The 144179-nt window shown below is 44.8% G+C and overlaps 1 protein-coding gene across 1 annotated transcript; it reads right to left on the bottom strand.

The window, feature by feature from the left end:
- Nucleotides 1-102440: 102440 nt before the first annotated feature.
- On the bottom strand, nt 102441-143647 carry PLPP3 (phospholipid phosphatase 3; the record flags this gene model as incomplete). The annotated part of the gene is made up of 6 exons (XM_079536380.1): nt 143239-143647; nt 120178-120335; nt 114709-114992; nt 113908-113965; nt 106506-106682; nt 102441-102566 (listed from the first exon to the last, which is right to left on the bottom strand). The coding sequence occupies exons 1-6, from the start codon at nt 143375-143377 to the stop codon at nt 102441-102443; spliced, it is 942 nt and encodes a 313-aa protein (XP_079392506.1). The 5' UTR covers nt 143378-143647.
- Between the last annotated feature and the right edge of the window lie 532 nt (nt 143648-144179).

Genomic DNA, 144179 nt, shown 5'->3' with positions numbered 1-144179 from the left:
TATTTCTTTTTATTTTTTTAAACAAATTTTGTTCTCCCTTTCATTTGGAGATGGCTTTTTTTTTTTTTCCCTGAAAGAAGTGACTTCATTTTTTAATTTTTTTTTCTTAAACACTATGGAAATGGCAACCCAAATATGAAAATTTTAGCAGAATTGTTAATTTATAGTCATATGAAAGAGATCAGCCAATCTGAAATGTTTTTTTCAGATTTTTTTTTTCTGGTTTGGCAGCTAAATTAAAAAAAAATAATAAAAATAGACTCATTCTTTGCACAGCTCTAGATAATGTGTTTCAAAAATAGTCCAAGGGGATACACTCACACAGAAACAGATTCTCTTTCATTTTTTGAGCCATCCAGTAGTGAGGGGAAAAAGAGACCAGAACCTCCTCCAATTTTCCTCTGCTGCTTCTCTTTGAACAAGGGGAAGCACATTTCTGACCGCATTACATGTTTTAGTTGGACACCACTAAATGCAAGGCTTCTGCTGAAATGCAGGACACCACCCGACCAACGTTCAAAGTTGGGCAACCAGCCATGATTATTTGTAAAAGAAAATGAATCCGAAAGCTGTCATAAAAGCAAATGCAATGGTAGCTTGGAGCATCTGCGTGGTTGGGAAGACCCTCCTGCCTCATTTACCCTAAGATTTGCCTTCTCATTGTCCAAAGCTGGAATGCATGAGGACTTTGGCGTGGGATGCTGGGTGTCCTGCCTTTTCTTCAGCTTCCCTGCACGCACCACATTGTGTCCTATTGAGATTGAGCCTTTGGGGGAAAATCATGGCCCTGATGTCTCTTAATGTAGGGACTATTAACTACAGGTTGTGCATTAATTCTTTAATTTTTCCTTTCCGGTGTTTTGTTCCACTTCATTTGGATGTGGGAACCTGATATTTTATATATTTCTTCTTCTTTTGGCTTGTGTGGACATTTCTGCCAAGCCCACGGCAGATTTTTGTGTGCTGTGAAATACTTAATTGCATTCACAATCTCTGGTTGAAGCAAACTGCTGTCAGCCTGCAATATTCCCATATCTATCAAGCTAGATCTATTCAACTAGCAGAGCACCTAGGGGTGCCAGAGCAGGGATCTGAACATCCTGGAGGCATTCAAGGCCAGGCTGGATGGGGCCCTGGGCAGCTGGGTGGCAATCAGTCCTCAGAAGGGGTTGGAACTAGATGATTTTTAATGTCACTTCCAACCCAAGCCATTGCATGGTTCTGTGGTTCTATGATTTCTTGCTTTCCCCACCTCACATCTTCATCTGCCACCACATCAGTCAAGCTTGCCTGTGTAACTGGGTGGAAAAAAACCACCATTTTTAAAAAGGCAACAGCAAATATTTGTACTTCATTCCATGCCCAGGAGTTGGCTATACCTGAAACTTTCTATCCAGGTCTGGTTTGGATAACAGAGCATGTTTTGTGCCATACAAACCTCCCTGCGACAGGGAAACCATCTGCTGAGGCCAAGAGGATCTGGCAGAGCAGTGCTGCTTCACCTGTAGCTGCCCAGATGCCAACCACTGTGACTGTAACTGGTGCGAGGCCAGCACTGGTCCAAATGAAGTGTGTGAACCGTCCCACCCCACACCTTCTCACAGCCAGTCCTACAAAATCCTCCTTAGGTTTGAACTCAAATGATGGTTTGCACTGTAACCAGAGCTGAAGCAGCTCGCCAAAATACAAGGCTTAGCGCTTAAAAAAGTGTTTCATCCCTCTTTTCTTCCTCCATCTGGCTGGTGGGAGGAGAGCTGCCTGGCTGCAGTTAGTGCTGGCAGCGATGCGGGGCAGTTTCTTCGTGGGCTGTGTGAAGCCCCACTTCCCCCATGCACTGGGAATCAAAGAGCCGGAAAGGCTCTTCGTGCTGCCAGAGCCAACCCGCACGCGGCTTTCCCTTTGGAGTTGCTCAGTTCCTGTGCTTTTTTTGGCCCTGTCCTCTGCTCCTTGCTGATGCTCACATGCTGTGAGCACGCTCCAGGATCTCTACCCACCATCATGGCCACCAGGCTCTTGTCGTCGCTTCCCTGATGGGCCGGGGCTTGTGGTCCTGATGTGGGAAGGCCATGGAAGAATAGAATGGCTTAGGTTAGAAGGAACTTTAAAGATCATCAAGCTCCAACCCCCACCCTCACGGGGACAAAATCCCAATGCAGAACTATAGTGCAAAACTGATGGGTGGAAGCATGGTGAATCCCTGGTGCTTGTACTGATGTGCACCAAATAATGCACAACATTATTCTGCAACACAAAGGTTGTTTTCAAGTGTGCCAATCCTTGTTATAGCTGTGACTACAAGCCTGTGTGGGAGGGATTGGCAAAAGAGCAGCTTTTGGCTAAAACCTCAGCAAACTCATTGTAGGATAAAGTAGGGCAAGGTCATTGTTGAAGGCCACTTTCTACAATATCTGACTTCCGGATTGATTCAGACGTGCATGTGTTTCCATTACAGCTAACGTGAAAACATCCCATGTCTATCAGTGGGAGATCTACCTCTTGGCAGCAGATGCCAACAAGAAAAAACAAAGCTGTGGTGCACTCATGGTGCACAGGCTCAGAAAGCAGCAGGACCCATTGGATGCTCTGCCCCTGGCACTGAGCATTGGCACCAGGGATGGGGAATTGACACCTAGGGCTCAGTTAGGCAAGTCATGCTGTCACCTTCACAGCACCGTGCCTTCACTAAGACTTATTCTGTTGCAATTGGTGAACCAACTGTTCCGTGGGTGTCATGCTGCACGTTTTTAAGAATAATAATAATTGTATGGCTTGGAGCTTCCTCTCTGAAGGAAATAGATCCAATAATTTTTGTGTATATGTGGCTGCTTTAAAAAATAGGCTTATGTATGCTGTAAAAATAGAATATTTTCCTGGCCTTAAGGATGTGGATTTATCTGGAAACGTTACTGCAACATGAAAGTTCAGAATCCTTGTCTGCAGTGGAAAACAAGGATTTTTTAATAAGCTCTCGATAAAAAAATGAATCACCAGATTTGTCTGCAACACAAAGCTTTGCAACTGTTGTTATTCACATCACCAACAGTTTGAAAGAAGTGGTGTGCAGGGGTGTGGGAAAAAAGAGCTTTGTGGTTTTTGGTTTCATCTCTGCCTGTGAATCACTTTGCAGTCTTGGGCAAGTGGCTTAACCTCTTTGGGCCTCTATCTGTTCAGCTGTGCAGTAAAATGAGCAATGTTCCATGGACCTCGTTCAAAGGGGTGCTTGAAAATACCATGGGAGTTGAGAACTCCCTGAAGGAGCATGTCACATAGATAGAATACGTATTTTAAGAATATTGTAGGCCTGTAGCTGTAGTGGTGTTCCTCAGGGATCAGCATGTTGGGCCCGGTCTTGTCCAACATCATCAGTGACCTGAAGGAAGAGATAGAGTGCACCCTCAACAAGTTCACTGATGTGAAGGTGGGAGGAATGGCTGGCTCACCAGGAGCTGTGCTGCCATTCAGTGAGACCTGGAGAGTTGGATGGAGAGGAATCTGATGAGGTTCAAGCAGGACAAGCGTAGAGTCCTTTACCTGGAGAAGAATAACTGCATGCATCAGTACAGACTAAGGATTGACCTGCTGGAAAGGAGCTCTGCAAAGAAGGAGCCGTGTGTCCTGGTGGCCAACAGGCTGACCATAAGCCAGCAGTGTGCCCTCATGGCCAAGAAGACCAATGGTATTCTAGAGTGCATTACAAAGAGCGTGGCCAGCAAGGCAAAAGAGCTGATCCTCCTCCTCTTCTCTGCCCTACTGTCAGGAACCTTCCTTAGCAGGCAGTTGGACTCCACGATCCCTAGAGGTCCTTTCCAACCCCTGCAGTTCTGTGATTCTGTGACTCTGTGATTATACTGGCTGGGGTATCACAGCTTTTTATACTTCCAGAAATCCAGATGTGCTACATGAAAAGGGTGTTACTGTTACATACAAATGGATTTTTCTTCCTCAGAGGCAAACAACGGAACATCTTCCAGACAGGGACCAGGATCCTGACAGCCTCATCAGGCAGACTCCCACTGAAGCCAGCTAGAGCTTTGCCTGAGCTAGAGTTTGGCTCTTGGTGAATTATCCAACACAATCCATTGACTCTTTAACCCATAAATTGTCAAACTCAATTATTTCCAGCAAAGCAGATGGCTGAAAACAAATAACCTGTAAGATAAGGTACTCTGGCTCCAGTTTTAAGTAAAATTAAAGTTTGCTAAACACAAGCGTTACAGTTACATAAATAACAAAAGAAGAAATCACCACTGAAGCCAAAAAACGTTTTTCTGCAAAAACAGAGAGGATCAATTTCTCCAGTTTAGTATTACCAAACTTGGCAGTAATTCACATTTGAAGTATAATGATGTCATCTGGTTGGCCTTTTCCCATCGCAAACACTAAATCTTAAAATCTGGAGAGATCTTTTATTTGGTTATTCATATTGTACTGCATCAAGGGGTTACAACACATGTGCCTGGGCTTATTAAAATCATCTGGAAGAGAGGAGCTCGTTTAAAGGCACAGTACTTGAGACAACTCTGTTTTTCCTGGAGACTTCTTTTCTGATGCCAGCTGCACTTACAGCCATAAACTCACCACCACTGGTGTCTCAACGAGAGAGTTTCTTTCTTGGAGTGGCTTTTCGTAGCATCTGAATCATAGAATAATGGGATCATATAATGGCTTGTGTTGGAAGGGAACTCAAGCATCATCGAGTTCCAACCCCCTGCTGCTGGCAGGGTTGCCAACTATTAGATTAAGTACTAGATCAGATTGCCCAGGGCCCCATCCAACCTGTCCTTGGAACACCTCCAGGGATGGGGCATCCACAACCCGCCTGGGTAGCCTGTTCCAAGACCTCACCACCCTCTCAGTGAGAATCTTCCCCTCATATCTAACCTAAATCTTTCCTCCTTTAGTTTAAAACCATTCCCCCTTGTTCTATCACCACCTACCCACGTTAAAAAAAAAATTCCTCCTGTTTATAATCTTCCTTAACATATTGAAAAGCTGTAATGAAATCTCTCCATAGCTTTCTCTTCACCAGATTAAATGAGCCCAACTCCTTCAGCCTGTCTTCATAGGAGAAGTGCACCAGCCCTCTGATCATCTTCATGGCCCTCCTCTGGACCCTCTCCAAAAGCTCCACATCTTTCCTGTGCTGGGGGTCCCAGACCTGGATGCAGTACTCCAAATGGGGTCTGAGGAAAGCAGAGTAGAGAGGAGCAATCACTGCCCTGTCCCTGCTGGCCACTTCTCTTCTGATGGAGCCCAGGATATCATTGGCCTTCTGGGCTGCAAGTGCACACTGCTGTCTCATAGAAAGTTTTTCATCCAGCAGGACCCCTAAGTCTTTCTCAGCAGGCCTACTCTCAAGGAGTTCTTCTCCCAACCTGTACACATATTTTACTTTGGCCCTAGTGCAAAACCTTGAGCTTTGCTTTCTTGAACCTCATTATGTTCACATGGTCCCACCTTTCAAGTTTATTGAGGTCCCCCTGGATGGCATCCCTTCCTTCTGCCATATCTAGAAATAGATACTCTAAGCAATGGACTTGCATCCACTGTCCAAGGGAACAGCCATGCACTATCTTTCTTCTTTGGGGAGTGCTTAAACCATCGTACTAAATGTCTTTATTGGCTTTTGAATGGAAAGTTACAACCTCCTGGTGCTTAAGTTCACAAAAAACCTCCCATTTTTGGGAACAGGAATGTTGTTTTGCTCTCACCAACCAGATCTCTTGCTCCCACGGACAGTTTCATCACAGCTAGGCCACATGTTTGCTGTGGTGCAATGAGCAAATAGCAGGCTGGATTTCTGCAGGGCCTACAGTGTCTTCAGCTGGGCCTGCTCCTCCCCTGCTCTGCCAAAGATCCAAAGGCTTCTTTCTCCTCTTCATTTTTGTTTACGTTCCTGAGGTTTACGTTGTTTGGGGTTTGGTTGGGGCTGCTGGCTGTTTTTCTTGGAAAAAGCCATGGTGGAGCGCAGGATGTCCTTGCTGTGCTTCTTCGTGGAACATTCCCCTGCTGGAGATCGCTCTGTGTTTCTTAAAAACATGGAACCAGCCCAGCAGTACCAAGCAGCCAGATAATTATGGCCAGTGGATTCATTGCTGTAGATCCACGTTGCACCCAGTTGTGACAGGTTGGTTATAAGGACAAATTTCTTCTCCGAAGGAGTGGTGAGGTATTGACGCAGGCTGCTCAGGGATGTGGTGGGGTCACCATCCCTGGAGATATTCAAGAAGTGTGGAGATGTGGCACTGAAGGGCATGGTTGCTGGGTGTGCTGGGGATTGGTTGACTAGATGATCTTGGAGGTCTTTTTCAACTTGTATATGTCTATACAGAGTATCTTCTCCATTTACTTAACATTACAGCATGTTTGCACTGCTGATCTTTGCCCTGGCTTCTCCTCGATCCCCTCTGTGTTGGCTGCTTCCAACCTGAGCACAGAGAGGTTTCTCTGGTTTATTAAATCTTCTCCTGATATGAGAGAAAGGCCCATTTTGTAACTTGTCCAGGTAGGAAAGTTTAACGTTGAAGTACCCTCATGAAACTTTGCTGAACTCTTCTGCAGAGCTGTGATTGAAATAATTCCAGCCAATTGTGAACTCTCAACAGCAGCTTATTAGATACAGCAGCTGCCAGGTACATAAAATCATCCCATAGCTGGGATTAGAAACGGAGAAAGAAACCAAAACCACCCTGTGCATTTTTTTCTCATATCTGGAGAAGGGAACAGTGGGCAACACCTGAAAATGTGAAACATTTGAGAATGCCCTTTTATTCTTTTCCCCAAGTGTTTGGCATAATGTGACAACTGGAAAAAGCCAGCTGCAGCTTGAGATCAGACAGTGGTTCCTCACACTGAACACCACATTGAGCACCATTTCAGCATCTGTGTTGGGTCACTTCAATGCACAGTTCAGGGCACTGGATGAAACTGTAAGATCTTCCACCTGAAGTCTCACTCAGGTCATTTCCTGATTTTCCAAGTGTCTATATGCAGTAATGCTCATTGAGTAGTTCTCTGAATATATTTCTGTCCACAGAAAGGATTCCTACATCATCCACACTCAGTTTTAGGGTTTGGAACTGGATGATCTTTAAGGTTCTGTTCAACCTCAGCCATTCTATGATTAATATCATTTCTATAAATTCAGCTATATAAATAGTTGGGGGGATAAAATGCAGATCCTTCTGTGTCATAAAGAATCTAAGTTGTCCAAACTCTTACAGTGCAGTCCCAGTTCTCTACACTTAATGTGCCATCTAAAGGGCTGTCCCCTTCCCTCCCTTTCTTGGCTGTGAACGTGAATTAATTTCCTGCATAACGACTATGACAGCAGACCTGCTATGGATAACATTAAATCCCATCCCGAGAGGTATAATGGTCTCCTCATGTGTCTTTGTATTCCACATTGCAGCCTGCAGCCTCAGCCTTGCTTGCATGACAGTGCAGGATAACATCATGCCAATGATGGTGATGAAAAGTGTTGTCAGGCTGTCAGTTGCCTTTGTAGCAGCAGCTGCCACAGCCTCGTATCCCCCTTTCTTCATCTGTGTATGGGATGTGGTGCTCTCCAGCAACCTTACATGGTTGTGGGTGGGCCGCAGCACAACAAGTCAATGTTAGTAGACACAACATGAATGCCAGAGAGTGCGGAAGAAACATGTGCAAAAAGCGCTCGTGAATTCCCAAAATGGCTGTTCCTCAATGGGAAGCGGGGCTTATAAGTTAAATCACCTTTTCTTACAAAAAGGATCACCTTTCCATGGGAGGGAAATATTGACATTTCCTGGAATCATTTGAAGTTGTCATCTGACAATGAAATATTTACTAGCCCCGGTTGAAGCCTTCATATGTATATTTATATGTGTATGAAAATGTAGCAGTGCTAGGAAAGAAAGCTCTTGTTGGCTGGTCCTGGCTGATTGCTGTTTTGTTCTGTGTCACTATTCCAGTGTCTTTTTCCCAGCATAGAAAAACAGCTTTGATTAATATCGTTGTAAAGGCCTGCTCAATCATGGTGAATATTTTGGAGTTATGGTACCTGCTTAGTCAAACAGAACGTGCTTCCAATTAGCGTCGGTCTGCTCTGTTTCAGAATAAATGTGTAACTCATTATCAGCTGGTATCACAGGTTTTGAACTGAAATACATCCCAAAGGAAATGTATAACAAATATTTCATATCAGTTGCATAAATCACGGTAAAAGGAGTATTACTCCTTTCTCTCCCCTTCTTGGGAGCTGTCTCCCTTAAAGCACTACCAGCCTGTGTGCCTGTTGCTGTCTGGATGCTGGATTACTTTGCCATCAAGTTTAGCCCTGCCTGCTGGTAGGTGTCACTCAGAGTCCAACCCATCACACTGTTATCTAAGCAGCCAAGACTTTCAGAAAGAAAGAGCAATGTATTCCTTTCTGTTTTGGCTGTGGTCAATCAATCCTAAGGTTCTTTTTCTGATCACCTCCAGATTTTTCTGTTTTCCTTAGGAATCTGAAGCTAGTCAAATTTTCCTTCTTCCTCTCTCCTTGGAGAAGAAAAAATTCTGTGCTGTTATTTTTAAATGCAGGAAATGCATAAATACTCAGCACCAGAAAATACGTGTGAGTAGTATGTGACTGAGAGCAAGTGAGGCAGTCAGCATGAACATCTTTTGAGCTGCTGCAAAAATAGGAAATGCAAACCCCGAAGGGACACTTGTCCATGGAGTAACCTGACATCAGGCTGTGACACATCCACACTGGGACATGCAGAAGGTGCCGTTCCCAACTGTGATGGGCACTCAGAGGCTGCAGGGCTGGAAAGCACTGGGTTCTCCTTGAGAGGACAGTGTTGGAGGATGCCTAGGATATAGAAACTGGATAGAAAAGGGAAGCAAGGCTTTAAAAACAGAGTGCTGTTTTTACACATTTTGTGAGAATGCAGGGGAGCTGATTGAAGGGATGCTACACAGACACTTTGTCCAAATCAAAGGGTATTAAATGCTTGGATGACATTCAAATGTTTGTATTCACCGTGTCCCTTGTTGGCTTCTGGCAGCAATGCAAATCTTGAAGAGTCCCTGTTATTAAATTATCCTTGATTCTTAGATAGGCATGGGCTATTTTGATAAAGGGAGGAGAGCTATTGTGACTTTCCTTCCTTTATTGCTCCACCCAAGATAAAGCAGGCAGGATATTTCACAGCCTACAGTCTGTACATCGTCTAGCAAAAGGTGCTGGACCTCAGGGAGCAAGGTCCCTGTTGCACTTTTTTTATATCAAAACCTGGGAAAGCTTGGCATTCTGTAATTCCCTCCTTGCCCCTACATTGCACAGTCCAAAATTCAGTTTTGGATCTTGCTGTAGAACTTCCTGATGAAGATGAACTCTTGGTCTATACCTACCCTCAAGCATCATGCAAAGGAATAAATCTCTATTCAGTGGAATATAGTGCCAGATTTTTTTTAATGCTTTCTATTGATTGGATGCCAGTACAAACTACTTATATACATTCTCCATTCATAGAGTAGACATTTGTCTTCCAAATAGTTTCTACCTTTCCTTAATTTTCTCTTTCTTCCTGACCCTTCTGCAGGGTAGCCAGCAGCAGCCAGTGCTGCCTTGGCTCTTGTTTTGCAGCCAAATAATTGATTCTGGTCCATATCAAAGACAGCCTCACAGCAACCTTCAAACCCCACTCAGTCAAAATACATCCTTATCCCCTCCAAGATTCTGCTTCTGAAAACCAGTGTTAGTGCTGTTGTGAGATGACTATGATACACACCTTTTGAAATGCAGGCTTTTGGTCTCACTCCTGGCTTATCTCTGTTGTGTCTGCTCAAACCTTTGAGCTGGACTTGCAAAACAGCCTGGGAGCTGTGCTGTGTGATCTTGCTGCCTGTTGCATCCCAGCACAATGCCTGGCAGGGGCTGCAGCCAGGTAAGAAGGAGAAGGGCTTCCACTAAGGGGAGCTGCTGCTGGGAGAAGCCACAGTTGCTCAAGGAATCTGCTTTTCATAGAATCATATAGGTCAGAAAAGATCTTTAGAGCCATCAATTCAGCCTGCCATGCCCACTGACCATGCCACTCATTTTCATACGTTTTCCTTCTGCAAGAACAGTTCTTCTGTTGGGACTTAACCAGCAGACAGAGGAGAAAGATCTCTGTAGACCTAACTTGTCCTTATATGGCCCCAGCTCTAAGAAATACTTCAGATATTTCTGGTATTGGTCACACAACATCTCTCCTGCATAGATGGAAAATGAGCTGGGGCTGGGCCAGATCCAGCCTGGATCTTGATAGCACAGATCCACCTCTATCCTTCTGGTGATTTCTCCTTGATAGCCACTCCAAAATGTTGGGTCTCTTCTGAGAAGAACAATTGTGGACATCTAAATGGTGAGAAAGTTGCCAGGGCAGTCAGCCCAGGCTTGGCCAGGGGACACCAGAAAGATGATGCTTTCATGTGTTTTCCCAGAAGGGCTCAGTATCAGAAGGATACAGAACTGGTACCATGTTTACCCAGGCAGCTTGAGTAATCCACTTCCTCCACCACTGCAAACCACTCCGCCAATATGGATTAGTGCCTCATAACAGGGGCACCTGCTCTGTTATCCTTTGAACAGAAAAACAGCCTTAAACCATATGAATAAGCCATGTTGTTTTAATGAGACATGGAAATTAGTTATCACTGCCAAAGCACAGCTCCTTCTCTTGACGTCCTGTTCTGATTATAAGAACAGTAATTTGCCAGCTCCCAACTTCCTGTTATTAAGCCAATTGTTCAATTTTCAGAAGGATTTGGGATCACAGTCTAAAACTTCGGGGTTAATATTTTCCCAGCACAGATAGAATCATAGAATCATAGAATTGTTTGAGTTGGAAGGGATCTTTTAAGGTCATCTACTGCAACTCCCCTGCAATTATCTCCTCTTCCTCCTTCTCTTTCTTCTCCTTGTTCTTTCCCTCTCCTCATCTTCTCCTAGGGCAGGGTGCAGGGCTGAGAGCCATATGGCCCTGAGCACTGGAGAGCACCATCTGTAAGGGTCTAAGAGGTGTTCCCCCATCCAGGGAAGTCATGGAAGAATGAAGCCCCTGGCACCAAAGGCAACACAAAGAATGAATCGGCTCCGAATTTCCTAGAACACTTGCCACCACAGCCCAGGCCTTGTTTTTTCCTTAGAGGGATGAAAGACCTCTGAAAGGAGCAAACTTCTAGAAGGAAAAGCTCTGTTTTCTCTGCAAGAATAACCTACCTAGAATAATAAGATTACTGCGTGTTATGAAATCTATTGAAGGAGAGAGTATTTACAGGAAAAAAGGACTTTGCATGCCTGGTTCCTATTAAGGCAGGGAGCAAAAGTCCCACTGCAAAGAGAAATGCAGGTTTTCTTGTCATACTATTTATTCTGTGGCACAAGAGTGATGCTAAGCCCCTGAAGCTCAGAGCTGTATTGGTTGCTCTATATGAATGATGTAACTTCACATATCCCTGATGACAATGTCAGTGACTTCTGGAGCATCCTCAAAGGCAGAGCATGTTGCATTCCACTCAGGGGCTCATGAGATTTTATAAGGTGTTTCCATTGGTCTACACACAGCATTCTCTGATATCATGAACTCTGGTTAGAGTAGCTAGCCAATGCCACATAGTTCCATTGGTGAACACTTAAGAAATTTTTGCTGTTTGCACGGTGGACTTAGCTACTCTTGGATAAAACAGCTTCCACCTATGCCTGTTTTGTAGAGATTGTTTTTTAAAACCCTGTCGCCATTCTGTCTAAGCACCGCAAGAGATGTTTCCAAAGACACAAGTAGCTGTTCAGCTTCCAAATCCCATCAGCTCTCCAAGGGAGATAACCATGAAATTGCCCTTTGTATAGTGAATATCTTTCCCTTCTATGCTGCACTATTAGGTTTCACTTATGAGCTTCTTCTGCTGACCTCAAGTCCTCGTGGTGCTCAAGTTCCCAGCTGCTGGCAGGTCTGGCACTTGGATAGCAGATAGTGTTACCAGCTCCTGGGCACCCAGTGTATTTCACTGCTTCACTTGGGTGATGCTAATTCGTCAGTATTAAATATCTGTATTCCTGTGGTTGTATATTTGTGCAGCATCCTTATAGTAACATTATACTGGAAATCGGTGGCAGGCAGGATCTGTATTTTAAAATTTCTCTTTGGTGACCGATAGCAAAATTCAGCTTTTCTAGTGTATTTCACTGTGCTACTTGCATAAGAAATCTCACTGACTCCTCCTTTGTTTCCTCTTATGTTTAATTTCCTATCTCAATCTGTATTCTGTCTCTTCATTCTAGGGAAATATGGATTAAATGAAAGGTATTGTATAAATGAAAGCTTTTAATTACTTTCCTGCAAGTGAGAAAATTCCCAGTTCTTGTCTTGTTTCTGCATGTGGAGCTCAGACACAGGCAGAGAGTTCTCAGTACACACAGTTCCTTTCACAGCTATAAAGCACTGCTGTTTACAGAGGTATATTTTCCCAGATCTCTGCTGTATTAATCATTGCTCTGACCCAGAAAGTTTATTCAGAAAATCAACCATCACTGACCCTTCTTTCTGCGACGCGTTACTGAAGTGTGTGATGGAGAGGGCGAGGGCTGATGGCATGGTGGCTCACCTCGTGCTCTTATTTGCCTTAAAAGTCAGCTCTCAGACACAACTCTGTGCTTTCAGAATGTAATTTAAGCCCACTGATCACCTCCTTCACAGAGGCTGTGAGTCAGCTCCATCCAACGTGGCAAAGCTGTTTGTTTGCTCCTCTGAACAGATGTTGGAACAGTCCCTCCACGCTCCAATAAAGTATTGCAGACAACTGTGAAGTTTACTAACCCCTTGTTAAAGGAATCTCCTTGAAGTCTTTCGCTTCCCAGAAGATAAACTGCACCAATAGGGCATGCTCTGAACTACGGGCAGCCACTTCCACCAGCAAACAGGAATTTTGTCCGTAAACTTTTGCACTGGAAATCGTTGTGTCTCTGGTTTAGATCAATGACATTAAAACAAAGACAGACGGAATATTTCACTCTTATCTGGGGCTATGGTTAATTGCCTTTCTCACGGCAAACAGCCCCTTCTCTCTTTTCTTCCTGCCCTTGCCCCCCATGCTCTCTTTGGCCTCCTAAGGACAGTCTTGGTGGGCCCAGCAGAAGAGGGAAGCAGCATGGCAAGGAGATTGAAACCACTGAGTGCAGACTTGAGACGGAGGACAACAATTGAATGGGGAAGTTGATGGCTCTGCATGTGGCAGGGGAGTTGGAGATTCATGATCCTTGAAGTCCCTTCCAACCCTGGCCATTCTGTGATTCTGTGACAAGGAGGGATATGGGGTATCAGCCCATGGGTTGTTAGCATCATGGAATAATAGAAAGGCTCGGGTTGGAAGGGACTTCAAAGATCAACTAGTTGCAATCCTTTGCCTCAGGCAGGGTTGCCAACCATTCAGTCAGGCAGTAGATCAAGCAGCTCAGGGCTCCATCCAACTTGGTGTTGAACACCTCCAGGAATGAGGCATCCATCGCTTCTCTGGGATGTTAGCTGAGGTTGGGATGGTTGAGCCAGACAAGCTATGAGGAGCGGCAGACCGATGCTTTTGCACCAGGACATGCTGCTTCTCTAAAGCTAAAGATGCACTACACAGATTATTTTCAACACCCTTCCCCAGGTTCTCATCTCTCAGTTTGTACTCTTCCAGAAATTCAAACTGCAAAGGGAATTAATGTGTTTTTTTTTGCTTTAAAGTTGTCAGAGAGGAATGATTCTTCCATTAGTGCTTATCATTGTGTACTGCTTCAGTAAAGATTCCATATAAGCTAAGAAGAATGTCCTGAGCAGCACTGTGAGGCTGAATTGCCCAATATGTTCATTGTCAAGGGCCAGTCTCCTGAGCAAAAATTCTAAATGCAGACTCACTATCTGCTTAAGTATTTGGTTGGATCAGGGCAGTATATTTTCCATGCTAAACATTGCTGGGTTTGTGATTTCTCTTGCCTTTCTTTGTAAATAAACCCTAACAGCAACTCTCCCTTGCCTCACTCCAACACAATGGGTGAAGCTTATTCAGCAGCAATGCTTCAGCATGATGAGGCTCCTAGTCCTTGTCTGCAGCTCACTTAGAAAAGGAATCTCATTGCATGTCCATGCGCCAAAGAAATGGCTAACAGAGCAGACAGACCTTATTCAGATCAGTTCCTAATGATGAGACAGGACACGAATGGTGCACCTATAGAACTTGCATATGAACAGCACCCTTCTCTTCTGCCATGATCATTTAGCAGAAAGCCATCACTTTTCCAAAAGTGCCAACAGCTCAGCAAGCAGCAGCAGAACAGCATATGGCATCAGCTGCACTGGGAATGGGCCTGTCCTCAGTGAGAAGCAGGCATGGGATCTGGGTGACCAAAAGGTGCAAGATTTGTCACCTGAGCTGCCGCAGCATCTGGTGTTAGTGAGAGTTTCCTATCCTCTGTGTGCAAGAGGCACTTGAGAGAGATACAGAGCAAATTATTAGCATGGGCCATGTGCATAATAGTGTCCAGGTTGACTGGTGAAGGTTTTTCTCATTTGCAAAGTCACTCTTTCATGTGTTGGATCCTTTGAATTATGTTTGATAATAAATAGCCTAGAAAAGATGAAGCTTCTTTATTCCAGACAACAGACTCCATAAATGCATTTCTAAAATAATTCAGTGAGAGATCATCTGTTACACTTGTGCATGATGAGAAGAAAATTGTCCAAAACTTGTATTCTAATGGGGAAAAAATAATCCTTGGAAGCAGAGAGAGGGAATCTGCTGGCTAAGAGACCCCAGAAAGCTTTGAGTGTTTCAAAGGCTGTAACTGATACTGAGACTTTTGGGCAAGTGGACAAAGAAATTCTTGAAGGCAGACCTCTCTCAAGCCCTAAAAAGCACTATTTTCTTTTTTTCAACATTTTGTGAAGAGACATTTTTAATGTTTTGGTGGAGGAGGTTGTTGGCCTGCCAGGGCTTCAGGAGGTCCTTTAACTTCTTCCATTCACAGTTCTGGACTTCATGGTCTTCTATCTTTACTCCTAATGATTTTCTGTCTCAGCTCTGAAATGTCTGGTTCCCATTCCAAGGATTTAATTTGACTTCTCCTGTAAGCAGCTTAACTATGTCCATGTTTTTTCTGCAGCCAGAATTTAGAGGTACTTCAGCTCCTATTCAAGGCAAATCTGATGCTCAGTGTAGCTGTTGAGGCTGAACTCCATTGAATCAAAGTGCATTCTAGCCCTTAGAAGACCAAGTGCCTTGTAACTTTTCTCCTCCTAAAACATAGAAAGTAAAATATTTTGTCTCTTATAAAATATGACTAAAATCAGAGAAGGCTCTAACCACTCCAGAGGATCCTAAAACCATGCACCTGAGCTGGAGAAGGAAATAAAACCAGTATCTTATGCTGATTTGCTGGGGTCCAGGGTTGGTTTGCAATGCGCCTTTCTATCTGTGTTAGCCGAGTGCCAAGTCTGAGTGCAAATGTGGTATGGATGGATACAGTACCCAAGGGCTGCTGAGGACAGAAGAAGTGGAGAAAACGTGTGAGTCACAAAGAAACTCTCTTCAGACCCCTTCTTTCACTTACATCACTAACAGGAGTGAAGGGGACCGTTTTCGTGATTCTTTTCATCCCACTGGATGAAGCCCTGAATACAGATGATCTCAGCAGGGGTCAGTTACTTCCATACAGCTCCCATGTTCCTGGGCATCCAGAGTTCATCCATGTCCATGGATCTTGTTTGATGAACAAGCCTTACTAGACCAGAACTGTGTACTCGTTAACAAAAAAGGATCGGAAGATGGGACATGGCTGCATTCCTGTACTTACACAGCAGAGCTGAGCTGGGAGATAAACAAACTATTAAATCATGGTGCTGCGCTGTTGCCAGACTGTTATATCTCTCCTTTGAAAATAGCGTCTGCAAGGAAATGACAAATAATTTTCCATATGCAGACCTTACAGACACTCTGAAGTGAGTAACTTGGAGGACGTTCACATTTTCAGTATTCCTGTTCTTCCAGAAAACAACGTCCAAGTCCCCATGGAGCACAGTGAGAGCATCTCACTCCTGGAAATGGTGCTGAGAACTCAGAGAGAACCGGCTAGTAAATGATGAGTAAAGACCTCGAAACGATGTGTAGAATTCCAGGAGGACGTGGGCTCGCACCTGGACTGCAGCCATATGGAGGTCATGGAGGGAAATAAATCAACGACTAGTGAGCTGGGCTGGCAAACTGGCTGTAATTCCTGCCCCCTTCTCATTGCAGTGGCTCCAGGCCCTGGGACTGTGCTCATCAGTACGACGGCGGAAATGCAAAATCCAGATCGTTACAACGGAGAGCATTGAAAGAAGCCTCTCCGGAAGAAGTCTGCTGAGCAAGGGGAGTCATCTGCCTTCACAGCTGCAAATGTGTTGTTTAGGACAAGAAAACGCTGGGAAAAATAAATACATACCACCAAATCCTACATGAAGGACTCAGACCATGTGAAGTCACTTCCAGAAAAACATTGTCAAGTGCTGTGCTCACAAAGCACACCGGTCTGTGTGCTGTAATTGCAGGCTGCAGCGGCCTTACCAACAACTCCCAGCACATCTTGACTGCTGTGGGGCTGCTTGGGACATAATGGGGTAGTGGAGGCTCTGTAGGGCAGTCATTTTAGATGAATATGCTGAGGGCAGAATCCTTCATTGCTCTCTCAGAAAAGCCATATAACATAAGCCTGCAGGCCTCCAGGTCTGGAAGGAACCTCCATGATGCTCATCAGCTGATGATGATGATCACAGTGATTCTGTGATCAGTGATCAGCTGTTGGCACAACCTGATTATTAGTCATGTTTTTCTCTACATAAGCTTTCCCTAAGTTCTCCCAGATTTCTTTCACCTCTCTTTCACACCTTTTTGCTTTTGAGACAAAGTCGTTGCCACCTTTGCCATCACCGCAGTGGCAGTGTGCGAAACTCTGCATTTGCACATCAGTGGAACGGTCCTCAGGACAAGAAAAGTTTTGTGCAATCTCTCTACGATGTGCCTGACCTCTTCAAAAACTTTCACAGACATGGAAATTCGGATGGTTTTGATGTGTAGCTATTGCTGAACCCTGAACACTGTGTGATGGGGTTCATCCCAAGCAATAAAACAAGGCTTGGGCTTGTGCCTGTAGACTGAGCTGCAAATTCAGATTTTACTATAAACCCTGCCTCTTTTTGATTTTTGAATATCCCCATAAGGCAGGAGGGCTGTGCACTGTCAGTGTCTTTGCCAGCTTCTTGGTGCCTCAGAGAAGGGAACTAGCGTGGGAAGGTGTTGCGCTTCCTGAGCTTGGAGAGGAGTGCTTTCACAGGGGATATTCTACAAAAAAGAGGGATATTGGCTCAAAAAGCCATGATTTTCATTTATGGGAACGGCTATAAATTTCTGCAGAGAACATTGACATTTAGAATCTAATTTCACTGAGATAAACCCATCTTGGCAAGGCTTTTTGTCCCTATTTTTAGTAACACCAACAGTGGCTATTCAGATTCACAAAGCACTGTCTTAGCATGTTCATCCTCACTTGACCCTCATTCTTGCAGCTGGATCAGACCTTCCTCCTCCTACCCCACATGAAGTCAATGGGTGGGCTAAGTACAACAGTAGAAAGCAGCTGTTCTTTCCTTGAGCCCTCTTTTCTAAAACTTCATTGAACCATGAGCGTACAGCAGGTACCCAGCACAGAGCTAAGCTCTGGGTTTGTAGGAAGCAAATGAAAAAGTAAAAAATGGGGCTCTCCCAATGGGATCAGTTCTGTCAAAGCCAACTTTGGCTTGACCAAGAATACATCCTTGTTAACACTGCTTGCAGTAGCACCCTTCATCTCATTCATGCTTGCTGGATGAAGGCCTTGGAAGTCTTTCTCCTTGATTTTTCCATTGTGATTCCTGTTTTTTGCAGGGAATGCAAACCTTGCTCTCTGTTGCGTCCTCTCCATCAATACTTCTGCTTCCTTCCCGTGTCTTGCCTTGGGCTCCCACTAAACAAGACCCAGATAGCAAGATGTTCAGGATCACCATCAACAGAAAAACACTGTGCTCATTTATTTTATTTACACAGCTGCCATGAATTTTGTTATGCCTAAATCTTCTGTCTCTTCCTCACACAGTGGGCTGGGGAGAGAAGAATGGCCTTTTTAGCTTTTTGTGTTTACTTTTATTGCTCTTTAAAATACTTTATGGCCTTTTAACAGAGTGGCACAATAATATTAAAACAACTTCTTAAAAAAAAGTACAAAAAATGTATTAAAACATCATAGATGTGGATTTAACACTTCAAGTGCCCCTTCAAAGCGGCACCATGTCCTTGCTTTGAAGTGAAGCAATAAATTCACTTCATGCGTCTTTATGAGAGGTTTTACTGGAAATGAGAGTACATGTACTAAACAAAATGTCAGCTTATCTATATACAAATATTTGCCTGCAACTTGGATTCAAAACAATGTATCGCATATTGCAATGCAATTTGTATTACATTAGCTTGTAATTGTGGCCTGGCCCCACATTTGGTGCTCCATCTGTATTTAAAGTCAGCTTCACTCTGAAAAATAAGCAGTATCAATGGGAAAACAGCTGAAACAGTTTGCTCCAGGTTGCACAGTGAGGACATGGGGATAATACAGAGCCAGGGCCTTTGAGCATCCCCCTGGTGCAGCTCTGGCTGTGCAAGGCCAGGAGCATGTAGTAAAAGCTCTGATGGCCTCATCTTGCTGGTGGCTGGAATTATAACAATGCAGTGTACAAATGCAGACACAACAAGGACAGAGGGACAAGATGCAGGCAAAGCATCCATCTCAGAGAAGCACACAGCACAGGAAAGCAAAAGATGGATGCATTGCTTGAATAGCCACGTAGGATGCTTTAGGTTACGCCATGCCCTGAGGAGTCCCAGGTGCCCAGCACCATGGAGGCATGCAAAGATGCTCATTGAGGAAAGCAGCTTGCACCCTCAGCTTGCTCTTTATCCTTCACATTCCCATTGCATTCACAAAGCTCATTGAGGAATGGTGAATTAAGGAGTGGGGAAAGATGACTGTGCCAACATATGTTATTTATATGACGTAAGTCATCACCATCGGGGCTGCTGCAAAGGAGACAGCAGCTGGGAAGCCGTTGGGAGGGGTGGAGAGCAAATGGCAATTGTGGCACTTGCAGCAGCAGCAAGCTCCCAGTAGCCCAGAGAGATAAATCTTCTGCAGGCTGCTCCTCCTTGCAGCAACGGCATCCTGCATCCCATTGCCAGAGCAAAATGTGTCGCTTTAGAAGCTCCCACCCTTCTTCTGCCTGCTCCAACAAACATCCTTTCAGGATCTCCGGTGAATAAGGAACTGTTTGACATACAGCTTCCCTGAGGCTGAGCCCAGCCCTGAGAGCGCCTGCTTGTCTCTCCAGAGCTGTGTAAACACACACAGCACAATCTGGAGCTATTTTTATTTTTTTTTTCTCTTGAGCAGCAGTGTAATTGCTTCTTCAAAGGACAAACTCCTCATGCCAAGCTCATCAAGCTGCCACTCAAGAGGGGAGGGTTTCAGGATAGGTGCTCCCCATGGTTCCCAGGGCTGGATGGATGCTGTTGTCCTCCAGGTGCTGTGTTGGAGCAGGGCACAGCCTCACACCCAAGAAGAAGCCTCCTTGCTATGCCAGCTCTCTCTCAGCTGCTCCTTGCCCTTCTTGGAAGGCTTGTTGGCATGGCATTCGAGTGTGAGAAGGATGAAGTTTGTATTCTGGTGATGGAGCAGAGCTGAGAGCACTGCTCTTGATGCATTCTCTTATGCAACAGGCTGCCCAGAGAAGCTGTGGGTGCCACATCCTTGGAGACCTTCAATGCTAGGTTAGACAGGGTCCTGGGCAGCCAGATCTGGTGGGTGCCAACCAACCCACAGCAGGAGTTGGAGCTCAGTGATCTTTAAAATCTATGATTCCATAATTCTCTATGAACTTGTGATGCCGGGAGCTGTTCCCAGGACAAAGTAAGATTGCTTTTAACCAGAATTGGTGTGTATGGAGGTATATCAGGGCCAGGCTTTCTGGTAGTACTGATCAGTGGCTGGTCAGTTGTTGGTCAATGCAGCTGAATGTTACGAATCCAATTCACCTCCCTGAGCATCTGTCCCTCTGGCCAGAATCAAAAGCAATGCAATGACATTGGCCTTGTCCTGCCACATGGGTAATATCTTGATTAAGCAATACATTTTCTGCTAGAAACCAATTGTCATGTTCATGTTATGCAGGGTGAACACTATCGCACTGCAAGGTAGCAGAAAGAGATTCAATATTGGAGCCAAATCAGTTACAGACTTATTCCATAAACTTCTCACAGTGTCATTGTATTTTTTCCTCCTTTGATGAATAGATTTTCCCGAGTATGACAGATTTATTTTTTTTTTGTGGCAGGTATTTTTTCTCTCACTACACTTCATGCCAGTTTTCCATTAAATCTTAAGGAACAAGATGAGGTGAGAAGTAGGTTTGTTTGTAGCTGCAGTTTGATTTAGCTGTGTGTAGTTCATAGTTGAGCACTTTTCTTTCTTTTTTTTTTTTTTTAAACAACACGTGGACTCTGTTTCCAAAGCTTTTGTGTGGCTGTTTGGAAATACTGATGTTTTTAGGAGAGGGGAGGAAAACTGTAGGATCTGCAAATGGCATTAAAAAAAAATTAAAGAAATTTTTAAAAGCCTGTTTTAAGCATCACCTTCAGATTGGAGATTTTCTCTAAGATTGTGGAATATTTATATATAGTTAAAAGGCACTTTTTTTTTTCTTTTTCATAGAGACCTGTGGAATATATATGCACTACCAAGAAGAATTTCATTCCATGTATAAAGGCAAGCCTTAGGTTTCCTTACATTTCTTCAGAGATTTCCAAACCTATAAATGCTGTAAATATGATCAGACATCGCTCTTTATGAATTCTCTTAAACTGACACTTTTTTTTTTTTAAAGGATATGGTCCGTGGTTTATTTTGCTTGACCCATATTTGATATTTAAGGAAATTAAATAGATCTCACGCTTAGTCTCCCAAAATAATACTTGGAGTCCATTAAGACGTGTTAACATTAATGAAAGCTTGGTGGTGAACATATAAATAGCACAGCTGACGGGCTGGTCTGTTCAACTAGAGCTGAGCTCTCCCTGCTGTAAAATGTGCGGAGTGGATTCGCAGAGATAAGAAGCAATTGCTCTTCAGTTGTTTTTGTGCTATGGGCTCTCTGGTAATGCAATGGCCACCAGTGTGGTACTCCATCATTGTAGCCAGAGTGCTACAATTCTTATAGATTCCTGCTGTTTCCTCTTCCAGCCCCAGGAGGAAGCAGCAGTTCTCTGCCTGCTCGCTTGCACAGCAGTGTCTTACAACAACTACATGGCATGGAGCCACTTGTGGTGGGTAGTCTTCACCAACAAACATAGTGCATGATGTACTAAGTTACAGGGAAAAAAATGATAAATCTTAAGCTTTTGAATGTCCCAAGCCAGGTACTTCTATCCTGTTATTCATTATCTATTCAATTTTCCCTTATTATTATACTTCCTAATTTCTTTTTCCCCTCAGATGGCAGCTGTCCATGCCCACCTCCACTGATGTCTATGGAGCTGTGGTGCAACACCATGGTTCTCTGATGGCAAGTTCATTACCCGTTGGCTTACACCTGCTTTCAGAAGCACAAATTGCATTCAAATCTGCCCCTTTGCTTTTCCTTTGCTGTATAACAAAAAGTATAGCACCATTAGGCAAGTTTGTGCTTAAATGAGTGCTACAAGTGTTATGCTGAGGGCACTGAACGTTGCTGAAGGCACCTCTTATCACCAAGCTCTTATCACCAATCTCTTTGTATCACTTGGGGAAGGCTTGCAGGTGTTCTGCATCCCTCATTGCTGCTCTCTCCATCCCCACAAGGAACCTCCCTCCTTCTCCTGGAGGCAGTGAGCGTCTATTGCTCACAGACAGGCGTGCTTGCAGTATAGAGGTGGTGGGGGAGCTGAGGCCAAAGTTTTGATTGAATATCCAGATAATATCTCAAACTGGAACCTCCTTCCCATTAGGAAGCTGCTACAAAGATTAAAACCTTAAATGTGATCTCACATGAGGTCAGAAAATTGATTCCTCCCTCCTTCAAAAATAAAAATCACATCCCGCAGAGAAATAGACAGACACGATGTGGGAGCTTTCTATAGGAAATATCAACAGACCTCAAGCATGTGTACCCCCTGCAAAGGTGGCGTTCATCAAAAAACATTTTTTTTACCACCAGACCTCATCCCAATTAAACCTGGAGATTTTTTTTCCATTAGCCTTTACCAGAAAGCATCAAACACTGGTTCCAAACTCCACTGACATCATAGGGATGCTTTCCAAGGGCTAATGGGCTTTGGGATCAGGCTGCTGGGTTTTATTCCAAGCTTTCACAACAGTGAGCTTAAGCTGGGCTGAGAAGATTTTCCTACATTACCTTCATCTGGGACAAAATTCCTCCCCCATGCAGTGGGCCTGAAGGGAAGCCTCTATAAATCCCGTTGACCACTTGGAAGGGCATGGGATTATCAGCACAATCAAGGGGAGGGATGCCCATACCAATGCTTTTGCTTCTCTAGCTGAGATGGGGAGACAGAGGAGACAAGGTTGCCAAAATAGAGCTGAGAGATTTGCAAGGGATGGAGCAGGGAGAGCCCACAGAGCAGAGACCCCAGAGGGCCCACACTCTGCTCAGCAGCTTTGCTGGGCTGCATCAAAGAGGCTGTGCAAGAAGGGTGGCTCTGAATATTTCTGTGCCTTCCTTTTGGTGGTATTCATCCATCCAGAGTTAGACATTAATTAATCTCTGCCTAATTGACCAGAAGGCCTCAGATCCATGGTATGTGAATATGATCTTAATTAGCTCACTTCAGGTTACGCATAGATTTTCTGCCTCTTGCCTTTTGGAGCTGTGGAGCAGCTTGTTTTTGAGGAGAACATAAAAGAGAGAAGGGCGGGGGGAGGGTGTTAGTTACAGCCATAAATTTTACAGTTAATTGGAAACCACATTAAATGGCAACATCAGTTTATAGATCAACTCTGCAACTTCTTGGTCGTTAAAGTGGTGGTTGTAGGTTATTGTGTTGTAGCCTTGTAAAATATGGGCACCGTATTTGCTGGGGGAGAACTTAAAAAGAGCAGTAAAATCTGCAGTGTCTTTGATTTCTTGTTTTGCTTATGTTACAGCCGGCAGTATGGGACAATGTGTGTGTGCATCTTCCTGGGGTGGGAGCATTTTCAAGGCTCCATAGGGGAAATCTGATGGGTAATTCTGATCCAAGGAGCCCTCTGGAGAGATGGGACTCACCCTATGTCACTCCTTGCCCGCTCCATCCAAGCAGGATGTGGCCAGACCACACCTTATTTGCAGTGCCTCCAAAGACAGTAACTACCAGTGCCACCCCATGCATCAGCTGTGTCTCTTCTCATAGAATCATAGAATCTTTAAGTCTGGGAAAGACCACTAAGATCATCTTGTCCAACAAACAACCCATCCCCACCATGCCCATTAAATCATGTCCCTCAGTGCAAAATCTGCCCTTTTCTTGAACATCTCCAGGACCCTCTGTCAGGACCTTCCGAGCCACAGAACATCCAGGCTCAGCCAAGCACAAGGGCAAGATTCAAGTGCAAAAATTGAACTCAGAAGCAATATGAAGTGGCATCTCTTCCCAGACAGTGCCTAATCTTTGCCTGTCTTCTGAAAACATAAGCATTTATTCTGCACTGTGAGGATCTTCTTTTGAAGGTTTGGCTCCACTGGAGGTGCTGAGCTTGTTGGAAAATTCCAGCCATGATATGCTGCCCAATGACCAATGAATTTTGCATTGATGTTTTTCTTCCTAATCAGAGAGAGAGGGAGCCATTTGTGGGACTGGTGTGATGTTTGCAGCAGAAATTAGGGTTAATAACAGCTCTTTAGGCTACACATGTCATGAAGCCTCTTCTAACTGAGGAACAATAAGCATTGCTTCACTATGGAGCTGAATGGTCACAAAGCTTTTCTTAAAATAAAAAAAATGGGAGTAGACAAATGGAATTCTTTCAGAAATATGATAATGAATACTGGAAAGCTAATTGTACAAGGTGAGATGCTTTATGCAATGCTACTGCTCATCATGCTTCACAGCATCTTTCTGGATACAACTGCACCCACTTTGTGGAGGATGGCAACGAGATGGGACAAAGCCTGTGGCTATCATGAGCCATGGTGGCAATGGTGCAGGTGCAGAAAGGAAGGTAGACACAACCCCCTCTGGTTGGTTGTAGATGAAGGCCTTACTGTGTGTGGCTGTGGGGATGCTGATTGCCTTCTTTCCTCCCTAAAACCCCTGGTTGAATTCCTACTGCCAGAAGGGCTGTTCTGCATGGAGCCCAGTTGGGTGGTGATGGCAGTCACGAGAACAAGGCTATCAGACTTCATTTGTTGAGTTGATGGAATTGACCTTTCCACTCGCTTTCTCTGAGAGGGAAAAACATCAACATTCTGGGCATGTTATGGGCTGCTCCTGCAGGACTCACAAGGCCACACGTGAGACCTCACTGCACTCTTAGCTTGAAAGCCAGAAGAGCAGCAGAGAGCTTTCAAGGATGTGTGAAGGGCCTCTTCTGTCTCTATCCTGTGAACAGCAAGAGCTTCTATTGCCTGCTTTTCAGACAGTGCTGTAGTCTTGTGAATGCTAAATCCACTTAAAAAATAGCATGAAGACAATTGGGCAAGAGTGATCAAACACGTTCATAAACCTGTTATGTTTATTTGGTTACTTCCTAATGGAGAGGATTGTAAAAGCTCTTAGTAACGTGGTCTTGGAGTTGCATAGCTTGCTACTCTGTGATAATTTCCTTAAGAAAGAAAGAAAAAAGGAAAGAAGCTGCTGTTTATCTATTACAATGGGAAAGGGCATTGCCTCTCTGCTTAAAATGTTTGCACTAATAAAATAGACAGTTCTGCAGAGGGACAAAGATATTCTCATGATGTTTTGCTCGGGTTTTTGTTTTTCATTTTATTCTATTCTGGGGAGCTCTTCTTGTTTAAAGGCAGGCTTGAAGACAATATCTTCCACCAGGCTGAATCCCACTTTTGACACAAAGTGCTCTAGCCACCCCCAGATGGCCATGCAAGAGCAACTACTGGTTTCTATAAGATGTCATGGCCAGATCGAGGTCCTGGGGAACCTCATGGTGTGGCATGTTGTTAGTGCTTTGATACTGAGCAGGGGACCACTGGGGACCTTCTGACCTTCTGTCCAGGGATAGAGATGAAAGACGAGGCTTATCTCGTCCAGGCAATGGGTATAAGCCAATGTGTACTATGCTCCCCTGTTGCAAGGAAACTCATTCATGAATTGGCCTTTGGAGGCAAAAAGCCTCAGTATCTCTTTGATAACAAGTGCTTAGAACCGCCCGGATAGTTGAATTTTGTCATTATTTTGGTGTTATTCTCTTTACTGCCCCATTTTTAAAAATGAAGACTGTCAGGAAAATGTAACACACCCCTGAAAGGACGTTATTTTTATTATAAAATTTCCTATGTCCCCAGCTAGAAATTCAAATCAGAGATAAAATCTGACACATCCTCACCAGTTGTTTCTTTGGTGAGAGGAAGAGAGGAGTCATTCAGCCCTGGGTCTGACGTACAGGATATCACTTGTGCCATCATCCCTGATAACTTCAACTTGAACTTGTCCACTTTTGTAAATGAGGCTGTTTTATAGCCTTGCAGGAAAGACTTGGAGCCTTGTATGCTGTTCTGTGTGATGACAGTCTGCCCTGTTGTAATGGTGTTTAGCACCAGGGAGCCAACTTGATGAGGTGTGAGATATCCTTGCTGTGCTCAAAGTACATTTCAGGTATGGCATCATATGATAGAAGGAGTCCAGTGGGCCTGGGGAGAAATATGTAGTTAGTCCTGATCTCTAGTATTGAAAAAGTCCTTCTAAATCCTTAAAGAAAGCTGAGAAGTCAGACACTCGATTTTTCTTTCCTATTAAAATCATCATAAATTTAAACAAAGCAAAACAACCACCCTATATACAACAATTGCTACTGAAGTCTAAGGCAGAGCTGTCCAAGCCCCAGTTTCTTGGGATTTTCATGTGGTTCCTCCAACAGATTCAGCTGTACTCAGACTATTTATGTCTCCTCACAGCTCAGTGATAAAATGTAGGCCTGTGGCCATCAGCAGCAGAAGTTCCTGCAAAGAAGAAAGCAGAAATTAGCATGGATAATTCAAACCACACTGCCAAATTGAATGGCTGGTTGTGAGCCCAGCCTGGATCTGGATTGCAGGCAGGGTCATCCATCATTGGAACTAGGTTGCCTGGTCCACCAGCAGGTTTACTACAATAAAAAAACAGTGATGTTGTCCCTCTACACTGACACAGCCATGGCACAGGTGATATTATATGCAGCCATCATCGGGTAGTGTCCTGAATGAAGAAATCAAATTTCCTCCCAACCTCCAGCCCACATCTAATGGCACACATGAGGATCACTCACTTCTGCCAGCTCAGTGGAGTTTTAGTAATGCACGACTGCAGGATTTCAGAGGTTAAGGCCGTTTATAGATGCTGGCTCCAACAAAGCCTTTTGTATTAGTCAGAGAAGAAAAGCATTATTCTCACCAGCCACTCCAATTTCTGTTTGTTTGTTTGTTTTTAATTTTGTATGTAACATGTAATTTCACATTGCACCATTGCCAAACAAAGCTCTTTCAACCTTTGTTTACAGAAGATGTGCTTGGCTGGATTTGTGAACCTTCAGATGGCAGAGGAGAAAAATAGTTGAGACAACTGGAAAAGGCAGAGATTAGTTTTCATTCTTAAGGTGACCTAGAGCCCTGTTTGAAGACTCAGGGCCATTTTGCATCTGATGTTGCTGCACTGGGACCATTCCAAAGCTGCATTTTGAAGCAGAAATGAACTTCTTGGTTGAGGCAGGGCAAGACTGATGTTCAGGAACCATGAGTGGGATAGGAATGGAGAACAGTGAGTAATACCAAAAGTGTCATCTCATGGCCCATAGCTCCTCCAACTAGGTGTGCTGGGTACCGATTCATGACGCTTCTGCAAAAGTTGTGGAGTGCAGAGATGCATCCACTGAAAATAGGATCACAGCGCCAAACTTCTTGCCTTGCACACATTTCCTGCCCGTCTCACCACAGTGCGTCCTTCTACAGCTGAAATGTGCTTGTGTTTGTAATTGTTTGGGTTTCTTAAAGGATGCACCAGCACACAGACATGGGTGCCTGTTAGCAGCCTGATAGGTTGCACACCTGCTGCTGCAGAGCCAGGAGCTTGGCACTTACACTTTGGGACCATACTTAGTGGTTAACAGCAGAAGACATTGTCCAGCAGTCCATCCCTGTGCACCACTGTTGCATATGTAGCTGTCAGCTTGGATATTCTGTGCACTTACTTTACAGGGAAATTGTATTCTGAATTCTATGAGTGAGGAGAAAAATCATCTGTATGTTCCTGGCAGGATTCTACATCTTAGCTCCTTCTTTTGACTCCATTTTTTAGCCCGTCTTTTGTTTGCCCCTTTCAAGCAGGAATGCATACAGGGTCCTTTGATACTGGTTTGTGTGTCTTGTATCGGAAAGATTAATTGTTCTGAAATGTTCTGTTTGTAATAAAACTCCCTTGCAGTACTTGGGCTATATCAAGGGGGCTTAGAGTTGGCACAGATCAGTTATTCCCACTTTTGAGGACTATTTATAACACTAGAGCAATACAAAGGAAGCCCATAACACCTCTGTGCTTAGTATTCATTACATACATGCTTATTATATAGGTATGCATGAGATAAAGACAGAGATAGATTTGCTCAGCACAGTATTTAAGCTGTGCCAAAGAAGCAAAAATTCCATCCCCAGAGTCTAACAATGAAGGCAAATAGGATCTAGCAGTGAAGTCACAGATTATGATCACAGCTAAATGGCTTCTTTGAGCAAGGAGATGAGTTGGCATATTTGCCCTGGGAGGCTGCCTCTGACATGCATGACATTATAAATAAAGAGGCACGAGCAGATGCCAAGGATGTGAGCCAGAGCTGATAAAAGTGAGTGGGAGTATTCAATTTCAATAGGTTCTGAGCAGGTCTGCCATGCTGAGAGTTGTCCAAAAGGAGCTGCTGCAGCTGGGCATCCCCCATCTCCCTTGGATGCTGCTGTGATGTCAATGCCGTAAGGCTTGGATACTTCACTCCTTGCCCTTAGCATCCCTCACCATCCCCATAAGGCAGCACAGCCATTTCTGCTAACAGGTAGCACAGGTGTAGCAGGACAGCTTCTTAAGTCACCTCCACCTCTGATGCAAAGACAGTTCGATTAGCAGCAGTTTCAAATGCCTGGGGGGTCCAGAAGGAACCTGTCTGTTAGAACCATCTCTGCTCAGTGTGGCTGGGAGAAAGTGAGGCAGTAAGTTCATGATATCTGCACTTGTGCTGTAAGCCCTAATTGTACATCATGAATATCTGAGGATCACTTCTTCTCAAGGTGTAAACCAGACCACACCTAGCAAAGGCATAAAAATACTCTTTGGCACTCATCAGGTAGCAGATTAAATTAACCCAGACCCAGCCTGAAATCTAGTTCTCTCCACCCACTTGCTCCACAGCAAGCTGGTGAGATATTAGATAAATTTATTTCAGAAATAAATTAATTCTCGTTAGGGATTTTCTAACAAGTTCCTTCCATTAGAAAGACACACAGGGGCTCTCTTTGTTGAAGACTGCAGCTCTTGTCTTGTGGGAATAGGTGGCGTTCCTTTCCTTACTCATCTGTGGAGGTTTCCAGCCAAGAACGGGGACACAATTAGCCAAAGAGAGGAGTCCACCCAACTGAACTAATGTCATGTCACTGGAAACAGTGGAAAATGTTCTGTTAATGCTCTAGTTGGCTGCGTGTTCTCCAGAAGCAGTGCATTTTTCAGAGGATGTTCCCATTAACAAAGATCCCATTAACCCATCTTCTCTTCTGGTCCCACCTTTTCCATTTCTGTCATGTTCCCCAGTCCCCAGAGCGCAGGCTCCAGGAGTTAGAAAGATGAGTAACAGTATATCTTCACTTCTGGAAAAAAAATTAAATCCTTATGGCCACTGCAAGAGGAGTTCTGCTGCCTCCAGCATGCTGGGGGATTTCTGAGGAGATAGCATCAGCCCTAAAGCTGATCAGGCTTTCCCCTAACCAGCAGAGCTCCTTGCATGTTTATGTAATTATGGGCAGAGGTTATACTCCAACTCCTTGTGCCACATTTGCTCTTCAAATTAAAACACTCTGTTGTCATTTGGTTGGTTGGTTCTCTTTTTTTCCTTTGCACTACAGGGTGGATGTTGCACTGAGTGACATGGGTTCAAGCAGTCACAGGCGTGGGTTGATGTTTGGACTGGGTGACTGTAGTGGTCTTTTCCAACCTCAGTGGTTCATCTCTTCAATGTGTTTCTAGGTATTGTGTCCTCAGATTTCATTTCACTAGGTTGGAGGTACCGAAGGCTTTCAGTTTCTTCTATGAGAAGCCACCTATTGCCTGGTGGTTCCAATTGCCCTTTTCTTGCATTTCTTCTGGGATTTTCCTGGCCTGGAGGCTGCACTGAAAAGCACACGGGGTCCCCAGTGATCCTTTAACACCTATTGAAAAGGCTTCCCCTCCTCCCTAACTCCTGCCAGGATCCAGTCTGCCTTTCTTATGATCTCATGTTGGTGTCGGTTCATCCTGTGATTGATTAGCACAGCTGGATCTTTCCTTTTCCATCTCCCTCAGAGATGGACCAGACCAGACTGCCCAACTCTATTGGGCTCCACTCTTGGCAATCCAACACCTTTGGAAATGTGGCACGACTGTTGGCTGCTCCACAGCCCAGGGAGCAGGAGAGTGGGGTTTCCCAGGACCAGCAGAAACTCAGAACTCTTCCCACGTCTCCTAAAAGCTCCCTGGAGCAGATGCAGCTCTGGGAAACAGCTGAGTGCAACGAATCTCAAGTCTTCCACAAAACGCCATTTGGTCAGAGCATGATCATCCAGCTGCACTCAGGACACAGCTTGCTGCTTTTATGGCTGCACATATATCTTTTAGGACTAGAAATCAGCATTGTTTTTGTCTTTATGTGTAATGTTTGACATATGATGTAAATTTACTTTTACAGCATACAGACATAAAAGCTACCGTGACTTGGACTTAGGATTTATTGATTGTAGAAAACCGACTACCAGGTTTGTCGATTAACATTCTGCTGCACCACGGGAAAAAAAAGAATCAAAGTATGCAAGAGCAAATTTTGCACTTCATAAACGTTATTCAGTCTTTCAAAATCTTACCTCTGTAACTGAGTAATGAGGTTTAACACGACTCTCTTGTAATTCTTAAGATGCTAAGCCTGGCAGTTCTTGCTGTGGGCAGATGGGTTTGTTTTGCTGAGAACCCTCATCGTGGGCATTTAATGGCATCTGTTTTGTTCAAAGTAGAGATATTGGGCACAACTCCCTTCTTTCTTTATTCTTTTCTGTTGTTGCTGTTGGTCTTTGGCTCAACCTACTGAGCTCTTCTAGCAAAACTTTTAAACTGTGCTTTACATGTTACAGAACTGTATAACTGACAGAATGTGGTCCCTAGTTGTTACCATGGCTGGGTTCATGCAAGATTTTCTAGCCTGGCTTTATAATTCAAACCATTTTCATACTGCAAATGCATAAATAAGGAAGCTGAAGCTATTGGGTGAGCCTTGCATGCAGCTGAGTGAATGTATTTTGCTTAAAAGTATCATTAAAGCAATTTCCCATAATGTCTGGCAGGGAGTATGTTTCAATTAATGATTTTATTAAAAAGCGAATGAAGGGCCAAAGGTTGCTTTCCTACAGTCCTTAATTTCCTGTTCCAGTTCCAAATGCTGTGTGCAGGGGTTGCTTGGAGCAGGAGACGCGGAGCTCCCTGCAGGATCAGCCCCAGCGCGACGCTCAGAGCTTCATGGCTGTTCTCACGGTGCAACTGAGCATCAGCAAACACAATGGCAAAAGCAGATAACTAGCAACTGCAGGCACAAGCTACAGGGCTGGGGAAATGTGCTATAGACTCAAAAGCATTTTCTGTTTCAGACCTGGGATTTGATTTTCCTCTTCCTGATGTTTTACTTGTAGCTCCAAGGAGAGCAACACGGAAAAGTGGGTCCTGAATTGTAGGCACATAGAATTGCAGAAGAGCTTGGGTTGGATGGGACCTTAAAACCCATCCAGTTCCAACCCCATGCCATTGGTTGGCTGCCCCACACCAGCTCAGGTGGCCCTGGGCCCCATCCATGGCCTTGGATACCTCCATGGATGGAGCAAAGCAACCACACTTGTCTGGGCAGTAGTGCCAGGGCCTCACCACTAATAAAGGCACATTTGCCTTTGGTATGGAAAAGCTAGTGACATGAGATCACATTTTTACTGCATCTTTTTGCAGCCTGGTTGGTGCTGGTATAGTCATTAAGGTTTACAGTTTGGTAAGCATGTGCAAGTGCTTCGAGTTGGGGAGCTGCTAGTGGGCCAGCAATAACTGGCTGTAAGTTTCTAACTTACTAGATGTTTGAAAAATTATTGAATGAACACTAGTGTAGATATTAATAATCTATTTTTTGTTAATAGCTAGTGTGATCTAATATAGTTTTCTTTAAAATTTAGAACTCTGAGGCATGCATCTTCCCTATCTGTAGACTTCCGAGAAGCTAACGGAGAAGATACAACTGCAGCAGTGATCACAGAATCATAGAATCATTAAGGTTGGAAAGATCAGTGAGTTCATCCAGTCCAACTATCAAGCCATGCCCACTCTAGACCATGTCCCTCTGTGTACATCCACCTTTCTCATGAGCTCCTGCAGGGATGGTGACTCCCCCACCTGCCTGGGGGTGGTGTTAGAAGCCAAAAGTGTGGAGTTGAGCTTGGATATGTGTCTGTGGTAACCCTGTGCTCGGAAAACCAAACACAAATCCCCTCTTGGCGTGCAGAGGAACTCAGCGTGAGATGCAACCTGCATCTTTGCAGCATTCATGGGCCTGGCCAACAAATGGCAGTGAGCAACATGTTGGTAAAACTTCAGTCTTTAAAGTTGGGTTTTTTGGGGGGTTTTTTGTTTTTTTTGTTTTTAATAAAAGAGCCATAATTTACCCCACTGTGAGAGCTATAAACTGTAATTTAATAATGTGTTTGTAAGGGGATGGCTCTTTAAAATATTTTTTTAAAAAAGGTTTTATTATTAATAAGGAAATGTAGTATATAAAAATATCTAATTGCCGGGAAAACAGCATGATCATGATTTTCAGATATTTAGCATAGGTAAATCACTTTAAGGAAAGGATCTGAGTTTTTATGGTAGACTCTTTTGGTACAAGTCTTTCATTAAATTTTCTGGGAATACTGTTTACAATCTGTACCACACTTTCAAACAGCATTGAACATATGTGCTTTTATCCAGCTCTAATGGTGGATTCACAGATGTAGATTATATTTTTTGTATGCAATATATGCACCTTTCAAATAAAAAGAGTCTATTTTCCACAGGACACATCTTCATGGTTTGGGCTGTTGCACACCTAGGTTCAATTCTGATGAACTGACCCCAAAACATCAGTTTTAACATTAGTGTCTGGAGAACCTTTAATGTTCCAGAATCTCAGATCCAGGGCAAGCATAGCCGGGCAAAAACATGCAATTTCTGCTCATTCTTGTTTGCAGTCATCTGCTCTGACACTAAATAGGATTAAGAATCACATAACTGTTTCCAGCTAATAGATTTAGCCTGTGGTTCCAGGGTTATTAATTCCAGATCTGTGCACTACCAGCTTGCCCAGGACTATAAATCTAATGTGGATCAGGCATGGACACATGATTGTGTTTTGTCAAATTAGCCAAGGGACATGATATGGAATTTATACCAGCTTTATACTTCTGTGCTTGCTGCTCCCCTGCTGTGCAAAGGCAGAAGATAGCTGTTCCAACACCAAGCTAGGATAATACTGAGCTGTTGAAAAAAGGCTCCTGTTATATGGGTGTTTTATTATTGTTATTTATTTTATTTTACTTTTCTTGTGACGAATGCAAACCATTAATTAGAGCTTGTCTATGTTCTAGCAGCATGATGCCCATCTGCCACATGGTATAATGCCACCTATCTTACAGCTGGGTGCAAACCACAGCCTTAATTAGAATTAGCATTTGAGCTCCAGTCATGTAGATGCCCTTGGAAAATTTGAGTCTTTCTAGGGAAGTAACTATCATTTCCTTGTCACTTGTTAGGGGATCAAGAGGTTTTTTTGCTGCTTCATTGCATGCCTTGTGACAGGTCTTTTATCTTGAAAAACGAGAATGTTACAGAGGACTCTATGCTTGTGTGCTATGAAGTTGAGAAGGCTCAGTTTTCACTGCTTAGCTGTAAAAGCCTAGAAAGGAGGAGGTCACATTTCCTCGTTACTCTGGAGACATGTTAAATATCAATTCCCAGTGTTGCTGTGGGGCTGGGACTGGAATCTTACCTTGCCAATAAATGGAGCTCTCCTTGGCTCCAAGGCTCTTATATGGCCATGAGAGCATTGGGAAGGAGAGTGTGAATGAAGTAGGATGGCTGTCATATCTGTATTCTTGGCCAAGAAAGAACACGAGGTAACACCTCATGAACAAATCATACTCTTTTCCCCTCCTGCATGGATTTTGCTGGTGGGATTTTGTGGTGGGACTTGACTCTTTGGTCTAACTACTGGGATGTGTGCAGAGGTGATCCACAGCCCATCCGCATCCACTGAGGCAGGGGCCAGAGGGGACAGTGTTGGAAGTCACATCTCTTCAGTTTGTGGGTAAACCTCTGCAGAAAAGATCATTTTAGCTTTGGTATTTGGTAAAAAAAATGTAAGAGATCATTAGGGATATCTACTGGAGAGGAGCAGCCACAATAAATAATGTTCCACCTGGGACTTTTGTAAAGCAGGGAGCCCCACTCTACAAAAAAAAGCTTTGTTTTTTTGCCAAGTCTTTTCAAGAAGACACAAAGCAGGTAAATATCTGCTCCAGGGAGGCCAACACAATGTTCTTGAGCTCTTCCATCATTCCCAAACAACACCAATGAGAATTTCACATTAACATGATAGCTCATCCCTCTGAGTTGCTTCTTCTGTGCTCAAATCTCTCCTTTCACCTGCAGGAAAGCCTCTGGACCCAAGGCTTTCTGCCTCATCAGATGTGAAAGACATCAGTAACATTTCTGCTTTGGATGTTTGGCTGTGTTGGATACTGGGGAAGGGTGGAATCTGGAGGGCCCTAGATGCTGTGTAAGGCCTGGAGGAGAGGATTGACACTGGGATGTAACTGAAATCAGGCTTTGACCCTTAAGTTGAAAATACAAAGCTAAATTCTACCCTCATTTTCCCTCTCCCCAATCCTCCTTGGTTCCCTACATGGCTGTTCTGTATTATGATCCCTTTAAATAAGCAGCCTGTCATTAGCTTTTATCCCAGTGCTTGCTCAGCCGGACTAAAGTCTAGGTCTCTTTGTTTTTAAGACTTGCATGGTGTGTAAGTGCCAGATGTTTCCCATCTCTTGGCTCTTGGTGAAATAAACACGAACTGCCATAACCTTCACCTTTCAACTCTTACATTACCTATTCCTAAAGTACAAAAAATGGATGTGTGTTTATGCTGTAAGGCTTTGAACTACCTTCCAGGTTTATGTCAAAAGTCCTATTCTCCAGGCAAAGATAACATATGAGAGTGAACCTTGGTGCTGCTATAAAATTCACCTTCCGTACTAATGAAGTGGTAGTCTTCGCAGAGGAAAGTAGTCTGGGGGATTAGGGGCCATGTGAAGCTGGTCGGACTGTCAGGGAACAAATTGAGTTGCTCAGCTCCAGATTTGGCACTCCCAAAAAGGGGAGTCACTCCGTGATGGCAGTCCGGTTATTTTATCTGGAAGTAGTGTAAACGTGCAGAGAATCCATAGGGATTTATCTTCCATGTCACAGCTCGCTGTGCAGACTACAGTGAGTCCCTTTAATCTACTACAGTTATCTTCACAGCTTTCCCCTCCTACCCAGCCAAATCAAGGCTAATTTGGAGGAGTCAATAACACAGTTTTCATTATTAATAACAGCTCATCTACATTCATCCTGGAGTTCTCTTTCTTCCTCCCCCTCTTTTTCTCTTCATTTTGTAAATTCTTTCTCGAAGGCACTTGAGTGATGCACAGGTCTTTTTCAAGTTCATGCTCACGTGTCCTAAAGGAGAACAGGGAATGTGTTGCCCAGAGATGCAGCTGGGACCAGCTGCATGGTGACACAACCCAGAGCTCTTGTGAGCAACCTCCCAACCTTTGGTGGCTCATGGAGAAGTCGTACAGTGACTTTTCCTCCTTAACTTGATTCAGGAGCCTTGCGCAACCAAACGAGGAACAAATGGTGCCATTAAGATTGCAAAAGCATTTCAGCTGGAATTTCGGGTGAATTATGCAAATAGGGTTTTAATTTGTGCTAATTCATGTCTTCCCAGAAAAAAAAAAAAGAAAATGGTTTTCCCTTGGGGGTGGCATTTTTTGGTCACAGTCTCATCTGGAAGGTAAATTAGCAACAACAGAGTGGTGAAATACCTTAGCTGCTATCCGCATGTGCATACAGAAAAACATGAGTGTTGCTCACTCTAAATGAACTATGGCCACATGTTTTTCTCACCTAAAGCTTGAACCCATCTTCCCAGGAAACCAGGGCAGTTCTTACAGAGCGTAATCATCACTGAACTTTCTTTTGTGTTTTGATATCACCAGAATATCACCCCTGGTTTTGTTTCAATCCTCAAGCCAAACATTTGGAGGCTGTTTTATGGAGCACCCGTTTTGGAGGGTTCTGTCTTTGGAGATGAGAGAAATGGTTTGAAACCGGAGCCTGAAGGATGCCTGTCTCCAGGCACTGATGTGTCTCTGCAGAGCTGTAGAGTGCCTGGCCTCTTTTATGACCTCTCAGTGCAAATTTCCTTAACTAAGCTGACTCAGGATGCTGGGGTCACTGAAACATAGGTTATTTCAAAGGCTGGGCTGAAGTGTACATGGCATGATCTTCTGTAAATTCATACTAAACTGCAGATCAAGAGCAGTTGCTGTTATTCCTGAGTGGGAACAAGAAAACAGCACACTCTGTACCTACTCTATATCCCTCCTTGTATATGCTCAGGCCATTCGTTCGTTCAAGCACACATTGCAGGTAGACTGAAGTAAATGCTGTAGTTTCAGCTTTGGCACATGCCCAGGTTCCTTGCTGAATGACAGCTTCCATCATTTCCTTATCCTTCATCAGTGTCTGGTGCCTTTCTGTCTAAGCTCCCATCTCTGTGTGGGTTTAGACACAACTTGTGTAAGCTAGCCTCAACCCAGTCACAGAATGTTCCAATGTGATTTTAAAATTCAAGAAAAAATTTCATATTGAATTATCCACCTAATACCAACTGGCTCAATTGTCCAGCACGGGCCTTTTTAGAGATCTCTGTAATGTTTGAAGTGTATGCGTGCTATGTATGTAGATGTTTAAGTCATCCATTATGAGACTGCACTAATTTAGCTGCATCCTTAAATTCTGATGACTTCCCTCCTGTTGGACAATGCTTTACCTTACTTGCAGTCCCTGCTGAGGTTGAAGTCTTATTTCTGAATTACCTCTCCGTACTTCTGAATACCATGCTTGGCAATTAAGTGCCTAACCAGGTTTTGTTTTAGTTTAGATGACGACTTAGATAGCTTATAGGTAGATGCAGGATGGAGACCTGGACAAGTGTTCAACTTCCCTCCCTTTTGAAAAGCTATTTTTTTTCCTATAAATGGCATTTCCCATTTATTCAGTTTGTGCCCATTACCTCAGGCTGTTAATGGAGTTGTTAAACAGGATTGGATCTGGTATTAACCCCTGTAACGCGCTCCAATGCTCGTGCTGTCCCTGATATCATCGTGGTTACACCTTCTACTCCACTACATTGTCACTCAGCCCAAGCTCTTTACCCAGGATGCCAGTGATTGCTCTGATAGGATCACAGCAATCCCCAAATCAGACGTTCTAGTGAAATCAACAGTAATTTTGCTCAAATAAAGTGGTATTTAAATTCCTTCCTGGCATCTTCCTAGCATGCTCCAAGAGCACTGTAAAATAAAACACATTCTGTGTATTTTGCTTTTTTTTCTTATTACCTGAAGGCAGTAAATCATGGAGTTATAGATGTTACCTCAGTCAGGAATAAAACCATCACCTTTAGCATTGGTTTCAGTAAAAACACAAACACTTCTGCAGTCGAAAGGCAGAGTTTTATGGCTGCGGTTCTTTGGAACAACTAATAAATATTTGTTTGCCATTTCTCTCTGGAGCAACTGTCTACTCTCTAATTTACACATCACCAAGAGGCCATTTAACTCTTGCCTGTAGGTATAAAACCCTATCCATTACCATGTCACTGAAAACATAAACTATCTGAAGGCTGGGAAATGTTTGGAAGTGAATGGAACAGCTCAGCCCACAGCAAGTCATCGCCAAGCAGAACTCAGCATCCCTCCAGAGCCTTACATTTTCTGATTTAACCTACACGTGGTGTTTTTGCCCTTAAGATTGTGGGCACCAGCTCCTAACTCTCAGCCTGGGAATCAGGTGTCTGCTCTTTCCTGGGTTTATTTATAAATGCACATCTTAGGCTTTTATGTATTTGTGTTTTTTGGAAACCTCAGCTGTTTCCCTGGAGATTTGTGCTTCATCAGTTCCTGTCCCTGGATCCCTGGTTGATAAACTGACTTTTAAAGCCTGTGAATTAGCTGTCTATGGTTGATTGTTTGTTTTCCTTCCTGTTTGGCTTGAGAAACCTGCTTTCCATAAAAATATCAAGAGAAATGCATCCGAATAATTTATTTTTGTTGTTGATTACAGTTCTTCCTTTTGTACCTCTTTATGTTGCTCCTCCCTGCTTATGCCCAGCCCTTGCAACAAAAATTTCTCTATGGATTGAGCAGCAGAGCAAGTGCACAAAGATGTAGAATCATAGAATCTTAAGGTTGGGAAAACGTAAGTAACTTTCCAACCTCAGTGCATCTGTGAGGGCACACAAAATGGGCTCACAGGTGGATCCCAGACCAGGCTGCTCTCATTGAAGTCTTAGATGGGCAGATTTTGTAGGAGGTACAAAGAAGAAAGTTCTCACCGTGTCCTTTCACATAAGGTTCACCCAAAAGCCTCCTCCAACTTTGCTAGTATCATCTCCATTAATGCCAATGGCAGCAATCAGTGCAGGTGGTGGAGTCAGTGTCCCTTGGAGGTTTTCAAGAAATGGTAGATGTGGCACTGAGGGATCTGGCTGTGTGGGCATGGGGGGGATGGGCTGCGGTTGGACTTGATGATCTTTGTGGCGTTTTCCAACCTTAATGATTCTATGGTTCTATGCCCGAGCTGGAAACAAGTGTTTGGCCACAAGCGAAGATGCAGATAAGCCTGATGCTGTAACATGCTGCCCTAAGAAGCATTTGCCCCAACTGTCTCCTGCTCTGTTGGACTCTAGCCTTTTTTCCAGCATGGACATTGCAGAGCATTCATGTATAAGTGCAGCAACACTTGAAAGGTGACATTATTTATAGCCTCTCATAGTACCTTCCTTGTGTCTGACTTATGAATATACCTGTAAGCTCACGAGAATGTCTCTTTTTCAAATGTCAAAGTCTGTTTGGGCACAGAAGCCATCTACCAAGCACCAACATTTTGCAAGCCAACCATCTTCCCCATTGCTGTCCAACAATAGCCCATGAGCTCCAGGTTTGGCTTGCATCCCACCATAGTTTGTTGAAAACACCAACACCAAGCTGGCCATAAAATAAAGAAACATTCGTTATGATTTTTTATAGCTCCCAACTACTGTAAACCATGGACGAATAGAGCTGCAAAGCTGGTCATTAAACTGTCTGCTCTTTCCTGTTTGAACAGGGCCTCTCCAGGGCTTTTGCTGCCTCCACCACCATCGGTCAACATCCAGGAAGGAAGACGTTTCTAAGGAAACCACGGAGGCTTTCCACCAAGGTGGTTGCATGAAAGCGCTGAACTGGTGAGAGTGACAAAAAGCAGTTCATTGGATAATGTAGAAAAAGGTAAAAAGTTATTGCACACAGACTGTTTTTATAATGAGGCCATTCAGGCATAAAATCACTTTAAATAGGTAGTTTGTTTCCACATTGCAGAATTATTTTCGTCCTACTCTTTCAAGGGGCAGTTTATCTAGGCACAGTGGTGCATAAATAATAAATAGCCCTAGGGGCAAGGCATTTTTACTTTTTTTTCCCCTGCTTCGTATCCTGTTGCAGTTGGTCTCGGGCTGCAAAATGAATTTTGTTTTCTAAAATAATATTATTTACTTTGAGTGCAGTCCTCTGCAAGATGCCATGAATTCTCTTCTGCAATTGCAATGTCCCAAACCAGACAGGAGCTTTTCAGTCCAGTCTTTTTGCTAAATGGCTTTTCTGTGGGTTGCAGAGTGGCTTGCTGGGAGGACAGGTACAGTGCCATTAGCTCACAGACCTCCAAGAAAGCCATGTGTGCATCCAGTGTTTGGACCAGGTCCTCACATGTGGTGCAAATGGTCTGGGATAAACCCATGGAGACCTGAAACGTAGGTTTGCCATAAAGGTTGTTGGTGTGAGGAGGAGGTAACAGCTGACATACTGAGAATATACGTACACTTACACTTAGAGATTCTCTGGACAAACAAGACAGGTTCATTTCTTCTGTTTCCTGAGATATTGCACATCTCCTGCAGTAACTGCATCTGTTATTGCAGCCAACAGACCAGAAGGCCATGCCGAGATCTGCTTGGAGATCTGGAGTCTTATCCTGACTTCAGGGAGCTTCCAAGCTTTGATCCCATGGTAGTGTCAGAAGGTCTGGAGCAAGCCAGCCATCAGCACCCACTTGGAGGAGCCAAATCAGGATCTGACTCATCAGCCCAAATTGAGATTCCTTGTTTACTTGGGTCATAGATCCCAGCTTTGCCGGTATGCTTGATGGGAAAGAAAGGGGGCTGGGGACCTTTCCCTTTTCACCTCTTCCTTGGATTGCCTTCTGTACATCTGAAAGGATAGACGATGGTTGTGGAAGAGTCAAGAAGACTATATTTGGACATGGGAGACTTCAGGCTCGGTGTGGGGATCCCAGAAGGATGAAACACACTGCAGGTGGGCTCTGGGAGAGGAGCAACAAGGATTTGCAATAGGGAAGGGATTAGGTTCAATGAGCTCTGGTGAACAGCTTCCACCTCCTGTGCTAGAGAGGTCCAGTCATTGTGTCACAAGTGTGGGCCCAAGGGAAATAAATAGAACACGTTAAGGAAGGATCAGCCTGAAAGGATCCAGACATGCAATAAAGTCCCAGGTTGCTGATGGGGGAGGGAATGAAATTCCTGCTCTCCTCAAAGCAGTGAGTGATTAGCTCTAAAAGCCATGTGCCAACGCTCCTCCGGCTGCCGTTGTTCAAGATAAAATAACAGGTCATCTGTTGGAGCAGAGGTCCTTCCAGACTGAGGTCTAATTTCTGTGCTCCGGGGGCTTAAGTGCTGGTTCAAAGGTCACCAAGCAGCACCAGTCACGGAGCAAGGACGAAGCTCATTTTCACTCAAAACAGAGCCTGCAGAGCAGGACTCTGCATGCAGTCAATCACACACAGCTTGGATCTGCACATTCTCAACGGAGAAGGAGATGTTTGGAGATCAATAGTGCAGACGGATGGTGCCAGAGCAGATGCTAGTGCAGAGATAGGGCTTACCTTCCCTCACGTAGCCAAAAATCTTGAAGCACAGAACTGCTGAATAAATTGTAGGAGCTACAGATAAGCTTGTGGGGAACCTCTGTGGATCTGCACACCAAAACTCCATGACTCCATCCAGGAACCACATTATTGCTAGGCCAACTGTGCCTTCAGCTGAGTGGTGGATGATCTTCATCCCAACAAAAGATGCTTGTAGGTAAATGAGGGTTTCACTGTACTTTTCCCTCGCAAATAAATAAATAACTAAAAGCACTTTTTCACCCCAAAAAAACAGAAACATTCATGTTTGTGGTTTGAAAGGACCTTTCCTTTCAGTTCCATGAATCTGGTTCCTTATCACTGGAATAGCAGAAGTTAATAAGGTTAATAGTGTGAAACAGAGTGAAATGAGTAGCAGTAGAAGCACAACCCAGGTCCTGCTGGGTGCCTGGCACGCTGCTGGCCCTATCCCAATTGGGAGGGGGATCAACCTGGCCTGGCAGATAGTAATGGCAAGTGGTCACCATGGAGCCTGGAAAATGGATTTTCTTTTTTCCCCAAATAGCATGAGAAAGGGTGCACCTACAATAAACGAGAAGCCTTTCATCTACTAGGTAAGGAGATAGGGAAAGCCACCTATTCAACACAGAACTTGTTTTAGAAGGCCAGATACAATGGTACCAGAAACTTTGGAAAAGTAAACTAAAAAAGATGCGCAGGAACTCAAGGCCTTTTTTGGACTAAATGTCAGTCCACGCGTCAACTGGGTAGTGAACTTCCATCTGGTCCTCTTCACCTTTTGCTTTGCTTATGACAAACCAAATATTTGCAATTCCTGCTCGTCCTTGGAAAAGCCATTGCCCTTGGAAAAGCCATTGCCCTTCCCCAGGAGCAATCCAGAAAACCTAAGAACAAGCTCCAAAAGGTCTGCAACACAAAAGCTCTCAGGGGCTGGTTGTGGTGCTCTGCAAAGCATTCAGGGCTTTTGAATGTTTGTTCCTTTTAAGCACTGAGTGGCTTTTCTTTCTCCACGACAAAGTGATCTATTTCACAGCTTTCAGCCCAAAGTGTCAAGCACTCAAGCAGTAATTGGACCTTAACGATTGCTAATATATTTCAGCACCTAAGGAATCTATGCAAGAAGGGCAGGTAAAGGATGGAAACGGTCTGTAGTTAATTCCTGCCCTCCCCTTGCAAGGGTTTGTATCCCCTGCCTCCCAGCCTGTGTTTTTACTGAGTGGCAATTAATTAAAAAGATCAAGATAGAAGAAAGATGGAAACCTTATTACTGGTGTTATATTTCCATTCTAGTTTTGCCCAGGGAAAAATGTTTCCCAGGAGATTAGCTAATAGTTAAGCTATTAAAGGCCTTGAAACTGAAAAGGTTATTTGCAAGGTCAGGCAACTTGACTAAGCTCGTAGTTTCAAAATTATCCTGGGTTCCTTTACTAATTCATCGATCAAAATGACACGTTTTAAATTACAGATGAAAATGCAACAGATTTAAGTTCCCATCATGTAACCCCTGCATGAAAACTACACATTACAAGCTTCTAACCATAGTAATTTTAAAGCGAGAAGGGAACATTTGTTCTTATTATGAAGTGCTGATTTACTACAAATTCACAAGAAGCTGAACAAGCCTTCACACTGAAAACACACCGTCTCCCCAGCCACTCTCAGATGCAGTTAATGCAGTATTATTGTTCCATTAGCTTTAGTCATCTTTCTCATTCCTAGTTTAAAGGAAGGGATGCACTTCCATGAGGTGGGAAGCAAATAGAGAGATGTACAGAGCGGCTTTTCTCATGGATTCACTTCAACACTCTTTGTGGGAAGCCAAGACATCTGCAGGACATACAGATGGACTTCTATACAATAAGCATGATAGAGCACTGGAACAGGTTGCCCAGTGAGGTGGTGAAATCTCCTCCTGTGGAAATATTCAAGACCTGGCTGGACACCTACCTGTGCAACCTGTTGTAGGGTACCTGCTTTAGCAGGGGGGTTGGACTCAATGTTCTCTGAGGTCCCTTCCAACCCCTGTGATTCTGTGAGCTCCTGGGACCTGTCTGTCCTTCTAGGGTGGTCATAGGGGGTTTGGGGCCAGCTCTGTCATTCAGCTGTGGCTCTGTTCTGATATTAAATATAATGCCAGGGCTGCCATCTGGGGATGATTCCAGACTGGGCACTACAGGTAGTTGCCTTTGAAACATCATGCTTTGGAAAGGCAATTTGAAGTCAGGTGCAAAGGGTAAATGTGTGTTTTTCTCAGGAAGAACACCTCAGGAGGGCTTGAATGAACCCACATTAATACATCCAGCCAGGAGTGGGACATCCAGAAGAAATCCATGTTATGTTTGAGATGGGGCCATAAAATAGTCAGAGTGGAGGTTGTGACCAGGGCTTTTGCATCCCATGCACAATCCTAGAATCTCACAAGAGCCACATCACCCCAGAGCTGTGCTGTCATGGCAGAGGCAGTGGGGCTGGTTTTCTTTCCATCTGGCCGCTCTGCATCCTTCAGCAAAGGAGTCAGCACTTGCGGCCGCAGCTGTAGCAAAACCCATATGTTGAAGTTTGGATCATTTTCTTTCCCATCCCAGGCATCTGGATTTGTGGCTTGTTCAGCTAATCGCCTTGCTGGCAGGGCTGCACACAGCTAAATAGCCATGGGGAGGCTCAGGGAGGAGCTCACCTGTCCTGCAGGGCACTTCTCACTCTTTCTCTTCAAAGGATGTGACTCACTGACGTAAATTTCGTAGACAACCAGTGAAAAATGCTACTGGATAATAACAACCTCCTTTCAAAGTCTCTGCCATCGTATGTCCCACTACTTCAAGAATTGTTCCTGTCAGGATAATGTGTTCATAAGTTGTTTTTTTTTTTCTTTTTTTTTTTTTCAATGTGAATCAGTTACAAAATATTCAGGCAGAGGGACATATGGAAATCATATGAGGCTTTACTGCGCTACACTTGAATGTGATCCCTGGAGAGCCAGGACTCAATGCAGGGCTGCCCAGCACCACCAAGAGGGGATGCACGGGAGGAGGGGAACCCGGAACTCCTTAGCCTTTCATTTCTGGGGGATCACTGAGCTATCATGGCTGGCAGAGTGTTTGATGCTGGTCAGAAATCTCCCACTAAACTTTTTCCACAGAGGACGCGGGATTTGGTTACATGAACACCATCTGTGTTTTAGAAGCGTTTGTTTTTTCTATCAGGAACTGAAACCCCCACTGGAGAGCAGCCCAGGTCCTGGATCCGTAGCCTGATGTGAGGCTTTGCAATGCCCTGAGCACAGTGTCACCCATCACAGTGATGTCTCCTGAGCTGGCACCTCTCTGCTGCCAGGAAACAAGACATGAATGATGATGTGAGCAGGAGATTTACCCCTTCACCATCCCTGGAGGTGTTCCAGAAGCATGGGTATGTGGCACTGAGGGACGTGGACAGTGTGCATGGGTGGGTGGGTTGGGGTTGGACTGGGTAGCCTCACAGGTCTTTTTTACCATAATGATTCTGTGATTCTATGATACTATTGATCAGCTGTAGGAGCTGCCCATGGCTCTGATTGCTGTTTGCATGGTAACCCCACAGCAGCATACAAAGAATCATCACCCCAGCTCAGCTCATGTGCTTGCTGTTTTGCTTTTACCTTTGCTGTTCTGAAGGTGAACAACCTCTTGCACCCACACAGAATTCAAGGGGTAAGAAAATGTATCAGCCACACTGATAGAAAAACAGTCCAGGCCTACGTGGGCAGGAAAGTAATCTGCTTTGCAGAAGGGCCGAGGCAAATGCTGGAAGGAAGAAAGAGAACAAGAGGGAAGGACAGACATCTGCCATGCAGCTCTGCTGTGTAACAGAAGCAATGTGTATGTTCGGACCAGAGCACACACTTGTTTACTGGGGCAATGCTGCTGTCACATGTCACGCACCAAACAAAACCGTACATCAAAGCCACCAAGCACTTGCTAAACAGCAAGTGTGACCATTCATCATGTAGGGCTACATACATGTTATTCTGCAGTGGAATGCAGTGTGTTGTGCTAGAACATAGTGGCAGACACCTCTAAACATGCTGAATGATGGAGTGCCTTTGTGCAGGGGGAGAACATCAGTTAGCTATTATCTGTGACCAGCATGCTGCTTAGGTTCTTATTCAAGTCTCTCTGCCAAAGCTGTGACATTAAAGCTTTCCTTGCAATCTTGTGGTGGGTAATTTTATTTTTATACTTTAACTTGATGCACTCTATCCTGATACCTTTCTTGATGTCACTTCTGTGGCTCAGCACTTGTGGAACAAGAAATTGCCAAGCAGATGCACGGGTTCTGGTTGGACATCATGCAGACAGCACATTGCAAGCTTTCTTTAGAGGACAGCACGTGGGTTATTATTAAACCAGAAAACATATGTGAATAATTGAGGAAAAGGATCCAGCGTTTAGCTCAGAAAGTCAGCTTGCTGAGGATAATGTATCTCTGCATTCTGACCTGTTGCTGACAACAAATATATTTCACTGTTACCTGGATAGCAGTGATGAGATATTTTTTTTCCTTGTCTAAATGAAAGCCAGTTGGGAGAAGCTGGCAACAGACAAATGATGCTCATTCCACCCCTGCTTTTACTTAATGGCTGATATCAAGATCCTCAGCATTCACTGGTGACATTACTATTAAAAACATATTTCTTATCTGGCTCTTTTCTTCCTACAAATCGATCATGGAAATAAATCTGTGCCAATGGAGCAGTGAGCATGCAACCGTGGGAAGGAGGAGGGCTGCAGCCTGCTATGTGGTGCACCTGCCTGCTGCTGCCAGGCATTACCTGCATCCAGGGACTGCAAACTCCATCCCCAGAGAGCCAAAATGAATGCAATGGACTCCATGGAGATAGTGCAAAACCCTATGGATAAAGGAGGTTCTCTTAGCCCCTGTATCTCCCACACATTCAGGAGGATGTGGAAGGTCTCTCAGGTTGTTGATCTCTGCTGGCACCCTGGCAGCACCAGGATAGTGGGAAGCTGAGTCTTGAGGAGATGTGCAGTGTATCAGTATATCCACGTGTCGGCACATCAATATGTGGCTGCAGGAAATTGCTGAGTGCAAAATAATCTCCATCAAGATCTGTGTGATTGTTGATCAGTACACGTAATATATGATAGATATACCATCCTATCCAGATCAGGTCTCCAGGATTTAAATATATATGATGAATTAAAATTTTGTGTGAAATTCTAGCTGGTTGCTCTGGTGAATACTGGAAAACATGAAGCCTTTCATCCCCAGAAAGACTTTTATTGGGGCAGACGAGTAAGTGCTTCACAGCCTTTTCCGTTATGGAGAACTTTTAAACCACAAGTGTGGTTGAGAAGAAATGAAATTTCCTTTCCAGATTGGCTTAAGGTGCTAAAAAATGCTGTAATTGTTGTTAGTGCCATACAGACAAGGTGGGACAGCATGGAGAATCAGATGAAATTTAATGATAAGTGATAATGTCAGCTCCGTTCATATTAACCAAACATGAGTTTGAGGTTATGTTTCTTTTCCAGTTTATCTGAATTTCTCTGTTTTTATTTTATTTCATTATGTGTCCTCAGGGCATGGACAAAACTTTACCTGATTGTCTGGAGCCAGCACAGAAAGGCATAACTTTGGGCTTCTTAAGATCTGCAGATAGGAACCTCCTGGCAGTGTGTGCAGAAACGATCAGGTAACCGTCAGGGGATGAGAGTATCTGGTGACCATTTCTGGCATTCAAAAGGGAAAAAAAACTAACCTTGTAACACCACCACCTGAGGACTAAATGGAAAAAGGCAAGGAAAGGGCCATAAGGGGAAGGAGGGTACTGAGTGCCTCTGTACTTCATCCTTTGCATAATTGTTTGAGTTGGAAAGGACCTTCAAAGGCCATCTGATCCAATTGCCCTGCAATGGACAGGGATGCTCAAAGCTTGATGAGGATGCTCAGAGGAGCCGTAGACATGGCTGGATCCAATTGGTTTTCTCTTCACAAAGTCCTTAGGTAAGAATATGCTCAATCATTTAGCTGTGGAGGAAGATATGCTGTGTGCTCGATGAGGAGCCTATCACTCCTCCTGCGGAGTGGGCAAAGCCCACTGAGGGCTGTACTCATGGAGGTGTTCCTGGGACCAGCTCACTTCACTGAATCACCAAGGTTGGAAAGTACTGCAAAATCATCCAGTCCAACAATAAACCCACCACCAGCATTCCCCCACTAAACCATATTCCTTAGCACAACATCCAAATGTTTCTTGAACACCGCCAGGAGCAATTACTCAACCATTTCCCTGGGCAGCCCATTCCAGCACCTGCCCACACTTCTGGATAAGAAATATTTCCTAATATCCAACCTGAACCTCTCCTGGCACAACTTGAAGCCACTCCCTCTCATCCTATCACTAAGAAGGAATAAGCTCTGAGATATTCCAACCTGTGATATGTCATAAAATAACATGCTATGGCATCTCCTCTCACTGTTTTCCTTTCAGGCCCACAAGGACAACACGGGACGAATCAATCATACAAGATGGATGAGGCCACTGGGTGATGCTTGGGTGAAAACCGCTTCCAGATTTCACACCAGCTTCACTTTTGTGCCCCGGCTGAAAACACAGCTTTATTGCATGACCATAAGTAATGCAAGAAGGCACTCACCACTCCGTTTTGTGCAGCTTTTGTTTGTGATAGTTTTAATTTACTGCTGAAGTGAATCTGAGACTGATAATTTTATGATTTTTTACCGAGAAAAGACATTAAGCTACTTACTTTGGCTGCACTTCCTACTCTGCAGAAATTATTTATCCAAGCACAGCGGCAAAGTGGGTCAGGGGAGGAATAATAATAATAATAATAATAAAAAGAAACTGCCCACAAAAATCTTGAATCCCTTGCAGAAGTTGGATTAAGGCTCAAGATACTGGATGCAAACCGCTGCCACGTTCTCCATTTCAAAGGAAAGGTGTCAGCTCAGGCAGCGATGTAAAAGGCTGCAAAGTTTGGGCTGCAAAATCCCCTTCCCACCGTTTGCCATGCTGGTCACAAAGGAACAAAGAGCTGGATTTGGTTTTGCAAGCTGCTCTGCCTTTTCCTCAAGGGATATAAACCCCAAGGAGTGAGTTGCTTCATTGATTCTATGAAAAAGAGCAGAGAAAGCACTTGGGAAAGTATGGGTAAGCAGCAGTGCTCACGGGGAGGAGGGGAGAACAGGGAAGAGAAAGCTTTTTTTCCTGTATTTTCTACCACCAACTGCTCAGTTTGGGTGAAATAGGAGAGTCACATCTTTTCCCAACTCTCTAAAGTGAGGCAACTTTGCTGAGGCCCCGGCTTGAACCGTACTGTGCCCAGATATCATCAGATCCTGCACAAGAAAAATAAAGAGCTCAAGTTGCAAGAGAAGAGCGATGGAGGAGTGAAACTCGAGAGGAGCATGCAGTTTGCTGACAGCTCCCTGCAGCTCAAACCAACCCATCAGGGCCGCAGTAAAGCCTTGGAGCAGCAGCATTGTGCTCCAGGAAAATCAACATGGTGCAGCTGGGAGGGGATTATGCTCATGCAGAACGATCTCTGCAGTGGCACCAGAGGAAGAGATCACACTATTTGCAAAAGCGATCTGTGCAGGTGAGAAGGGAAGCACAAGCCACACCAGCAGCTCAGCTAATCAAAAAGGATCTAGCATTAATAAGCCAGAAGTGGAGGAAAAGAGATAAAACCTGGCAAGGCTGTTGGCAGAAGGATGCTTTTCTCACCTCACCAGCAGGAATCCAACCCACAAAAACCAAATGCATTTCTTACATTAGACAATTAAAACCCATCTTAATCCTGAGAGACTTCAGGTGACATAGCATGCTGTTATTTAATTGCGCCTTCCAGGGCTGATTAGCTATCCAAGCAGCAAGGCATCTCCACCTCCAGTAAAAGTAAAGGAAGAGAGAGCAGTGGGATGGAACCTCTTGACAAAGAAGGTACGACAGCCACAGTGGGATCAAAGTAACTCCAAGTTGAACAAAGTCTGATCTTAGAGAGGCTAACTGGGATTTTATTCCCAGTTTCTATAAGGGCATCAGTAGTGGTTGTAGATCCAGGCACGGTATGGGTGAGATGGGGTGCAGGTGGGCTGGATGCAATCTGCTGGATCCCAGCCATGTCAGGAAATTCAGTTCATTCTTCAGAGCGATGTTGTCAGTGACCTCCGTTGACTGTGTGGAGCATCACAGACAGCCCTGTGAGCACAGCCCACCTCTCCACTCTGGGAAATAGCTCAGAACACCAAACTCACAAGTAGAAAAGTGCCTGAGCCAGCAGGAACAGGCCTTCAGCTGGGAAGGTGGGTAAATTTGGAGCAAGAAGACCAGTGTTTGCAAAATGAAATTCCGGAATGATTTCAGATTGCCTTGATTAAAGCCAGATTTGTTGCCTTGTGTCCATTTTAGGTTAGCTGTGAGGTTGCTTCTTTTCCATAGGTGTTTCCATGGCTACTTAATGAAGCCTTCGTTCTAGCTTCTCACTTGAAAAGTAGGAATTGGGACAAATTTGAAGAGCTTTTAAAGGGGTGAAAAAATAGCTGAGTTAATTTGGCCTCTCCTCTACTCATCCACCCTCCCTGACAAGACAGATGTGACGCTGGTCTCCACAAAGTGATTAGAGATGAGACCTGTAGGCAAACTGGGAAGTACAGCCCTGCCTGTCCCATGCGATCATCCTTACTGAAATGTTTCAAATAAGCCTCAGCTTGCTTGCAGATGTCAGGATGGAGCAGAGAAGTTCATTTCCTCCTGCAAGTGAAAGGTCACCGAGGAGCAGCACTCATGGCAATCTCCATGTGTACCCAGCAGACAGGAGGAGAGGGACGTTTGCCACACAGGCAGCGCTTGTTGCAGCTCTGGCTTGCACTGGTTGTACATACTCAACCTCAACCAACCTCTGTCTTCCTAAATGTTGGTAAGTTTCCCTCTGATATTCTGAAGAGCAGCTCTTCAAGATGGGTGACTTTCAAAGTGGCTGATTGTGCAGATGCGTCATGGCAGACAGAGTGGGAATGTGTGCAGCTGGAGGAGTGCTGGGGCTATATATTTTGCAGAGTTTGGAGTGTTTGTGAGCATGGCCTGAGTCAGCAGTCTGTGTTTTCTCCCAGGCAAGAAGAGATATTTCATGCAAACTTTGCCATCCTGTTCTCGTTTCCTGTGTATAAGAAATGACCTGAAAGCAGAGAAGGAGGCAATGCAGAAAACTGTGATGCACGAGGGATACTAATAAGCCAGGAGCATTTAAAAACAAAGCTTTTCAGCAACTGAATTATTTAACAGCAGAACAGTTGGAGAAAAGGAAGGGATTTCTGGCCTGAGCTGGCAGGGTCTGCACTGTCTATAGGGCTAACTTGGCACTCCTCCATACAAGGCTTGTGGATTTACTCCTGCAATCTGTGCTGAAGACAGGAGATCAAGGGGTTTTGAAGGCTACTGAGTGTTGTGTCTTTGCTTTCGACAAGGCTGTATGTTCAAGAAGGGATTATATCCACAGCACTGTGGGTGCCACCTGTCACTGCTACTTTTTCTAATATTAATCTTAGTACTCCTTCTCGTAGCATCATTAAGGTTGGAAAGGACCTTCAGAATCATTCAGTTCAACCATCAACCCACCCCACCATGCCCACTAACCGTGTCCCTAAGTGCCACATCAACCTTTCCATTCCATGCACAAATCCTTTAAAGGTCCAGTTTTAAGGAAATATGAATCCTATTTTTTGAAACAAAAGGATTACAAAAATCCTATTCACAACTTACAACAGTGTCATGCTTTCTGTTGCTAGGAGTTCCTCTTAGAAAATCAGCTCAGCTTTTGAGGGTCTGCCTATCTGATAGGGTGACATACAGCTTGAATGCAAGCCAGTCAAAGCTCAACACCTCAGCAAACTCAGTCCTCTGGGAAGCAGAAGCTGAGCAGCCCACGTGGGTGCTACTGGAGTCCTCCTCTGGAGAAGATGCAGAGCTGAGGTCTGGATCACACATGGCTGGGACAGTCCCAGCAGAGGCTTGCAGAGCTCTGTGTTGCACCGTTGCAGTTTAGTCTGATTTGCAGTAGTGGGGTCTGGTCTGGCCTCATCTACTGGCTCAGCTTCTCTCCATTAGTGAATCCTTCGGCGCTTATTATCCTTCTTCTTGTTTCAAGATCACCATGGATTGGGAACTCAGCCTCAAATGAATTGCTTTGTGTCTAGAATTTGTCACTGCTCCCAGATCATCAGCAGACAAAATGACTCAAAACATTCATCACCATTATTGTAATTATTACTGTGATTGCTGCTTATTCCCAGCAGAAATTTCTCACCAAATGATCCCTGATAAACCCTCAACAAATGATGTCTTATTTTAAAAACAAATAATTTCCAACAGGAATAGCAGGCAGTTGCAGCTCCTTTGGCTGCTGTGGGCTCCAAGCTATGATATGCAAGCTGTGCTCGTATGGGTACCAGCACTGGGCTCTGTACAGCCCAAGTGAAAACAGCAAAAGGTAACTGGGAAGTAGATGTCAACAGTGCTTCTAATCATCGCAGGCCTCCTTAGACACATGTTTGTAATTGCTTTAAAATAATAATAAAAAAAAAGAAATAAAAACAGTTATGAATAATCTAATAAGCTCACCAACCACCTGTGAAACGTGGCTTCCCAGCTGCACAGTATCAAACACAGGAATAGAAAACAGAGCATTCTCCGAGGCAACGCACATCCACATCATCCCGAAGCTGCAGAAGAAAAATGCATTAATGCCATTTTTGGCTCACGGTGTGCATGCCACTCCGTGTAAGTGTGTTGGAGGAGTGGTTGGTCAGAGAATCTGCTTTAAAGTAAAAAGCTGGGGAGGGGAAGATGGAGGAGGAAGATGACATTGTTGACAAAACCCCATGTAACAGTAATTTAAGGGGCTGCAATCTGGCAGGCAGAATTACTCAAGAATAACGAAGCATGTTTGCCTAATATAAAGATATTCAGGAGTAAGTGCTCAAGCAATGTTAACATGCAGAGCTGCATGGGAGGCTTTATTCAGAAAGTAATTTGTTTTCCTGCTATGAAAGGAGGGTTATGTTTGCTGTGTTTTGGAGCCACCCAGCACGTGTCCTTGCGATGCTGTTTTTCATGGGAATGAGCTGTTTCATGGAGGGAAAAAGGTAACATCCTGACATGGAGGAAAAAAGAAAACTCTATTTGCAAGACTGTTCTGACATGTTTTTCTTCTACACAGAACCAGACATCAAGTACAGCTTCTTAGCCACGACACTAAGTGACCCACCCAAAGAACTCTTTTTCCACAAACAATATAACGTCGGGAGAAGGAGCCTGAGAGGAAAAGCAAACAGTCCTTAAAGCAACTACTTTATTTGGATAGTTCTGAACCACTGGCGTTGGGGGCAGATTTTAAGTCGGTGGGCATGGGGAGAGGAAAGCTCATGGTTTTGATTTGAAGTAGCCACATCAAAACCCCTTTTTAGTGAATGGAATGGCAGTGTTTTGAAAAATACATCCTTCTTAAGGGGATGTTAGGGAAAACAGTCCCGTGGCCTGCTGAATGATAAAAGCCAACGTGTTGGCTGAGGAGGAAAAAAAAAAATTGCCTGGAAGTAAGACAGTTGGATCAGTGCAAGGGAGCCTTGCTCTGGTTGGAGCAGTACCTGTTTGGTGAAGGAAATCATTATGCACGCGTGTTGCTGGTGGGCAGGGAAGTCCTAGCGAGTAGAACAGACGCCAAAATGTTGTTCTTTCTTTTCCACCACATGGACTGCTGACACGGAGTTGTGCACACTGTGTTGGCAAGACACTAAAAAGCAGTTGTTTTGCTCAAAAGAGATTTGGAGCCCCAGTTAAAGACCTGTCCATCCATCCCATCTGGGTACAGCCTACCAGCCAAGTCCCCGAGGCACTGCTGATGGATGAGCCACAGACCTGCATGCTGTCTGCTCTGTGTTGAACAATAACATGATTTGGAACAATAAGGACATGGAAAATAGTTACTGGGCAACGAGGACATCTCTTACTGAGTCTTTTAACCTTTGGCTTCAGCTTTCACTCGTACTTTTGATCACCACAGTGTACGTTTTAGAGGGGAATGGTGTTCTGCTTCCCATGCTAACCAGATCACTGCATCTCTCCCAGATGGATGCTCCCAGGTCTAAAGGAAATATATATATATATATTTCATTAAAGTCCAAGCATGGAGCAGGTGACCATGGTGTGGTAAGGGCAACCAAGGGCCACCATAGTAGCCCCTTCTTCAGCAGGCCATGAAGCTTCTGTCAAAGGCAGCCAAAGATCAGGACCTCCACAAAGGTTTCTGAAATCTGGAAATGTGTTTTCATTCTGGTGTGGAACAAGAACCAAAGTACCACAAAGGTTTCTGAGAATTGGAAATGTGTTTTCATTCTGGTGTGGAACAAGAACCAAAATAGTCAAACGCTCGACCGAAATGGAAATAGTTTTCTTGTTATTTTTGCCATTGAAACATCTGTTTTCAGATTGAGATCAGGGTTCTCATTTAGATCTTTCTCTGCATATAAATTGACCCCAGAATCTCTGAAAACTTTCCCATGGAAATATTATTAATGGGACTATTTCACTGTGAGATGTTTTGGTTTGGATGAAGCAGCATTTTCCAACAATCTCATTAAGATATTTGAGTGGCTTCAGTCTCAAAAGCACAAACTATTTTTTCTAGCATTTTCAGATCCTACTGTAAAAAAAACAAACACCAAGCAGTACCAAAGTACTGCTTTGTCACCCATCAGATACGTAAAATGAGAGCTGTATTATTGCCTGTTACAGCCTTTTATCAACGGATCTTTGTTCACAACAAATCTCTTACAAAAATGAGAAAAAAGAAAAAATCACAGAATACCTCCAGACAAGGCTCTCAGTGCCATTCAGCAAGGATGCATTTTGGTCATTAATCACCCACATTTAGGCTAGCAGTTAGAAAAGCCCAGCTGTTCCAAGCCACAATGCTTTCCTTCATTACATTAGTATCTCCCTATTAACAACTTCAACACATGATCTCCAAGAAGGATCATAGTGCCTTATTCCCAAGGTGGCCATTGTGGCGTTGTTTAAGATTGAAAAGTTCATGTACTTAATGCCCCTAAAAAATCCCAGCTTTGTGCAAAGAGGTTTTGTACAGGCAATAGTTGATCTCACACCGGTGCTGCTGTTACCCGGCAGCTCCCAAGACACCTTGGGGTCTCCAACCTTCCCAGTGAGCAGTTATGGATACCCTCTCTGGAGATGGACTTTCGGACTGGAGTCAGGTATTGAGCAAGCTCTGAGCTTCAAATGAGTGGGAGCTGTCTGACACATGTAACTTGTGCTTCGTGCCAGGGCTGATTGAAGCACTGACTAAATGTCTCCTTATTTCTTCCCCTCCCAGCACTGCATAGTGCCAAGCTGCTGCATTTCCTCTGCTCATCTCTAATTCAGGCTCTTTTTTTCTGTTCTTTTTCCTTGCAAGCATCCATCGTCCAGTCTGGGATTTCACAGGCAATCTGGTGCCAGGAGCCATTTGGATGATGCCAACCTGCTGAACACACCCAGGTAAAAGCCCAGTGCATGCTTTGCTGGGTCGAGCCCATGCACATCCTCCCATTCAGGACCACACTCCCTTGTCCTTACCCCAGGGATGGCACTGCATGTTGGGATCTGCTCATGGCTGCCCCCTCTTTTGGCATCACCTCTGCCCATCAATGCCTTCCAGGGACATATTCACACTTCTCAAACCCACAGCTTTGGAGTGGGTTTGAAATTTTCCCCGGGCACATTCCTAGGGCCTCTGGTTTCCAAATTGTCAGGAATTTGCCACACAAACGTGCTCCTCCCCTTGATTTGTTTCTTCCAAGTAATTAGATCGGGGATTGTTTGTTACCTGTCATACCTTGGTTTAAGCTATTTGGGAACAAAGTGGGAGAAGAAAAAAAAAAATGAGAGGCTCACAGTGGATTAAGACTGCTGATTGTAGTAACAAGAGAAGGTATTTTAATGACAGGTTTAAGACTTGCTAAGTAACTGCTGTGAGGATTATGAATATATTTTGTAACAGGGTAAGATTAGCAGATAATCCCTTAGGAAAAAAAAAAAAGGGAGAGAGAGAGAGAGATTGTGAACTTTTTGAATCTTTTTCAAAAGAAAAATAAACTACAAAAACACAAAAAGCCTTAAAAAATTCTACACGTGGAAAATTTTCCTTTTGAAACATTGGCATCATTAAGTATTTTTGGGTCAGTATCTTTGGCGGGATTATGCTGATGTACCTTAACGTGAGTAAAGAAATGCTGATTTATAGCGCATTTAATCTGAGCGTTTCTTAAAGGAACTAACGTGCTTCTTGCCAAGGAACAGCCTGGCATCCTCAGCTGCAGGGAGCAGTCCTCAAGGAGCAAGCTGACTTTCTTAGAAAATGAGCTCTTGCTCTGGAACAATGCCGTCATTGATACCTAAATGTCGTATGGAAATTTCGAGGACACTTGGGGCCTTTCTCTTTCCTGACTCCATGAGACCTGATCTTAACCCTCGCCAAACAGGATGTCTGACCAACCATTAGCTTTGGATTTGACCCTTTCTTTCTATTCATCGCGAGGAAGGGAATGGATGCACAAAAAGCTGTGTTTTCATTAATTATCAGCAGTAGGAATTCACTGCCTGAAACATCTTCTTCTTGGCTGTATGTACATGTTTCTATGTTCATGAGATCTGTGTGGGCAGATCTCTGCTCACAAAGGATGTTTTTCCAAGCAGTGCTGGAGCTCTGCAAAACCAGCTGAAGACTTGGCCGCTTGAAACTGATGAGGGGTAGTGTTGCTCAGACCTCTACCAACTATGATGCAAAACCATAGAATCATTAAGGTTGAAAAAACCAATAAGATCATCTAGTCCAATCATCAGCCCATGTCTGTGACTGCTCTAGTACCTGTCACTCAGTGTGACACCCATCCTTTTCTTGAACATCTCCAGGGATGGTGACTCCATCAGCTGCCTGGGAAGCATGTTCCAATCCCCTCAACCTATGGTGAAGCATTATGTCTATTTTCTGGCCAGCAGAATTTGGGTCTGATTTTCTCTTTCTTTTTTATTAAATGCCATTTATTCAGGTCTGAAGAGCACCGTAAGTAGATTTAGAAATGAGTCAGAAGTGTTTCCAGGAGAATGTTATAGGCTCATGGATTTGCTCTGAAGCTGAGCATCACCATAGCTCTTTTCCAACTGCAAAATCTTGAGTCATTGGATGCAACAAGACTCAGAGCTCATAGGGGAAATTTCTGAAGTACTGTTATTACCATCTCTCGTATACAGACCTTCAATGACTTACCTCAGTATCTCTTCACATAAAATCAGCAGAACGAAAAGCATTCCATGGAAATAAAGAGAGGAATTAATAGGGTGTTTTCAGTAGGAAGCATCTCACTAATATTTGTGCAATGCTGAGTCCTTCTCAGCAGAGAGACTTGAAAACAACAGCCAAACATCAAACTGTAGGATAAATCCCAATGGCCAAAGGCTTCACTCATGGACATGTTTTTCCCCCTTTCTGACCAGTACAAGACACACCTCACATCTCAGAAGCAGAGGCAAAACTCAAGCTAAGTTGCTGCTGTGACATTAAATTATGTTTTAGGTCCACAGAAGGGCTTTCTGAGATTAGAGAGGGAAATGAAAGCCGACAGTGATTTAAATGAAGGAAGGAAACAGAGCAAAAAAGGACGAAGTGCTCTGGATAGAACTTTCCTCAAAGCACACTGAGATCAACGCGAGCCATATTTCTTATCCAGACAGGTTTTGCAGCAAGCCTGTGGTTAAATGTCCAGTTACAGTCTTTGTTTGGTCCATGGCCACAGAGAAGCAGAAACTGCTTTTTCTCCCAGAGAAGCAGTTCCTTGCCAAGTATCCCCACACAAAGAAAACAAACACAGGAGAAGGCACCATCGCAGATACCCAGGGAGATAAGCTGCAAAAACATGTGCTCTGGGCAAAAGTGCAAGGTGCAGAATGTGAGTTCATGATCTACATGTGTTCTTCACTCTGTTTTGTTTATTTTTGCACGGTTTTGATGTGTTAAATTAAGGGATAGTTCATGGCCGTAAGTCATCTTCTTGCTGTCGGAAGCCAAATAGTGGGAAGCAGGTATCTTGCACATCAGAGGCCAGCTGTTTCACAGGGAGACTTCAAATGACTAAAGCGAGAACATGAGTGGTTGTGCCATGGCTCAAAATATTGAAGGAACTCCAAAGTTTTCAGAACAAAAATTGCCTTAGGTCTCAACTGCAAATTAGAAAGGGATGAAAATATCTGCTCCTCAAAGCGTTTCAGTGATTGAGATCATCAGACTATCAGAACTGGGGCTGAGTTTCCATGATCCCTCTTGGTACAGTTCCTGCTCCAGAGGCTTTATTTGGAGCAGAACCAGCCTGTGCAGCACGTAGCGGTGAGTCCAAAGAGATGATCCCAGCCCATGGTTGGCTGTACTCTGCTTTAACATTCATCTGACCTTACTTTCAGCATAGTGGAGGAAAAAAATGACCCATCCTAACCCAGCCATCCAGTTTCCTGCTAAATCTGTGGGTCCAATTGCCTGCTGATATTCTGTGTGCAATACGAGGTGGAAATCTTTAGGAAGGCACAAGCAAAGAGATCCTACAGTTTGGAGAAGAGATGGATTTTCTCAGCACTTACAAATGGAAACTTGGACATTTTTCTTTTCCTTTTCCAAAATATTTTTCCCATGCAGCAGCTGGCTGTATTACAAAATTAGTGCAGCACTGATCTGTAAGTGCAAAGACACCTTAAGGAATTTGGGATAAAGTCTTGAGGGGATCCTGCTCAAATCTGCCTGTTGGCTTTTAAGAACCAGCTTGAGTTTTCCTGATGTGTGTTTCCACAGTGCTGGTGGTCTTATTAACCATGACAAGTTAGGCAGCAACAAGACAACAAGGAAGAATCAAACCTTTTCCAGAATTTTCCATCATTATGGGGAAAAAACTGAGTATGCAGGAGTCACAGCTACTGACATTTAAAATCCATCAACATTTTAGTGTAGAGATCCAGGCTGTAACTTGGTGGTAAACTCAGTGGCCGTATATAAAGCAGAGTAATTAAGCTTTGCTATTTTTTAAGCATGCTTCAGTCCCCAAAAGAGTTTGCATAAAACGCTCTTATGGACTAATCCATCAGTTGAATTCATTCAAAAATTCATTGATTCAAAAATTGATTGAATTCATCTATTAATTTGTTTCCAATTAATAACCCAATCGATTCAGAACAAAAATTACTTTTTGCATCCATTTTGTGTTTTCCTTTCATATTCAGCATAACTCACCAATGCCAATAAAACCGCCGGGACAGGACCAATGGCAGCAATAGTCGTGTCACTAACTCACAGCTCAGCATCAAGGTTGCAGCTCTCCTGTGTGTTTTCCCAAATCCAATTTAAGCTCATAATGTACTTTATTAGCTGAAGACAGAATATTTAAACTCAAAATATTTTGTTTTTTAAGTTTCATCTTTTGAAATGGCAATTGGCAATATTCAAGCCACATGTTAGCCACTTGTTTTTAGGACAGAGGGTGTACCTTAGTACAAACCTTTCTCTGTTTCTTGAAAAAACAACAATAAACCACCCTTTGCCTTTTATCCACATCTGGCTGCAGCAGAAACAGTGACCCATGGAATTCAAAATTTCATACTTCACTGCTGCAGGCAAAGTCCAGAGGTTATTCTCACTGTGTTTGTGAAAGATGTAGCGCTGTCAGGAGGAGAAGTGCTTATTGAAAAAACACGTGGGGTTTCTGTGTCCAAAAGTTATGGAATTAAGCAGTGATAAAAGACTTTTTAATGCCCAGTAGTTGTTCATGGGATTTAATAGGGAACGGCTCAGTTGCTAATTGCAAGACAAGAATAAACATCCCATGTCAGATCTCATGCATGGAGTGCTACAGCTCAGCAGATCTGCGATACAGAAATCTCTCTCCAAGGGTCTGCAATTCCAAGGAGGCTGTTAAACATAAATTACCAATAATAGTAACCTCGATTGTAAGCTTATGCTAAATATATTGCAATACCATAGTAAGTCAAGTTTTCCACGAATTCAAGGAGGGTAAGAATTATCAGAAAGAGGAGGATGAATCTGAGTTATTCTCGCAATGCCGCCATCCAAAGATCATCTTTCTCCATTTCTGAGGGCTGTGAAATAGAACTCAAGGTTGGTCTGAACTGAGAAAATAGGAGTAATAGTCAAATCCTTGTTCTTTCTCTTATTTTGTCTGAGTAGCAGCCTGCTACAATTACTGCTTAACTTGTAGAAACTCTACACATGAGATGGCTGAGTCCAAAATCTACCATCGTTTTAGTGGCGTGGTTTAATGCACATGGCGATGATGGGTTGCTGGTTGGACTACGTGATCTTAGTGATCTTTTCCAACTTTAATGATTCTATGATTCTATTATTATTATTTGATCATGCCTCTAACTTATCACTTGCCCAAACTCATCACTCAAGTTGCCTTAATCTGGTGTAAAGGACTCCCCGCATTTAAAGTTGGACAGTTTTGTGGATGGGAAAATGCTGTCAAGTGAATGCATCCCTGTTGGAAAGAGATGTGAAATCCTCTGGCTGCCTCACCATTCCTGAGTGAATTTTCGCCCATCCTATGCTTTCCCCCAGCAGGATCAACACACTGCTGCTTCGAAGGGAAATGTCTGATTCCCAAATCTAGTTCTGGCTGGCATGCTGATCCTATCATCTTTCATGTGTGTGCAGGGAGGGGGGACTTTACAACTTTAATGATTGCAGAAAGAAGTTCATCTGCCAGTGCGACCTTTAGGAAGCACATTTCCTTCTGCCTCGCATGTGATTCTGAAAAACATTTGGTTGACATCTTTCTTTGAAGCTCCCCAATCATCTTACGTATCTACAAAATCCGAACAGCAAACCATTGACAGAACCACAGTTTCACAATATTTTGATTAAAGAACAACTCGTCCTCTCTGCTTTGATGCTTCCCTGTCTGTGTTTCCTGGAGGCAGAATTTCAACACTAAGCAGGACATTGGAACTCAGCCATTTAAAGGGGCAATGCTTTTTCTTTGTGACATTTGATAAGGAAAACACCCTGTAAGCAGGGCGTGAAGCAGGTATTTAATTGCTTTCCTTTCTTGGGACACTCTGGAGGATGTTTAAGTCCTTTCCTGACTAATCACCTTCTTTAATTACATCAAACATGTATAGTGTAGATGCAGAATACAAACAGCATCTTTATATTTGTGTTTATGCTTTCACAAAAGATTATGCACTACAGTAACCTTTGTAATTGAAACAGTGACAAGTGAAACAATCATTCCAAGTAGAAAAATGCTTTACATATATAGTGTCATTGATAATTTCTATTAGAAGAAGGAAGATCTGAGTAATAAACTCCCTATTATTTTTTTTTAAACCCCAAGCCAGCTAATGCATTGTATCTTATTAGTCATATGGGAATCATGGAAGTATTTCTTTCCACTCAGATTGCCTAAGAGTTAACCTAGGCGAATGGCAGAGCATGCTGATGACACCAAGACCGCGTAGATAAATTTCATATGCTTGCCAACACCATCACATTTGGTTTATATCAGCAGTACTGAATTCCTCCATAATTCCCAAAATTGCATTCCAATTAGTTGACATCCACATTAGCTGGATGTTAATCCGGTTAAAAATAAATGCAAATGAACTCATATGTGCTTGGAAAACAAGCTATTCCCACTTTGCTGTTTTTTGGGAGGCATCAGCCGTCTTTATTTCCCACCCCTTCAAGGCCACTTGAGGGGGTCACATGAGAAAGGTATGCTGAAACACAAGAACAAAGGGCAGAGCAAGAGGAGAAATGACTGCCCAGATTCTCTGAAGGCCACCTTCATCCTCACCTCCAAGCCGGATCCAGGGGTTCACATAGGAACGGCCTCACCGCCCATCCAGTTGTCTGTTGCCAAAATGGCACGGGTTGCTGGCTGTGCTGCCATCACTACAGCATTCTCCCAGCTGAGAAGGAATGTGATTAATGACAATGCTTTTTTTTTTTTTTTTCTGGCATGTTACGAACGTTTCTAAAAAGAACTGTAATCAAATTGTAAATCTTGCTTTCCCTTTTCCCCCAAGATCTGTTTGCCCATCGTTCTGTTTCTAGGGTTATCTATGCTAGCACCATCTGCTGCATCCTGGAGATATTACAGGCTTATTAAGAAAGCCACTTTTGAGAAACTGAAGGAGCATCAAAGGTGTGAGGGATATCTGCTCTCAGGTGGCTTCCAAGGAAAAGCTCCAGGTGATGACAGATGAGCCCAGGCCATACAGCACTTACTTCCCAACCTTATTTACTTGCCCAGTTTGCTCTCCCAGAGCTCCCAGTGTTCCCATGCAAAAATGCACAGTGGCATTTCTATGAGCCTGCAAGGGGGCTGGCCCATGCTGGGTTGGAGTCTGTGTCCCTGATTATAAGGGCTTTAATGTCCATTTCCCTGCTCCTTTGATCCTGCCCATGGCATGCAGAGGAAAGGAAAATCTGGCTTTTGTCTGAAGCACATTTAACCCCGCTGCCCAGAAATGGGACCTTGTCAGTCAGTGGATTTCATGGGTGGATGAATGAGATCACAACAGTTTTCAGTTCATTAAAAATAAATGGCCTTCCTACCTCTTGCTTTGGGTCTGTTAGGAAATTAACGTGTTTAATATCAGACCTTAATGGCAACAGAACACAGCATTATTACTTTTATAAGACAAATACAAGCAGTAGCTATGTAGCTCATCATCTCCTGAGCTGGGGTGGATTTCAGATGAGCTCCTGCTGCCCAGCTGGTACAAAATCCCAGTAATAGGCCACAGATGGCACTGCTGCAGCCAGGGGTCACACAGGCGTTCTGCTAAATTGCTCCACAGGCTCTGAGATCACATGGCCTCATCTCCAGCTGCAATTTCAGACGAGTTTGAAATCAGGAGAAAAGCCTGCCCAGAACTTTCTTTCTTTCTTTCTTTTTTTTTTTTCCTTAATTATTTTTTCTCTCATTTTGGTGAATTCCAGAATCTTGACTGATTTGAAAATTTCTGTAGGAATTTTCCTCTTTGAAAAAAGGGGAATGCATGTGTGTCCTCCTCTATGTCTTCCCCCCTGAAATATCCTGCCTTGGTAGCTGCTTGCTGTGTGCACCACATGGAGTAAGCAGCTTCTCCTAGCTGATATTTGGTAATCTCTCAGAATAAAGGGAAGCCCAGGTATGAGCAGCAGCTGGAGTAGCAATATTTCCAGCCAGAAGCTTGGCGTGTTTGAGCTGTGAGTGCAGCAATCCATCAGGACTCTCCCAAGCAGTGTGGGTGATTCTTCATCACTTGAAGGCTTCCATCCAACACTGGGTTCCGTGGCACTGTTGTGTTCCTGCACATGGGCTTGATATTGCAGGTCTCCTGTGTGATGCAGGAGATGTGAGAGGTGAAGATGTCCATGACAGGGATTGGAACTGGATGACCTTTAAGGTCCTTCCCAACCTAAGCCATTCTATAGCTCTGTGACTCTATGATTCCAAGAGCTTTATTATCTTGTGTGATATTGAAACAGAGAGCTCTAGGAGAGATCACATCTCAGAAGTCGTATGTTGATACATCAGCATTACGTTAAGGTGGCATTCAAGGCTTCCTAGTAAATCCAGCAATTGTCAGCACTTATGGTTGCTAATTAAGATGGCAAATGTATGATAGCAGAAATGCTGTGGTTATATAAGCAAAACTCAGCTTGGCACTATCCAGTGGGCTTTGTCCCACCTGCCCTGTCTGATTTAGGGGAAAGGAGGCGTCTGTCAGTGTCTGCACAAACGTCACCGACAGAGCGAGGCCATTGCATCTGTCCTATGTGCTCCAACTACAAATAGCTAAACCATCTGATTCATACTTAGCCTAATTACATTAATCCTAAAGCAAATAATCCCAGCTCTTATGCTGTCAGCATGTAATTTTGGTGTTATTACGAGATCACTGAAAATAGGACTGGAAGGGAGCTCACCAGGTCGTGCTGTATGGTGGTGCCAAGCTCTCTGGTCCATTCCAGTGGGGCTGAGGTGCTCCAAGCAGCTGCATTCACCTCAAGCAGTGTTGGCAAAACCCTGAAAATCCACACAGAACATCTCTACCTTTACCCTAAATCTCTTTCTCTGCAGATGAAGCTGTGATTTCTTGCCTCATTCCCCAGCGGACTCAGAACCAGTTTATTCCTTTCCTCTCTGCTTAAATATTTGAGTTATAATATCATGTCTTCCCCCTTAGTCCTCTCTGCTCAGGATGACATGAGCTCGGTGCTGGCTGGCTTGCAGCAGAAATCACGTTTTCTAGAGCTCTCCTCATTCCCTGCTGAACTCTCTCCAGATCTTCCCTGAGGTCCAGATTACAAAGTTGGACCATTCACTGTGGCTGAGGTTTGCCAACCCCCGGCACAGCAGAAATGATGCATGCAGTGGTGTGACAGATAGGTGACATATGTGACAAATTGCACTCTGCTTTGTGTGCATCAGAGTGGTGTCTGCTTTTCATAGATGCCATTTGGCACATCAAACTGTCTTTGGACCATTTCTGGGATGGCTATCCCAATCTGTAAACCTTCTCAGCTCCCAGTTCCTTCCTTGCTCTCTACATCTGTCCTGTTATGTACCAGCACTGGCTTTTTTTCTGCATTACGTAGCATCCTCTTTATTTTAGATGGAGACTTTTGGGATCTTATCTTGACCATGCAAAGGCTTACAGCACCTCTTGTCTTGGCCTCACCTTAATACTCTTGTTTGAAAATACTTCAGGACAAAAAATACATACTTTTCTGTTTGGTTGTAGTTGTTTTCTTAAACAAACAAACAATAAGAAACTTGAAGCAAACACTTTATGGCTTTTTCCAATCAACTCAAGAGCTGATTGTCAACGTGTCTGTGACCATGGTAGATTTTCTCAAGATTTATCCTGCACCTCCAGGCTTTGGCTGGCTGTGATGGAAATATTGGAAGAACTGGTGTTATTTATAGTAGCTCATTATTTCCACTTTCTTTCCCAACGTGTACACATCTTTGAAAAGAATTGGACACTTCATTTGGGAGAGAACTCTAGCTCAGTTTTTATTTTATTCAAATCTGTTTGCTTGCTGTATTGAATTAAGCTTGAAATGGGTGTAGTGTAAAACCAGGATAAATCTGAAAATGAATTGCAATGTCTATATAGTCATTTTTTAGTTTCAGTTCAAGCAACTCAGCAGAATCACAGAATCATTAAGGTTGGAAAAGTTCACTAAGGTTATCTGGTCCAACCATCAACCCATCTCCACCATGCCCACTAACCATGTCCCTCACATGGGGCTGATCAGACCTAGAAGCATTTCTCTGGTGCCTTCATAGCTATCCCACTTGCAGTACAGCATAGGTATGATAAACAGGATATTCTAGCTCAGATAAATTGCCAAACGTTGTGAGATCAGCTATTGCCAAACATCACAGCATAGGTACCTACCCACAGCCCGTCCTTGCAGGGTTGTAATGAATTGGAGCATAGAGAGGGAGCAGGAGCAGGAGATTTCGCAAGTGAAAGAAAATGGAGCCAAGTATGACATTAGAAATACAACGAGGGAATAAGTGTTTGTAGAATGAGGTCTTTAACATAATTGCTCTCTGAATGATTAGTCCTGAAGATAGGAGAGTGTGTCTTGTTTCAGGGCTGGACTGACTCTGAGCATCTGGGGCTGTTGCAACAGGTCCCAGTCTCCCTTGGCAAACATTAGGATAAAGGAGGGCTTCTCCAGTGCTGGGAGAAACGGGCCCCACATGTGCACAAAGACAATAGTCCTTGGCTAATGCAATGAAAACCAGCCCAAACTCTGAGAGTTTCCAAATCCTGATGAAACCCCTCATGTGCAATACCAGGAAGATATAAAACCACCTGGGTTTCTGAAACTGTATTATTTATTTCCCTGCATGAGGGCACTGAGGTCAAGAAGAGCCTTGCAGAGGGCAACAAATTATGAACTTGCTTTCAAAATAAAGCTGGGTCTGTTCATGGAGCATTTACATGAAGCCTTAGCACGTGGCAGCCTTGTGATCCATGTACCAGGCACAAGCAACATGGAGAGCAATGCACACAGTACTGTGTGATGGTTCACAAATAAATAAATCAGTGCTTTTTGACCTGTACTTTGCAGACCCATGGGCGTCCATGGATTATATCCAAGAGGTCTGTGAAATGTAGTGTGGGAAATCCAGTTTAGATGAATTGCAAGGGGATTTGCATCTCCATTAGAGAATGTTTAAGTGTCTGTTAAAAAAGTCTAACCACCAAAAAGAGGGGAAAAAAAAGATTATAATTCTACATTTGCAAATGACTGCTATATTGAAGGGATAAATACCCAGGAGTAAATACTGCAATTAGGAGTAATAATGCAATACTGCATTCAAAATAAATAAACCCTTCAAAACCAAAGTTCGTCATAGGAGCTGTTGAGTTACAGATGAGCTTCACAGATTTGTGTCTTTTGTCTCCGTAGCGTTGAGTCTCAGCATCTGTCAGTGAGTTATTAACCAAAACTGAAGCAGATCCCAGCCATGCTGGCCCAAGTTCCTGGCTGGGTATGAGAAATGGCCAAGGCTTAATGAGCCCATGCCATGGCTTTGATGTTCAGCTGTTACCTGGGTTTGCCATTCATGGGAAGGAAATTGCTGCTGAGCCACTGGAGCTGTGGCTCATGGAATCATGGAATATTCTGATTTGGTAGGGACCCACATGGATCATAGAGTCCAGCTCCTGGCCAGCCTTGCTTAAGTTTTTCTGCCTGGCAGAGCACTCATGTGGGTACAAGTGCTAAGAGTAAAGCTCTTGGGATTCATCAAGGTGAGATGCTTTTATGGTAATGTGAAAAACCTGATCTATGCACGGAATTATACATAATAGTTGGGATCATATCTGAAATTATATCAGGTAAAAGAAAAATACAAGCCAACAGCAAGTAGAAACCTACCTCCTGTGGTATATTACTGTGTAATTAGTTATGTGTGACTGGGAGCAGATGAGGATCTATCTTGCTATGAAGCACCATTGCAAAAGAACGCTAAAAGCCCAATGAATTCCTAGACATGACCTATCTTCAAAGATCTATTTGCAAAATGCACAAGGCTTTTTTTCTATCTCCCTTCATGAAAAATCCCCATTTACAGTGCTGCAGGAAACCAGCCACTTGCATCCCTTAGGTCTTATTATGCAGGAGAACAGCATTTTGGGGAGGTCATGACCCAGGATTGAATACTAGATGAGAGCAGTCCAGGAACAGAAGGTATGATCCCACATGCTCTACCACTAAATAATCCTACTGCTGGGGATTCACTTCTCTGCCAACCACCCCTAATTAATGCTGTTAGGCACGACTCTAATACCATCCCTGCATCAGTCCCACAGACATCAGTGGCAAACCTGCCATTTAATTCAATAACAGCAGGACTGAACCACAAATACCCACCATCACCTGACCTTCAGCATGCAGGCGAGTCACGGTTTCTCTGTCTCTGGTTTTACTCTTCTCTTTTCCCTACCAGAAGTTGCAGGAGAACTAAAATTTGTACCTGAAGTGGCACTGAGAGCTGTGGACACCATGCATAGCCTTCAGCATGAAAGAGCATTTTAAGAGAGGTATCACTTAATGGAAGTATAATAAAGGGTTTACAGAATTAATAACAAGGAAGGGTTTTGCATGGACCCAGAAGCGTGCCACATTTTCCAGAGATGTGCCTCCCATCCACTATGGAAATCCAACCCGAGCCTGCTTTGGTGTGGGTGATTGCTGTTCCCACAGCTCCTGCCTTCTGCCTGAGCACTGCTGTGCATTTGCCATCGAGTCCAGCAGTCATCCATCTCCCCTTTGCTTCTCCCCATCATGCATTTTGGGGAGTCCCACTGACTTCAGGTAGCAGTAAGCATTCCTGTGGAGAGCAGACACCCTGGTATATTAACTTTAGCATTCTCCTAGCTGTTTTTAAGGGGTTTTGTTTGTTCAAATATATGTTTGTATGGTTTTTTATATGTTATTTATGTTTTTAATAACTATTTACGGGACTGAGTTTAACAAACAAAACCATTTCTCAATTCTGATCTTCCATTGGAAGCAATGGGGAGGTCTCATGGCTCTAGAAATGACACAGTGTGTTTGTTGAAAGCCCAACTTCTCCACAAAGGCAGCTCATTAGGATCCACTTGCCTTTCCCAGCAGCACTGACACAGGAACTCGAGCAACGTCAAGTTGTGTAGATTGGTGTAAATTCTGTGTGACTGGTGAACAAATTGACTTCTGAATTGGGTGGTTTTCCTCTTCCCACAAATGGCATTTTGCCTTGTCCAAGTTCACTTCTCGTTAAATCCTCCCACTGAACTGTGCTCAGTGTTTAATAATAGATGGATTGCATGTTTAAAGCAACTGATTTACTTAAATTAGCTCTGCTGAGATTTAGCAAATTTGTGACAAATACCTCAGTGCTTTCTAGCTGAACATAAATATGATCCAGGGAGTAAAACTGTCTGCCTTGTCGTGATGGCAGAAAAATGGAATAACAATCAGAATCAGGCCCAACATTTTCAGATACACTTAGGACATTTTGTGGATAAATTTCCACCATATTTTGTTCTTGTTTTTTTGTTTTTTTGTTTGTTTGTTTCCACCCCAGAAGCCAGGAGTGAAACATCTTTATAAGAAAGAGGAAATCAAGCCTGGATTATAGTAACAGATGCCATTTATTCCCAGTCTGGCAAATGACCCTAGAGTATATGGTAAAAAGTGTGAATAAAACAACACAGACCTCTTCACCAGAGATTAGCAAGTCTGTTTATTTGCTCAGCTTATACAGCCCTTGTTTTATATTTGGATGCATATGAAGGACAACAAATAATTTAGCATGTGACAGCTGCTTTGTATAAGACCCCAACTGCTTTTCCAGCCAAGGCATGCTAGAAGGAGTGGAGGTGACTTCCCACACCAGTTTCTTAATGAGCCTTCTTCCTCTTTGAGATGCAGCAAAGAAATTGTTCCTCACAAATGAACGGATATATTCGCAACATTTCTTTGATTATTATTATTATTGTTATTTAATGATTCATCAAATAGATCTAGGTAGAATGCATGTCCATGGATGGTCTGCCCTTGCAGCCCATCCCATTGGGATCTTCCCAGACCATACAATGTGATCAGCATGGTTAGGGTGAAGCTGCAAAAGATGTTTCCATTGAGCAGTAGAGCAATTTGTCCTCACCAACCCTCACGGCCAGGAAAGAGGCTGGTTCTGAACTTATTTCTACTTATTCTCATTTGCTCATCTAGAGTTCCTAATCTGTAATATTCTGCTTTAATATCGTGCATTAAGCCTAAGCTTATAATGAGCGTGGTATGGGACGTACATGGCAGAGTGCATTATGAACAGCTCTGATTGACGGTGCCGTGCAGCGATGACAGCACTGTGTTTTCCTTTCATTTTTGGAGACTAAGTGGCTTACATGTGGTCCCATTTAGAGGATGTCTGGGTGGCAGCTGCATTCTCCTATGTACTTATAAGAGGGAAATGAACTTTTCAGTCTTGAAATGCTGTAAAAAGGGGTTATGTAAGAAGGCTGCATGCAGCTATTGAAGGGGGAAAATATCCTCTCCAGACAATGTGACTTCCTGTTTACAAAACAGAAATGGTTTGGACTTGCCTCTGAAATGCCACGCAAGACTTCTGATGCTTTCCAGAGCAGTGTCCGGCTTTGGGATTTGAATGATTCTTTGGGGAGTGCTGTCCTCAGAATAAAAACCATCGCTGAGGCCGTGCATCTGAAACCACCCATCCGTTTCCCGGATTTCAACCTCCATCTTTAAATGCAGAGGCCTCATTTTTAGGGAAATGCTTTGAGACGTGGCTCACATAAAGTGCCTTTCTCCATCATAGCAAGCAAACTGTATTTATCTCTGCTGTTGTGCAAGAGAATCATAAAACCCATGTGGAAGCCAGTGGTGGGAGACGTTGCACTGAGTGACATGGTTTAGAGCAGTCACAGACATGGGTTGATGGTTGGAATAGATGATTTTAGGGTCTTTCCAGCCTTAATGATTCTGCGATACTATGAAACAACCCCTGCAATTCTTTCTATGGCCCGTGGTCCACTAGGACCTGACAACACACATCTCTTTTCTTTTTCTGGATGCTGGCAAGCAGTTTTTTTTTTCCCTTTTCATTTTCTGCAGCGTGAGCTGTCCCCACAGCTCAGCACTCATTCAGAGGGGAAGCCAAGAGCAATTGAGGAGCTGTTCTTGTGGTGTTTTGGCACCAAGGAGTGAGTGAGTAAGTGACCGAGTCCTGCCAAGACCAGATGGTCCCTTCGAGTAGAGTTGTGGCCTCTGGTGACAAAGTGCAAGGAGGTTGCCAACAGAGGGCTGACCCAGCAAAAAGCTGGTTTATTTATACATTTCAGCATGTGCTGAATGCGTGTGCTGAGTGGAAGGAGTGAGGGAGAGCAGTGTGATGAAAAGCAGGCTTTGCAAATAAATGGATAGTAGGGTTGCACGTTTGAGATCTGTGCACCAATTTCCAGTGAGAAAACGTCCCATGGGAGCTCACAGAAAGAAAGGAACCAGTTCCCAAGAGGTCCCTGCCCCCCACTCAGCAATCAGAGGCTAATGGTACTGGGCACATGTTGTATCTGATTTCCAAAAGATGAGCAGGGCTGTTAGATGGCCTTCCCACCCTGGTGCTGTGACCCTCAAAACTGAGAAGCTGTGCTCATTTGGGACCAGCTACCTCCTTCCTTTACTCACTTCTGTAGTACAACTGGGAGACAGGGAAAAAGTCTTGGTGTCTACGGCACAAAACCCGCACAACTTTGAATCCTGCTTTTTACATGCATTATTGTTGCCATGAACTATTAGGTCATGGCCTGAACCAGTGATTGAACACCTGGTGAAGGGGAGCAGCCAGCCCTGAGAGCACAGGTGGAAGCAATTCACCTGTGCAACCAGAAGGGTCCACCCCTCCCTAACCTCATTTAAAGGCTGGCAGCTGTAAGAGAAAGATCTCTGCTTGGATATTCCTTCTTTTGGAGTGTTTGGTGAGCCTCGATCCTTGGAAAGGGGTAAGTGTTTCTTTTTTTTATTACTGGAACATGACTGCTGTTTTCTTGGGTTTAAAGCAACTGTATCTGCTGCTGCTTACATATGTTAAACAAGAAATGCGTCTTGCTGTGTTTGGCTTCTTTGGGATTTGTGTTAGCATTGCTGATGTACTTGTTGTTATACTGCTAGCTGGTAAGCTGTGTCCAGGAAGCATGCCTGCTTGCCCTCAGCATTCACGAGTCATTGGGTCATTCCTATTGCATGTGCAGTATACCTCAAATGCTTCTTAGATACTCAAAAAATACACAGTGTCTGTGTTTACTGAATTGGCTTTTTTTTTTTTTTTTTTTTAATGCTACAAGGCAGGCATGGAGAGGAGACCTTTCTCAGGCTCCTTGTTTCTTTCTGCTCCCTAAACAACTCATTAATCACTTGTACAACGTAACTGAACTCCAGGCTACTGCCTTCTGCCTTGAAAACAACACTGTCCTTTCTGAAGCATCTGTATCTGGGAAGCATGGTCTTTGTTGTTGTGTTTTTCTGCAATCTGATGTAGCCCTGAGTGTCTGTCTTGCTGGGAGCAACAAATGGGTCCAAGCTTTGTCTACATCTGTGAAGGTTGTCTGAAATCTTCCTTGTTGATAAGCTGGAGAAAAATGTGGTGCTCAGTCCTTCATGCACCTCACTTGGATGAACTTTGGGTTATGGTGTGGACAAGTTCTATTTGGGTTCAGAGCAGTTGTTTTTGTTGCTGAGGTTGACTTCTGACGTTTCTCACCCTGATCTCATTATGTTTCTGCCCATTAAAAGGCCACCTAATTCCCCTCTGGTCCATGTGGGTCTCTGGAAGCTCATCAGATGTCAGGCTGAGATGAATTGCCAATGGCCCAAGCAGGGTATTAAGCTGTGTATGAAGAAAACCTCCTTGATCTGATGAATCCCAGAGCCAGTCAGGGAAGGTTATTGACAGAGAAGTCAAAGCAGAGCATGGGGAGTTCTCATCTGTGGGAAAACACCATGGGGCTCAGTGAGAGGAGGAGAGGCATGGCCTTGGGGTGCCTGGAGTGCTTCAGTGGCTGTGGTCTGGCTGCAAACTGAAGGATCTCTAATAGAGGATAAGCAGGGAACCTGTCCTTTTCACCAAGAAATGAAAAGGAGGAAAAGTGAAAATAAACTTTGAAAATGGAAACTAAATTCAGAAGGAATAAGTTTGGGGGGGGGGGGGGGGGGGACAACCATCCACCAAAAAGCATTGCTCTGCTGAGGTCAAGGCAGGGAAGTGTCTACATGGGGTTAAGGCACAATATGTGGTGAGAAAGGGAGATGGTGGTGAAAACAGAATGGGAGAAGACAAAGACACTGCTTCCCCCATGCTCCTCTGTCACAACAAGTCTACTTCGTGACCCCATCACATCTGCCTCAATCTGTCTTCATTTGGCTCTGAACAGCGATAGAGAGCTCAGCAGGTTTTCATTATGGCAGTGTGATTAGGGCTCGTGATGACTTGTGGAAAATCCTCCCCTTTATACAAAAATGGCTAGATGGGCCTTACTGATTTCATGCTGCTGCTGGAAAATGGGCCTGGGAAGGCTGACCAGAGGTTGGCACAAGGGGGGAGGCTGTATTTTCCTTGCAGTTCTTTGCTTTTAGCACTAACAACCTGGTAATGCCTCCCAGCTTGCTGCTTCCTCCAGCTAGCCCTGTGCTTGTGGTTAGTGCTGAAGCTCATCGTGCTGAGCAATTGCACTTTGTTATTTTAAAAATCACAATACAAAAAAAGATATTTCATAGTGGGGAAGAAGCCAGTCTTTGCCACGCCATGCTTGGTGAAAGTGAGATGCTGCTCCACTGAGCATCACAGGATGGTCAGCGTGAGGCAGGTGACTGTAGAGTCATGCCAGCTACTTCTGGCACTAACACATTAATAGTCCTTTAAAAAAGAAAACTTCCCTTTATTGTGCAGGCTACAGGAAGCTGCAATAAGCTGATGTAAGCCTGAGGAGCATCCATGGAGTATTCACACCTCTGCAGCTTTGTGTGTCCACTTCATATCTCTGGCTGGCAGCATCTATTGCTTTATGTTGGTGTCTGCAGGCTGCCTGGTGCAGAATGCTTCTGGGAGCTCAGGAGGGTGTTGAGTTCTTCCCTGCGTGGAGTATGATCAGGCTGACACCCTAATATTCCATGTCACCTGGCATCAGAGCAGTGCACTAACAGTGCTGCATCGCTTATGAACTGCATCTCTTGCTCCTTGGTCCAAATTTCAGCAAGGAGAAATACCTCATGTAATGTTCACTGTCACTATTACCTGTCTTTCTTCAAACACTAGAAGTATGCCCCAGCTGGAATATGAATTGCCCCATCCCTAGAACACCCAAGGTCAGGCTTGATGGGGCTCTGAGCTTCTGATGGAGCTGTGCTCATTGTAGGAGAGATGGGCTAGATGACATTTAAGGGTCCCTCCCAACTCAAATGAATCTATTATTCTGTAAGTGCTGCTTTTCATTGGCAAAAATGCAAAAAATGGCAGTCCTTTCTTAGACATTCTGCTGTCTTATGAAACAGACATGGCTTGAGTCACATTTACTGGGAGGGAGGAAAATGTTCCCACAACCTGGTATGTCAATGTCTTCTTGAGCTCTGAATAAGTGTGCTTGGAGCCCTGATAACAGGGCACCAATGATATGCTTTGTGTGGTGATGGGTTGGCGGTTGGACTAGATGATCTTCATGGTCTTTTTGCAGCCTCTATCATCCTATGCCACATACTTTCTCCAACCCTGTGGACACCCTTATACCTTGTATGCCTTCCTAGAGGAACAATTCCTCTTTGGAGGCAGAAGAGATGCATGTGCTGATGACCTTTTGTGTCTTTTTACATGTGCATGGATGCCCTAGATGCTCTTGACTAGGTCAGTGAAAACTGCTGACTCCATCCCTTCCCCCCCACCATCCATAAAGGGGTTTGAGACTTGGTTAGAGGCTCTGACAAACATCTCAGGACTCTGGTGGCAAGACAACATGAGTTGCTCCCAGGTTGTACCAGGGCTTTGCCAAACCTGCTTGACTTCTTGCAATGAAACTTGTCCCTCTGGGTGCTCAGAGCCAGCCTAGGGCAGATCAAGACATCCCCACTGGCTGGTTTGGCAGTTTCCAGCTCGCTGCTGCCCATCACAGCTCTGCACCTTCCTTTCCAGCCACTAAGGTTGTAACAGACTTTTCCTTTCCTTTTATTTCTCTTTTTCTTCTGGTTCAGTGTGGATTACAAATAATGTCTGAAGCTCATCAAGGAAATGACTTCAGGTTTTAAGTTCTTTGCTGGGGTTTCTTTGAATATGTGGGTGCTTTTCTGCTGTTTTTTTCTTTCCTATGCATCCGATAAACAGCTTCCCCTCTAGAAATGAATACAGGATGATATCACAGCTCAGTGAAATGCACTTGTTGCTTTAGCTCTCCTTGTGTTTCTAAGAGCTCACTCAAATTTCACCAAAGTTGGCTCTATTTCAAAGCCTAAGATGATGGATCATTGGGCCAGATTTCTCCTCTTGCTTTTACTATTCTGTAGCCAGAAAAATTAATAACGCTGTGATTTTACTAGGGAATGTTATACATTACCAACCATGAACACTTGAATGTAGGTATTTGCCATGACCGCCTTGCTGGCTCATTTAACCACTTTCCTCTCCTCGAGGTCTGGGTCCTTACAGCAGATTTTTCAGGTGGAGCTGTGTTCACTTCTATTTTGTGGAAGGAAGGAGGAAAACACAACTTGACAGAGGGGTAAGAGCCACCTCACCTACCTACCAACCTATGTTAGCTGGTGCCCATTGCAGTCAATGAAACACACTGTAGATATCTCAGTCTTTTCACTGAGTACAGATGGAGTTGGGGGCAGTGAGATGAAATCTGCCTGAGGTAAGAGACAACAATTTTATTTTTTTTATAGTGTAAGAACAAATTAAATCTTTGTCCCACACTACTAAGTTTCAGTTTTCTCTTCAGAGTTACAGCACTTTCCTTTGAACTCGGTGCTACCCAAAACTCACTGAGGGCTGGATCTCTGGGACACCTACAGAGAAGCATTTGCAGAACAGGAGTTAAAGTCATGTTCCATGGGTATAAAGATTCTCATGGCTTTGCAGGAGTGGAAAAAAAAAAACACACTATCTATGCAGGACAGGGTAACTTTAAGTTAAATATATTTCAGGGATGGCTACTATTAGGATTACTACTGTACAAGGATCTGTCTTCTGTTGCATAAAACAGCATATTATTTAGGTGGTTGTAATATTAATTAGCGATCACCCTCTCAGATGAGTGCATTATGGAGTGATAAGTGGCACTTTGTAAAGACTGGTAATCAAAAGCCAACTGATTTTTTTTTTCTGATCCCATACAAAGTTCATCTAGAAAATGGGAGATTGTTAGAGATTGTTTGAGAAAGACTGGCTTTTTTTGAGAGGAAAGAGAGGGAGATTTATGGCTTTCCCTTAAGGAAATTATGACTCCACACAGTTACCAATGCAGAAAGAGGGCAATCCATGATTCTTGCCCTTTATCTTAGGGATGTTAATTCAATTTGCATCTTGGGAAATAAACTTCATTTCTGTAAAGTCCCTGAACACCTCACACAGGCAGAAGTCAGGAGAAAAACTACTGAAGAGTGATCCTTGAGAAGTCTGGATCCACAGGAGTGCTGAGGAGGGTTGAATGTCAGCTCTACATCCAAACCTCAGCCAGTAGAAAAAGGATGACATCTCCATGATTACATTTCTCCAGCTGGTTTCTTAATTCCTTTGCCACATGGATGTGAAGTGCTACTTCCTCCTTTCTCCAGAGAGTTCAGTAATCTTGTTTGCGCACCAGTGGCGATTAAAAAATGGATTGCTCAGGTTGAAGGCATTTCAGGACCAGCAGGCTGGCTAAAGCAGATATAGTTGGTTATGGGAGACTGGTAAAGGCCCACATAGAGTGGCTCATTACCTTGAGACTCTGTGACTAATGTTTTGAGATTTGTTTGTTGGCACTGATATTTTGAATGGCCCTGATGAGTTCTTGTCAATGGTGCTCTGTCCCACTGGGGCAGCTCCTGGCATTTTTCTTCCCACACATTGCAATCAAGACAGCATTTTGAGACTACTGGGACTGAGAAAATCATTCTTCATCCAGACCATAACTGAAGAAACTTCACGGTCAGATCAATGCAGCTGACTCCATTTGGCAGTTTGGACAAGGATGAATATCAATCTGGGGTGGTGGGAATCAAGAGTGGTGATACAAGCAGTGTTAAGCTTAAAATGGCATTGTGCTATGCCAAGTTTTGCTGGATGTAAACATCCGCAAGCAGGAAAAGGGATATCATCATCTTGAAAAATGAAACAATGTGAAGAGGTTTCCATTTTGGTGCTGAAGGTGTTGGTTGGTTCTGCAGCATTTGGGTATGTTGTTGAGTACAGGTGATATCATCCATCTGACAGCACTCAGCTGAGAATTTCTTTCAGAACAATTGAAATGAGCTGCTCATACCATCAAGGAAACAGAAAGCAAGCAGAGAAGCTAAAAAGCCAAATCTCCTTTCAGGACAAAGCAGCAAAACCATCACTGAAATACAAGCAGTAAACATCAAAGAAAGGCTGATGTGGTTTTTGATATACCTGGATGTCACTCCTCCCCCCTCCATGTTCAACATATTGTGTCAGCTGAAATGCATTGGGCCCCTCCAAAGCAACAGCAAATATCTGGGAACAGATCCAGCGTTCAGGAGAGCCTTTCAATAACTGCAGTGATCATGAGCTCAGGCCCAATGCGATAGAGTATTGGTTTGCTCACTTGGTTTTTTTGTTTCTCAGGTAAAAACTTTTTGCCTCTCTGTTTGCTGATAGAACAAGTCATTCGACTTAGTTTTTTTTTTTTTTCTTTTTTGTTTAGGATCTCAACTTGCTTGTGTGAGATGACAGCCCAAGAGTATTTGCCAAAAGTTGGGAAAATGCCAAGTTTTCATTAAACCTCTTGTAAACCCCAAATTGCCGTCCTGCGAGGCTACATCTGGCAAGGAAGCCATCTGTGATTCGTATAGTCTTGCTCCAACAAAACGACAACAGTGTGAAAAACTCTTTTCTCTGGTCGGCAGTGAACTGTAAAAGTAACATTAGTAATAGCTTCTGCAGGCTCAGTAATGACATAATTGACATTGGCTGAAAGCACAAGCCCCAACTGCGGGGTCTTGCCAAGGCTCTGGATTGATTCATATCATCCTTCAAAAATACAGGTCATAGTCAATAGCCCTCTTGGATGCTGCTTCTCACACTGGTGTTGAGACTGCTCTCCTTCTGAGCTGTGTCTGCAGTGAAGTCTTGCAGAGTGTGAGCCTCCTGACCCCAGCCAAAAAAAGGGGGCTGTTCTGCTTGACCGAAGCCATTTGCTTGATCCATAAACAAGGTCTGAATTTGCAATTGTTTGAAAACCTGCAGTTTCACAGGGAAGTGCACATTGCACCTAGTAATCTCTTATATCTGCAGCAACATGACCTGGTGCATTTTATTTAATGCAGAGCTCTGGTAAGGAGGCTGGGCTTTAAGCCATCTGCACATATGCTTCTTGGATGCCTGATATTTTCATTTTCCTTCAGATGAGCTGCACTGTGAGGGGGCTCCCATTTATAGCATCCGGGAATCTTTCCAGAATAAGTTGTGCTTGCCTTGTCTGCAGACCTCTCCTCCCCCCTCAGTCCCCTTCACCCCCATGACTCAAAAAATACAGACCCCAGCAGATGTCCATAGGAGGGGGGAAAAAAAAGTGAGTCAAAAAGCACTGATTTGCTCAAATCTCTTGCTAAGAAAACCATTCCCCAGCTCCCTTTGTGTTTAAAAGCTTGAGGCCCCTGGTTTAGAGAAATCCTAGAAATACAGCTTAAAGATCTCAGTGGGATTGTGCTGTGCTGGGGGGCTGCCTGCTTACTGATGGGGAATGTTTGGAAAAACAGCACCTAACGCCTCCAAGGTTTTCATTTGCACCTCTCCTGTTCTACACATTTCATGGAGAGCCTGGCCTGAGGAGAGGGAGCCTTTTATGTGTTATTTAGACAAGTAAGTGACAAAAAAACACTCACTTGTAGCCTGAATGCTTTGCTAAATCTTTAGGTCTTCCTGGTTCAGGCAGAAAGAAAGGGCTTACACACTGAGGGAAGACCAAAGGAAGATGAAGTTAAAGTTAGCAGAGGACTATGAGTAACACAGAACTGAGTGCCTGACCATGGGTGAACCCACATTAGTGAAGAGCAGTGAGCAGTGGTGGCTCTTTGTGGGCTGGCAGGCTCCAGGACACAGGAGCTGGAGCAGAAGATCTCATCCCCACACTTACAAAGCTCCCTCAGGAGCTTAGAGATCTCTGAGCATTGCTTCCCCTGATGCCAGAGTCCAAACAGACTGACTGCCAGACAGTGGTTCCAAAGCCAGCACTTGAAACCAAGGCCAGGATGCTGTAAACCAGCTCTCAGTATGCCCTTCTATGGCTATAGGGTCTGTTGGATCTTGCCTTTGGCGTGGTTTGAAGCTCCCATGGGCTGTAATCTGTGGTCTCTTTTTTGTTTTACACTGACTTTACAACACGAGCCTTCAGGGGATGTTCATGGCTGACTTACTGGGTGGGAAACAGGGAGTTCATAAGCTTACAAGGGTTTGTCTGCCAGAGCTCCTGACTGTGGCAACGCAACGCTGCTCCACAAAGAGAAGGTCACAGACCCTTTTCAGTGCAACTACTCTTGGAAGGTTTTGCAAGCCCATCATGCGGTAGGGATGGATCCCCAGCATGGTTTTGTAACACCATTATGCTGAGGCAATAGTACTCTACTGATGCCTTCCAGAAATAAAACCATGTCCTACCAGGCATGGCCTGAGGGATGTGGGACTCAAAAGGCTTCAGTTTGTCCAGCGCTGTTAAACACCACATCTCTGCTACCAAGGAAGGACCGATGTCACCAGTAGGGCTAGACCCACTCTATGGCATAGGGAAAACCCAACTTTTTTTTGCTGTTCCTAGGAGATCCCAGCCAGATTATCCTGGACAGTAGGGACCAGGGGCTGGCCACCTCACTGCCTTCTAGCTCATCAGAAGCCCTTCTGCACTGACACTTTCTGATGAAGGATGCTCCGTAAATCATTTCCTGCTGCAGGGGGATTGGAACTGATGATCTTTGAGGTCCCTTCCAACCCAAGCCATTCTGGGGTCCCCCAGGAAGCTCCCCTCCCCTCCAAACCACTACTCTCATATTCTGGTGGAGTATTTGTTCCTTAGTCCTGATAAACCAAGGTTGGAGAAGATAGCAAAGGGGAAGAATGCATAATGCAAGTAGGGAAGCAGACAAAATGAACAGAAATCTGATCAAGGGTGGTCACTTCCTCCATTTGTATGAGGATTCAGGAAGTCCATTACAAAGCACTTTATCACTGTCACTTAATTCCAACTAGGTTACAAAAGATTAATTAGTTTGGCTCCTCCTATCCCCTACCTGCATGTTGCAGAGGGAGGTGTTAGCAGTGAAGCCCTGCAAAACTCCACTGGCACACAAGAAGCTTTCTTTTTCTCTCTAATACCTTAATAATCTGAGCCCAATTATCATGGGAGCTGCTAGCATCGTTCTAGGCATGGAGATGGAAGAAACACACTGGGAACTGCAGACATTCAACATTGTCTCTTTGGGAGGCAGCCTTAGGCTGCCTGAAGCAGGGAGCCTCTTTTTATTAGGCTGCTCCTCAAGCTCATGTTACTATCACAGCACTACACAGCCCATTAATAACTCTTGGATACAGCACCAGGGTGATAAGCAAGTTCATTACACGCTGCATTCCAACATTTGGCCCCAAATTCATGGTCCTGAGGAATTCTATCTGATCTCCTTACGATGATTTATGGCCTCCTCTTCTTCTTTTCTACTGATCTTTTCCCTGGTAACCTGAATTTGATGTGAATTAGCTTTGAGTAGGAAAGCCATATCCCATTGCTGAACAACTTCAAACAGAAGTGGGCACACCTGCCAAAGCTTTCACACTTCTACTGTCTATATTCACGTGTTGCACCCAAGCGTCAGACAGCCTGCTGTTATCATCTGGACATCCTGTTATTATGCAAAGATATCAGTAGTTTCAGAGGTTCCTCCATCTCCTGCAGGACCATGATGCACTTCACCTGGCAGCTCACCAAGTAAAATCATAGAATGATTGCATTGAAAGGGGCCATAAAGATCATCCATTTCCAACTCTACTGCTGTGAGCATGGTTGCCACACACTAAATCAGGCACCAGATCAGGTTGCCCGAGGCCCCCATCTAACCTGGCCTTGAACACCTACATATCTCACATTTAGCAAGAAATACCAGTAGCATCAACAAGGTTTCTAGGCTTTTCTCGTCTATTTCAGTGCAGATACGATACCTGAGCAGGACACAAACTGATATTCCCTCCCCACTGATCAGTGGACTGCAGGACCTAAAGGAGGAGAAGCATAAGCCAAGAATTAATATTACTAATTTGATAATTACTGACCCTTGAGTGTACAGGCAGATCTTAGTGGTAATGAGGATGGGTGCGGTGCTCCTTGGTTCAGTATTCAGTGGCATGGACTTACCTCTGTCTGTTCCTCCAAGTCTGGTCTGGTTGGGGATGCCAAAATACCCCGCTCAGCTCTTGCTCAGGGTGGTGAGTAGACAGATAATAAATAAAACAGATAGCAGGAAGAAAAAGACATTAGACCAAAGATCCTGGACACAAATGTGCAAGTTGTTCTGATCAGCCCCTGTAACTATCAGAAAGATCAATGCAATGGAATGCTGTTAAATGAGATGTAATGACAAGGAAACCAGTGCAATAGAAAGGTGTTACAAAGGAAAAAAGAAAGTACTCACCTGTCTCTGAAGATCTGGGCTTTCAAGGGAAACCACCCATGGGAGGAATATCCAATCAAAGACCCTTCCCCAGGGGCAGTCAGCCCTTAAATTAGGTATAAGAGAGGTGCAGCCAAGTACCACCTTTTCCAGTCACATTGCCTTCACTTGTGCTCCCAGGTCCTTTCCCCAGGTGCTCAATCTGTGGTTCAGGCTGTGACTCAACAGTCACAATACAACCCCCTTTGAGAAATTGTCTGCTGAAAGATTTGGGTGCTTCTGTACCTTCTAGTCTGTGCATAGTAGTTTGCATACATTGTCCAGAATTCTTCTTATTGTCATGATCATATAAAGGGTCTTGGTTTGCCACTGAATTGGGATTTTGTGGTCATAGCAAATGCAAAGACTAATCCCACACTGTACCAGAAGAAAAGCATGATCACAGAGCCGTTCTCACATGCTTTCTCAGGGCTGGCCCTTAGTTCACCACTGGCCAAAAAAAAAAAAAAAAAAGAAAACCTGCAAAGATTTTTTTTCCTTCTTCTTCCAGAGTTTCTTATTCCACTAAGGACGTATTATTATTTCAAACTTAATGGGAATTTAATCAGAAAGGAGTGATGCAGTGACTAGTCACCAGCTGAGCTCTGCAGAGCCCTATAGATGGGGCCAAGCCCATGTGCAGCCCTCCAGTACTCCCTGACCATGTGAACGCTTGCCCTTAGCCAGGCTTTTGGGTTTGGAAATCATTACCACTGCCTCCCTCAGCAATGGCAGCTGATTACAGTAATAGGGGAATTAAAATCCTTTACCTGCTATGGCTCTTGCTCAGCTCCCCTCCCTGCCAAGTGCTATCTTTGTCTGTAACAGCCTGCAAAAGCCAGTCGTGCCTTAAAACAGCAGCAGATGTTTTGTTTTAACAGGGGAGAAGAGAGAAGGAGAAAAGGGAATCAGTGACAGGCTGTAAAGAATAAAGGTGGGAGGGAAAATAGCAAAATGGAATGATCCTGTCTGCTTTTATTCCTCTACTGCCCAGCACAGCAAGTAACTCACTGTTCCTGTGTCACAGGAGGTCTGAGGGTATTTCCAGGTTTATCAGTATTGTTTCTTCTGAAAGTTGCACTCCTAACCCAGCATTTTTGTGTGCCTTGTTGATAACCAATGTCTAAAATAATAGTGTGACTGTGGGCTTGGCTGGGATCCACCAGCCTACAAGAAGGACATTCCAGAGTTGTTCGTTTTTGCCAACTACATTCTCACCAAGGAGGCTTCTGGGTTGTTGAAGACCCCTCATATCCTCAGGCATCTCTTTTTAGCCAAGGACAATCCTCTCTTCTGTCCACCTTTCCCCATAAGCATCTTTGAAGACACCCCCCCGCCCCATGTTCTTTAGCTTTGGAGCGCCCAAGCCAACAGCAACACCAAAGCAATTTCTATAGCTTCCCATGTTAGCAGCTATGGAAAGGAAAGGTAGGATGCCAAGGCTGCACTGGTAGGGTAGGAAAGTATGAAACTTTTAGCAGTACACTTAGAAGACATACACAGCCAATACGGGCACTAGACCTACTTCCAGTGTATGTCCAGCTCACAGTACATTTTAGAAGATGTACCAATTATATGACTTCTTTGTTTCTTAAAAAGAAATCAAGGATGTAGCCTTCTTGTTCTTGTGCAGAAGAAGCAACTCGATGTAACAAAAACCCACCTGCTTTCCATTTTTAGGGAATTTTTTCTTTCTTGGGATAGACTGTGGACAATTGTCTCACTGCATAAAAGCTGCTCTATTTCCCCTCAATTATAAAAAAATGATATGCTGGATTTGCAACTGTTCTGAGGACAAGTTGTGTGACAAGAATGAATGACTCCTTTTCATTAGTACGTATGTCTCTTAGCTGAGCCTTTTTAGTGGAAAAAAACTGCTCTAAAAGAAGCATAAATGTGACTTGAAGTCTGATGCTCTGCTAACTTGGCAAATGCCAGATGATGAAGTATAGAGAAGAGCTAACCTATAAAGTATCCTATATTTTAACAGCCTGTTTCTCCATTAAGCTTTCTTAGACATCAATAGAACAAAGTGTCCTGTACTGTACGTCAGATGTCTGTGTGCTGTAAAAACATTAAAGCTTTTGTCAGCTCACTACTTTAACCCTTGAAGATGATTGGCGCTCCAGCAAAGTCATCACCTTCTGAATTTTTTTTTTTTTTTTTTTTCCCCCCCCCAGAAGGCTGCTGTTGATTTTATGGTTGTGCAGCCACATCATCATTAGTTTTCACCCTCAAGACAATCCAGATGCGGGTGGTGATGTTATTACTGTTGCTGTCATTATTTGCTGGTGAGTTCCTCCATGGACGGAGATATGTTCTTAGATGAAGAAATACCTAAATACAAAGCAAAAGACCCCAAAGGCTGTTTGGGGATAAGTTCAGCCTCAGCAAGGCATATTCTACAAGGCAGGAATGTCTGTACAAAGAAGTTGGCAAAAAAGCATCTGTAAGCCATTACAATTACATGCTCATCTGTAGCAATTGGACAGATCAACACAGTGGGAAAGGCATTACAAGAAAGACACAACAGAAGGACGGGCACAATAGAAAGGTGCTAAAATGGATAGGAAAAAGATTGCTCACCCATATTAGAAGATTCTAGATTTGCAGGGGAAAGCATCACCAAGGAGGAATCTCCAGGAAGTGATCTTACTTCAGTGGCAGTCAGCCCTTAAATGAGGTCTAAGAGAGGTGCAACCAGGCTCTACCCCTCCCAGTCACACAACTGAATTGCCTTCACCTGTGCTCCCAGAGCTGACTGGGTCCTTTCCCCAGGTGCTCAATCACTGGTTCAGGCTGTGACTCAGCAGTTGCAATGCGCCATCCTTGGGCTCTTTCACCCATAAACAAAGCACTGCAGATGTAATTCTAACCTTCGTAGCTAAAGATATAGGAGAGATATAGGGGGAGATGGGGCTCGCCTGTGTGTACTGACAAGAAGAAGCAGTGAGGATTTAAGATTTAAGGGCAAGCTTAGGACAGGCATGACTTAACTAAGGTCTCCCCTTGCTGACAAGGGCTCATGGCGCTGGCCAGGCTTTGAATCTTCTCACCAGGATTTTTGGCTCTATCTTCATTTCTTCCTGCTTTGTCCTGGTGCCAGCGACTCTCTGAACGTCCTGCTGACCTGAAGCTCTGATAGCCCCACCAGCAGCTCCCACTCACACAATATTTGTGGCGTCCTTGTGGCTTCCTGAATGCGTGACCTGGAGATAACCACCGCTCACCCTGGCTGTGGGTACGGCATCTCAGGCAGGTTCCCACCAGGCAGTTGCTGTGCTTACTGTTTGTATGGTGGCTGCTCTGCAGTAATTGTCTGTGTGCTCATGCTGACCTGCAAGAAACTCAAGTTGAGTTTTAAGGACCCTGAGGTCCCACCACTGTTATCCCAAGACCAGCACTGAGACAAGGCTGCCACACTGGCAGACTCACCCCTATACCATGTTAGCTCTGAAATATCTCTTTTCAAGCCATCGCTAACAATAGGTTCATGATACGATGGGTCTGCTGGCAAATAAAAAACACAAAGAGACTTTTTCCTGCTCTTTCTCAGTACCTATGGCTTGCCTGCTCTCCACAGCTACATGTGGACATGAAGAAACTATCATCACTGAAAGTAATTTTCTCTCTCTTTCTCTAACAACAGAGTAGATAGTACAGATCATCTCTAAGATCTGGCTTGCAAGGGGTAGCAGCTGTGAGAATAACAAGGAAACAACCAAGTAGCTTTGCCTGATCAGCCTGGGGAAGGTGTCTGTGAGGAGTCCGTGACTGAGCCCTATGACGTAGATGGTCCCTTCCAGTCCTACGTGCCTGGTGATGGTTGTGGCTCTGTTCCACGTGCCGTTGCCACTGAAGTGTTTGTGTTCCTTGCCACGGTATGTGAAGCAGCTTTACTGGAGCCAACAACTTTTATACCTGGAAGTCACATAAGCAACTCCCACACAGATCTGAAGAACGCACCGATGTGCTGAGAAGGAAACAACTGCAAAGTCTGCACACACTGTCACTGTGGGGTTCAATAGGGAGAAACCCAACTTACCCCTGCCCTATCCCTTTATGAATATTTTGCTCTTTATCTCAAGGAGCTCTCTCTGCTTGCTGAGGAACATTGAGGATAGAAATGAATGCGTCCCTCTCTCTCTTTGTGCTCAAACATGGGAGTTCACATCCTCTGCCTCTTCCTTTCGGCTGCTGGCCCCCTCGAAGAGCAGAAGCACACCCCAGGGACAGCACAACAAACAGGGTGAGGGGTGAGAACAAAAAGCCCTGCGGCCCTGTGAAATGTTGGCCTGGAAAAGGGAGTGCGTTCCAAGGCTGTACCGGTAAGGGCATTAAAAAAGCACCGGGAAAGCAGAACAAAAGCAAAGATAACAAGGCTTCAGTGGTCTTCTCGTGCATGTCTTAAACTTCATGCCTGAGTGGGTTCCCATATATATATTTCCAGAAGGGAAATGTGAGCCTTGCTTATAAAAACTATGAGCTTTCTTCAGAGTTTAACCTCTACCCTTTAAGCAGCAGCCTTAGGAATTGCTTCATGCAGGGCGAAGTGTTCCTCTGTGGCCCACGTGGCTTTTGAAGGGAATAAGCAATTAGAGATTTTCTCACCCTTTTCCTGTCTGCTTTTGTCTCTGCTTTTGTGAAAGGTAGGAGCTTTGCAAAAAGCTTTGGGACTCGCAGTGATTGCATCATTCCCATCTTGGCATCCACATACCAGCTCCTCTTCCTGTGCTTTTCACACATAAAGTGCCAAGAGCCCTCTAGCTACCTTCACTACATACCCTTGTAACTAGCTCTAGTAATTTCCCTTGTGACTAGCTGTAGTAGCTATTTCTTGTAACTGCCTCTTGTATATAGCCATAGAACTTCTCCTTGTAGTTACTTCTTGTAACTATAACTCTTACTCTTGTAGACATAACCCTAAGAACAATGTGATAAACATATGTATGTCTACATGCCTGAACTACCTCATGTTTTAGGCATGTAGGCAAACAAAGTGATAGGCAGGAGTTCAGCTGAAGAAGAGCTGACTTTGCAATAGCGTTGAATTTCACAGGAAAGGTGTAAGCTGGGGGAAGCAGGGAGCTAACATGCTGCCTATAGGGCACTGCTGTGGTCAGACACAAGTGCTCTGGCCAAAAGAGAAGATGAAGAAGCATAATTAGGTGCCAACTGTTGGCCTGTGATGCCTTTAGCCTCCATTGCCATCTTGGAAGGAATCAATCAAGTAGTTCTGCCTGAACCTCGAGCTGAGAAGTGAAAATTTAATTCAGAGTCATTTCTTACAGCTGTTGCAAGATTTTGTATGGACAACAGCCCAAGCAAGGAGGGCTGGAGTTGGCAGTGATACCACTTTAATCCAGCCACTAATCTCACCTTGTGTTCTGCTTTCCCATTTCCCTTTAAGAAAATCTTCCCTCCTGTTAAACTCTAATTTGAGTTATTTGTTAATAGGGGAGATGGTAGGCACTTCAAAGTATGAAGACACAAAATTCTCATTTGCATTTAATCAGCCTCGTTGGATATCACATGGCAATGTAAATTAGTACCCTACTGTGACCAGGACATGAGTCTTCAGCCCTGAGCCATCACCACCCATGAGAGCCCACCCTAGACTTAAGAAGGAAAAACACCACTAAAATTCATTAAAACTCTTAACTGAAAGAAATCGGGTGTTGCAATATTGGTCATAGCTTTTCTCTCAGGAAAACACCAGCTGGGATCACCCAAAGATTTTTGCTCAATCTTGTATTGTGGCATCTGGGTGCCCACTAACAAAAGAATCTAACCAGACTGTTGCATAAATGTGAATTTTCTTGCCCTGAATCCACTGTTTCACTTCACATGATTCGCTGAACAATTCCATTGGAGCCTGTAAATAACTACCCACCATTATTACCCTAATAATTCTCCCAAGATTAAAAATGTGTTTATTTTGACTTGGAGATTATAAAACCACAGGAATAAAGCAAGTGTAGACTGCCAGCGCTTTATTTAATTTCTTGTTCTTTTGCTGAAGTTCTGAGAATAACTTCTGTTTCCTGCTGAAGAAGGAAACAGTATTTTCCTTGACTTATGTATATACGACGTTCCTGCTTGTGAATTTTGCCAGTGCTGGAAATAGGCAGGAACCTTCCCAGAGCCTGAAGCCCGTTTATAACATTCTGGCCCACACCAGCACTTTGGGTTGGCTTGGAGGGCTGGGGCTTCCCCCTAGAGGTTAAGCATCTGCTGAGTCCTTATGGGCACACAGAGCCAGAGCAGACCAAGGGGAGGTGCCACAGGAACCTCCCTCCTGACCAGTGTGCTCTGACTTCATTTAGACCTCATTTGGTTCTTCCACATTCTTTTTTTTTTTTTGTCTTTGCTGTAAGTTATTTGGCCATAACATATAATCAAGACTTCCCTTACCAAGAGGAGCTGCAGCAAGAACAGAGGGAGTAAAATACAGGCTAGCCGTGTAATGGGAGCGTGTGAATGTGGGATGGGAAATGCAAACAGGAGGACAGGAGGGCAGAGCTGCAGTATAAAAGCAGCACTGACATCAGGAGTTATTTCTCTGGCATGTATATAATCATATGGTAATATCCAGTTGGGAGAACGTGGTAGAGTGTTTTAAACAAAGGAGACGGCCGATGCCTGGAGCTCCTCTGCACATTTATTACATCAACATAATGATATAGAATAATAGAAGAGAGGCAGAGGCTGGCGTTGCGAGTGAGCAAGAGTGGCTGCTACCGTATATAGCACTGCTGGGAACATGCCTGGCTGGGGCCTGACGTGGAGGCTGAGCTTTGAGAATGGTGAATTAGTGGGAGTTTGGGAAAACCCTCCTGAAAGGAACAAATGTTATTGTTATTTGTTATATTGTTTGTTATAACAATATTTGTGTTAATATGTACAATAATAATAATAACAATATAACAATATTATTTGTTATAACATTGTTATAACAAATGTTGGAACACTTTGCTGTGGGGTGAGCATCTCAGTAGCTTCATTCATTGAGTGCCCCAAGAATGAGGGAGTGAGGTGGCTTCATCACTAGCAGCTGGGCTCATAGCAGGGAAGGGGTCACTGGTGGCAAATCTCTTTGCTGAGACAGCGGAAGCATTGCTATGGCTGGAAGCTGGGCCCAGATAAGATCAGGCTGAATGGGAGATGGAAACATTAAACCTGGTCTGTTTGTGACTCTTAATGGGTGACTGCAGCTCTTGCTGGGGAGGTGAGCGCTTCTTGGGGCCATCAGGTCAGGGCTTTTTCTCAAAGTCATACTCTAATGCAATCAGGGAATTACAGGCTTGATGCAAAGATTATAAAATTTAATTATCTAGCTTCTGTTATGCAAGAGGCCAGGAAAGATAACATTCCTGCCCTGCCTTTAATCAATGATGTTCATGTTTGCAAAGCACTGAGTGGTATGGGGCTCTCTCAGTTCCAGGGTCCTGCTGCCAGAAGGTACTTCTGTACCTATGGGTACCTATGGGGAAGTGCAGCATCTGCCATTGTCTTTGCAAAAACCAGGACTGAAACTTGATGTTCATTTCTAAAAATGATGTTCCTTTCAAGTGAACTCCAAATCTAGAAACCTTAAACCCCCTGGCAGCCATTGGCCCCTGCCTTTGCCATAAAGACAGTGGTTTTCCTATAGCTTGACTCTTTCATATGGTGGTTTTCTGCGTTGCTGTCTCCATAAATGAATCTTTACACCTGAGGAGAACATCTCTCTGCTTCCCTGCCAGGGCTGTTTTTCCTCTCACTGTACTCCAAGCTGTCTTGTAGTTATTTTTGTATTTTTCAACTTTCTTTTTCCTTTTCTTTATATTACTGCTGAAGTGGTGGCAATTCCCTGTAACAATATAATCTTGTGCAACTTATCGTGATAAATCTATTCCACAAGTATAATGGAGTCCCTAATTACTAGGGAAAAAAAAAAACTTCTATAGGCAAGAAAATTCAGTGCAAGGCATACAGAACTTATGCATCACTGCAGCTGAAGAACTGACAGGGAAAAGCTCTCCTGCTGCTGATAATCCACTACAATGCATCGCTGCTGTGGTCTACTCATAACCCTTGCAATGAGATTTTAATTCCTGAAGTCTTGAACAAACAACAGAGCTGCAGAGAGGGAGACCCCGATGTGGGGAAGAGGAGCAGTGACCTTTGCAATTGAACTCGCAGGGAAACAATACATCCTAGCCCAGTCCTGATTTTTTTCTTGAAACAAAGTTGGCCACCAGCTCAGGGAGACGGTGGAGTCACTGTCCCTGCAGGTGCTCCAGAACCGTGGGGATGTGGCACTGAGGGACGTGGTCAGTGATCATGGACGTGTGGGTTGGGTTTGGGCTTGGAGATCTCGGAGGTCTTTTCCTACCTTTATGATTCTACGATTCCAGGCATCCCCCACCCCCAAGAAAGTGACAGAAGTGGCTGAGGTGTTGAGCAGGTTATATGGCTGGGGTTGGCATTAATCATGCTCTGGGCCCGGTGTTCTGAGGAACTGTGCTGATTTCTATATAGGATCTTCTTTGTACAGCTCAGAACATCCAGAAGGAGAAACAATGAGGAATGTGGCCCATTTGTAGTATACAAGATGTGTAATTTATACAAGATGTGCAGTATAACATATAAGATTTGTATTATGCACTACGCATACAGCATTAAGGTGCCCGCTTTTTATTTTGAAGTTGATCATAGAATCAGAGAAAATCCTGAGTTGGAAGGGACCCATAATGACTACTGAGTCCAATTCCTGGCTCCACACAGGACCACCCAAAACTCAAACCCTTTGGGCTTTGGCATTGTCTTGAGCTCCGACAGCTTGGGGCCATGCCCACTGCCCTGGGGAGCCGTTCCATGCCCACTGCCCTCTGGTTGCAGAGCCTCTTCCTGGCACACAGCATGACCCTTGGCTTCTCTCCAGGGGAACCGAGCCCTGTTGCCCCATGTGCCCCCTCCACACAAGACCCTTGGCATCTGCAGAAACACCCAACCGCTGCTCCTGGCCCTCATTGCAGGGCTCCTCGGGGTGAGGCTGTGAGTGCTGGGGAAGGACACATGTTTCCCATTACTGTATAGAGCTGTAGTGACAAGAGATCTGACAGAAGAGAGGGGCCGCAGGTGGGGGAAGGCTCTCCTGTTGCAGGGGCCTCATGATTAATAAAATAGTGGAGAAGGTGAGAGCTGCAAATGAACTCAGATTTGCAATGGGTCTCTTTAGCCCGAGCAAGCAAACAAAAAGAATTCATTTTACAAAGCAGACTGGCCAGGTTTGGGGATGTGCTGTCCAAATCCATGCTGTATCACTCGAAACCGCCACAAGAAAAATACAGTACACCAACCCGCCCTCTGTTTCTATAAATCACTTCATTTCACCAAAGTCACTCCCAGCACCGCTCTCACGAGCTGCTGTCCCACTCCTCACCCCGCCTGGAAGCACTCCCTTGTTTCCAGGATTGTGTTACAATCCCATTTGTTTTTCCCTATAAACCCAGCTCATGACGTGGCTCTTCCCATCCCTGCTGTTACAATGCAGTATGCAATTTTGCGTTTGCTTATGACACACCATGATCCGAGCAGTATAAATATCATGGCCGATCTGGTGTTAATCATCTCGGTCCTGTCGATGGGAGGGCTATTGGAAATGCACGATAGCTCTGCAGGTTATTCATAGCATCAGCTCACTAATTTTTACTGGAATGCATTCACATCTGAATGACATGTTTATTGGAACTTCTTTTGCAGTCAAAGAGAGTTATTGTGGGCATGGGCTAAATGCATTCAGCCATTATATTCTGCAAGCCACAGCTAAATGCCAGATTAGGGTTGAGCTGGGTTGGAACAGCCCATCTATAAAGTCTCCTTCAAGTGTCACCAAAACAGACTTGCTAAAGAGTCTACAGGCTACTGGCTGTATATTAGCCCCATACATTAGCTCTTAGCCTAATAATAAAATAATAATAATTGTCAGAGCTACAGATGTTGCAGCCAGGCAGGGAGTGCTTGGAAAATGCAGCTCTTGAAGAGAGTAGGTCATCGGCCAAGAGAAATAAATTTCCTTCAGCTCCCAGCACGCCAGCTGTGCCTGAATCAGCTGTGATGTGCGATGTGCGCAGACGGGTTTATCTGCCTGGAAGTGGAAGGAAGGTTTTCTTGAATGCAGCCAGCCACAGTGCCCTCAGCCCCTCTGCTCCCCAAGGAAATCTGTCTCCAATTCCATGTCTTGCCTCCATATCCGATCCTAAAGCCCTGTGGTTGCTTTGCATGACTATGATAAAATCATAGACTCATCATAGCATGGTTGAATTGGAAGGGACCTCAAAGGCCATCCAGTATTGACTCCCTGCCATGGGCTGGTTGTTCCCCACCAGAGCAGGCTGCCCAGGGCCCCATCCAACTTGGTCTTGGGCACCTCCAGGGATGAGGCATCCACTGCTTCTTTGGGCATCCCATTCCCTCCATAGTGAACTGGTATTCTGATGGGTTCCATTAGAAAAAAAAAAAGACTCCTGACAAATTCCCACTGGCATGTTTTTATTGGGAACTTTCATACCTCTGCACCACGGTTTAATTTCTCTTTCCATCCTTGGGAGTCTTGGGCAGCAAAGAACAGCACATGGTTCTCCTTCCTCTCCTCAACAACAGAATTGAATGAATAGAGGCCAGCCCAAAAAAATTGTCGAGTGCCCTTATTTGCAAACTACTCACTTTTCAGTCTATATGTATAGTTAGTGGGTAAGTCAGGACAATAAGAGCAACAAAAGCTTTCATGGAGTTGATTCAGAAAGTATTAAATTAAAATGCAGACTTGAAAAATTATGAGAAATAACTTCTTTCCATCTTTGAGATCTCAACTCCTTTCTGACACCAAATAGTGAATCAGAAAACTGGAATAACTCTTGCTGGGTTATTTTTGCAGAAACTCTGCACAACTACAGGCAGGAGCCCAGAGCATTGCAAAATGCAAAGCACAAAGGACTTTATGCATTGTAAACCACTCCAGATTAAGTATTAGTAGGACTAATTTTTCTTATTGTTGTTTTTTGTATTCAAGAAGACAATATTTCTTAATTAAAAAAAAAAAAACACAAACCATGCTATTTTTTCCCACAGCTAAATTTTGGAATGAAACTGGAGTCTGATTAGAAGTGATGTGAAAAGAAAATTGGGTAATGCAGCATTAATGCCTTTCTTCAGAGGACACAGTGGAGGATGGTTTTGCAAGCTCGCCTTTTTTGTGTTCCCTCTCTTTCCTCTGCAGCCCTCGTGTTAGAGGGAACAGAAAGGGGCCACTCAAGGCTTAAATATCGGCAGATGGAAATTTCCCATGTGAGGACAGGCAGAAAAATTTGCTGAGACATCAAAATGTAGCCCTGCTTGCCTGGAAGTGGATGTGAGCAACAGCACCTTCCAAAGCTAGTAGATAGGAAGAGAGCTCATTTCTTGCCCCACAACTGTTCGCAGTCCAGATGAGAGGGGTTATGAGCAACTGAAATACTCTTTGGAGAAATGGTTAAAGCGAGAGTATGATGGTGAGGGAGGTGGCAACTGCTCTGTGTTCTGTTTGGATGAACAGAACGCAGCCTTTCAGAGTCTATGGGGGGAGGCTACAAGAAAGAAGAGGACAGACTCTTTAAGAAGATTTGTTGCGAGAGGACGAAGGGAAGTGGTTTCAAACTGGAAGAGGGGAGATTCAGATTGGATATAAAGAAGTCTTTAAGAAGGGGAGTGAGGCACTGGCACAGGATGGCCAGAGGTGGTGGTGCCTCGTCCCTGCAGACACCGACCATCAGGCTGAATGGGGCTCTGAACACTGAGGGTGTCCCTGTTCATTGCAGGGAGTGGGACCAGATGGTCTTTAAGGGTCCCTTCCAACTCTAACAATTTTATGACTCCATACAAAAACAAAGATCAAAGCAAAAGTTTGCAACCAAAACTTCCCAACCATCTCCTAGCCATCAGGTTTTGGCCAATCACCCATGGTCCCTAACTATAGTCCTTCCAATAGGGACCACAGGGTTTCTGGTTCCCCCCATCCCCTCCCCTGCTGCCAACTCTGTGACAAGCAAGGTGTTTACCTCCCCTTCACCTCATTTTCTCTGCTGGTAATGATGGGCAGTGATGATTGCAGCCTGCTTTGATGAAGCATCCTGTGATCTGCAAACGAAAAACGCGGGGTAAATGCAAGAAGCGTAATTATTATTATCACTAAAGAAGCTGCCTGGTGACCTCGCCACTGGGGTATAGATTCATGATTGGTTAAGATCGAAAGGGCGATGAGTCAATGTGTTTAAACATGCTGTCACATTCTCTATACACCCAACTGGGCCTTGGTGTCTTGGTGAACTGTAAATATTGCAAGCTTGGTTAACCTGTGTTTTGGAACACTGCAATTACCTTTGCCTTTGATAATCTTCTGAGCCCTACCAGTCAGTGCTGGGGTTTGGAAATTCGCAGTCGATACTCTGCCATACAAGCCAGGTTAGTTTTCAGCCCATGTTTTGCTACAACAAATTATGTGCAGACCTCAGGAATGAGAACCCAATACTGCTTGACATTTACAGTGAGTATTTAATTTCAGAAAGAGCCTTTGTGTAGAGCAGAATAACACAGCAATGAAAAGCCCCTTCCAGCCTGAAAAGCAGCTGCTATTTAGTGTATTATAATCATTTTATGCTGCCCCCTGAAACAGAGGGTGAGGATTTGAGTGCTGCATCCTGTTAAAATTACAGAATTCTCGATAGGCTGAAAGCTGTTTACCAAACGGGATTTTAGCTGTAATTATGGGTCAGACAACTTCTCTTAAGCAAAAAGCCCCCTGATTTAACGATGTGACACAACATCACTGCAGGGCCTTTGTTTTTCAGCCTCTTTTCCTACCTCTCATTTATTAAATTAATCTGGGCAGAAGGAGGAAACAACACAACCATGGGAAGGCTGTAAATCTGCCTGCTTTTGAGCATAACTCCAGCCCTGAATAGAGAGAGGTTGGGAAGCCACTTCCTCCATCGACAGGTTATTCCATAATTATCCTCCACCTTCCCCTGCAGCCTGGGGCAGGGATGCTCAGCATGGGGGACACAGCACCCAGCCCTTGTGCAACACAGCTCTGCTATCAGTGTCCTCGGCGTCTTCCCACAGCCGAGACAAGAGCTCCGTGGTTATTTGGAGCTGTCTGTAATTTGTGGGGTCCTCCCATCATTTTATTTGCTCTTAAATATAGGACTGGGAACTCCTGTGTGGAGTCGTCCTCGTAGTTCTTGGTGTTTCCTGTGTACTGAGCGTGCTGTGTGCTGGCAAAATAACCATTCCCCTACCCTTGTTTACTGCTCTCAAAGGCTTTGGCATGTCATACATCAGGCCTGGCTTCCTCCCCAACCCCTTGTAATCATGATTACCTGAATAGGCAGTATGAAAGGCTTTCAGCAGTCCTCCCAAGAAAATCTCTAGGATGTCCCATTCAGCGTCTTTTGTAGAAACGATGGTCAGTAAACCTCTTGGGAATATCGGGATCATCTGTCATTAGCTTCCAGCTCATCCCCCTGTAGCCAAACTGGCTCCTGGCTGGTTTCCTCCTTGGATATTTAAAGACTGTTGCAGTATTTATCTCTTTCCTTCGCTATTTGTGTGCTAGATCCTCAGGCTCACAGTTCATCGCTATTTCCATCACTTTTCCCCTGTTTCAGGAAGAGGCAGTGCTTTCTCTGGAGGTTATGGGTGGAGGGGGAGAGCCATGGACAGACTGAGAGCAGGGCTGGGATGGTTGCAGCCTGTGAGCTGTTCCCATGGGCTTTACGTAGAGTCATATAATCACAGAATCATTGAGTCATAGAATGGCTTGGGTTGGAAGGGGCCTCAAATCCCATCCAATTCAGACCCCTGCCATGGGCTGGTTGCCTGCCACCAGATCAGACTGCCCAGGGCTCCATCCAACCCGTCTTCGAACACCTTCAGGGAAAGGGCACTCATGTCTTCTACGGGCAGTATGTTCCAGTGCAACCCATGCAGCAGCCATTTCACATCACAGACTCTGGGATGGGAACCCTTGGGAGAGCTGAGCTTGGGCTGCTTTCACCTCTTAAGGCCACAGGCAGTTCTGGACCTGTGAGCTGCAAGGAGACAAACCCGATGATTTCTGCACTAAGCCACATAGTCTCGTCAAACAGCTCCTTAATGTGAACCATGTGGCTGTTGAGCCCCAGCCGTCGGTTCTCACTTCAGCTTAGCCCGTGTTTGTTCTAATGTTGAGCACTGTCAGGCGACAGAAGTTTTGGGGTAAGGAAAGCAGTATTCCTGGAAATCCTGCTGCCGTAAGAATGTCTCCAGGACACTCACCTAAAGGGTTTTTTGACCCCTCCTGTTAAAACCTGCACCTCCCTGTGTTGCTCTAGGGAAAGAAAATGGCTCATTACAGAAAGTATCCCTTTCCCTACAGGGTTAGGCACAGGGATGGCCGCATCATTTCTAGCATCTGCTGAGAACTGGGGAGAAATTCGCCCAGGGGAAGGAGAGAGGCATGCTCTGCTGCTGAGCCTGACAGCTGCCAGGAGCACTTCATTCTCCTGAGCTCCAGGCAGCAGCTCCTAGGTTAAGGAGTACACATGCTTTGCATGGCCATCCCTTCATCAACAAAATGGAGCTCATCCTGCTGCTCCTTCTGCCCAAGAGCAAGCCTTGCTGCTTTGTTCAGATAAAAATAATGAATCCTGTTTTTTTTTGCTATTTGTCTTAGGTACTAAAGAAAACACAAAAACACTCCTTAAACACGTAAAGATTATTAGCCAGTGTATGGACATGATCCACCCAAAGGGTCTCTCCTTGCCCATTCTGCAAGCCTTGCAGAACTGTGTGCAGGGACAAGCAGATCCAAGTCCATGACGTTTTTCCCCCTTCTTTAGTACTTCTGCTAAAATAGCTGCTCATAAAGATAACAAGGCTGGGAGAAAACATCTTGAGGCAAACTGGAAGCTCATTACAGGCCCTGTGCTGGAAATGGTTGTCTCACATTTCCAATAAAGCACAACAGGTATTTGGGCAGGTTGGCTCCAAGCAGCCCATCCCCACCAAACCCTCTGGCTGATTGCAGAGGTGTCAGCCCATCGATGGCTGCACCGCTACATGCTAATATCTTCTCCTGGACAGCCCTGTTTCAGTAGCTTAAGCACTAATCCACGTTGTTTGTATTTGTATGGAGACCTGCTCTGCAAGAAAGCTGCTTTCCATGCTCTTTCCTGAACAGTTAATCCACCTGCTAGTTCCTTGCCTGGCCCACTTCTGTGGGGAGCTGCTCTCTTTGCAGGATAAGACATGCATGGCTTAATGCTTCCAGTGAGAGTGCCTGCCTTATTCAAATCTTAGACATACAATTGCCTTCCTGTTGTCAGTGCCAGCTCAGACAAGGAGGAGGCACACAGTCATTTGAATGTTTTGTCCTTCTTAAACAAGGCTGAAAGTGTAACCCTCCACCCAGCATCCCTCGCCTTGCCTCGCTGGCCTGTTTAGCACACAGTGGGTGGAAAGAGTTATGCAGCCCTTTGTTCAGCTCACGTTCGTTGGTGTCTGTGCAGATACCCGTTATCAGCCTCGTGTGCTGCTCTTTGCTTTCAGCAAGGTCACATCTGCATAAGTCAGCTGCATTGAGAGAACGTGGCGTAGAGGTGACTTCTGCTTCCTGTGTGGCTCCTTTGGATTTGGATTTCCTTTGGAAATGATTATCGGTGTTTCTGCCATGTGAGTTTTAAGGTGCATGTTGGCCCATGACAAAACCATCTTTCCAAGACACCCTAACAAAACAGTTTCACGTCACACCGAGGAACCATCTCCAAACCTCTGCAAGTCTTTCACCACACGTATCTTAGCTCATGGTGGCACAGTTCACACACCGAACAGCATCACATCTGGTTTATGCTGGATATAAAGTGAGTAAGAAGTGACTTAGTGACTCCATGCTTAAAAGTGCCATCAACTCACCTACATTGCTTAAAGAAATGCATCTTACACTTTGTCATGGAAGTCATGGAAACTCAGAATCATTAAGGTTGGAGAAGCCCTCTCAGATTCCCAAATCCAAACCCAACCCACCCCCACCATGCCCACTGACCATGTTCACAAGTGCCACATCCCCATGGTTCTGGGACACCTCCAAGGATGGTGACTCCACCACCTCTCTGGGCAGCTGTGCTAATGCATTACCACTCGTTTGGAGAAGAAATTTTTCTTAATATCCAACCTGAACCTCCCCTAGGGCAATATAACCTTACATCTAATCTTATATGGCTAATACTCATCTTGAAAAGAGACCTCTTCTGCAGCTATGCTCAACCCCATGAGAGATGGCTACCCTTCCTTCAGAGGGCAAGCAGATCAGCCCTCTGACAGAAGAAGGCATGAGCAGGGTGAAGACTATCAAGATGTGATTCTCCCAGGGCCTCCAAGGGGTCAGAACCTGATAAGGGATCTCTCCTCTTTGAGAGCATCAGATTAAATCTGACCTACAGGCAGAAGGTGCTCCTATCTAATTGCTTCTTAAAAAAACAAGAATTAGTCCTCAGCTATTCATTTCCCCACCAATTTTGTGTTAATTTGCAGCCTTTCTGACATTTTTGGAAAAGCCTGAGCAAAAACTGAACAAGCTTTGGACTTAGAAAGCATTATTTATGAGCAAATCCCACGAAAAGCAAACTGGGGGAAAAGCTGTGATTTAGCGAGAATAAGCTTTTTTGATAAAGAAAAACAATAAGAGACAAGAGAATACTGTCAGTTAATAATGAAAAATAAGGGAATTAGCAACACATTTGTAACAGTGAGGCCAAGGAGCCAGTGAGACAACTGGTCAAGGGATGTAGTAAATCCTACACAATTTGACACCTTTGCATCAAGTCTGAATGTCTTCCTAAAGGCCATACAGTACCTTAGCCAAGGGTTGTAAGGCCAAGCACCACAGATGTGGGATAGAACATCGATGTCCCACTGGCCTGAGCATTGATTGAGTGGTGTACCATTGATGCTGACAATCTCAGGAACCAGTGAGCTGGATGTGCCATGGAAGTGCCATGCCCAATTAGCCCAGGCTTGACTCTGCATCCATTCAAAGGACCCCTGGCTGGCTCTGCTGAAAGGATCTGCCTCTCTTCAATTAAGCAGTGTTTTTCCAGCTGCTATTGTCTCATCTTTTATGAGGAAAACTTTCATAGGCTTTTTCTAGCTCATATGATTTTCCCATGGCAAGAACTACTTTGAAAAGAAAAAATATCAAAGCAATGCCCATTTTTTTTTGTTTTAAGGAAAAGCTTCAGTAGGTTATTTTCCCCCTAAGCCTTGGTAGCCATTCTTGCTTTAATTTGAGCAAGGCTTATAGCAGTCAAAGTTATACTTGTGTTTACTTGACTTGAGGTAGACAGGACTAATCCTGCTTAAAACTGAACTAAGAATATCTACACAGTTTAATGAAATGGATTAAAGTTTACCTCATATTAAACATTAATAATCTGTCTTGTTCAGACAAGCCCTGGGAGGCTGGAGCAACATAATTCATTTGCCTTCATTGAAATTTCCTTGAAAAGAAGCAAATTAGGCACTTGTGTAGCGGGCAGGGCCCTTTGATATAATGGTGTGCTCACAAGAGATCTGGCTCCTTTCCTCTGCTGGATGAAAAGAGTTTCTTTTCTTAGATTTTATTTTATTTCTGAGTGCCTTATTAAAACAGCACAGCTCTTCCTGTTCCATTTGTGAGGTTTCTTTAGGGAACAGCTCAGCCTAGCACGAATTAAATGCTCCTTCAATTAATTTATATCTCTGAATGGCCTCAGCTGGCACGCGCTCATGCCACACACCTGGAGATGGAGATGTCAAAGTTTGGGTGGAAAGCCAAGATGGTCACACTGGTTCCTGCACAAAGCAATGGCTTTGTAAGGGAAGTCACATTGTTTCAAGGTATACTGTGGCTTTAATTGCTTTAAAGAGCAGGCTGAATTCCTACCGGTTCCTATTTGTTCCATCCGTCTGTGTGTGTGTATGTGCATTTAGAGGCATGGTTAGTGGGCATGGTGGTGATGGGTTGATGTTCAGACTGAGTGTTGTTAGAGGTCTTTTCCAACCTTAATGATTTCTTTATATGTTGGCATTTTCGTGCTTCTCCTCAAATTTCTGCTGACACTTGGGAACACCAAAAGGTGTTTTTCTTCCACAACCACCCATTGTTCTGCTAGTTATGAACCCTCAGCATACAACGAGATCAAACCCTGCAGAATTCATGCCTTTGCTACCACCTGGCAGCCTCCCACTTCACGTGCACCAAAACAGCGCCGAGAGTCACTTGGTGAGCAATGGAAAAAAAACCAAAACATCAACACGAGATTGTTCTATTCTGGGGAAAGCACAAAAATGAAAGGTTCAGTACGTCCCCACCACTATATATTAAAAGCAGTGCTGCCTTTGAGCTACTGCTGTGGTTGCAGTCGGCGGCTCTTGAGCAGGGCAGGAACCGGCAGAACGGGACTTTCGAAGGAACCCAAAGGACTCCGGGAGATTTTCCTCCTGACTTCGCTCCCTTCTAGCTACAGATAGGACTGGGCAGGTCTCTGTCACAACCAGTCTGATCAGTGCTACCCAAACACAGCATAGGTGTAGTCTGTGCCCCGAGGAAATCAGAACTTCAGACAAGCTCATGCAGGCACTCCCACGCCAGCTGGTGCCAGTGGGGGTGGCGTGAAGGTGATAGTTGAAAGTCATTGGGTTTTGTGGTTGGTTTGTGTGTGTGTGTGTGTGTTTTCTTTTCCCTCGCTGAATCAACAGGGAGTTGTTTTCAACCTTCTGTTTCCTTCAGTGAAGGTGGAAGCTTGTCTTCAGGCTTGGTGAGAAGAAAGGTTGGGCATAGGGCTGTGCCAGGAGCATCACCTGGCAGCCTGGGAATGAGCACATGGAGGCTTGGAGGAGCCAAGCAGCAGCTTGGGTCCATGAGAAGGTGCCCAGATCCATGAGGAGGTGATCAGATCCATGTGGAGGTGTCCAGGTCCATGAGAAGGTGCCCAGCTCCTGTTTACAGGAGTGGTTCACTTCATGCATGAAACTTGATCTAGGCTCTAGAGGTGAGTCTGAACCCCAGTGAGGCTGCAGGATCTCAGTCCTGCTTGTCTTCCAGCTACAAACAGCTGGATGAAGCCTTCAGACACCCAGACCAAGGCAGGCTTGGAGCAGAGGCTGCAGGTCTCTGCTTGCAGCATGGATCTAGTCCCTCCCCCTCCTTATTGAAAAGCCTCCTAACCGAAAATCATGGAGCAGAAGTTCAACAGCTTCAACAGCTGCAGGCTGCCAAACATTCTTGCTGAGTGAGGCTGTTTGGGCACACCAAAAGATGGCTGAACCTGGGGCTTGCGTAAACCTTTCTTACCTGGAACAAAAGATCTGCTTCCATGGCAGTCAGGTGCACGCATGAATGGGGTGAAAACACGCTCAACCGGTCCCTGTGCAAAAAAAGACAGGTTTGACTGGAAGGGCTGCTTGTGCAGAAAGGGCCTGCCAGCATCAAAGGCAGATGTGCTGGGTGCTGCACAGCACGATTTGTATCTGCCAGAGCAGAGCCCAGTTTTACAGCACTGAAGGCCACAACTGGCAGCCAGCCTCAGGCTCCGGCAACGCACCTGGTTTGCATAAACGTGTCTGAGTCCATCCATCCATCCATCCAACTCCCCAGGAGAGCTGCAGCACCAAAACCCCAGTGCTGCCTGTGCCAGCCAGCTGCAGCCCTGTGGCTGCTCACTGCCCGTGTTAAGGATCTAACCCTGCAAGGTGCATGCACGGATGCTCAGGGCTCGCCTGAAGAAGTGGTTGCTTTCAGATCCTAGTGCTGATATGATTTGGTTTTGTTTTCCATTCCACCCATTTTTCTTTCACTTCCTTCCTGCCCTGCAGGAAGCGATAGCAATAAATATGTCCCATCACCTGCTCCTCCTGATCAGAGGTGGCAGCTCCTGGAGCCACAGCACAAACCCTGAACAGTCCATGGAGAGGAAAGAGCTGAGGTGGATGGGACATGGGGGAAACAACGGGTAAACCCCCAGCATCTGATCACCTCCCATGCTGCTCCTCCTGTCCCCCATCCACCTATACACACATTTTCATGCACCCATCACCACCGAAGCTCCTATTTTACACGTAGGACAGGTGGAGATTTACTGACTTTTTCCACATGCAATAAAATAGTACTACTAATTACGATAATAACAGCAAGTGCTAGCTGCGCTCTGCCTGCTTAATTTCCACCTGCTGTTTATTTTCAGTTTGATGTGGTATTTGCTTCCTGTCATGCATTCTTGCAAATCATTTCAGTGCCGCCTTATCTTGCCTATGTGGTTCACCCAAGGAGTGGCCGAAACGTGGCTCTGACCAAGGGTGACACCAAGGAGGAGTTCCTGTTCTTCTCATCTCCTGATTGAAATTTCTCTTTTCCCCTTCCGCCTACATCTTTGCAACCCATCGAGCTGCAAGGATTTTTGTCCAGCTGCAAAGCATCTGTTCTTCATGGAGAGGTGTTGGCACAGCTGTAAGCCCTACAAGGATCAGGTTAAGGGGCTTTGGGCTTTTTGTTCTTAGATAGTATTTCTTTAAAGCTTGGAATATTGGTAAAGAGTAAGAAATGCAATCAATAAAAAGAGATGCGCTCAAAGCCTCAGCATCACCACAAGCAGCTCAGTGCAAACCAAGGACTGCATCCATCACATCCTTCCCAATTGGAGCTGGTGGGTCCTTCTCACATCCATCTACAGTGGCATTGGGTCCCTTGCATCTAACTGCCCCCGTGTACAAAGTCCCAAAGGGTGACCCCCATTTCCCCAGCAGATCCCCGAGGGGCTCAAACCCAAAAGCAGGAAGCAAGGCACACTGAGCTATTTTAGTTGTGTTATGAGCTTTTATTTAAAAAGCACATTTATACAGCAATAATTTCGCAGATACAAACTTTCATTTTGTATTCTACAAAAGTCTTTGAATATTCTTCTCTTTACAAAATGGAACATTACAAAAATACAGACAATTTAATATGATTTTTTTTTATACAAATGTCTCTAATTGTAGTTATTTTCATTAAAATATTACTACCACAGAACTACAATATTTTAGTCGACTATAAAAAAAATTAATTCAATGCTTCTTTAAGCAGCAAAATGTAAATAACACAGGTCAGGACACAGTTTATAGTCATAGTGGATATATCTAAAATTGTTTCAGAAATAATATTTTACATAGTTAATTTTTAAGGTTTTATACATTATTTATATAATATTTATATATAAAAAAAATCATAGCTTGCTGTAGTTGAAATGATAGGACGGATTCTGTAAGAAGGATGTGCAAATGGCCATTCTGCATGCTTTGTGTGATCCCTTTGCAAATGCGTTCTGTGAAAGATCTGCAAGCCAAAAACTTGTGGTTTCTGGGCAAAAAAAAAAAAAAAAATAATAATAATCCTACAAATCACACTGGGTAGAGGCACAGCTGGCTTCCCACTGGTGTCATCAAGCAGAGCACCAGGATGCCAATGGGAGAAATGGGGGAGGGAAGGATGTACAAACGGACTGGACACCCAGGCTGGGACGTGCCGCCCAGCAGCCCGTCCCAAAAGGGCAGAATTCAAGGTTCCCCAGGACTCAGCCCTGAGGTCGAAGTGCGAACAGGTCTCCAGCCAAGCCGCCGCTACCCAAACCGTGAGCGTGCAGAACGCCTGCTGCCATTCAGAGGGGGGAGGACCGGGAAGCAGAGGATGCTCTTTTCCATTCTAGGGCCATTTGCAGCTGCTGCATGCGCCCGGTCGGCTCAGGATGAAGCCTCGCCAGGAAGCGAGCGGAAAGGAAGAAATGTGGGTTTGTGATCCGAGGGTACATTTGTTCAGCCTCGCCGTTCATCTCAGGATTGCTTGTGAAAGGTGTGTGGTTTGAACAGAGACCCTCCGGAGATCCTCAGCTGGGCAAGCTCCTTCTATACTAAGTCACAGTATGGAAAAGAGGAGGCAGAAACAAACTAAGAAAAAAAATAGCAACTCTTACAAACCAATCCCAGATCTTGACTCAGTGCTGTTGCTCGTCTGTAGTGCTATATAATTTGTGAGTTGTTTTTTTTTCCTTGCCTGCATTAGAAATCTTCATCGTCAAAAATAATAATTAAAAAAAAAAAAAACAAAAAAAAAACAACAACCAAGATGGCCAGCTTTCCAAAATCCCTTAGTGTTCTTTACGCTATGAACAATTTGGCGTTCACTACAACATGAACACTCAAACCAATTGCACATCCAGAACTCCGGCACCTCTTTGCTTGCTCAGCTTTTTGCTGGGTGTTTGTTTCTCACTGTTGCTTTTAGTTGATCACCACCACTCCTTTCCTCCAAATGTCGCGAGTTGAAAAAGACCACAGAGTAAGACTTTACCGGTCGGGCAAGAAAGTCTCTCCCTACATTCTACTGTCTGATGAGATTTGAGAGCAGCAGGTAGTTGCTGTCAGCAGTCATTTTTGCAAAAAAATAAAAAATAAAATACAACACCAATCCGATTGCTCAAAGGCCTACACCATGTTGTGATGGTTATTGCGTTCGATGATGTCCACAGGTGAGAGGATCTCCTTCCGGATGGGGGGTGGAGGCAGGCAGGTCTTGGGCTTGGGCTTGAAGAGGTCAGAGACATAAAACACCTGTGGGAACAAGAGGGAGGGTAAGCTTAGCCCCACTGGGTGATGCTTCATTCAACAGAACACACAGTTATTTAGGTTCAAACACCTGCTGTGCAACTGAATTCCTACAGAGAGCCCCCGATCTCAAGTGCCTGCTACCACCTTTCCTTACAAGATGGAAAAAGGTTCAGACGGCAGAAAACAGCATAAAAATGTGATGAAAAATAGAATGGCTTGGGTTGGAAGGGAGCCCAACGATCATCAAGGTCCAACCCCCCCTGCCACAGACGGGGCCACTGACCTACAGAAATGGATGGTTCAAAATGGATGACAGATCCATTTCGTTTATCGCATCGGCGAGAGCGATACCCCAACCTCTGTGAACGGGGTGAAAAGCCAGGAAACAGATACACAGCTCACACTCACAAAAAAACAAAGGTCTCCAGCCAGCCTGACTCATGCTGCTGTTTTAGGGTTGGGATCAGTGTGAAACAACACATTCAGGCAGACATCAGGTAGGCCTGAAAAGACTTCAAATCCAAGCCACACTAAAAGCTACATGCAACAAACCCATGGTGAGCAACGCTCTCCTCTTGTCCCTTTCCCCACCCCACAGGGAAGAGAGGAGGAGCCGTTCCCAACAACTATTTCCTAAATATCCCGTGATGTCAGCCTTCTCCCGGATGTGAAAAAGCCAGCACTTGGCAATTTTGGGAGGCAGCAACACAATAAGGAACAAAGTGCTGGGAGGAAACTTCCACATCCTCCTTTGGCAGCCGCTGCACAAAGCTTATCAGCACCGGCGCACCAGGGCACTTTCTCCCGTGCCAAACCCCAGCCCCACACCAGGAGGAAAAGGAGTCAGACAATGCAGATGCTCCAGAGGTGATGAAAGGCAATGAGGGCTTTTCTTTCTGTTAGCTGGTACCAAATCTCCAATCTTAGGTCATGCTTCTGCCAAATTTGCTGGCTTCATCCCTCGGGCATTGTCAAACACTGATAATTCAGGGCAAGGTGTGAGCAAGCAAAGCTGGGAAGAGCAACACATAGTGCTGGGAAGTCATAGGAATTAAAAGCATATTTGACTTTTCTCCCACAGGTCTCACATGCAATTTCTAAACAACAAGCCAAATTAGGGGAAAAAAAACCATGTTGCTCAAATGAATGATATCAGATAGATGCCTCCGAGTTGGTAATATGGGGAAGAAACTAAGATGTTCCTCTGCTTCTCTGTGTTTTCTAGCTACCCACAATTCCAGTTGTCCTTGGAAACAACTTCTGCAAGTCTGTATCAGCACAGGCAGATAAGAAACTGAGCTGAATAGACACCGACTCTGCTATAAATGGCAATTCACTCCTACAGCCATAACCGCGGGGTCAGGAAGCTCAACTGTTGTTGTTCAGCTTTTATTGCTTCATGGAAACACACAGAAGGAGCTGACAGGCAAAACAGCTCTTTTCTCAGGGACTTCTTGGTATCTGGCCATATAACAGAGCTGACAAAGTCACTTAGGGGGCATCCAAGTCGCAGTGTCTGCACCTCCAGCTCCATTGCAGAATCGAGCGGGACCTACAGCAGATCACAAGCCTGGATCTGGCCTCTTGCTGCAGCATCTCAGTGCAAAGGCATCTTGAATTGCTCTGGCAATGGTTATCTGCTCAGCTTTAATAAGCGTAAAACCCCTGCTAGGCCGGCTCGGCGTGTTTTTGGTGCCAGTTTGTTTGTGTGCCCACCTCAGAGAGCTGGATTCAATCAAAACAATGTCCAATTTCTGCACTGACATGGCCATGACAAATTGATTTACAGGAGGAGATGGCTCTGTGCAAGAAGCATATGGGGATAGCTGAGTCTGGTCCTTGTTTTGGACAGGAATGAGGTATGGGAGAGTGTCATCCTGCATATTTCAGCTTTCGCTGTGCTGCTCGCTGCTTTTCAGAGTGTAATTCAGAGACTGGGTAAGAGTTTTCACTTCTTCTTAAACTGCATTTCACTTCAACGTGGCTGGAGGTTATACAAATACTTATAGAAATTATGAAACGTGATCTTTTGGGGTTGAAGCAGTGTTAAATCCTCCTGATGTTTGAAATGTTTTACACAAAAAAGGACTAATAAACGTGCAAAATTTTTCACTTGGATTAGTTCCATTTCCTGTAGAAGGTGCTCTCCACCCATAAAGAAAACTTGACAGCAGAAGACCAAGCATCTGTTACACCGAGCAATTCGAGATGTTGTATTACCACTTAACATTTCATATTCCTTCTTGGTATACTGAAGAAGTTGTTAATCACAGACAGAGCGGTTAAAACAACCATCCAAGCAAATCAGAGCAGTATCAGGAGCACGTCCTTCCAACGCCTGCCCTTTTCTCCCTCCATCAGAAGAGACAAACTACGCGGCACATAGCAGGCTGCCTACAATGCAAGCGTAAGAACTATTTCCATTTAAGCAGTCCTCATCATATTTCACCCTGGAACTGAGTCCGAATGTTTCATCAGCTGGAAGTGCTTGACACTAATGTCTTCTGCTTGTTATTTCAGGCACTGGAGGACCAACGCGTCTGCAGCAGCACAACCTGGATTTAAGTTCTGGCAGTCCTCAGAGATGAAACCCACAATTGGCTTCTAGCAGAAATTATAGCCTGATAACTGTGGTGTTTTAACAGCCATCATCAGACGTGCTCCTGAAGGTTTTGCTGTGGGAATGGAAAGAGCAGCAGGTCTCTGCCTCCACTTCAGAGCATCCTCTGCACAATCACACAAACCTAGAGCTGGGGCCAAGCACCCCCAGGACACTGCTGTGATCTCCATTCACCCAGGGAGCCTGCAGTGAGGATTTCCCAAATGCTGCCTCCAAAAAGCATGGAAACAAGCTGGGAAGGGCAGTGCCAGTAGATCCACGTCCATCCATGAAGCTCCCAGCAGCTGCTTCCGATGCCTCAGCACAGGAAAGCCACCCCAGCCTGCTGTTGCCTCCCCTTCCCAGCACAGCCTCCATCTGTTGGGGGAAAAGGCCAGATCTGCTGCCTGTCCCAGCCAGGAAGCACAAGGATGTCTGCACTTAGCATCCGGAGAACTGCTGCCTTCCTGACACCATGATCCGGCCAGCCATTGCCCTATGCCTTAAACACCACTGTTATCCCACTTCCCAACAGAGACACACAGAGAGGTGACCACCCCCTGCTAACAAGACCCAGTGATGTGCACTTGATGTGTGCACCTACTGAGTGTCCTGGAGAGGAAAAGATTCCCAGGATGTGTACAAAAACCCTGGTTATACTTCTGTGAAAGATAAAGGAACTGTAATGGTGCTTCTAGCAGGCAGTAAGCAGCAGCACATCTCTCTGCTGGCTTTCTGAATGGGACACTGGCACTAGGCAATGGTCAAACCCAACAACCACTGCTCAGCAGGTTAATAACGCTTCAAAAAAAAACTTCCCAGCAATACCATTTCTTGACTTGGCTTTGGACCGTCACCAGTGAGTGGAAAGGACATGAATAACCTTGTTTTTCTCCTTGCAAAATAAAACTTTAACAAAACTTGCCCCCAGGTATGCTTTACTTTTACATCAGTTCAAGTAATAATAAAAAACAGAAAGCAGTAGGCTGTTAAAACTTTGGTTTGGGGAGTTGGTACAGAGATGTGAATAACCCCAGCCCCTTTGTTTCTGCACAAGGCAGCAGCCCTGAAAGCAGTTGCCCCCCGGCCCCCAAGCATTCCCATCTGTCACTTCTAGTTATGGGGCTTGCAATCGGGGCACTCCTCTGAAAGTGAATTGCATGAGAACAGCCCAGGCTGCCACAGACAAGCGGGAACAGCTTTTGTTAACAGTCTTCAACAACATCAAACACCCCAACACAAGACGAGGGAGTTACTGGGGGAGGGGGTAGGTGCAGCAGTGCTGGTGTCCCCTAGCAGCGCATCCCCCCCCGTACAATTGCCCCTGTTGGAGCAGGACTTACCACGCAGTAAGCCACCAGGGCTCCCTGTGCAAAGCCTGCCAGCACGTCGGTGGGGTGATGCTTGTGGTCTGACACACGGGACAGGCCGGTGTAAAACGCCATCATGATCAGTGTGAATTGCAGCAGGGGACGGAGCAGGCGGGCGCCCTTCCACGTGAACCTGGCCTGCAGATAGAACTGTGGGGAAGAGAGGAGAAACGAAAAAGGTTGTGTTAATTTGAGGCTTCTTCTGCAGCAGGGAGGAGGTAGGGCAGCTTGCACTGCTTTAATGCAAAAGGGAGCGATGCTTTTGCTGGGTTCCCTGAAACCACAAATAACTTAACACCACCATTTACCTACTGAAGCAGAATTAACAGAAAGATGATACAGGGGAAGCACTGCATTAGTGGATTTAGCTTGTTTGGCTGTTGCATAAACATTATATTTCCCCCTTGTTTGGAAAGAATATGCACCAGGCTCTTCAGGGGAAATGAAACATCATGTCCTTGAAACAGAGCAGATGCTCCTAATTACCCAAACTGTTGTTAGCCGATTAGCATGGAAGAGAGCAGTACCAAAACAGCTTGGTGCTGGCTAACAGGCATTATAATTCTGGGGAGTATTTCTGCAAACCACTCAGAGCCTGGGAACAGGGCCACATCCCCATTGCACGCTCCCTACACCATGCAAACTGGTCCATGCAATGCAGTGGGACGAGCTGTAGCTCTTGGGTCTCCACAGCACCCCACATATCTGCAGCCTCCTGGGCTGAATATCCCTGCATTAGGCCACTTCTCTGCTTTTTGAAAGTGATTTCTGTGCCTGGGACTAAGATGACTCTCCAATCTCTTTAAAAGTCTCCAAAAACCAAAAACAGCATTTGTTGAGTATCATTTCTAATGATATACAATATTCTACTATTGCCATGGGTTAGGCTCAGGAATACTTCCAGATCCAAGGTACAGTGCAAAACTCAGTTTCCAATATGTTGTTGTAGAGCAAAAATAGCTCTGAGTATTTTATCATTTCAACTGTTACTATTAGTTCTACCAGGGAAGTTTGAAACCTAATAGCTTCTAATACCATTGTATGATTCTATGGTTTTACTTCAGGCTTTGTCCCATCAAACCATTTAAGAAAGGGATTTGCTGTTGGATCATCTGACGTTTGTCCTTTATGCACAGCTCTCAAACTAAACCCCCAAGCTTGGACTAAGCAGGTAAGTTATGGTTGAAAAAGCAAAGTATCAATTAAAAATTAGCCATGAAAAGCACTGAATTTGAACACACAAAGTAGGCATTATTTGGAGGGCGAATAGTTCTATAAAACAAGGGAAAACACCAAACCTGAGTGAGATCTGTGCTTTGGTCAAAATGGCATCAACTAGATTATACTTGGATTTTACATTTTCTTTAGAAACAATCACAGAACTGCCCAGCCTCTGCCTGAGTCCCCTGGCTCCGTTACCTCCTGCTCCAGGCACTGGCCAAAGAAGTCAGAAACCATCAGAGCAAAACACGTTTCTACTGCAATGTCCATTCCCCCACTTGCATGCCACTTGCACACCATCCTCACTGAACCTCATTGAAACCAGCCCAGGAATTCAAAACTTATCAGGATCTGCAGGCTGCCAGGCAGACAGACAGATGCAGATGGTGGGGTCGCCCCAGTCCTGCTTGCATAGGAAATGGCACTGAAACAGTGCAAGGGTTTGTTTGTGTACTGATTCACTCCTTCCACAACACGACCCTGGGTTGTGCAGCTTGTGCATATGCTGCACAAGGCAGCAGGAGGCAGGAGGAGCAGCCACAGGAGCAGCCTGGAGAAGGGGTGGATGAAGTGAAGTGAGGTCATGTAGAACCTGAGTTTGTTTGGAGCTCCCATCTACTGCCTGGCTTCTGGCAGGGGCTGAGTTACCACAGAGCAGATGGCTTAAAGGACATTATTTTGCTTTTCTCCTGCCAGGGGACTTCCAAGTCTTGGTGGGGACAACCCACAGTCACACACTCCCCACACATTGGGGAGGAGTTGGTATGGGATGTAGGCTGAGAACATCACCTCCAGTCTTCTGGGGCTTTCTGCCACCCAAACATCCCATCCTGTTCACACTCTCCCCACCACAAGACTGAATTCCATCAACCACATCCCTTAGTCACTCTAAGGCTTCCTTCTGGGAAGCGGCCAGGCTTGTTCCTGACCTGCAGTTACCTCTTTCTCCAGCCCCATCTGCACCCAGACCAATATGGGGCAAAAGCCCTCAAACCTAAACTCAGCCCTGTGTAACACCCAGCCTTGTCTGGGCAAAGCCAGCAGGAAGAACTGCAGAATCCAGCTTTTAGCACCAGGTGCAAGGACAGGAGGGCCAAGACCTCCCAGCACCAAATGGAAGAGCTGGTTGCCTCTCCCACCCCATTGAGAATCGCCATCAGTCCAGCAATGCAGGTCACACCTCAGCACTGGCCTCTGACAGAAATCCACTTTATTCCCTTACTTAAGTTATGGCTAAGCTTGAGTCCAAGTCTACAACCATCTTCACACGTTCACATCATCACTCAGCAGCACAAGGGCACTGGGGCTTTCTCTGTCCCTCAGCAAAGCCATGGTTGTCCAGACAAAAATCAGCAACACCTGTAATTTTCTTTATAAACCAATAGACCACAGTGAAATCCACTTTGACCCGACGGCTTCAACCTCCCTCACTGACACTCAATAAATACATAAGCTACTCTCATTTTCTCCAGAATCAGTCAATAAAGAGGGATATAATTTAATTTTTGTTCACTCTCCAAGTGGCTGGCTGTGATTTCAGGAAAGTTCTTGCTGTAAAACAATTCAGCATTATGATCTCAGGTGTTGGACAGGCGTGTAAAGCCCCAGTAGTCCCCCAAACACAGATACACAAACCCAAGGTGTGGGTCAGGTCTGGAGCTGTGCATGTAGTGAGCTATTACAGATCTCCTTCCTCAGCCTATTATAAATGTGAATTATGGACTCACTCAGCCAAGGAGCAACAAAGCAAGGAAAATTAAGACAAAGAGGATTACCCAAGCATAATTTCCCCTTCTAAGTTTCTATACAAAGGACTGATGTTAATTTGGGACTCTTGGTGACAAGAAGGCTGCAAGAAACAGCCCTGAATTCTCATTGTTTATAACCAACTCTCAGAAGCTTTGGCTATGCAACAAGTGCCTTTCCATGGGATTTCTCCCCAAAAATTCTTCCGGAAGTTGGTGGACTCATATTTCCCTATTGGGATCCTATGACCAAACCAAATGCATAGGCTGGCCACAGGGCTTGATGCTAAAATAGGGCGCTTGCCACTGTGCCAAGAAATGGGAACGCCGTGGTCACCCACTGCCCTGCTGCTCCTGCCCAGCCCTGAGCATCCTTTGCAGACCTAACACACGCCAGCAATGGTGGACTCTGCATTTCTCCCCACATTTCTGGGGTTATTCCTCCCCACAACGGCATTTCCTAGCATTCTTGAGGTCTCCAGTTAGATCCTACTTGTAGGCATCCAATATGCTATCCACCATAAACCTGTTTTGGAGCAGGGGATTACGCATACCCACGCATCACCAATGAGCATATATATGTATATATATTACATACAAACACTCAGCACACCTCCAATGAAAATATCTTTCTGCTCATGTATGGACACTGCATTTTGAACACAGCTTGATTTCAAGTGTGGAGTGATGCAATACCTTTTAATGAACCAACTAAAGTTTTCCGAACCCACAAAGTCTGTTAGGTGGGATGAAGGACTTAAAAACACCATCAGGCAGAATGAGCTGCAAAAGCAATGCCAGGAAGTGACTTATCCTTGAAAAAATGAAGTATTGTTTAATACAGAACTTGGATGTTGCACTTAGGACACAGCTGAACCTCTGCAGCACGCACTCAGCCCTGCAAATGCCTTCAAAGTACCTTTGCCACCACCAATGCCACAGTTTGCAAAGCTTCCAACCAGTTCCCATAGCACCATCACCAACCTGCCGCTACACCAAAGCTCTGCCATCTGTAACCTCTAAAAATTCACTCAGTTGGGCAAGACAGCAAGGTTTAGTTTGCACTAAAAAAAAAAAAACCCAAAAACCAAAAAACACAACCCTGGGATAATATAACCTCTCTCTTTTTTTTTTTTTTTTTTAATTTATTACCAGCCTCTCCAACATGACAGATTTTCTGCCTGAGCTCCAGAGCTTCTTTTTGCAATGGGATTTTTCTGGTGGTGGTCAAAGAGCCAGAGTGACAGCACAACTGCTGGTGCTAACAGGCAAGCCATTTCCTCACCCTGATACGTACTGCATAATGCTGTCTGCGTCCCAAGTTGCCCTTTTCTCCCTTAAATTTGTGTCCAAATGTTGGGTGTAATTTTTCCCCTGAGTTTTTAAGGCACAGCACAACCGAACAGCTGGTCAGATGAAGCCTGCTACCAACCCTAAACCAGTAAAATATAAAAGAAAATCAGTCTTAGGGGAAAAAAAAAAATCCCTCCACAGAAATGGATAATTGGAGCAGATGAGGAAAAGAGCAGAAGCTGCTGGTTGCTGACAGTTCCAGTGCTCCCACGTGGGGACAAGCAAAGGAGATCAGAGACAGCTTTTTGCTCCAAGGCACAGCCCCCAGAGTCACACAGGGGCACTTTCTAAGCCTGTTGCAAAGTTGAAAGAAAATCAGGCAGCAAAGCTGCATTAGAAAATGAACCATGGGTTTTTCCACGTGTTGAAGGCATGCTGTGGTTATGGGGTCTCCAGCCCAATGTCACCAGTGCCCTACTTCTGTGTTCCCATTTTGCATCTTACTTGTTCCAAATCTTAGAATATGCCAAGTTGGAAGGGAACCCATAAGGATCATCAAGTCCAATTGATGGCTCCACACTGAACCACCCCAAAATCAAGCCCTATGTTTGAATAAATCATCCAAACGCTTCTTGAACTCTGGCAAGCTAAGTGCCATGACCACTTCCCCAAGGAGACCAAAACTCAACACAGTATACTCCAGGTGAGGCCACACCAATGCAGTATAGAGCAGGACAATCACTTCCCTCATCAGCTGATACAGTTGGCCTTCCTTGCTCCAGGACACAGTATTGACTCATGTTCAACTTGCTGTCAACCAAGACCCCCAAATCTCTTTCAGTAGGGCTGCTCCCCAGCATCTCATTTCCCAGTCTGTACGTATAACCAAGGCTGCCTCTTCCCAGGTGCAGAATCTGACACTTGCTCTTCAATTTCATGAGGTTGGTGATTACCCAGCTCTCTAATTTGTCTAGATTCCTGTGCAAAGCCTCACTACACTTGACAGAGTAAACAAAAACCCTTTCAATTTAGGTCACCAGCAAACTTGCTCAAAACACCTTCTAGTCCTAACATCCAAGGCATTTATGAAAACATTAAAGAGACCCTAAAACTGAGCCCTGCAGAACACACTGGGAACTGGCCATCACCCTGGTGTAACTCTATTTACTAAAACCAAATGCTAGCTTTTCAGAAAGAAAAAAAAAAAAAGCACCAAAAAAACCAAACTGGTGAAGCAGAGCAGTCTGTAGAGTCTGTAAGGAGTTCAAGTCAGTCAGTAAACAGGTCAAGTTCCAGCAGCTTTGGCCAAAGCAAACAGGCAGGATCATGGGATGGGGCTGAGCACTTGCTGATGAAGCCCATGTTTGTCCCCTACTCTGAAAGATCATAGAATCACAAGGTTGGAAAGGACCTACAAGATCATCTAGTCCAACCTCCTCCCATTACCATTGCTACCACAAGCTAATAAACCATATCTGGTTTCAGATGCTGCATGGCATGATGCTGGGCAACAGGTAAGGAATCAGGCTGGGCTTCCAAGAAGGCTTCAATCTTAAAAAAAAAAAGTAATATTTGCTACGTATCTGGGGAAATAAACGCCACCAACTAAATGTGGACTGGCAGTACTTGCTGTTTTCATATGTTAGGCTTCAAAGCCAACTTATCTGCCTGCCTGCAGAACAACTGTAAATAAATACTGCCCCTCCTGAAACAGAGCAAGTGATGATTTCCAAACTCAGCTCGGAAAATTTTGCAAAGGCAGGACAGGAGGGCTGAGCCTTCTGCAAAGCATCACCACGTCAGCTCCAGCACTGGGGGATGCTCACCCACATCGCCATCCACTGCCCTTCGGGGTGTGCAAGCGAAGCTGAGCCTTTGCAGGGGTGCTCAGTGCTGAAGGAAGGGTTATTTTTGTGCAAGCAGTGATTTTTTGTCAGTGGGGAGGGGAAAAAAAATAAAGAAGCTGTGGCAAGGAGCTGGTTTCTGTTTTATTTTCTGCCTCATCCTCCCCATTCTGGCTTCTAGTAAGGGGAATGCAGTGGGAGCAGCCAGCTTCTCCCACAGCCCATCACCTGGCTGTGCTTCAACCTCATTATTGTAAGTCGGCTGGGAGGAGGAAAGGGACGAAATGTTTCCCAAAAAAATCCAAAGTGTTTCAAGAGTGGGGGAAAAACGTAGGGGGAACAAAGGAAGAATTTAAACCCTCCCCCCACCCCTTACACTGCCTGAAAAGCTTAGTAATTAAATTAAAGAAACAGCTGCCAGCCCAGGGAGGGCAAATCCAAGGATTAAAAGCCAAGAGGGAGCAATGGTAATTTATCTTTTCAGAAGGGAAAGTAAAGAGATGGGGGGGAAGCAGTGCTCAGAGATAAATAAAAGTTCATGTTTAATGTTTTTACAAGCACAGCGCTGTTTCTTTGCTTGCCAATCTGAGCTTACGGGAGATGGAGGGTACAGACCTTGAATGGAATCTGAAGACTTTCTACTCACTATTATTTTTAAGCACAAATCACTACCCAAATCATTCCCCCTCCTAGCCCCAAAACTTTCATGCAGGGTCTTTAGTGGGGACTGGGGACTGGTACAGGGAGCAGCCCTGCCAGGAAGCACCCTGGCACGCCGCAGCAGCCCCAGCCCCACACAGGAAGGACAGAAGTCATTTGTCACCAACAAGGGGAAACAGGGCTCAGCCCTCTGTTCTGGATCCGGCCAGGCAGGCTGCTTCACCTGCTCTGCCTCCCCTTCATGCCTAACAGAATTGCAACAGTGCATCCACCTCCACAACCAGCGCAATATTTCAGTACCCTCCAAACGGTCCCCAATGGAAATCACAGTTAGGGGTGAGCAAAATAGCTCAAGTCATCCACAGGGTTTATAGGACTCTGATTTAATTGCAGATTTGGCTGCATTCAGAAGCTGCACAGCTCAACCATAACTGGGAGTCTCCATCCCAAATAACACCATGGGGTCCAAGAGTGGGATTTTTTTCCACCACTGGCACATTTAGACTCTTAGAATCTTTAGATTCCCCAATCCTCATCATGTCACTACTGCTACTGAATGTGGGTGAACACCTTGAGTGGGGAACCGGGGTTGAATCAACTGAGGTCACTTACCACCAAATACAGCATGGTGTAGAGAGAGAAGGATGCATGCCCAGAGAAAAAGGATTTCCTGCAAAACAAAGCAGGTGCTAAGAACCAATCACCATAGCATTCCTATATGACACTGTAACATTATGTAAGATGTGGTAACCTGCCCACTGCTACCACCAGGGTGCCAAAACAGAGGGAATCACAACCCCCATTTTTTGAGTTATTAAAACCCTGTTATCCACCCCGCTCGTCCCTCAGGCTGAAAATGAATGGACGGACAGGATGCATGCATTGTTTGTCCCTTCCTGGTCTATTCGTGGGACAGCACAGTTATTTCCAGGACAGCACGATAACTCATCGTCTCGCCTCAAATAGCCAGGAAACTGTAAATAAATGAAAAGCAAGCACTTCCCCAGTTGCTTAATTACAGCACTCTCCTAAAAACGTCAAAATTGGGCGTGTGATGGGTTTGATGAAGAGTGTGAAAGGGAGGTGCTGGTAGCCTCTCCTGCTGGGAAGAAAAGCTGTCCCTGCTGCACCATGGGCTGGATTGCTTACATCCAGTCAGCTCTGATGGTGAATTCCCACATTGAGTAACCTGTCATGAAACAATGGTGTAGGAGTAAAGAAAAAGGAAAAGGAATATTATTCAGCTGAACCCTGTGACTCCCAAGGGAAACTGCCCATTGCTGGCAGATGGAATTACAGACTTCCCAGAGTCAGCAGCGGCAAAACCACCTATTGCTGGCAGAAAAACCCTGACAGAAGAATACTCAGCATGAGGCATAATATTGGCATCGGCAACAAGACAAGTGCTCTCACCTGGCTTCCTGGACCTTGCTGTCACTTCCCCTGCAGGTGTAGTTCTGGATGTAAACCCCCTTTGAGCAGTTGATGGTGGAGAAATCCAGGTCGCAAACCTCAAGGAAATGTGGCCGCAAGCGCCCAACGGACACTTTGGCAATGTCTGTGAAGGACTGGCTGATGGCACAGCCAAAAACAAAGCAGCCCACTTGCTTGTAGAGAGCCGCCACATAAGGGTTCTGGATAAAGGAGTGTGACTTCTCCTTTAGGTAGTGGATGCGGTAGAGCTCTCCTGTGATGATCTGTAGGGGACAAGGAACAGAGAGAGGCTGTGGTTAGAGAGCAGGAAAGATGCTTTCCAAAACTGTCTGAGACAGCAAGATGAAGACGTGCCAGAGATTGCAAACCAAACCAGGAGAAACAAATTAATTCTTACAATTAAACTGGTGAACAATTTGTCAGCTTAAAGCCAGAGCTGCGTCTCACAAAGGCGGCAAATCTGAACAGTGCATATTTATCTGTAAATCCCTTCTTGACAGCCAGTGATGGTCTCAGCTGGTGGGACTGCACTGTCCATGCAATCCTGTCTGCATCCTTGCTTCTTACACCAGATAAAGTGTAGCTCAAGCAACCTAGAGAAAGCTTTCGCTATGCGATGCTCTGAGATAGATCAGTGCCTCCCCTTCCTCAAGCTCACACCTCACCCAGCCCACTACAGACACCTCCAAGCATTTCCAACCAGCTCCTGGTGCTCTTCATCTTCCCCTTTTTACTGTCTCCCAGGAAAAGATTGTAAATTGCACTTCACAAAGCCTTGTTTATGGAGAAACTCCAAGGAAAAAAATAGACAGATCTAGGCTTAGTGCATTGGTGTATCTTTACGTAAGTGAAATTGTGCCCCAGATCTATAAATTTTAATTTCCACGACTCTGTTAACATAACACAGATACATAATCAGTGACTGTGTGTGAAGGAGAAGCCACATTCACTGCTCCTTTATGTAAGTGATGGTGGGGTGGGGAATGACTTCCAAACCTGTCTTTCTGAAATCTGTGAATGTAACAGGGTAATACTCAGAAAACTGCGCTTTCTAGAATCTGGACCCAGATTTGCTGCCAGCAGACCATACAAAGCCTTCATAAACACCAGGTATCACCGGGGATCTCAAGAGGTTCTGCAGTTGCACAGCAGCAAATGATGCACTTGTGGTGCCACCAAAGGCTTTGACAGTACGGCCATAAATCACTGTCATAGAGCAGAGCGTCAGCTTCTCACAATCCCAAACACTTGAAGACAGCTTAATGAAAACCAGGTGGTGAAACCAAGCCAAAACTTCTTACCTCTCCCAAAGAGGCTTAAATTGTTCTCCGCCACGTTACACATCTAGCTTTTGAGCTCCAGATTTACAGCTTTAGGATTTCATTCATTACTTTAAATGTTTTTATACCTGACCGATAAAGCAAGGCAGGCTTTGGGGATGTTGGGGTTTTTTTTTTTGGTGTGTGTTTTTATTTTTTTGGCTGCCCCCTCATCTCTGCCCCTCTCTGCTCTAGTCACAAGGACTGTGATACATAGATCCAACCATCAGGAAAAATGCCTTCATGTTAATCCCTTTCTGGAGCAGGCAGCAGTATTCCTGCTGGTGTGGCAGCCTGCCAGCAGTGTGCAGGAGACAAGGCTCTCCTGCTTACCTTTTAAAAAGCTTGGCACAATGTTTGGAAACTAATAAACTGGAAAAGTATGGCAATTAGACTGAGAGGAGATGAAGCTGTATCATTGTTTAAACTCACCCAAACCGTGGCTACAAAGGTTGACCTAAGACAACTGAAATCACAGCTAAGCAGGCTTTATCAAGAAGAGATACAAGGATAATAATAAAAAATAAAGACCAAGCCAGAGCTTTCAGCAGCCAGGACAGAAATATATCAGGCAGCTGCACCATCATCCTGGGCTTACACGTAAAAGCCAACATGTACTCTCGGAAGCCTGATCATGACCAAGTATTGCCTGGAGAACTGGAGCTAACCAGCTCCAGTGTCATTTTAATCCTCAAGGACCCCAAACCATCATTTTCACAGACTTCATCTCCATTCTACCTTCAAGTCCAAGCTGGGAGCCAGGAAATCTCCTTGCATGAGAACCACAGAAAAATGCTAGCATGTCTAATTCTCTTCTACAGGAGGCAACATTGGGGCATCCTGCATGGATGAACGTCATTGACACTGTTGGGCCCAAGGCCATTTGGAGACATTGCTCTCGCCTGGTGCATCTCCCTGGGCTCACTCCCATGCTAGTGCCAAAACCTCACGGGCACATGGTCTCTGCCTCTACTGCACCACAGCTGCTGTCCACAGCCTCCCAAAAGCCTAATTATGAAAATTGTGACAAGGCTTAAAACTCCCAGATTTTGCAGCGGGGAGATGAGCTGACTGAGGGGTGACATCTGATCCTGGCAGATGTGTCATTGCTCCCAGCTCACAAAACAGATCCCAGTAAAATCCCATAAAGCCCAGGCTCCTGGCCTCAGAAGGGCATGTGACCATTTTGAGCAGGGACCAACAAAAGTCTGGGGATTAATACTTTTCTCTCACCTTTGGTGGTCTTGGTACGAGTATGCAATACTCACAGCAGATTGTAAACTGTGTGTAAACTGTGTGGCCTTTTTTTCCCCGTTTTCAGTTTTTCTGTCCATTTTGCCATTATCATAATTTATCAGCAGCAGCCCAATTAGCCTGTAATTACTTACAGAGCCTTTCTAATCCCTTAGATCTTTGCAGTATCGTTCTCCGTGTCTTAATCGCATCGAAGCCTTCAACTATGAAACAATCAGCTGATCCAGCTGAATTTCCTGGGAGATCTGAGTTACACATTTTCTTTGGTATTTTCCCATAGGTACTCACAACCTGTCAGGTGAGGGGCTGGGGCTGCACAGCAGTAGCAAGGAGGAACGGTATTTCCCACCCCAATGATGGTCAACCCATTTTTTTTTTCCACCTAAGATGATCAAATTAATTCTCCAGCGGGAAGAGTAGGAGATGGGAGCACACAGTCTGCATCTTCAGGTCATCCAGAGAATTATTAAATCAGTAAGCATATAGGTACTAAAACCAGATCCATACCCTCTCATGCCCTGATGGCAGCAAAGGTCTTCACCTCTGCATTTACTTCGTAAGTTGCCCAAGCGTCCTCAAGACATTTAGAACATGACCTGGACCTTATTCAGGGTTAGGCTGTCCACCACACCACATAAAAGAAAAGATGTGAAATTCTGGCATTGCCACCCAAAATGCCATCCTCCCGGCCACTGTCCTCACTTTAAAGCAAAAAGGTTTGAGGAAAAAAAAAAAAGAAAAGCAGCAGAGTCAGTGCTTTGTGGATTTGGAAGGAATTCCTATTATGCTACAATAATTCTGGTATCTGGGTTACATCTGAAAAAGAGGTCAGACTGACTAGAATTTTCCATGCGTGCTGCCACAGCACTGAAGTCTGTTTCTTCGATTCCTCGTTAGGCTTTTGTTTCACTCACCAGCAAATAACGGAGCTTTTAAATTTACCTTATTAAGTTACATTTGTTGTGGGCACAGTGAAACCAGTGCAGAAACGTCTAATTCTTTGGGGATTTTCTTTTTCTTTTAATTGACCTGCTATTTCGTGGCAGAAAGCTGATGGATCACATAGGCAGCTGATTATGTTTCCAGTTTCTGTTCCAACTCCTGTATTTGCCACCGCCTCATTACTGATCTGAAGCACACTCTGCATGCAGCCAGCATGACGATAGCTCGGGCAGTAATGCAAAAATGAAAGGCTTTCTCATTTCATTTTTATGGCTTTTCCACACTTGGGGGTAATTCACCTGCAGGGTAAAACTCTGCTGTATTTATGGAATCGGGGAGTTGTCACCTTTTGGGGGTTGTTTTGAGGAGGATGGGGATGAGGAGGAGGCAGTTCTGGGGACCTGCGTTGCTAAGTAAATCTATTTGGTCAGGAAATGATGGCGATGTGGGCACAAAGTGGCAGATGTGCGGCACATCCCTCCACTGCCTGCAAGCAAGCCTACAGCCCACTGATAACAAAACAAGAGGAATGGGATGGCTGGCACTTCTGCTGGCCATCACGGATGGGAACATCAGTGCTCCATGAGAAACCGAGGTCAACACAGTCAGGCTATTCTGGGAAACATTAATGGGACTTGAATATTTTGGACGGTCCCTTCTAACTGAACTATTCTATTCTATCTTATTCACCACTCAGAGCAGTGAGGCTGAGATGGGTTATTACCAAAGCAGGTACCGCAGCATGCTAAAACATCCTTCAGCAATGACGTTGCTCCTGCAAGAAAGGATGAAAGTCAGGGGGGTGAGGGGAGAACAAGTGCATCTGACTTCTCCCTCTCCAGCACTCCCAGACGAAGGAGTGAGGAGGCAGCAGCATCTCTGGGAAAGCACCTGAGCTGTGCTGGCAAGCCAAGAAAACGTAGGTACTTTTCATGAAGTAACACTGGGGAATTTCATCTGCAGATGGAAGTGTTTGACTGCAAGCCAGGAGACAGGTCCTGCCTGAGCACGAGACATGTGGTGGTGGAAGGAGGCTCAGCTCCATAGGCTGAATTCAGTTTTTTGGCTGAAATAATAAAGCTCTCACTGGGCAATCATCTCCTAGCACAGCTCTAGGAAAGCTGGCAACAGAAAAAGAAAGGAGGAGACGTTGGAAAGGTGGCATATTCAGTACTTTTTACAGCGAGGGTTCTGGGAATGTGCTGCCTGCACTAGGATTTAATTGTCTTTTTAATATGCCAGTATTTTACAATCTCTTTAAGTCTAATACCTGTGAAACTTTTCCAGGTACTGGTTAGCTGAAAAGACACATCTTTCTATTATTATTTTTTATCCTCATAAAATAGGCAAATATCAAGAGTTATTTGAATAGGAACAAACCATGCCAAGTCCTCACCGATTCTTCTTGCATCTACTCTGAACTCCTACCGCAGGGTGAAAAGGCTCTTGCAGAGCTCCCAGACTTGCCCAAACAGCTTTGAGCCTGTTTACCAGTTTCAAGAGTAATCTCATTCCTCTCATTACAAGCTTTCATTTGCAAATGTTTACTGCTTACATGGAAGTCAGATAATCACCAAGGAGATTCACACTACAATGCATAGCATGGACATATCTGCAAAACCATGTTAAACCCCAAATGTGCTGGTGGGGAACAGGCTGCATCGTTTTGCTCTGCTTTCCATGAAATTCAGAAACTTTGACTTTTAAGAAGATGTCCACAACATACAGGCTTTTTAGCATCTTTCCTTTGACAAGCTCACAGCTCTACTGAGTTTCTGAGCTTAGAAAGCTCTCATAACCACCCCAACTTGACAGTGTGCCTCTGATCCAGCATTCCAGGCAAACCCGTGTTGGTGCCATCAGCTAAGGTGTAACAGAAAGGTATTGGAGATGCCCAAGGGGCAGAAGAACAGATTTCAGAGATGGTACTTACAGCAAGGATGGCAATGAGGATGCCTGCAGCACACAGCACCGCGTCGTTGATTGTCTCCATTGACTTCAGTGGGTACCTGATGCTGTCATCGTCGCAGTAGAAGCCCCGCTGATAGGGCTGGATTGTGCTTGTTTCAATGATGAGGAAGGGCAGCCCAGCTAGAAAGACAAGGAGACAAAAACCAAAACCATCAGTGATATAAGGCAAATAGGAACAACCTTCTGGTAAGGCAAAATAAAATAAAATGAAACCAAAAGTAGAAAAACGCTTGCGAATAACCAGGTACTGTTCCTGATGCTTTTCTTTTTGTATTGCTATCTTTCTGAAGAGAATTTGGGTTTTGTTTTTTCGAGTCTTGTGTAGGGAAAAAGCATCTCCCCTGTTATGGTTATCAGATGTCTGCAGTGCCTGGTTTCAGTTAAACCTCATGCATTGCAAATATTAACTTACAGGAACGGACCCCAACAGCAATCCCTCTACATAAAGCCATGAAAACAAATCTGGCACTTTTCTCTGTGGAGGGCTGATGCCTGCTGCCCCCAGGCAGGACGAGCTGTGCAAACAAACACTGAGAGATCGGGTAGCAGCCCAGTGCTTCCTACCTGACCAGCCCCACTAAACTCAATCCATACTACTTCTAGGGCTCTGAAGCCCCCCTCTGCTTCTTCCTCTCTATTTACAAGGTAGATGTATATTTGTACCTGCAACCGGTCAGCTCAGCTGGAGCTCTGCAGAAGGCACAAAGCAGATGGGCTCAAAAACCTGCAGCCAATGATTAAGACACACAAAGGGAGACCTCAAGACTGCTGTGTGAGTGAAACTCCATATTCTTATTATTTTGGAGAAGCACAGCATTACCTCAAGCCTCAAAAGACAGCACTGAGGTATTTCCCAGTTGCCTTGTGCAGGGCACACACATTCATTCCTCATGCCTCAGCTTTCCCATCTTTGCTGTTAAGCCCATCGCCAAGAGAAGAGATACATCCCCATCCAAACAAGCCCCAAATTCCCAAATCTCATTCAGAATAGATCACAAAACACAATCCTCCTCCCACTCACAGACCGAAACCCGGGCAAAGCACCTAACACGTCACAGCACAAACATGTCAAGGATTGGGCCAAGGCAAAGCAGAAAAACAATGAGGCACAGCTGAAGGAAAGCAGTGGATGTCATTTAGGTGACGATGCACAGTGGTTCAAAGTTTTAGCCAAAACAGCGGAACTCGTGCCCACATCCTGCTAAAAGCACATAGGTGTATTTATTGGCCACCAACTTGCTTAAGCTTCCATTTGTTTGTTCACATAGTCATAAGTCTGAGAGGTCAGACAGGCTTTCCTTATTAAAAAAAAGAAAATGAAGCACTATTTGGTTCTGATCAATATTTGTCTCCAGTACATTTGCAGTGATCTTGTCTGCTCAATGTGATTTGCAAAGGCACTGTATGAGGAGTTAGCATGTCATCAAAATAATGTTCTCCATCTCAAGATGAGCAAATTTTCTTTCATCGGGCTCCTGTTGCTCTACATTAAAAGATTTACTAGAATTATTAGGGGCTTTTGTCAGTCTTTAAAAATGAAGGACAGCCCCAATCACCGATTTTCCCAGTCTGAGTGAAAGGCGACCAACGCACACTGACCTGAAGCCCTTTTGGAGCAGCCAGAGCCATGGCTCAGGACTCCCTTCTGACCATCTCCAAAACTTCTGGGAATGGGTTAATCGTAAGCAGGGCAGCACAGTTTCCAACAGATGTGAAACGGCAAACAAAGGTGTCAGACCTGCCTGCCCAGCTCAGATTTGGTAAATAAAATCGGACACCTCACGTGAATCCAGTTGATCTTCATTCCGCTATTTAACTGTTCTGAGGCACAGCCAGCTTGGCCCTGAAAAGCACCTCTGATGCCAGCAATACGATATTAATAGGCCACTTAAAGAATCCTTATTTTCCCAGTGAAAAATTGCAGCAGAAGAACTAACGGCACTCGGCGAGATCCAATTTCACATGCACTTGAAGCAGCAGCCTAACGGTTGAACTCGAGGAGTAGACGTGCCACGGTTACGTGGCTTATTGTTATTTCTCCAGTTCCTCTTGTTAATAGCTTTCACATGACAGGTCTGTAAAACACATGTTCCCACAGACAATAAAATACATCTGAAAGCTAAAACTGGCTTAAAATAAAATAAAAAAAATTTAAAAAAAAAAAAAAAAAAAGACAATAGTGTTCCTATACATGATGTGAACCCAGGAATAATAAAGATTTGTTTTCCCTTCATTCATTGAACAGCATGGGGTAGTATTTCCGCATTTCAATTATATGTAGGTTTGCCACAGCTATAATAAGAGTATAACTGACCTATATGGTATACATTTTCTTTAAGTGCACATAGGCATAGTTTAGAAAATCCAATGGTTTTGTTTTCTCTCCTACAAACTTGTGGTTTAGTGGGATATTGCCAATCGACTCTTGACATTTTTCCAGCAAAACGGTAACCTCAGATTCCCCCTTTTTTTTCCCTTTTCCCCTCCCCTTTTTCAACATGAGAAACATAAACACACACCAGAACTGAACGGATATTACTTAGAAGGCACAAAGTGCCTTTGATTTTGAGGGCGGGGTGAGAGGCTGTTCTTGCAGCAGTAATTACCCAAACAACAGAAGACCCCAGCCCATGCTGGACAGCAAATTACACTCAAGATGGTTCTCCTTCCAAGAGATTATTGTTGGAGCATGGCTTGCCTATTGGACTAGGTCACCATCCACGTTGGTTTTTTTTTTTTTCTGGCAAGGGGCTTTCAGTACAGAGAAGACTGAAGGAGTGCCAAAAGGCAAGTAGAGAATGGGTTTTACAGAAAACATGAAGGGAGTGAAGTCTGGAAGAACACAAAATTAACTGTGGAGCAAGATATCTGAAAGATCCCTCAGCAAAACATCATAGAGATGTTATTCACACCAGGAGACAAAAGTAGCTAGAAGTAGGGTATGGCCCCACACACCCTTAGAAAAGTAAGAAGTGACATAGGGCTATACCACGGAGATTAGGTTTGTCCTTGTGACTTCTGATGCCCCAGTATAACCCAGTTTGATGTTTTAATAGAAAAATAAAGGTTATGCAGCCCTGGCTGTGGTGACCTGCATCTACAGTTCAGCATCTGCACTCCCTGTAACGGTGCTGGTTTTCCAACCTCTACCATTTTCCACTCCCAGTCACGGAACAGAGCTCCTGAGAATAAACAAGGTATGTCTCACAAGGTGGCAATGAACAGTGATATGCACTGAACAGATTAACAGTCCTACAAGGCAGGAGAAGGTGCTACATTCATTTTTGGATGGTCCACTTTCTCAAAAAAAAAAAAAGGTCCTATTTGGCCACTCTGTGGCTACAAGGCAACAGCGTTCTCAGATCTGCTGCAAGATCTTTTTAATAAAACTGCAGAAGGGCCTCAAGTCCTCCTTAGTACTGGTATCACCATGCTGAGAAATTACACAGCAGCCATTGGACCATCCCCTAATTCGTTGAGGCCACTGGCATATTCATACAGAACTGGGTAACCAGAGGTGCACTATTATTCCCCTTTTAAACACAAAGAAAACCAAAGCATTGAATAACAAAGGGATTTGCTTATTTCAATGCAGAAAAGGTAAATGGAGCTGAGATCACCTTTCTGAGTAGTAACAGCCCTCAACAAAGTAAAGGAAGGTTTTTTCCTTCTTCGTTTAAAGGGGAATTTCTACTTTAATAACAGAACCAGGAAATCCCAGCTACATGCTTTTATCTAACTACACTGCAGGAGATCAAACGAGACTCCAAACCATGAGCATAACAGAAATCTCACAGGGGCTGCTCCTGCCCCATCCAAACCCACAGGAGTTTTGCCATGGGTCTGCATGGAGGGCAGCCCAGTGCAGGTGTGGACACTAACGAATTGTACAAGGCACCACAGGACACCGTGAGGCTGGACATTGAAAAATGATGTTGCTTTTGTTGGGAGGAAGTCCAAATGACTTTGTGACCTCAAACCGCTGGTGTCCTACGCTAATATTGGAGGGTTTAAATTTATTTATCTTCCCATTTAATAAAGGCAATTGAGTTTGGAAAACCTAGCACCAAAGGGAAAATATTCCTTTCCTTGATCAGCACCTTTATCAACAGGCAGTTAATAGGCAATAATCCTGGGAAGGCTGGCAGAAAGCTAAATTCCCACCCCCAAGCCCAAAGAAAATGCCTTGCAAAACCCCAAAGTACTCTGACCAGCTTGAGAAGTGCAGAAAAATCAAAGGCAGAAGAAAGGGCTCAGTGTTGTGTACAGCACTTTAAATCTTGAAGCCTTTGGAAAGTTAACATTAGTGCAGATTTAAAAGGGAAAAATAAAAATAGAGGAATAAGCTTTCCTTGGCCACACATTTGAAAAAAATCATGGAGGGAACAGAAGGGGAAGTGCTGTTTCTGCAGTGACCCACCCATGCAGCTCTCATCTTCCCAGCCCAAGCTTTACCTTTGCACTAAATTAAAAACCCTCTCAGTACATTTTGATGGAAACTCTTTTTTTTTTTTTTTTTTTTTTCCCCCTGCCCCTTAATATCTCAGAAAATAAAAATCTTCATTCTTTAAACACGGCAGGTCAGCAGAATGTTGCTGGCCAGCTCAACAAAGCAACGTAATTTCTAGCAAGCATTCTGTGATGGGTTTGGCTGCCAATGTCCAGGCTCAGGGCATGTTTTTAAGGTTTTGGCAGATTAAAGGTCTAGCTTAATGAGTAAAAAAGGTCATTAAAGAATTTGGCAGGGCTGAGTGGGGCATCTAATTCCTCATTCAAGATGTACCGTATAAATATTTGCATTCCAGCAAGCAACGGGCTTTCTTTTTGAAGCAGTGGTTGATCTTGGGTACATATAAACCTTATTTGGTTGACTGTATCTGTACAAGTGTCACAGTGCATAAAAATTAGATTAGGTGTTTTAAAGTTGGCTTCCTCAGCTGTTAGAGGAGAATTGCATCACTGCAGATCAGGACAAAAAAAAAGAAAATGCACCTCAGCTTTGGTAGCTGCTGCAAGAGTAAACCACTCTTGAAGCCAGTTGACATGTACATATTGATAACATTTGATAACACAAAGAATAGAAATATTTCCACATTTCTATCATTTGAGGAACATCCTAACAATCACTATATGGCCTGAGTGTACCAGCACCATCAGAAAGAGGGGGGAAGGAAGGGTAGGAGTTTGGTCAACAAAAACTGAATCTCAAGGGGTTTGATGCATGGTCCAACAACAGCTAGAAGAATCCTGATACATTACACTGGTATTTCCTAAAGTCTTGAACAGCATCACTGAAGTGCCTCCTTCAAAATGTTTTTTGACTAAATCTGGATACTTGATGCTCATATATCCACTGGAAGCCAGTACATAGAGTACCTCCTGCTTCATGTTTCATTACCTTCTCAGTCTTAATGGTTTATCACGCCTTGGTTCCAGCTGTCCAGAAGACTGCTCTGGGCATCTGCCTCTATTTTGGAAACATATCTAATGTCTTTGTTTTCAAAATAGATTCCCATTCAACTCTATTACAGTTCCACTACTCTCAGCTACATAGAAACACATGAGGATAGAAGATTCTCTAAACATACAAACAAACCCTAGACTTTACCATAGAGCAAGTACCTGCTTAAAAAAACATCTATAAACAAGGATCAGCATATATAGCATTTCACTGATTTGACCTGTTTGGAGAGATCCCAGGACACAAGGGGTTGATTTCTGCCAGAATCAGGATTCTAGTTTTCTCTACTTGCTGTAGGTTCTCCCAAGCAACTCATATTAACTTTTGATGTTGCCTGTGTCAACCTGCCTGGTGCCCTTCCTCAAAAGGGTAACGTTCCCATTCACTTCTTTATTGTTATTTATATTTCAGCCAATTCATTGGACTCTAAGGGAAACCATTTTTAGGTTTACTAGCTGCTACTTGGGTTTATCGTCCATTTCAACCTAGATGATGATATCTTCTATAATTTTTGTTGACCTCCCCATAACAGCTCTTTAGTAAGAACTGGTTTTTCGGGAATGTTGGGGCAATGCCTTCTTACACCTACAAGAACAGCAGCAGATGAAGAAAGCAGAGAACATTCACCTTCCATATGGATAACTGTAATATTTAGGACCCCAACAGTGGCATGGAATATTTGAAAAATGCCTCTAAAAGACAGCATCAGTGATGGAAGGATTGTGACTAGATATCTTACAGGTATCTCTATCTTGAGACCAAAGAAGCCATCATTCAGAAACATAACCCGTCCCATCTTTCACAGTAAGTACAACCCAGAGCGCGCTCATTGACCCAACCATTCTGGAGAGCATTAAGAGGAAAGTTCTCTTGGTCACAGAAACTTTAAACCAAATGTCAAATTATTCTCACGCACCACAAATTCCTCTGGATTCTAAACCTCTGCAGGAAATGCTTTCTTGCACAGCCGAAGCTCACTGTGCCAGACCTGCATACTCACTCTCCAAAGGCTCCAGATGACTGGGAGAACTGCCACTGCTTTTGCTGGGAGGAATATTGCTCTTTTAGATAGTACCTGCTGTCATTTCCAGAAGTAAACAAAACATACAAAGAAAACAGCAGAGAAGGGAATTCTAAGTAGTATGTTAAATTGTTCCTTCTGGCAGTCTGGCATGAGCTGATGTATTAAAAGAGCTTTAATATAAAGTGTGCGTATATTTTTAATACCTAAAAAATGTGCTAATAAGAACAAAGGGTTTATCCAAGCCACAATATCTAGATACATATAAAATTCTGCATTTGTGGGGTAAAACACACCGAAGTCAAACTGGCCGACCAGCAAAGTTGGAGAGGTGAATATAAAAGACATTACAAGTGGGAACCCAGACCCAGTGCCAATCAAACGCAATGAAAACAAAGCAACCATCACGTAGAATAGAACAAGGAATAAAATGCCACAAAAACCCCAAAGCATCAGGATCTTTTGAGGCACCTCAGTCCACCCAAGTGCTGTGGAAGGTCTGGCAGATATAAGCCTGACCTTGGATGACCCAACTTGAATAGAGAGGGGAAAAAACTAAAAACACATCTATGGACTCTGCAACACCCAGGGCAAATGGACCACGTGAAGAACACACTGTGGTGACGATTATGTTTTCAATTACAAATGAAGCAAGCCTTGCTTCCTTTGCTGGTCAGTGGGGTTTGGAAGGAGCTCTGTCTCAGCATGGGCTTCCCTGGATCTCCCTTTGAGGAAGGGCTCACACTGGCCCAGTTCATGTGCTCTACCCACAGGAGCCCCTCAGGTTTTCCTTTATAACAAGCCCAGTCAACTCCAGCAGCCCCTACTCTCCAGGAAAATTTTGTGGGCTGTGCATCTTGCATTAATACATGAAATACTCAGCACAGACTCCTTACCTCAGCTTAGTGCTACCAGACACTACCAGGTATAAGGCACTCTTCCTTGACAACCCAGAGGGTGGAAATATAAAAAAAGCAGCCCAAGCAATGCTGAATCCTATTATTTTTTAAAACAACAACAAAAGGAGCAAATGCAGAAATTAAACCAGCCCACCTGATCAATGTAAAGGCCTCTTAAAGGAAAAACAGATCTCTCCTGCTGAACTTCCTGAGCTTCCTCCTTGTTTGCCTGGAGCATCCTGGCCAAGCACTGCACCCGTAATTGAGCACGTTTTCGGGAGCAACTTCTCCTTTGCCTGAGGAGGCCTCAAGTAGCTTTGTGACCCCATTCTGTCAATGTACCTATTGTAAATGCAAAATCCTGCTTTGGATTTGCAGCAGCAGCCACCTGCACAAATAACGCAGGGTTATAACTCTGTAACCAAAGACAAGCACTGAAAGCTTAAGAAGTTTGTAGTCCGAAACACACTTCTGACCTCTTCCTTAAAAGTTCACTAATCACTTTTAATTCAAAATTTATTTCCTCTTAATATACTTGCTTTATATAATGCTCCCTCCTTTTTCTTTTTCCTCCTCCTTCCTCCTTTTTTCTTGAAGTTACCCAGGAGAAAATGGTATTACACAACTCCCTTGATTAACTGGAAATGAAACTTTTCCCCCTCGGTAGTCATGATCCTGTTGGTACAGTTTCCAGAATATAACATACAGTTTACAGTGATGAAAGAAAGTAAAAGGAAAAAAAAAAAGCACGAGTGCAGCTGGAAATGGTTCAAGGGTCCTTCAAGCAACAGGAGTTTGACATTGGTGGTCCCTATAACAGATCCCCATAAGGCTGTTCTTGTGCATCAATGAGTTAAAGAGGTGCAGGGTTCTCTTTTTTTTCTCTCTCTCTCCTGTACTTCCACATTATAGGGAAGAAAGACCTTGTAGGCTGCAGAAGTTGCATGGGTTGAATAATTTCAATGAAAACCAGCTGGGAATGGGTTACCTTCATGGCAGCAGTCACCTGCAGCAGAGATGCCCACACCACACTGCTGGCAAGGGTGGGAATCAATTATCTCCCTATGACAGCTGCTTTGTGGCCAAGTGACACCAACAGACCTGTTCCCTTACGGCACAAATCAGGCTGGATCTGAATGGTGCAGGCTACAACCAAGCTGCTATTGACATGGATCCTGAGGACACAATGCAAACAGTGTTCTTTAAAACCCAAAAATGGGTAACTCCCCATTTCCCTTTCCAAACCCCCCCCCAATAAACAACGCCCTGCCCCACTGTCAATGAACGCGTGAATAAATTGGGGAAAAAAGGTTGAAGGAGCCCAAGGGAACAGCAGTCCCTTTTTCTTTATTGCAATTAATTTTGACAAAGACTCCACTGTTTCCCCTATCTTATTTATTTATTTTTTTTTTCCCCCCTCCTTGAAGAGCTTTGTGCCAAGCTGCATTATTCCTCTTCACCATGGTACTGCCATGAAACCTGCCTGGTATGTTTCAAAATCACAGGTTTTCATGGAAATTGCTTCTTCCATCAGCAACAACTCCCTTTGTCACATCAGGCACGATGAAAAGAGGAGCAGGAGGGCACAGGTCTGACCACAAAACACTACAGAAATGCACCCACAGCCACCCAAACCATGCACCAACTGCCCAGCATCACAAAAACCCCACAGGCACCCTCCAAAAATCATTTTCCCACCTCCACCACAACCTCAAGATCCACGCAAAATACCACAATCCCCTTTGCACAGCTTCTTTTCTAAGCACTTTGATGCTTGGGAAAAAGCCTATTTCTCCCCATACCACTGGCGGGCTTGTTTTGAAGGAGGTTTTTAAATGGAAATAGTTTCTTTTCTTGCAGCCCATCATGGCAACCAGAGCCTGCTGGCTCCTTCCACTGAGGCTGGAGCTCAGCAACTTGTAGGGGGTGTCCTCAATCTCCAGCCTATTTACTGCTCTGGTGAGAACGGCGCCTATAGATGCTCCAGTTCTCAGATCAGCATTTGGAGGGACTCACTTATTCAACAAACCAGCCTTTTCTAAATGCTGTCAAAGGAGTGATTTGATGCCTTTCAGTGCTTGCTATACAAAACGCTGAAAGACCACGGAACTTCAAAAGCCGCAGAAGCAGAGCAGGAGTTTGGCAGGAGTTCATTAGCTGCCTGTGTCCTTCTGTGTGTGGCTTGTAATTACATGCAGACCTGATGCCAAATCCTAATCTACTGAGGGGTACCCATTAACGTGCTGCTGGATGATTCACAGGTAGCTGATGTTGAGATTTATATAACTGGCATGTCAGATAATGCATGCATTTCTTTAGTTTTTCTTTAAGCTGCTCTTCCCCCCCCCCCCCCCTCCACTCCCCCTCTTTTTGGGTCAGGGTACAAATGAGGTTCTGGCAGCAAAGCTGGGATAGTCCAGATCAGTCAGAGGCCACACAGCAGTAGACCTGACCCTGCTGTCATTGCAGGGATGTCACATCCTCTTGGTGCATGGGCTACACAGAAATCACTGGGGTTTTGCTCCCACACTGCGAGCCATCAAAACTCACTGCAAGTTCACCAGGCTCATCTTTCTTAAAAATAGGATAGTAGTAAATTGCTCACTATGGCCCGTCTGCTTCTGCTGATACCCCCAAGGGTTTGCAAGCCCAACCACCTATCATAGTTCGCCTTTGTAGAAGACAATTTTTTTTTTTCCCCCTTTTGCTTCAGGGTAAAAAACACTACATTTAAGGTGCAGGTTGCTCTCTATACTCGCCTTCACTCTCTTACTGTAGGTAGCAGATTAGTGACAGCAGGGACCTCAACAGCTACAACAGCTACAACAACTAGCTCTCAGCTCGAGAAGCTGAGCAATCAGCAAACTGAAGATGATCACTCACTTTCAGGAAAAATATATGCAACATACATTCCTCCTATAGAGGAAAATAAAGTAGTTAGTGGATTGTGGGACCAAAAAAGCCCTTCTCTTACTTGAGATCTGTATCACTTCGCAGCCAGCTGGCTCCCAGAGCAGCTCTTGGCAATTAAAACCTTGGGAAGTCAAACACAACAGCACGGAAGCTAATCTTTTATTTTCCTGTTTTTTTAATTCTTGTCCTGTATTTGATCTCCAAGCACCAACTGTGGGCACCAAATTCTCAATCAAAGGGGTAACCAGTAGAGCATCTCAGCACTAAGTTGGAGCAGATCCCTGCCAGCAGAGCCTTTCACTTCAGAGAGTGTATCCCCATGCACGCCAATTTGCCACCACCACCGGTTTTCTGATTGAGAGCAAAAAATCTAGTGCTCATTTCCTTCTCCTATTTGATGTTCCACTTCCCAAAAGCTAAGGCAAGTCCACTGAATCTCCCCTGTACCTGGTATACAGCATCTCAGTGGTTCTTACCCCCAGAAGCACCATGAAATGAGCGATCCTGATGGGCAGCAAAGCTCCTACAGCAAGAAGGCATGTCAGCAGATTTATCTGTCACTTACTGCCCATGAAGCACTCGGAGACTTGAAAATCCATCTCCCATCCAGACTCAGACTTGTCCTTTGTCCCTTGGATGCCTGTCATGGAGAACCACATGCCTCCTCTGGACTCTCAGTAAGAAATTGTTACTGGTTTCAGTGGGTGCTGCACTCAATCCACAGACTGTGGAACAACAACAACTGGGGACCACTATGACATTTCCTAAGCAAGCAAGATAGTCAAGCACAGGACTTCTTCAACATGTATCTGAAGTCGTGTTTTACAATTTGCTTCCAAAGAAAGGGATGAAAGGAAAGACAACAAGGATACTGGCTTGTTCCTGAGCTGCCTCACTGCCCAGGAGCCCTGTGGATCTTTACTTCACATTACTGGAGGTTTGATGCTGCTGACCAAAAATGAAGCAGGACACGTTGAGAGAATTTGCAGAACTGGTCAGCCCTGATACCTCTGGGAGCAATGCTAACCAGCCAGAGGACAACTATGCATTCAGAAATACTGGTTTGATGCATTATGGATATACATACAATATCCAGAGGCCCTCACTGGGAGCAATTCAATACATTTGGCTTTTCAACATTTACATAACAGCCAGCTTCTATATTAATTTTTCCTCACAGTTTCCAAATATACATATGCTCATGTCTGCCACCACCCCTCCAGAGACCACTACTGCCATACTCCCCTTACATTTTCCTTCTTTTCATTGGATAAGCCATTTCCCCATCACACTTATTCCCCCATATCATTGCAAAGTGCCTCCAGTCCTGCAGGACAACTCAGGGCAGGATGAGCTGCCAGCACTTTTAACCCAGTGCTTGCACTGCTTTATCCTCCTAATAAAGCTCTCACTGCATTTGACATGATACAGCTCTCATTCAGCCATGAAAGCTTCCTTGCTTATCAGTAAGATTTTTAATCAACTAGAAGGGAAAATGTGGCCTGGCATTTTATTGCTTCCTTACACTCTGCTTTTAGATGTTTCGGTTTTCTCCAGTTTGTATTCTTGCTAATTTCTTTAAGCAGGGAACCGGTGGAAAGCCCCAAGTCTTTCACGGCCATCAGCTTCCCCTGGATAATTTGAAGGCAGGGGAGCAATGGACAACAAGGAGCATGCATGATGGGGTGGGAGAAGAAGGCACCAAGCTCTCACCCTCACTGCAGGGTCTGGGACATGGTTTTCTCCTGGCCACAGTTCCAAAACAACAAACAGCGTCTGTGGGGAAGGGTCACAAGAAGTTCAGCTCTCCTCTATTGAAACCATCTGGTTCCTATAAAAAAACCCAACTGGTTGGTTGAGATGTTTGGTAGCACCTCCTCCTTGTTTTTCCTCCCATTTCTCGAGAGCATGGTGGCACTCAGAAATGCCATCATGTGGGACAGGGCTTCCACAGGCCATGGTTTACCCTGCTCTCAGCACAGTGCCAGCGGGCAGCCCAGTGAATGCAAACCCTACTTGGTTATGAAGAAGCTACCTTGGCATCCATCTCACTTCTTTTCTCCTTATCTGAGCCAGATGGTTCCTTATGAGTAGCCTGGCCCCCCAAATGGTTTCTCCAGGTCAGGAAAACCAATAGGTCAAATAGGTCCCTCTCCAGCAAGAGGCGTCACCAAACCTGCAGGGGAGGTAGAGCAAGGGCAATGAACCTTTACTATTTTTAATAAAAGGAAAGTATTCAAAAGCCTAAATCTCCCTTTTGTTTCCAAAAGAAATAAAAGGGGAAAAAGAAAAAAAAAAAAATAAAGAAAAAAAGAGAGAGGAGCACTTACAGGCAGCTCCCCAGCCTGTAACACAAAACCATGCTGTGCTGGGAAACCTTACACCATGCTGCATCCAGCTCATGCACTCCCGCACTGCTCACTGCCTCCCGGATGCTTCCCCAAGCCCAAACTGCCCTTGAGAGAAGCCAAGCCTCAGCCTCTGCTGAAAAGCCTCTTTGTTTGGATTCTCTTTCCAAATCAGCATATCCTGAGATTGAACTCCCTCCCACCCCTCTGCAGGGCTTTTTAATGTTCAGATGCCTTGGCAGCGGCCAGATTTGCCAGCAGGTTTGTGGCCCTGTAATAGCATTTAAAACCTCGGTGTTGGGGCATGTATAGCAGTAGAAACTTCCTTCACGTTACTGGAGGGAGGAGGGGAGAAAAAAAAAATAAAAATATATTGCAGAATTACTTCAGAAGGTCCTTTAATCGTGAATTGTGACCAGAGGAGCTAAGTTCTCCTTAATTAAACAACAGCTTTAATCTGCCTTCATTAGGCTACGGTAAGGCACAGCAGTGAGCTGCAGCAGATTCTCAATGGGAAGTTAATAGCATTTTCCTTCATTAGCCCACTCTGTCTGCAAGCTTCGGGGGAGAATTGTGTTGAACTCATACAGGCTCAGTGTGCATCTCAGCCCCATCTCCCTTGAGGTTTGCAAGCGCCTGAAAAATCCTGCAATGCCCCAAGGATGAGGAGACACAGTGCACCCACAGGAGCCCTGCAGCATGTTATGAGGCAGTAATTCCAGTTACTTGGAGCCAAGCATACCAGGCCTTGCAGCAAGGGGCCATAACTCGCCCAAGAGCTCTCCCAGTGTGCCAGCACCGTGTTATGGTGACTGTGCCAGCACTCAGCCAAAAAGCAAGGCACGGTGCAGCAGAATTCCCCTCCATACCAGAACCTCCACCAACACCAAAAGGAAAACAAGCCTCTCTCTCTGAAACCTCACATGCAGAATACCTGAAGAATATTGCTTGCAAAAAGTTGTTTCTCACTTACAGCAAGCTTTTAAAAAAAAAAAAATACATCCATCTCAGCATTACATCTTTCCCCATGAAAGCAAAATGCTGAGCATTCAAGCAGGTGGATTTTCAGACTGCAGACCCATTCCTACGTTCATAAAGCCAGACCAGTTTTGCAGATGACTTCAGTGAGAGCAAAAGCAAAGTCTCTTATGCTATATCCACAATTCAGATGCGTCCCATGGTCAAATTCTATCCCACTCATCCAACCACTTGAAAAAACACGGCACCCTGCAGGAGCTTTAGGCACTGGAAAACTTTTTTTGTACCCATGCATGTAGTGATTTATCAAAACAGGCACTAAAATGCTATTTCCATGGTTTGGCGTTTCACAAAGATTCACGCCAGCTCGGTAAGAAAAACAAATGCCACAAAACTTCTCCTTTAAGGAAAAAAAAACCCAACAAAATACAACAAGCCTCCCAGACCAGTGCTTTAGAAATGCTTCCACATGCTAATCAGCCTCCTATTCAGCTCCAGACTGAATAGGACTCCAACAATGACAAAGAAATACGCTGAACCTATTCCACATTTCATCCCCTTCACTCAAAATGTTGCTGTTACCTTGGTTTTCTGCTGCTTTGTGGGAACTGCAGCGGAATGACTGCTGCATGCTAAAGCTGCAGGGAGGGCCAAGAAACGGGGAGCGTAAGGCAGAAAAATAGCCAAACTGGATTATGAGGGTGTTGGGGGGGGGAAGGATTATTTTAAGGGGTTGTCACCGATGCTGCAAGCTTTCCTAGGGAAAAAGAAAAAAGCCAGGCCTAACATAGAATGCTTTGGTTTCAGGAGGGGCTGCAGCCCTCCCTTTCTGCAGGAGGGGGGAAGCATGCAACCAGGCCACCCAACTATGCTCCCACAGGAAAGGAGGTAGAAGTTTTGGGGATGGGTTCACACACCTGTAAATTAGGCCAGGGTTTGGTCCAGCCTTGGGGCTCACAGCCCTCCTTTCTCCCCAGCAGTGCATCACTGAGGGTCAAAGCCTCAGTGCATAGACCCTGAAGCTGAAATTATCAGGAAATGCCTGAAGTCATTGAGATGCATGCTGGTAGCTCAGCAAACCTTATGGGCAGCTGGGGGTGCCTTCACTCTGGCTCTCTTCCATTCTTCCATGCATCAGGAAGCACAGATCTCCCCGGCCATGACAGCAGGCTCCCACCTCTGTACAGGATGACTCCTTTGGGCCTTTGAAGCCCTGGGGAGAAACTCAGGAAAGGAAAGGAGCAGAAAGCTCTGCTAATACCCAGGATCATCCGATCAGTGATCAGAGCCGCTTGAGAAACCTGATAGCAGCATACTGATTCACAGCTATCGACTTCAGAGATGCGCTGCCTACCAGCAGCTTGCCAGCATCCAAAATAGCCCAGGAGCACCACTCAGAAAATAAACCCACCTGGTGTTCACTAAACAGACCTGCAAACCAGAGTTTTGAGAGAGATTTTTGGCTAACCCTTTGGAAACGATCACTTGAAAGAGCAGCGGGCTCAACAAAAAGCCTCAGAAACCCTTAAGAATCCCCCGTGCCAAAATGCTTGGGGTGCAGGATTGGTTGCCACGGCCACTGCAGTGGGAAAGCAGAGCAGGGCTGGGCCCACAGAGCAGAGCATCAAACCAGCCCAAGAACAGAGGTGGTAAATAACTGTCAGGAAGATAGGAAGCTCAGACCCCATTTGTCACCACCAGCTTTCAAATTCAGTGGTTCATTTTGAGGCATGCAAAGATGTCTCAGCTTTGAATAAGCACGCGCTGAATTAATAGCAGTGGAATTAATGCCTGCTTGCGGCGCCTGCCTCCAACACATGCACCATCATATGAAGGCAATGCTGTGAAAGCTTTCAAAAATGACTGTCGTTCTGACTAATTTACAGTAAAACCAGTTGAAAGCTAATTACAGGGAGTGCAGCTTGTTGCTTCCTCTGCACAGCAGCCAGCTACAACCCTGTCACTGTGGGGAGAAGCAAGCCCTCAGAGGGATCATCATTTGTGTCAAGAGGGACATCTGCCCAAAACCACAAACCAGGGACTTTCACTTTTTCTGTTTAACCTCGTGGAAGGAAGCATCGTGCTGTGCTCAGCTCCTCCAGCCAGCAAAGCTGAAAACAGTCTCTAGAAGAGCAGCCTGTCCCCAAACAGTCCCAAAGGATACCTCCCTGCCACAGCTACCTGCAGCGTTCGGGGCAAGGGTAGAGTTTGCTCAGCTTTACCTGAGCTAGAGCAGTCTTATTTCAACCTCTCGGGCACTGCAAGCTAAACCTACCTGTGTGTGTTAGCAGAAAGACTGGATGCATCTCCCAAGCTTCTCTATGATGCAGTCAGTGCAGCTTTCGGGACTTCTTTGGGCAAGGGATAAAAAATGATGGGAAGGTACTACAGGATTAAGTATACTCTCCACTGATGTAGTATCATCAACATTGTCAGACCAGCTGCAGCTTCCTTTGGGCTCTGGCTGGCAGCCCAGCCCAGAAGCTCCTGACAGAGGACACCATATGCTCTGACAAGTCAACCTCAAACATAGGCATAAGCTATAGGCAACACTGGTACAAGAACACATGGCATAAAGAGTATGGGCATTTTCAGAACATCACAAGCCTTGGAATTAAGTTACTCGATGCAGAGAGTCAGTTTTCAACCTTCTGCCTTCTAAACATTCAACACATGTGAAAAACAAGCCCACTTACGTGACCAACTAGAAAGTACAGAGTTAAAAGGTATTTCTGGGGGGGTTGAAACTAGATGATCATTATGGCCTTTTCCAACCCTGGCAATTCTATCATTATATGATTTTGACAATTAGAGAGCCACCAGACCTACCTAATTTTCAAACTTTTTCATGCATCGCCTTGGCAGCAAACTTATGCTTAAGACAGGTTCTCCAGTGGTTTGTGTCATCAAGTGCTATGAAGACACTTCAAATTCCTCCTTTTTGGCAGCATTCTTTCTACTCAGGTCTAACTTGAGAAGCAGCTCTTGCTGGTCATGACACCACAGCTGCAGCTAAAGCATTGCGTGCAGCTGAAAAGCAAGAAGGGATTCATTAGCACAACCTTCCCTCAGCTGCTCCAATAAGCCCTGCCTACGGTCACCAGAGCTTTTCACCTGCTAAAATCGTGGTGATGGCACTTCTGCAAGGCAAGTATCACAGGAGAGCAAAACCGAGGGCTCTGTTGGTTCTGCTGTATGAGGGATCCCACAGTTCTGCCATCCAAAAAATATAATACTGGATTCAGAAAACCGACTTCAGACATCACTATTACAGCATAAACACTGGATTATTTTATTTACTGCTTTCTTGAGGCATTATTCACTCAAGTCACACTCACTTTTTTGAGAAGCGTAACATGAGCTATTGAAAAAACCAATGCCACTGCAGCAGTCAGGGCCCTAAGACAGGACAAAATATAAGAAGAAATTCAAACTAAACAAACAGTGCTGATCCTCAAAGTCTAGCTAGCATCCAGAGGGAAAGCACACAGGGAGGGGTTGCCACGAAACCCCCCCCCCCCACCCAAGGGTGCATGGGCTGGGGAAGCTGCAGCTTTCAGTGCTGGCTGTGTTGAGGCTGGGTGGGAGGACTCGGAGGCTGTTGCCTCTCCCTACACTGCCTGCAACAGGCATGGCCTTGTTCGTGGTAGAGGCAGACCGGGCGACCACAACGGTCCCTCCTGGATTACCATGGATGAAGCAGGAGCATTGTATGAATGAAATGGAGAGGACGGAGTCTGCTCCTCCACAGCAAGCTACAGCAGGGCTAAGCTTCTCCCCCCATCCCCCTGCCTTTTAACTCATTTCAGACAGAGGCAGAGGCATGCAAACAGCTTTCCCATCTCAGATGCGCCCGCTGAAGAGGAGCCCTGGTTTGCAAGGCAGTGCCCATGCAGCACAGGTTCCCCAGCTGTGGTATGCAAACCATCTCTGGGCTGCACATGGAGGCACACACAACTGGAGGATGCACCATCAACCTGTATCCAGACAAAGTCAGACCAGAACAGCCTCAGAAAGGCATGCATATTAAATAGAGATTTAAAGGGTATAAAAATAATCTGTTTGATCTAGGAGTGATGTTTATATTATTTTCTGTGCTCACTACAAACAGATATGATTACAAGTGTCATCTGCTGTAATTGTCATCCCATCTCCTCCTGTCTCAGCAGCAAGTACACAAGATCCAAAGCACTCCTGGCCACGAAGCAGTTGCACATAGTTCTGCTTTCCTGGAGACACATCTTCAGCCTGGCCAAATTCCACCAACACAGAAAAGTAAGCAGATTCATACCCCCGAGGACTCAGTCTGCCATAGGTATAGCACTTCCTTGTTCTGCAATTAACACCTCAGCTATAATTGTCACTAATAACCTCCTCTTGATAGCTGTGCTTTTTTTTTTTTCCCCCTCCAGCTTTTATAAAGCCTACACAACATGTTTTTGGGGACGTTTAAAAACATTTTTCTCATCTTTCCTTCCAGCCATCATTGGCTTTTAGTTTGGTTTCTCAAGAAAGGGGCAAAAACTGATGATGGCTATCATGTTTCCATTTTGATTGCTGGTTGAATAAGATCTTTTCATACACTCAGCATCTCAACCAAGGCACGGTGGGATGCCACCACACAACCCCTCACCAAGATGCCACCTCTGCAAGACTTCCTTTGCCAGAGCAAGGCTTCCAAGGCTGCTGCCAACCCTGCTGCTTCACAGGGAGCACGCTGCCACAGAGAGATCCTAGCAGGATTAACATCAGTGATACGTAAACATGAACAACCAAACCTGATCTAAGGATGCTCCAAGCACACTGACGGCTCTCCACCCACACAGCTCCTTGCGTGCGGTGTGTGGGGCCAGTCCTCCCCAGCCCATGGAAGGCAACACCGAGGCGTTGGGACTGCCTGGCTGGTTTAGTGCTCTCATAGCTTTGTGTCCTCGGATGAAAAATAAGAAACTGTTGATTCAGCAGTTTCTCCAGGCACGTCTGGAGAGATGTTACCTACACATCAGTGAGCCCTGCACGGCGGGGCAGTCTTAAAAAACAAAACAACAACAACAAAAAAAAAAACAAAACAACCCAAACAAAGGAAAGTTGCTTAGCTCATCAAATTCAGCTTTACAGCACCCAAAGAACTCTAACCTCATTCCTCATCTTTAATTCCTCCCACTCCTTACAATTAAATGACAAAGCCAGGCCTGTTTGCACTGATTTTTGTGATGGCATAGCAGGGGCTCAGGTGGAGCTCCAAATCTTTTTATTTGCTCCTGCAAGCTGGACAACACAATTTTCTACACAGGAGGGGAGAGTTAAGAGTAGCCTAAACTGTTATCCCAAATTACAAGATTATATCCCCGCTTACATAAACATTTCAAGGTCCTGCTAGCGTAAATATTTACACGCAAAGTTCATTGTAGCATCAAGCTCACTACAGAAGAGATGCCAAATGAGTGTGAAAGCTGAAGAGATACTGAGGGTGTAAGAGGCCCATCAATATGCTGCTTCTAAACCTCCTGAAGGCAGCAGAACTTTTGTTATGCAGAGTAACTGGGATTGGCAACAAAGAGAAAACTATTTAAGACAGAAAATGAGACCCACAGCAAGTTACCTGCAGTTTACAACTCAGCAGCCTTAAAGACATGCATATGACCTGATTTCCACAGGAGAGGGGCAAGCCAGATGAAATCCCACTATTTTATTGCACAGGCAGGACGTTTTGGGAGTTGTCATACCTGTGCAAGCTGCAAAAACACGAGCTACTGGAGACCCCAGCGTGCCCTATGGCCTTGCTGACACAGCCCTCCCCTCTGCTGGCATGAAACCCTTCTCCTGCAGGCCACCAGCAGTGCACAGGTGGCTGCTCACTGTTGGCCTCATGTGAAAACAGCAGGTCCAAGAGGAGAGCACATTTAACCCCAGATGCTACTTCCATGGGAACAGCCTCCAAACATCCCACACCTAAAGGGTCAGGGGAGGAGGATATCCTTACCTGGCCCTTGTCCTGTGCAGAAAGAGGATGGCTGGTTGAGCTCTCCATGCAGAGAATGGCCAACTGAATGTGGGGTCCCCCATCACACCTCTTACTCCTGCTGCTCCCCAGACCTCCCCCGTTGCTCCTCAACTCCTCTGGCTCACAGAGGGCCGGTTCAGCCCCATTTTCAGATGCGCTGAAGTGAACAGTGAGCCATGAACAGGACAAGATGACTCTACCACACAACCAGGCCCTACTGCAGCCCTAACAATCTCAGGAAGCATCCTCTAATTCTCTAAACAGAGCCCTCCCAAGAGGAGGAAGCAGATGGAGAAAGTTATTTTCCCTCCCTGCGCACTCAGTCCTTTCATGCCTCTTTTGCTCAGGTGAACTCTGACACAAATTTTCGGGGAGGTTCACCGGATCTGTGATGAAATCTCTGGTTCATGGCACAAGGAAGCAGAGATTTGCCAATATGGATGCCTGGCACATTTGCATGCCAAGTGCACTCGTTAAGAGTGGGGCATTTGGAAACACTTAACTCTCTGCCAGCCCAACCCGAGCTGGAAATGCAGAGGAAATGTGGGGTCTCCATCAGCAGATCTTCAGCCAACCCACTCCACGGTCAGCTACCAAAGCAACAAGCTCCTGCCCATGGCTCCCTAGCTACTCCAGTGATCCCCAAGCAGCAAAGATACAGATCTTCCCCTCATGAATTTGCTATCAAGATAACCACTGTACTTAATGAGCAGAGACAAAGTGGATCTTTCTAACACTCTCACCAAATTACAGCTGAAGGAAGCTCCTGATAGCACTGCTTTACTTATTCTGACTTTCTTAGATGTTTATGATGATTGTCTCCTGGGTAATTTGTTTAAATTTGTATGTAAACAAAGAAGAGTTTGTACGCATCTGCTGCCTCACAAAAAGCATGTGTCATTTCTCAAAGGCATTTCTGCCATAGCTCATTCTTTCCATTTTTCCCTACAGAATACTCATCTGGGGGGCAGAATTACAGCAGAATAACTACAGCAGAAGCCAATGTGGAGTCATAGCCCTCTGCAAATCAAATGACTGGTTTTAATATTTCCTAAAGCAGCCCTCGAGTGAGAAAAGCCTTCTGTTTCCCCTGTTACTCTGAAAGTCTTTGGGCAACCACTCAAGAGGTGTAACTGAACTGCACAGGAGGCCACTGGCCATGCGCACATGCACCAGCAGAAGACCTCTGCCAAGTACATCCACCTCTTTAAGGTCATTTCACCCAATTCTTCTCCTCATCATCTCACCTCGAACTCTATTGCTTTACTGAAGATGTAAATACCCACCAACAAGTATCCATCCACCTTTCTCTTACACGCTTCAGCTGGAGCATTTGTTTTTCCTCCCTCACCTCCAAGGTGTTTTCTTTGTGACAAGCTCAGGAAGGAAGAAAAATGGGAACCAAGCACTTGGAAAACTGCAAACTCTTCATTTTCCTGAGAAAAATGCAGAGCAAAGAGCAAGCCAAGCCCACTGCAAGTGGGGCAGCTGGATGTCACAGCAACCCAAGCAAAGATACCCATCAACAGGTCTGCTGCTGGGTATATTTGAACAGCCCATCCTCAAACACAGCTCATGGGCTCTCCATCACACAACCACCACCCTTATCACAGCCCACCAGGGCTCCTCACCTGTGTGTCATTAGCCAGATTTGAACTCTTGGCTTCAGCTGTTGAATTCCTGCTCTTACTTTCAAATGTTCCTCACCCCAAAACACAACCCTTGTGTTTACTCTCTCATTTCCACCTGCAGTAACGTGAAACAAAGCAACAATCCCAGCTTTTGCTGTATCACATTACTCCCTAACAATACCTTCCAGTAATGCTTGATAAGTTCTGTTTACCAGAACTATCTCAAGTAGAATAACACATGGCAATTACTTTTTTCATTTCAGACTCTTAGTCTGGAGAAGGAAAAGGAAAAAAAAAACAACACACAACACAAAAAACCCTTTACCCATTTAAATAGCATTTGTGTGTGCCAGGAATGCCTAAAGTCAAGAAAACTTGGGTAAACAAAAGTTTTAAGGTTCTGACTCCTAGCAGTTGTTTTACTAGGAACGCAACCTTCTGTTTCAGTAAGTGAGGTAAGTCAAGCTTGCTGTGCTTCTCCTTACAGTAGCTTCACATGTATATCATAGAATGGCTTGGATTGAAAAGGACCACAGTGATCACCTCATTTCAACCCCCCCCCTGCTTTATGCAGAGTTGCCAATCACCGGACCAGGCTGCCCAGAGCCACATCCAGCCTGACCTTGGATGCCTCCAGGCATGGGGCATCCACAACCTCCTTGGGCAACCTGTTCCAGTGCCTCACCACCCTCTGGGTGAAAAACTTCCTCCTAAAAATATGTAGGATATCAAATATTTTTTTCCAGATAGACAATGATGAATCATTCTGTGCTGGCCTCTATCCTTGTGGGAATATGAAGAGAAAACCATGCGTCTCTTCTTCATATATTAGTGCCTCGTAATACACACCAGATGATCAATAAACTACATAAAGATTAAATCAGACTGACAGTCCTTAAAAAACGGCCTCTAAGCAGAAACAATTGTTTTAAAGACTGTGGCGTCTGGAGCATTAAACTCACGTGCTGCCATGCTATTAATCTCTTTGTTGGAAGCCGGTTGATTTCCCCTGCCTGCATCTGTCAATTAAACATTCAGCACTGCAGCCAGCGTCCAACGGTGGATGTTTTGGCGTGCAAAACACCTCTTGGAGACGGCCTGCTGGCAGTTCCCGTGCACGCCGTGCCACTTCCAAACGCCAAGCGGGCTGGCAAGCGAAACTCCACCGTTGTGATCAGGGGATGCCCGCGAGCGCTTCGAAGCAAAGCCTTCAAACCGACACCGCGCGAGGAAAGCCGGACCCGCTGCTACAGCACGGAGACGGAGCTGAGAGGGGAAAAGTTCCCCTGTTTCCCCAGCTCGGAGCGCAGCGCACTGCCTCCACCTGGAGCTGCAGCGCTGAGCCGCGGGCCGGGGGCCGCTCCCGGGGCGCCCCGAGCCCGTATGGCTGTGCCTCCCACCCCCCCCACAAAGCCGTCCTTTACTTTGCATGAGAGGAGAACAGCGGCGGGGAGGGGGGAAGAGATAAGTAACTAAAAGTAACGAAGAGAACGATACAAAGAGAAACAGAAAGAAAAAAAAAAAGAGAGAGAGAGGAAGAAAGAAAGAAAGAGGTGAAAAAAAGTAGCGTTGTGCCGTGGGTTGTTTGCGTTAAGCAGTGAGGCGGGGGGCTGCTCCTAGCGGGGAGGGTCCTCGGATCCGCTCCGCGCCCCTTTTGTTCGCTGAGCGGAGCGGTCCGGCTCTCCCCAGCGGGACCCGAAGCGAGAAACCCGGGGAGAGGAAAGGAAAGAAGGGAGAAGGGGCACGGAGCAGCTCCGCGGCAGCTCACCCATGACGAGGCAGAGGAAGTCGAGGCAGATGAGCAGGACTTTCTTGCTGCTGCCCTTGGCCGGGTTGTTGTTCAGCGCCGGGCTGCCCCCATTCTTGCTCTCCGGCGCGATCGCCTTGTCGTACTTGTAGCTCTGCATTATCGGGGGCGAACGCCCGAGCCGTGCCGTGCTGTGCCGGGCCGCGCCGAGCCGAGCCCGCACGCGGTGCGCCGGGGAGGTGCTGCCCGCTCTCCCGGCCTCTCCGCTGGGGCACGGGAGGAGAAAGGCGGGCGGGGTCTTCCCAACACCGACACCGCGGGAGGGAAGAAAAAAAAAAAAAAAAAAAAAAAAAAAAAAAAAAGTTTGGAAAAAAAAAAAGTTTGGGAAAAAAAAAAAAAAAGTAGCAAAACAAAACCAAAATGAGTAGAAAATCACCAAAAAAAAAAAAAAAAAAAAACACCAAAAATAAACCAAAACCAAACCAACAACAGCAAATAAAAAAGAAAACAACAACCAGGAGCGGGGAGGGGAAGGGGGAGATTTTGCGGGTGTCCCAAGGCGGTGGAAAAAGTCCTGGAGGAAAAGTCGAGGGGAGGGATAAAAATAGAGAGGAGCGCGGATGGGTTACGCGGAGGTAAAAGGTGCGGAGCGCTGCGCGCTGCCGGGGGCAGGTGGGCTCCGCGCTGCGCTGCGCTGCGTTGGGGGCTCCCGCCGCGCCCGCCCCGGCCGCTCTGGGAACCACTGGCTTTGGTGCTGCACTTTTATTTCGCGAAGTCCTTTCCACCCCTTAGCAAAAAAAAAAAAAAAAAAAAAAAAAAAAAAAAAAAAAAAAAAAAAGGAAAAAAATGGGGAAAAAAAAAAAATCCCAACCCAACAAAACCCAGTCACTTCGCCTCGGATGGGATATCCAAGTAAGCACGGCCCCTTTCCTGCTTCCCTACATCTGACATTTTACATAGAT

Source organism: Tetrao urogallus, assembly GCF_951394365.1.
Source record: "Tetrao urogallus genome assembly, chromosome: 5".
Lineage (NCBI taxonomy): Eukaryota > Metazoa > Chordata > Aves > Galliformes > Phasianidae > Tetrao > Tetrao urogallus.
Note: the sequence above shows the minus strand (reverse complement) of the source record. Positions and strands in the feature narration are given on the sequence as shown.